This window comes from Malaclemys terrapin, chromosome 20 (assembly GCF_027887155.1).
Source record: "Malaclemys terrapin pileata isolate rMalTer1 chromosome 20, rMalTer1.hap1, whole genome shotgun sequence".
Classification (NCBI taxonomy): domain Eukaryota; kingdom Metazoa; phylum Chordata; order Testudines; family Emydidae; genus Malaclemys; species Malaclemys terrapin.
Window position 1 is genome coordinate 8879022 of NC_071524.1, and position 144179 is coordinate 9023200.

Here is a 144179-nt window from a genome sequence, read left to right on the forward strand (position 1 = left end):
TGATTTTTTTCTCAACTTGGGATCAAACAGAAAAATCAATCTCATGTTTCCCCTACAATAATCTTAGTGAAAAAATACGATCTTTCAATGCCATGCAAATAACTCCACTCCTCGTAAGGAGAATTACCCTGTGCCCTTTGGAGGATATTACTCCTCCTTTGCAGGCACCTATGTGACAAATGGGTGCAACCGACCCTTCCCGGCCTTAATAGGCCATCATTGGGTTTGTGGGACCAAAGATTATACTGCATTACCAGCTAACTGGTCAGGTATCTGTTATCCCGCCCGCCTCTTCCCACAATTCTTAGTGCTAGGGTCCTTCCCACGAGAATGCCTCCGTAATTTCAGGCAAAGAAGAAGGGACTTACCAGATGCCCAATGGTATGTAAATAACATAACCCCCTTGACCTGGGAAGAGGCCATTGGCAGTTCCCTTATCCCACTTGGGGGAGTAATACACCGTGCAAAAAGGCTCCTGAGGTTACAAGCAGTAGTTGAAATAATGGCAAATAAAACCGGAGAGAGTATAAAAACCCTAGCCAAAGAAACAGGGGCGATCCGACAGATGGCCCTCCAAAACCATCAGGCATTGGACATAGTGCTGGCGGCCAAAGGAGGGACCTGTGCTCTCATTGGAAAAGAATGTTGTGTGTTTATACCTGACGACACCAATGAAGTAATAGATCGCGCTAGTCACTTAGAACAAATTGCATATCTTCCCCATGAAGAGCCGAGTTCTTTATGGAAGTGGCTAAGTAACCTGTTCAATTTCTCTGGCATAGGAAACTGGTTGTTTCAGGAAGCCCTGACTATCCTGTTTGGAATCCTAATGATTTTTTGTATGTTTTCAGTTAATCTCCTGCTGTATCCAGAATTGTGTAAGGTATGCCACCCAGGTGACTGCCCCAAAACAGAGTGTAATATAATGATGTTAAATATCACTGATGAACAAAGAGATAAAGAACGGTTAATATGTGGAACCCAGTAATTATTGGTCTTTGCGTAAGCTTGACCAAAAGGAGGGATTGTGAAAGTGAAATGAATTATATTAAAGAAATAGAATGAAGTAAAGCATGCTGTATGTGCCTTTAAGTAGAAGTGAGAAATGTCACAATCCAGGTGCCAGGAAGGCAGACATTAAGGTAGAATAAGTGCTGTACTTAAGGGCGATTGGTGAAGCATTAGCCTTAGATCGATAAGAGTTAGTAGGGAAGCAGGATATGCATATTGTGCCTCAGGTATTTTTTACTATTTTACTCTCTTTGTCCCTTTGTTTAGTTCGTGCCCTTTTACCTGTATAAATAAGATTGTTTGGCTCTTGTATGGGGCTCACATTATCTGAATGTATTAGCAGAGCGCTGTGCTAATAAACAGAGTGGTCATGACAAAATTGTGAGTCCTGATTCTAACTTTGACAGGGGCTTGAAGTAGTGTGAGTAGTAGAGTCATACCCTTAGAACCCATAGCTGGCTGACGCAAATTAGAGCAGACCCATGGCTGCTCTAACCTGGCCTGCGCTTGGGAAGAGAATTAAGGAACTGTAACTGGCTCCCTGACAGTGCTGCAGTACTCAGTGAAACCTGGTTACAAGAGACTCTAGCCCTTAAACTTTAGAAACTTGGGTCCCAGAACAACTTCATGCAGCCAGCCTGTAAAGAATTTCATGCCAGATAGATTTTAACTTTCAGAGCACCTCATTTAATTTGTAAAAATCTGGGAAATTCCTACGCATAAAAAACTTCATTAAGATAGCTTGAATTTAGATTAAAACGTATTGCACTAAACCCAAACATATACATACATATACTTCTAAAGAAACAATTACATCTTAGAAAGCCTGGAAATGTACATTTAAAACACATAGTCCCATAACCATGGAATAAGTGAACTTTAATTATAGCACCCCCATGAATTTCCTGCTCTTCAGAGAGAGCTATAATAAATAACGTAGAAGGGACAAACAGAGAACAGAATCCCAGAAAACAAAAAAAGAAAAAACAAACAAAACTAAAAAACAACAAAACAACACAGTAGAGGAAAAGAAAAAAGAGGGAGACTTTGTTCATCCAGCGAAAGCAAATACTCCAGATTCTATCTAATTGGCATTTATTTGGCCTTGTTTAAAATTCAAACTTCAGGATATGTCAGACAGAACAGAAAAATGAGTCACAATTATTTTTGCTAGGGAGAAGGATTAAGATTGTTCAAGGTTCGTATTTGCTGTTGGGATTAACATCCCCCCCCCCCCCCACACACACACAAATAATAGTAGCTAAAAGTGCTTTAAATATTTAAAAGTTTAAGTTTCTGGTCAAATTTAAAAGCCAAAATCCTGACTCCAATTTGGATTCAGATCTGCAATTTTCTGGTGACGTGCTATAGAAAGATTTATATAAATAACTTTGATAGTCTCACTTACTGTATCACTTCCATGTCCAACAATCGAGGCATCTGGGGAAAGAATTACATTTAGTGCATTCTTATAAGTTTCCAGTGAAATGCCAGAGAACTTGTGTCAGTTCTCAAACAAGGAAGTATTCCAATTCTGGCTCCCAACACAATAGGACATAAAGTCACACTGGAGAGATCCAAAGCTCTGTCTTCACAAAGTCAGCATCACAGAGCAGAGCTGCTCATTAAAGTCCCCTCCAATGCCCTTGGATACAGTTATGGGACAGAATGAGCCACAGTTCTTTTCTAGCTCTCATTTTAAGACATCGTTGCATTCATGTAACATTTAAAAATCATCTCATTCTGTACTCTGTATTATAAAGCAGGTCTCGAAGGAACCACACATTTGCGTTTCCTGAGTTCTGAGCACTTAAATTCTCAGCTATAAAGATGCATTAATCTAGTGATATTGGATATGACTCTCTGTCACTTTCATGCTAAACTCCCTTAATCACTTAGTGAAATAACACCTGGGCTGCAATTTATCATGCTTATTTCATCCCTTATAGGGGAATGTTTCTGGAAAGCTTGAGAAAAATCTACTCAGCTATTTGTGAGGATCTGACATTATGAAGACAGAATTTTATAAACCAAATCTTAAAACTACATTTTCTCTTTTTTTAAAAAAGTGTCCTTCAAAAAACAACCTAAAGAAACAAAGTCAGAAATCTCCACATTTATTGATAGTGATTAAAGTAACATTTATATCATGATCTGGTTAGGGTGACCATATTTACCAAAGTTAAATCATGATACGGCGTGGGGCTGGCCTGAGCCTCCTGGCATGACTGTTCGCTTGAGACTCTCCCCCGCCCCCCATGGGGCTGTCCCAAGACACCTGGTGTTGCTGCTTGCCCAAGCCCCACACCACCCGGAACTGGGGCTGACCACTTGAGCCCCACACCACCCTGGGCTGACTGCACAAGCACCACCGCCCAGTGCCTTGTGTTGCCACTGGCCTCCCAAACATACCTCCGTGCTCCCCTCAGGGGACACAACCAACTTTTTTGGCAAAACTGGGTATATGTTCCAATTGCTCTTGCCAACTGATCAGAGCAACTTGCAACTGGCAAGAGCAAATGGGACAAGTGCCCATTTTTGCCAAAAAAGTCAGGACGTCCAGGATAGCGCTTAAAAAAGGGGGACTATCCTGGCCAAAACAGGATGTATGATCACCCTAGCTCTGGTCCATCAATGGCTATTAGCCAGGATGGTTAGGGATGCAACCCTATGCTCTGGGAGTCCCTCACCTCTGATTGCCAGAAGCTGGGACTAGACAACATGGGATGGATCACTTGATAATTGTCCTTTTCTGTTATGTCCCTCTGAAATACCTGGCATTGGCACTGTTGGAAGACAGGATACTGGGCTAGGTGGATCATTGGTCTGACCCAGTATGGCTGTTCTTATTTTTTTCATTTTCTTATGGAAAATAAGAGTTAAGGTCTCCCTAGCAGTTGAATGGGCTCTCTACCTTTAGCCCCCCTCTCCTCTGCACTGTACTCCTTTATTTCCCTCTCTCACAGTTCTATTCATGCCCTCATTTCTCAGCTCTGGCTTACTTATCACACCCACTTTCTTTGCTCCAGCCCCTTGAGCTCTTTTGTGGAATATCTGGGGGCCACATTTCCATCAGTTCTACCATCTTTTTGTGGTTTCTACCCCCTCCTTATGATTGAATTATGCACCTCTCTCATGTTCTGGTCAAAGTCCCACCAGTTTCTTTAAAGAAAATCTTTACACTCTGCAGTGGAAGCTTCCACAATGTCTGTCCCATCATTTGTACTCTATTCAGTATCCTTCCTTTCTTTACACCAGTCTCCAGCTGAGTTATTTCAGCCTGTAATTCATCTGACTGCCCATCAACACCATCCCTTCCTGACTGCTGGATTTTCTTGCTTTCAGTCATCCCTTTATCTCCCTTCTTCTCACTTTCTCCCTTCATTATAGCTTCTTTCCATTGACCTTTAAACATATTGTTCTATCTCTGATCCCCACACATAGGTTCCTTAACCCCATAAAACTGGTACAGTGTCTATTACTATGGCTCAGAGAAGCCATACTATCCCAGTGGATTCTCTCACTACACTCACTGTTACCCCAGTAAAGGAGAAGGTGGTACACATGATGAGAAAAGATTTAATGGGGAAGGAAAAGTGAGGAGAAAGAATGGGCGAAGCAGCAAGAGGCCAATGGTAAGTGGAGAAGAAAGAAGGAGGCAGAGGAAAGAAAACTGGAAGGATGGAGGATGGGCATAGCTCAGGAGTGCAAGGACCAAATAAAGAGAGAGCGAAAGGGAAGAAATGGGGGGGGGGGAACATGGGAAAGAAAACGGGGTGTGGAGGAGGGACAGAGAAATAAATAGAAGAAGAAAATCTTCAATGGGGACACAGGGAAATTGTAGGGTCACAAGAATTATACAGGGTTGGGTGGGCAGGGCCACAGGGCAGCATTGCTCCTTCTTATCTGGGGGTCTAGTTAACCTCTTCAGGAGATCTCCAGCTCTGGGTCTTCTACATACCTAGTTCCACTGATATCAGTCAGCTCTGTATTCTTGGGGAACCAGGGCACAGCATCCAGCCTGTCTGACTCATGAAGGACACTCCCTTCCCCCAGCCTCTGCTTGAACCAAAACCGATCAGAGAAAAGACTTGCAGAGAGCAGTGAAGGGCAGTGGGAGACAGACCTACACCACTCCTGACAAGGGTGATAGGATTAAGGCAACTCCCCATGCCTCATCTGCATCAAACATGGGACAGGGAGGCATCTCCATTAGCATACAGAAAGGAGAACAGAGATTGCAAGGCAAGAACCACACTGAACTCTGGGACCAGAAAAGTAGGGAAGCACTTCATCCTGGGGGATCTCTGCTCCAGATGTTAATGAACCTACGCCTGCACACACCCAGCTCAGCAGTTATCAGACCAATTCCAGTAATGAATCCTTGATATCCAAAATACTGAAGCAGCTTAATTGCATTGTGAGCTTCCTGAAAGAAACACCACCCATAGCCAAGAGTGATCAGCTCCTATTGTCTAGTCTAAAGAAAACCCTTGAGTCATCAGTTTACCCATAAACAAATCTAGTGTTCTCCCTTGAACCATTGTATTTTCCCCACAAAAACCCCTACCCCACACTCCAGTAAGTGTTCTGATGCATGGATCGAAACTCTGCATCAGTTCCACTGGGATTTCATCTTCTCCTGACTGATCGTGCTGGGGGCTCTGCCTGTCTCTAGCACTCAGGACCCTGAGCTACCACCATCACCTGGGAAACCCGACCAGTTCAAGTTTCATGGATTGGTGAGATCCCAGTTCTCTCTCTCTCTCTCTCTCTCTGTTTTCTTTTCTACCTCAGGCAGGTATAGTTTTCTATATCTGACTTTGTTAACCTTTAATAATGTAAATGTTATGTTTGTTTATGCTCTCCTTGTGTGGTTATCACTATTATTCAATAAATAACTTTTATGGTTAAGCTGGTTGTCTCTCTCTCTCTCTCTTTCTCTCTGAACTTTACTCTTTTGTGTTTTTAGCTTCCCCATTTACTCTGCAGCAACACTTCTTTTACCTAAGCTAAAGATTCCTGTAGCACCCAAAATACTGTGGGGTTTGCTCATCAAGTGGGTTACTACCAGAATAAGTGTGATGTGAAAGTGGGGATAGGGACGTGCTGAACCTGTGACATATGAGGGTGGCAGCTTGAAAGTGCTCCTTGACCCAGTCCACTGAGTACAGGGGCATATAAGGGTGGCAGCCTGGAAGCACTGTTCGACACAGCCTGCTCAGGCTTACTCTGTTCCGGTGCGGTACCTGTGGCATATAAGGATGGCAGCTTGAAAGTGCTGCTTGACCCAGACCACTGAGTCCAGGGACATATAAGGGGTCAGCTTGAAGGTGCTGATTGACCCGGTCCACTCAAACTTGCTGTGTGTGTGTGTGTGTGTGTGTGTGTGTGTGTGTGTGTGTGTTCCTCTGATTCTGGGGCTGGAGGAACCCAGCCCTGGGGAACCTAGGTCCTGCAGGATAGCTCCATTGGGAAGGGACGTGCAGAAAGGAGAAGTAGAGCTCCATATGAACACACAAGTGACACAAGCAGTACATTGATAGAATTACAGAACCCCTCCCCAGAAGAGTAACCCTAATAAATGAGCATACCGCAAAGTAACGGGCAAATCTGGTAACACCACCCCAGCATAACGTGCCCCCATAGACTGGTCAGACAAGTGCAGAGACCCTATACATGTAAAAAGAAGGCCAGTGCACCATATCCTCCTGAATAAGAGTGTTAAAACATGGCCATGGAAGAATAACATAATAGTGAACACTGACAGGCCTCTGGGTTGCAAAACTGTATTCCAGAAGATTTGGTTTGCATGGTAAAGAGGGAACATGAAAAGTCTATTTTAAATAGGAAATAAAATTAAAACATAATCTAAGAAAATCAGAATTAATCTAACAAAGTTACATTTGTTCATTTTAATAGTGATCTATGTAGTCTCAAATTGAGAGCACTGCAAATAAATTTTACAAAATACACAAAAAAATAATTAATTTGGTCTTTTATTTTGGGAATATGGGAATGAATGTATAACTGAAGAGTTATAATTTCTTTGTTTTGCTGTATCTATTATAGATTTCCTTTGGCAATTTCTAGCTTTCCTGTCACCTCATTCTCTTTCTTATTTGCGCTTGTGTAAATATAGAGAAAAATCTTAAAACTGGGGTGGGGAGAGTATATAGCAATTTCTTACAGTGAAGCTGATCCTCAGTGATTGTGGCATTGATGTATCTTGGACTTTGCTCCCTATAGAAAACAGAAATCTATTAAAATCGATGAGACCTGATGTTGCCCTCATTTGTGATTTCCATCCTGATGTCAGGGAGTGGTGCTACAGAGTAGCTGGTACAAAGGTTGAAGCTCCCTAGGACCTTTTGATGCAGGATGCTGTGAAGTACCTCCTGAGGGGTGGTAACTGCTCTCAATGGGCATTCAGGCCTGACCCTGTCCACAAGGCCTCAACCTGCAAACCCCTACTGCAAGTGAAATGCTAACATGATCTGTGACAGGGCATTCTCACCTTCAAGGCCTTCACCTCAGAACACTGTCTTGCTGTTATACATCACATGAGTCAGAAACTGTTCATGTTTAGAATAAGATACAGGACCTGTTCCGTTGTTTATGTTTTCAACTGAAAAAAAAAAAAAAGCTCTTGGACACTGAGGCCCCAGATATTTCTCTGCAGCTGAGGAGAACTCAGTGCAGCTGAGATGGAAGGGGTTGCAAAGATGGCTTTAAGCCAACTCTGTGATTCCCCTACCCAAATCTATGCTTGTCCAGTCTCTGGTGTAATTTAGAGCAACCCTGAAGGTGAAAGATTGCATACCTGACAACCCTGGTAACCAACCAAACAAAAAAAGGACATTCTATTTTACATGTATCTGTATAAATTTGCCTACGTAGGCATGGATTCACAGATACGTGGCCTCTTTGTCCTTCCCATGCCTACTACATGCATTTGTTCCCTACCTCTCAGCTAGCATTAATTCCACATCCACTTTCATTCCATTCCATTGCACCCACCTGCTTACTAGTTATTCACATATGGCCCAGACACAGTTTACATCACAACTTGCCCCGATTCAAACAAAACTGACCTGACCACTCAGTCTGCTCACATACACATTGAGTAATTATAAACACTTGTCTGCACACCTGACCCAACACTCCACACCCACCGATTTAACATGCATCCATGATTAGTCCATGCACACATTAATATTCCACCCATCCATTCAGTCCACACGCCAACCCCCAATACTTCACACTCACTCATTCCCTGCACATATCCCATCACCTATGGGTGCAGTTCACCAGTTGCCTACACCAAGCCAAACTACCCTCAGGTGGGAAAGCACAGCAAGGGTCCTTGCCTTTCTAATGATAACAATAGTACCTCGCTATTGTGGAGTGTTTTTAATCAGTAGAGCTCAAAGGGAGATACAGACAAAGCCCAGGAAAAGGATGGTGTTTCCATGTGTTCAGTGTAAATCCCATCCTTCCCAGGAAGCACCCCAACAGTGCCTTCTTGCTCCTATCTGGCTTCCCTTTATCTGGGCAAGAAACTCCAATAGACCCAGTCTGCATCCCACAGGCTCTCCCAATATCTGGTCTCTCAGTTCTAATGCCTGGGTCCTATTTCCCTGTCCAGAAAATCCCCCTTAAACTCCAACTCCCCACTTTACCCCCCAGCCATGGGGGTCAGCTTAGCCTGGGTCCCCAAATATCCTCAGCAGCCCCACCCCACTCCACCCAAACTCCTCACTCCTCCAGACACCTGCTGTCTGCTCCAACCTTACAGGAAGACCCTGGACTCTGTCAAAGAGGCACATATCAGGAGGTGAGGACCCCAGAGTCCTCAAACTCCCCCTGCCCCCTATAAGGTGACTGGTCCTGAGAAACCCCTAATACCCTCCACATGCCTCTGACCCCCATCAATGCCTGCATGTGCTTCTATCCTCTGAGACCCACCAGTGTACCTCTATTGCCCCTCATACTCCTCTCACCCTCAATCCCTGCTCTGAATCTCTGGTCCTGTCATGTTCAGCTGTGCCAGATATGGAGTGGTCACAGAGCTTGCTCATTATCCACACCAAGTTTCTTCATTATAAGATCCTTCAATGCTCTGGCTGGTATGTCTGAGGTTGCCTTAAATTAGGTATTTTACACGCAGTGCCACCTAGAGGCTGAATGATATTGTACAGTTTAGCATTCCATTATGTCTCCCCCTTTAAGTACTATTTACAGTATTTACAGTACCACTTTATCATTGAAGTTCAGCACAGGGCAGTCTGTTAAGTGTCTCTGAATCATATAGGTGTTCTAATTCCATGACCCACACACATAATAACTTGGCCATCTGGCTGTCCATTAGTTGCAATAGATGGCTGTGGTCAGTTTGGAATCCTTGAACCTTCTTCTTCTGCATCTGTCATCTGTACAATTTTGTCTGTTGATTGTTCTTTCTAAGGAACAAACTGTAGATGTTGATGGCTTCCGTTGAATTTTCCACTGTTGGTCTTGATCACATATGATCTGTGCTCTGAATTCTTTTTCTTTATGAGAACTGGAGTTATCCATCCTTTTATTCCCATCCATTTTTTCCCCATGGTCAGTAGGTTCTAGACCCGTCAGGTCTCTAACTGTAGGACATCTGTTGTAAAAGTGTTTGTAAGCTCTTTTGCCTTTTTATCTGAATTGGCTACTCTCTTCACGTTTGGCCACTTTGGAGATAGATTTTTTTTTACAAAGTTGGAACAGTAGTTCTGAGTTGTTTTGCCATCAGGAGTTGTGCTGTATTATGCCCAGTAGTTGCAAATAGTGTTGATCTGTGACTCAGAAGAACAAGGAATGGATCTTCCTGCCTTAGGATTTTCTGAACTGTCTGTACAGTTGTCTCTGCCTCTCTAGTCACTTGTGGGTAATGCAAGCTTCTATGAATATGACAAAAAACATACTCTTTTTGGAATGACTCAAATTATTTTGCAGTGAATTGTGGTCCATTCTCCATCACTAATTGCTCTGGAATACTGAAGTGAGCAAATGTGAACTTCAGTTTCTCAATTACACTGCAATATGTTATGTCTTTCAAGTACATTATTTATATCTACCTAGAAAAATAGTCCACGGTGACCATATCATGATGCCTGTTTAGGGTGATCGGACGTCCCAATAAAATTGGGACCGTCCTGATTTTTAGCTGTTTATCCCGCATCCCGATATTTTGCTCCACCAACAGCACTCAGCTTTTTTAGATAGATATTCAGACCTGCCTGTAAAGGCCTATGCTTTAAGAACGTTGGTGTATTTTTATCACTTATCTAGTTACAGGGGTATAAAAACAAAGAATCAAAATCACAGTCTGCCTGTGTATGGACTTTCTCTCACTAGGATAATCTGAGGCCTTGTTCTTAGGCTAAGGCCTTTGGCTAAGCAGCAGGGGCAGCCATAAACTGGGAAGCGTAAGGTCACATCCTCACATTCCAAACCAGTCACATTGAAATAAGGTTGTATTGGGCTGTTAGGAAGACCATCCTGTCCTGATAGTGCCCTTCATCACCAAATAAAGAAACAGATCTTAATATGGTTAAAGAAAACTTAGTTTGATAGCACTCTGTCTGGCAAGAAATCACTTATCAGTGGTTGTGGCTGTGAAACCCTAATTTCTGTATTGTTTTATCTTTATGGCCACAACTTTTCTATTATTAATCTGTCTGGTTCTCTAATTGTTTCTGCCTGCTGTATAATTAGCTTTGCTATCTGTAAGTTAATTTGGGTAGTGGGATATAATTGGTTATAGAATTATGTTACAATATGTTAGCATTGGTTAGTTAAATTTCAGTAAAATAATTGGTTAAGATATAGCTGAGAATATTACTATATAAACTGGGGTCAAACAGGAAGTGTGTGGGGGAATTGGAATCATGTTTGCTAAGGGCAGGAATGGGAACAGGGAACGGGGAACAGGGACACAGGCAAGGCTCTGCGGTGTCAAAGCTGGGAAGAGGGACACGGGGTAAATGCTCTGCAGCATCACAGCTGGGAAGGGAACACTGGGGAACAGACTCTGCTGCTGCCGGCATATAGAGGTAAGCCAGACTGGTGTGAAGGGCTTCGGAATATGCTTGCTTGGAACTAACCCCAATAACTATCACATTGCCTGCACTTCGGACTGCTGGTCTACTGCTTTTTGTCTATGTGACAAGAACCAGGGAACCTCTGAATTTGCATAAATGTGCAGATAGGCTCTTCCAAAGTCTCTCTGGCAGGGGTATTTGTACGCAGTATAGTTCAGGATTGTCTCTTAGGCTGATTTGTATTGCATCTCCTTTCATAAGTCCAATATCACTAAGTCCTCCATCAAGTTCTTCTACCTTTCTCATGAGGCCCATCCTGGCTGCCATGCTGCAGCTGAGAAGGTTGTTGATCTTTGATCCTTTGATCACATGCATTCTGAATGCAAAGTTTTGGCTTTGTAAGTTGTTTCTGTGGTGAACAGGCCCATGCAGTTCAGATACCTCCAGGGCTAGTCACATGTGTGTAAGTTGATTTCAGCTCTCAGGAGGAGTTGAAGGGGATTGTAAGTCCCTTCTGAGATGATGATGACTTCAGCTCCTGCATCAATTTTTAAAGTCAATAGTCTTGCCACGAACATTTCTTTATCCAGGTAGGTTCTGTGTCATCACAAGTGATAGATCCCAGAAACAATGGCTCTTGATCGTCTTTAATATCAGTCAACTCCCTGATTGCTTTGGTATGGCAAACAGCTGCAAAATGTCCATATTTCATGCACGTATTACATCGTGTTCCTGTGGCTTGACATGCATCATCTCTTGGGATATGTTTTTTTTCCACACCTTGTACATGTAGGCTGGAATTTGTCCCTCTTGGGCTTGGAATTCTCTCTTCTTGCCTCAGGGGTCTTATGGTAATGAATTGTGGCACTCATGCTGCATCTGTTAGCAGCTTCTATGACAGTTTCTTGTTTTTCAAGTTTGATAATTTGCTCTTCCTTTTGCTATCTCACCAGCTCAGACTGCTTTGCTTTCTGTATAGTTTTGGCTAGGGTTAAATCACTGTAGCTTCTGTGAAATAAGTTTATTTGTTAACCAAATAACCAGCCTGTCTCTGATATTTTCATGTTTTGCATTCCCAAAATCACAGTTTTCAGCCAATGTATGCAGAACTCTTATGAAGTATTCAGCTTTATCCTCTGGTGAAAACAAGCTCTTTCAAAAAAAAAAACAAATTTCTCTGAGGTATAAAGTATGTCTCAAACATAGTTAGAGCCCTTTCATAGTCATCTTTGTACCCATCATCAGCAATGTCAAAAGATTTAAAGATATGCTCTGCCTTCTTCCCCAAAGCATAGATTATGGAAGATAACTACATACCTTCCATTTCTTTGTGCAGCTTAGTAGCAATGTGAAATCTAGCAAAATATTGCTTCCAGTCTGTCCATTGTGAAGATTTGTCAAAGCTGAAGGTCTCTGGGGCATTGAAGAGTGGCATATTGATGAGATCCTGCAACCTTTGTTGCTTTGTTCCTTCTGTTTGCAACCTTTGTTGCTGTTTTCCTTCTAATTTTCTTCTTAGATTACTCTAGACACTATGTCATGTTTCTCTGTCTCAGATATGGACTGGTCACAGAAATTGCTTACACACCTTAGATGTGTTCATCATAAGATCCTTTAATGCTCTGCCAGGTATGGCTGAGGGTCATTTCAATAAGGTATTTTACATACAGAGCTACCTAGTGGCTGAACAGTAGCATTCCATGTACATCTCGTGCTTTTGCTGCCCCACATACCTCTGGTGTTTTGAACCCCATGTGCCTCTATTGCCCCATAATGCCCCTTTGTGCTTTTGACATCACCCTCATTCCCCATGTGCCCTATGACCCCCCCATGTGTATTTGGCCACTCCATCTCCACCACTGAGCCTCTAGGCTCCCCCTTCTACCTCAGAGTCTTCTGAGAGGGGCCCTGATAGCTTCCCCTCCTGTCTCTGGGAGTGTCCATCTGCCTCCCATCCATTGAATAAGAGACAGAACATGCCAGGATCTCCAGAGACAGGGACTCAGCCTCTGCTAACAAGAAGGACACAGCCCTGCTCACACACTAACCCATGCAAGCTTCAGTGCCACCAACCTGCTGGAATTCTCTGCATTCTCTTTCTCTCTGCCATCAGATTCCCAGGAGGGGGAGCCAGAGACATGGAGTGGAAACCATAGGGGCGAGAAGACACTGTGGGAGGACAGAGGTACATGGAACAGTGTGTGTGTTTGGGGGGGTGTCAGATGCTCATAGGGGCTCACCGACATGGAGAAATGTAGGGGGAAGTCAGAGGCTCATGGGGGCTGAGCCACATGAAAGGAACAGAGCTCAACCCTCCTTGATCATTTCAAGTGGCTGGGGATAGGGTGGTCTCTGGTCCTTACAAGGAAGGTGACTAGGGAGAGGTGTTCATCCTCTGAGAAGGGTGCATGGGATCTATGTCTGCTACTTCCTACCGTCACAGAATTGGTGAAGGTAGGAAGAATATCTGATTGCATGTGATGGGGGTGGGGATTAGGGGCAGGAGGCAGAGTTAAGTTTGGTGTATTCTGCACATCAACATAGTGTTAAATGAAGCTTTAGTAAGTGGAATAACATAAGGAATAATAATTTCCTACCTTATAGGTCTCTTTTTAGATTGAACTAAACAAAAACAAAAGGAAAAGTTATCAAAAAAACTCTTCACATCGTCATGAGAGTAAGAAAATGAACAGGCACACATTGCAATCATCTTTCTGTGTAGCACTTTGCTCCATGCTGCCTCTGCTCCCATTGAAACCAATGGCAAAGATCACATTAGTATTAATGGAAACAGGACAAGACTGTAATTTCAAACTTTAGCTTGGCTTTTCTTTATCTATATACTACACATTTTGATCCCTACCTGTTATCTGCATTAGTCTATAGGAGAGAGATTTTTCCAAAGCAGAAATGGGATTTTGGCTCCTAACTTCCCTTGACTTTCATGGGGTGCCTAACTTTCATTTGTGCCTTTGAAAAATCTCCCCTCTGGCATTCTTACATCCTAAGATATTGCCTGAAAAACAGTTTGTGTTATTAATTGTAGCACCAGTCTGGCAGAACAAAAACAATATATTAGAATAGTTGTGTTCTGCAGATTTCCCACTTTAGATACGTTATACATTCACTAGAATTCGTTAAGCAATGCTTAGTTACATATGTAGTCACTTTTTTCGTTACAAAATTGTTTGTGGACTGACCCTATTTCTCTGAATATTCTATTTGTAAGCATTCACCAAAGAGTTGGTTGCATAATTTTCAATCTATGTTTCTTTTAGCTAGTTGTTTGCAGTATGTGGTTGGTCCACTAAATCCTATACTATTGTATGTGCTCTCTGGTTAGTTGTGGGGAACAGTTAACTGAATGTTCAGGTAAATAGTAATTTGTGCTAAATCAAATAAAGCTTTCAGGATTTACAAACATTTTCAGGAATACCCAGATGTTTCCTGAATTTGCCCAAAATTTTTTAAGACCCATGAATCTAAGTGAACCAAACATGGCTCTCTTATTCATAAATCTGATTTGTCTACTATTCAGCCATACTGGAGTCCATATCACAAGGCCTTCACTTCTCATGTTATTCATGCTAGCTAAATTAAAGCTATCACAGGTATGCCTATCCAATTACACATTAATTTGCTGAATAGACATACCCTAAAGGGTTAGTACGTGGCAAGCTAGGGTTAAATATACTGCGCTCTAGCCTGCTGTGCACTCACTGGCCAAGTGGACCCATTAAATGTCATGCATTAAAAGTCCCCCAGTGCACTTTGATTTATTTCCATTTCGAAGTAGGACAGATCAGAGTGCACTCCAGAACTTTAGGTGGATGGAAGCAGGGTCCACAAGGACAGCAGGCTAGTGTGAGGTAGCCATCCCAGCTTGTCATGTACTAAGTGTTCATAAAGACAAGCCCTGAGAGATGCACTTACGTATAAAAGGCAAGATGTTCAACTGGGGTGAACTGGCATCGCTTCACTGACTTTAAAGGAGCTGTCTGATTTATCCGAGCTGGGGATCTGATCTAACTCCAATGGAGCAGGGCTGATACACACCTGCTGAGGATCTGGCCCATTGACTCCAATGGAGCGATATGAAATTACACCAGCTGGAGCTCTGTCCCATTAGGTATAAAACCTTCAAAGCCACATATGGCTTTTAGTGACTGTTTCTGAGTCTCTATCTGTGCAGTTGTGAGAACTGAAGAATGTTACTATTACCTTTTTTCACCATAAGAGAGCACGCCACAACTAGAACCAGGAGCAAAGGAACTGAGATTCCCAATATTGCTGGAAGGGACAATCCTAGAAAAGAAATTGTTCATAAATCAGACTCACAGTAGGCAACAGAAAGACAAATAAATATGGAAGAAGTAATTACAAAGGGCACTGATAGTGACCCCTATATTTAGCTTGCCTAGCACTTTCCAATGCAAAGGATTTGTGAGGCCTTTTCTTTGAGAGGCTCCCACAGCTCTGATATTTTCAATAGGGCCTTTGACATTTAACAAGGGTATTGGTGTCACTAGGCATAGCTACCAGGTAACTCGGGAGAGTGGAAGGCCAAAGAGCCAATGAAGCTCTTCTGCTCTGGGCCTACCTGAGCCACAAAACTCCATCTTGAGAACTCTCACCTACTTCTGTGCTAACTGCTGACATGCTGAAGCAGAAATGTAAGGGTCAGCTTTTCTAGCAGGCAGCTGATGTAAACAGGCCTTGCAAGACCCAAAGATAAGCAGACGAATGGGAACTTTTCTAATTGTAACTGCTAGAGAAGGGAGGGGTGGGAGGGGTAAGAGGAGTAACAGACAAAGGCTTACACAGAAACAGCTTGGAATAGAAAAGGGAAAATTTTATTTGTATGTGTTGCACTTGATTTGAGACATGCTGGTCTCCTAGTGCCATTTCAGAGCTCTGAAATAAACTTGGCTTGCTTTCTCCCCTCGGTGTCTTTATTGGTGCCAAGCACACTGGGCAACGAACCCCTGTTTGCCATCTCGGGGCCCAGTTCTGGGCAGGCAACAAGGGGAATCCCTTTAGGCTACAGAAGTGACTTTTCTTTGTCCCATGAAATTCCATTTTGATGTGACTGAGATATAAACTGTTAAAAATTGTCATTTCCCCTCTCTCCTTCCATTCTGAAGGTATCTGTTGTCAATGCCAAAATCACTGAGCACTCTGAGGCTGGCAGGGGCACAGGAAACCCCAGGGATACTGCTGGAGCAGTAGAGAGATCTGGCCAGGCCCAGCAACCCCTAGTGCAAATGCCTGAACCCAACACATGGCCCCAGTGGCCCACATTCCCCCCCCCCCCACACACACACACACTTCAGGAACACCATGTGGGAAAGGATCTCTGCCAGCTCCTGGGCATGGAGAGAGAAAGACAGACTAGGGTCCCCTAACTATCCCCTAGACCTACCACAGAGTGCAAGTGATCAATCCTCACCCTCTAAGGGCAACAAGGTGGTAAGACCTCCCCAAATTGCAAGGGTGAGAGAGAGAGAGAGAGAGAGAGAGAGAGAGAGAGATGGAATCATCTTCTCCCCAACCACTCCATGGAGTCAGTACCTGGACCCACAACCCATCCATCAGACCCTCTGGAAAAGCAGCTTTCTGTAGCTGCCACTAAAGTTCTTAACTTAGTCTCATAGCACAAGCAGTAGGATCTTATGCTGCGGTGCTGAAGTATCAATGCTCCAACCCTGCTATGATACATGGGGAGGGAGGGATTTACAGCTGAATAATAATCAAATTGGTTTTTTACTTTAAAAAGAAAAGGCCTTAGGAAATTACACACACGCAGACATGCACATGTGCGCAAATACACACACACACACACACACACACAAACTTCCCCCTTCCCATACACACACATAAACTCCCCTCTGCCCACACACATACACACACACACAAACTCCCCCCCCCACACACACACACTATGTAAAAAGAATTTAGGTTGTTATTTATGTTGTAAAGTCAAGCACTCAAAAGTTAGATCTAGTGGGCACCACAACATGATTGAATTTCATGTGTCTCCTTGTAGAAGTTGTTGCATACTCGAAGGGACCACACAGCCAAACACCTCACCTCCGAACATTCCTTCTATTGCTCTAGGAGCAGAGGACGTGAAGACTGTGAGCTTCACAGTTTTGGGGATGGGGGGACAAAGCACCAATTTTACTCCGTAACTGATATACTGAGGGGCCAAAAGGTGACGTTAAAATAGGCATCGGTCTAAGCAGCTCTAAATGCTGAAGGAGAATATAGATAGTAAAACTCATTACCTTTAGTGGGTTGCTGCTCTTTACAAGTACTGTGGCTGCAACCAGATGCTTTTGCTGTGGAAGAGATGGAAATTGTTGCAATAATCTGAAATCCTTACATAAATCTGCTTTATAGCAACAGTGCTTAAAAAGGAAATACTTCTGACCCACCTAATAATTGAAAATGTTCCAATAAATAGCATATGTTAGTGTCTCACCTGTCACATTCAGGTACTGGGGAGCACTTAGAAAAGAACGGTACTCCTGGTTATGGGTGTCCTTATGCTCATACAAACAGACAAATCTTCCTGAACTACTTGTGGATACTTTGTAGTGTAGGTCATATGCAAATTTATTCTCCTGCATTGGTAGGACTGCAAGATCTGTTATGTCTTCACAGAAAATAACACGGGTGAAATTAGAGAAAGCTGGTACTTTGCATTTAACCACAACTGTTTCCCCTTCATGGCTGGTTTTCTTATTCAGAAATATCTGAGGAGCAGAGAGAAAGCCTGAGGGAAGAAAATAAATAGAACAAACACATTAAACCAGTTGCATTTTTCATGTGGCTATTCACTTAACTGGAGTTCCTCAGATATGTATTTTGCCCAATATACCACTCTGAGCTCAGTGCAAATGGATGCAAATGTCAGTGGTTGAGCAGAAAAGGAGACTGAAATAACGGTGGGATAAACTGAAGGAAACCTTGAGGATTAAAGCTTCCAGTTAGAGCTGGCAGAACCAAAAAATAGGGAAAAAATGTTTCAGATTGACTCAAAACAAAGAAACTTCAACTTTTTATCAAACAGAAAAAATGTGTAAAAAAAAAAAATCTGGGTAACAGTAAATGTTTTGTTTCACCCCAAATATTTCACTTAGTTTTTAAGTTTTTTGAAACCCTTTTAATTATTTAAAATAAAACTAAAGTAAATTTCAAAATGAAGTCATTTCAGATCAAACTATTTTGTGTTCAAAATGTCAAAACAAAATGTCTTTATATAGTCAGCACGTTTTTTTTTTAATTGAAACAATTCCATGACTTTGACATAAATTCACAAAAAGTTTTGGTTCACCCAAATCTGCTTTTTATGGCATTAAAATATTATGTCTAAAAAATTTTACCCAGCTACACTTCTAATTTTCCATACAGGCAATTGGAGCAGACTTTGGCAAAAGTCGCCCATTCAACTGGTTGCCTCCCTTCTTTACACCTGCCTCATAATGTAATGGTTGAAGAGATGCCGATGGCAATACAAGCTGCTGAGTGAAGCACTGAAGTCCTTGCTTGCTCACCCCGGCCCTTCTCCACACAGCAGCCATGTGTTCTAGGAGCAGATTCCCCCACATCTGCAAGAAGAATAGATCTTCCCAGGGAGCACTGTGGGGAAGGCCCCATTGAGGGCAGAGTTGAGCAGTGGAGGGGGAATATTTAGCAGAAGTGGGGAATGGATCAAAGACTCCAGGACTCCAGCAATGAGATCTCCAGAAAATGAATGGGGAAAAGTGGGTTCAGCATGAAGCTGGGAAATTGGACTTCTCATAAGAGGAAGGATTCCAGCAATAGTAGGAATTCCAGCTCTGATACTGGGGAATGAGACTTCATCAATGTGCCAGAGAGGGGAAGAGAGATTCAAACAAAGGGGAGATAAGGAGTCATGAGTTCGGAAATGAGGAGGAGGAAGGAAAATATTGATTCCATCTACTAGGGGAGGAAGATTTCAAGTAATCAGGGTACTAAGGGATGGGGAGGTAGAGTAAAACCTAGGGAAGGCCCAGATGACAGGGAAAGGGAGGAAAGATTGGGGTGTGATCAAGTAATTGAGGCAGCAGTGAGGGCTGGATACTTAATGAAGTGGGATGGAAAGAGGTGTGGGAACAAAAGGAAAAGAGGTGGCAATCTCAGGGGAGAAAGAAATGATAGAGAGAGAGAAAGAGAGAGCAGAAGCATAAACAGATCTTAGGTGTTAAAAGCCCACTCCATTCATACAAATTTTTCCCCTTCCCTCTTATACCCTATCACACTGCTTTCTCTAGTTCATGGGGGAAAAAAATTAAAAAACCCAATAACAATAAAAATAACAATAACCAGACCAAAAAAACATGTTGTTAAGATGGAGCTGTGGCTGAGAATATAGTAACAAAAGAGTAAAATCTTTGTAGTTTGAGGTAGTGGTCAGGGGACAAAATACTGTGTTCTCAAAAGGAAATGGGTTTTCCCAACCGCCAATTAAAGATCTAGTCAGTTAGGTACAATCTCTTAACTCTACCCCACAATTCTTATTAAGAATGGCAAAGCTTTGGGGAGGGGAAAAAAGAAAAAAAAACACCTTAAAAGGTCATTCTGTGATGTTCAGAAAATACAGCTTCAGTAGAAGCCATAACCGTAATTTGGCTACATTGTATATATGTTAAGATGTAGAAATAAATATATACAAAGTCAAACTGAATATGGAGAATGAAATATGGTTGCTGTGGGGAAATATTTTGTTGTACTTAAAATGACAATTGCAATCTTTCTTTTTTATTGTTCTTGGCATCTAACTAGCAACATTTGCATTGTCTATGGTGTGTCTTTCTGATGCTGCAAACACTGCTGAACCCAGGGCTTATACACTTTTATTATTATTAATTATTATTAATAATGTATCACTGAGCCCAAGTAATGAGCCAGGACCCCACTGTGTTAAGTGCTATAACAGAACAAAAAGACTTGCCCCCAAACACTTATACTCTAAGTACGAGATAAGGCACCACAAACGGAGACAGCTCAGTGAGGAAGGACAAGTGAACAATGAGATAATATTGAACAGTATGAAGGGCAACTGTCTCAGGACACCAGCAGCCTGACTGTCACAGAGAGGGAGATTTCTGAGGAGGGATTTGAAGCAGGCAAAGCCAGCACTAGGCATAAGCCAAGTGCCCCGAGCAGCTCAAGGTGCCCCCATTTGGTTTTTATTATAATATCTTGCCTGTTTTAGTATGACACTCACTCACTCATGCCCGTCACCCCAATCGGATTATGGGCCACCAACCACAGATCTCCAGAGTCCTTTATCCTGGGCCATTTGCTCTAGCTGGTTCCAGGTATAGCCCATTTTTATGCTATCAGCCTGAAGGTCGCGTCGCCAGGTGTTTCTTGGACGGCCTCTTTTCCGCTTGCCTTGGGGGTTCCACCGCAAAGCCTGTCTAGTAATGTTAGTTGGCTGCTTGCGTAGTGTGTGTCCTATCCAGCCCCACCTTCTCCTTCTAATTTCTTCCTCTGCTGGAAGTTGACGGGTCCTCTCCAAGAGGTAGATGTTGCTGATGGTGTCTGGCCAGCGGATCTGAAGCATCGAGATCTACTTTCAGGGCCTCTGCTGGAATATCGTGAGGTCCAGCCGCCTTCCTATTCTTCATCATAGTGATGGCTTTTCTGATCTCATCTCTGGTTGGTCTGTCACAATTGATTGGAAGGTCTTCGTTGGCTGGGTCAATGTCTGGTGGATTTAGTGGTGCTGGTCTATTCAGGAGTTCCTCAAAGTGCTCTGCCCATCTATTCATCTGTTGTTCTATTTCTGTTATAGACTTTCCCTGCTTGTCTTTGACAGGACGCTCTGGCTTGCTGAACTTTCCAGACAGTCGCTTGGTAATGTCATACAGCTGTTTCATATTACCGTTGTATGCTGCCTGCTCTGCTTGTGCTGCCAGTCCATCCACATAATCTCACTTATCCTTCCTAATATTCCTCTTCACTATTCTATGGGCTTCAGCATACTCTTTTTTGCGCTTTAGCCTTTGCTGCTCTAGTCCTGCTGTTATTAACTACGGCCTTCTTCTTCTATCTTCTATCTTAGTCAAGGTCTCTGCTGTGATCCACTCTTTCTGCTGGTATTTCTTAATTCCAAGCACTTCCTGGCATGCTGACCTAAGTGTCTCTCTCACTTTCTGCCATCTGGTGGATACACTGTCTTCCTCTTCCTCAGACCGATCCTGTAGTACTGAAAACTTATTCTTCAGCGTCAGTCCAAAATCTTCCTTGATCTTGAATCCTTCAAAAGGCTGATGTTGTACTTCACTCTTCTATCTGACGCGTCTATCCAGTTCTTCTTCAGCTTCAGCTTCAATCTGGCCACCACTAAGTGATGGTTGGACACTACGTCTGCTCCTCTTCTAACTCTAACGTCCTGCAAAGATCTTCTGAACTTCTTGCTAATACAGACATGATCGATCTGATTTTTTATCGTGCCTGCTGGTGATACCCAGGTACTCTTGTGGATCCGCTTGTGAGGAAAGATGCTACCTCCTATGACCAAGTTGTTAAGTGCACACAGATCCACAAATCTCTCTCCATTCTCACTCATCTCTCCCAGAGTGTGGGTCCCTATGACTTGTTCATATCCTGTGTTGTCAGGTCCAATTTTGGCATTAAAGTCTCCCATAAGGATGGTGATGTCTTTGTCTGGGAAAATCTCTAATATTTTCTGAAGTCTGTTATAAAAATAGTCTTTGTTCCCCTCTTCACTGGCATTGGTTGGAGCGTAGCACTGTACAACATTCATCTTAATCCTCTTCATTTTAGTTCTGAAGGATGCTGTGATGATCCTGGAACTATGTGCCTCCCAACCAATCAGTGCTCTCTGTGCCTGCTTGGACAACATGAAGCCTACTCCCTGTGTGTGGGGTGCGTTGCTCTCTTCATGTCCGGAATACAGCAAGAGCTCTCCTGTCAACAGTCGTCTCTGTCCAGTTTGCGTCCATCTTGTCTTGCTAATGCCTAGTAGGGTCAGGTTGTTGCTCCTCATCTCTGCTGCGACTGTGCTGTCTTTCTTGACTCGTACATGGTCCTCACGTTCCATGTACCAATGGTAATCCTCCTGGTTGCAAGAAGGGTAATTGGCTTAGTGGCTTCCTCACGACTTTCACCACCCAGCGTCATGCATCTTCGAGTTGAAGACCCTTCTTTTTCCAAGCTAAAAGTCTCTGTTATCTCTATTGTTGGCGTTTCTGTAGCAGGTTGATTTTTTACAGGGTGGAGTTGCGAGCCCCATGCCCAACCCTCCTCCTTTATCCTAACTTGGGACAGGCAGATGGCCCCAAAGGACCTCTCTGGTGGAGTTGTTTTAGTATAAGGGGCAAAAATATTCCTGCTTAGGACCCCCAATGGGCTAACACCGGCTCTGGAAATAAGATAACAAGGTAGCTTTTGTGGCAGTGCTTAATTTGTGCCAGGGCTTGCCACGGCTGAGCCCCAGCACCTCTAGGTTTGGCAGTTCATAGCCCTGGCACCTCTGGGCTTGTCATCAGTTATGAAAGTAAAAAACAATTGCTTGAGCCCTGACACCTAATTTCTGGAGCCCTGGTACCTCTTTCATCACAAATCAATGGGTGTTTATGGGCAGGGGCGGCTCCAGGCACCAGCGCCCCAAGCGCTTGCCTGGGGCAGCAAGCTGTGGGGGGTGCCCTGCTGGTCGCTGTGAGGGCGGCAGTCAGGCTGCCTTCCGTGGCATGCCTGCGGGAGGTCCGTCAGTCCCACGGCTTTGGTGGCAATTTGACAGTGGGCACGCCGAAGCCGCAGGACTGGAGGACCTCCCGTTGGCAAGTCCCTGAAGGTAGCCTGCCTGCAGTGCTTGGGGTGGCGAAATACATAGAGCCACCCCTGTTTATGGGGAGCGCCTCCCAAGGCAAGGGCAACCCAGGAGAAAGCACAAACGTGCTTCTTTGAGAACCTAACAAGTGGGCAGTGAAGGTGGCATCATCGTCCAATTAGGGCCAGGAGACACACCTCAGTGCTGAATGAGAGGTGATGGAGGTGGGGATAGGCCTGGAAAGTGAAGACAAGCAGCTTATAGAGAAGGAGAAGCCTGCGGGAGGAGGCACAGAGAGGGGTGACAGGCTTGAAGTGACACTGATCAGTCCCATTGACTTCAATTAAAGTACAACTGGTTGTATGACCCACAGTAAACATTTGCAAGAACAGACTGTGGAGACTGCTGAGACGCAACTGATTTCTGGGTTCAAGCACCATAGCACGCCACAGTTTTACATCTCACACAGTCTTATTTAATGCCCTTGGGACAATTCCCTCACCCCAATATTCTCCTGACTCTCCAGGGAATGATACTGCCATGGGGAGGGCCAGATCCTCAGCTGGTGTAAATCAGAAGCAGCTCTATTGACTGGAAAGCTGCTATGGGTATTTACATCTGCTGCAGATCTGTCCTTTGACTCCAGTGAAGCAATGCTGACCTTCACCAACTGGAGATTTTGCCCATTGACCCCAGTGGAGTGGGGCTGCTTTACACCAGCTGGGGATCTGGCCCTGAAGGAGTCACTACCCAGCCTTAGTTCAGAGTGTCCATTCTTCACGTCACTCAGCACAGAGCCCTGGAGCAGGGTCCTCCCAGAGTGGGGTCCAGGGTGAGTGTTTTATTCTCCCATGGCTTAAACCCTTCCTCTTAAAGGCCGACTTCTTAATGAGACCAGATTTCAGCCCCTCCTCCCACAACTAATGGCTTATACAATATTGTCCTGTGTGTGTGTGGGGGGGGGGGTACTATTCTTCCCTTCAAAAGAAGCTGAGCACCTGCCTCCCTTTACTGTACACACACCCCATCACACAGGCTATCTCTTTGCAAGGTATCATCTACATTTTCATTGATACGTAATAGCCAGATTGAGCAAAGTCTTATTGCTTTAGTTTTGAATGAATGGGCCCAGAAAGTCAGAGATGTCAACATGACCCTGGCACTTCACAACAGTGAAACATGGTTCAGGGTTTGGAATACAGAGACCCCAGCCTGATTAGTCCCCTGGCAAACACACAATTAAACATCATTTTAATCTTTTATTAATTAAAGATATAGGAAGACAATAGATAAAGCATTTGAAATGTAAATTATTAAATAAGTTGTCCTTTTTTAAATTATCCCGCATTCCCTTTCCCTTTAGCTGGAGAGAGTTTTTAGAAGGAGGAAAAAACAACCATGTTTCACCATCCTATATGGTATTAAAGATGGTCAGAACTGTCCATTTTCAGGAAAGGAGAAAAAATTAGTTGATTTGGCCTGGAACTGTTGTTGTTAAAGCCAGACTTTCATTAAACAGACGGTAAAAAGAGAGTGATAGGAAGAGAAGAAATAAGGTGGGGAAGGAAAAGGACACACAAAGGAGTAGTTGACAGCAGATACCGAAATGTTACATCACAAGTGATGTTTGGAATTTAGCCAAAATAAGTAGAGGTGACATCATAAGCTCACTTACTGGCCTGGTCTGGTCAGGACATCTTTCAGGATCAGCACAGTGAGGGCCCAATAGTGTTGTGAGATAGTGTAGGGGGAGCTGCCATAATAGTGAAGCTCTCTTCCTCCAGTCCACCAGTCTCCCAGCCATTCATTTTTTTTTCACTCCAAACTCTCTTTTTAAGGTCCCCAAAAGGGAGATTTCCAGTCCCATATTCCTCTTGTTTACCTGACATGTTTTCTACACAGTCCTTGAACTATGTCAGTAGGCCTTTTTGTTTGGACTAATGGTGTTTTTCTGTCTCCCTTTTGTACATTTCTTCATCAACACTGGTTGTCATAGGTGATTGGACTTTTACCCACTTCCCCACAGTTGAGCTCACAGTTGGAGTAGGCCTGTCAGGCTCAATTATTACAACAGTCCTGGATATACCTCAACCCCATTAAAATCAATGGGAGATGAAGACAACCACATAACAAAGGTGTGATCCAACACCCACTGAGATCAGTGGTGAGACACTCATTGACCTCAGTAATCATTGGATCAGGCCCCAAATGAATTAATAATAAGAGTATGGTTCTACTTCCTTTTAAATCAGTGTCAAATGGTTATAAAACAGCCATCAACGAGTGTAGGCTTGAAATTAGGTGAAGGTTTCTAACCATCAGAGGAGTGAAGTTCTGGAACAGCCTTCAGGGGTAATGGGGGCAAAAAAATCTAACGGGTTTGAAGACTGAGCTTGATAAGTTTATGGAGGGGATGGTATGATGGGACTGCCTACAATGGCATGTAGCTCATCTGCAACTGCTAGCAGTAGATATCTCCAACAGTGAGTGACAGGACATTAGCTGGTGAGGGTTCTGAGTTACTACAGATAATTCTTTCCCAGGTGTCTGGCTGATGGATCTTTTTCACTTGCTCGGGGTACAATTGATCACCATATTTGGGATCAGGAAGTATTTTTTCTCCAGGTTAGATTGGCAGAGACCCTGAGGTTTTTTTTGCCTTCCTCTGCAGAATGGGTTATTTGTAAAGTAGTGTAAATGATGGATTCTCTGTAACTTAAAGTCTTTAAATCATGATTTGAGGACTTCAGTAACACAGCCAGAGGCTATGGGTCTATTACAGGAGTGGTTGGGTGAGGTTTGGTGGCCTGCAATGTGCAGGAGGTCAGACTAGATGATCATGATGGTCCCTTCTGGCCTTAAGTCTATGAGTCTATGAGATGGAACAAAATCAAGCCGGATTTTAATAGCCGATTTGTCTTAGAAATGTTACAAAGTGATAACACTCCACTTTAATCTGGCTCATTATTTAGTAAGACGATTTTCAAAACTGTCTTGTACTTGAGAAAGCTTCTCTCTCTTACTGACAGCAGTTGGTCCAATAAAAGATATTATCACACCCACCTTATCTCTTGAAGTTGAGAATGATTTAAGGAGTTAATTTTATATATATATATATACAATATATACAATTTGCATGCAAGCACATATCACAGTCTATCACTGTTTTGAAACCTTTGAGATCTAAAATGGTCCTCCATCTGAGTCTATCTATGTGCAGTTACCATTTCCCTACTGTACTGAAGCAAAGAATGCAGTTGGGAAAAATAGCCACCGCAGAAGTGTAACCACAGCAAAAGTTTCTGAGGTAAGTTGTTCATTTAAAGTTTAAATATTTCAGTCATTTAAAACTGTGAGCAATTTTCCTAAGTGAAAATTCATATATAATATCATTTTAAAAATCAGAGTTAATAAAAGCATGTTTGATTTCTGCTCTATACAAACCCTGAAAGGCTGCTAGTGAAAGCTTCTATGATGCAGAACTGGGATAGAGTCTGGTAATTAAATATTACTAAATAAAAACAATTAATTTCTCCAAAATCTATTAAGCTCTTTCAAATATTCTATGTAGCCTTAAATCCAAGGCAAGGATCATAGTTTTTCCTTTTAATTTTTAAAATTGACCCTTTTTTAGCTGTTTCAACTAAAAAACACTATCTGATTGTAATTTATATGTCACAAGTGCTGGGTGAATAACATTCAGTGATATGCTACTTTACAAATTTGACCACTTTTTCTCAAATGAATTATTCACCAGGTACATTTTTACATTATTCAACCAGTTCTACATCTGATCAAAAGCTCTTCGGCAATTATATTATTCAGTGAATATCAACAAATCAGTTGAATCCTTTCTTCTGCTGTTCAACTATTTCTGCGTAACTCCATGTTTCTTTTTCCTTTATATTTCCCAGAGCTAATTTCCAGTCTTTCAGAGAATCCAGAAAAGAGTCTCCTCTCACGTGGATTTTTCACTGGTGTATATCTGTTGACTTCAGTGTATTTACAGCACAGTAAACAAAAGCAGAACCTGTATGTATATTTTTCCTGCCTTGTTTGTACATTTCTTTTCTGTTTATGTTTAGCTAAACACCCACCTGGAGAGCTGCAGATTTCTTGGCATGTAAGATGAACACCTTTGAAAAAAACATACAATAAATACATTTTAGTACAAGGAAATGCAAAAGGCCAGATTCTGGTCTTGGTAACACCAGTGTAACACCCTCCAGGGACTTTGGAAACACCCTCTAGGGACTTTGATCAACTCTCTTTGGATTAACATAAGTGTAGATGAAAGCAGAATTTGGCACAGGTTGTACAGAAGTAATTTACTTAAAATAGTCAGGGCATTGTCAGAACAATAGCTAAATGCACACTTGAATTTACACTTTGTTAAGAAATATCAAACTGAAAATCATGAGAGTTCATTTGGTACATTAAAACTTTGGGCCCGAAGAATGTAATTGGATGATGTAGGCTGACACTTCTGCTCACATGGGTCCCACTGAAGTAAATGGACTGCTCAGGTGCAGAGGTTTGCCCACCTGGACAAGTTTGCAGAATCTTTGCTTGCAGTGCAACTGCATAGTAAATAAGATCAAGTAGCAATTTTTATTAGAGACTCTTTCTTAGTTGCTTGTAATTTCTCAAAAAAGTGGATCAGATCCCCAGGAGGTGTAAATCAGCATAGCTCCAATGACTTCAATGGAGTTACACCATTTTATATAAGCTGGTGATCTGGCCTTTCAAATTTAACATGTTTAGGGTTACCACCTGAAAAAGTAAACCAGGTCTAAATTGAAGGAGAAAGGCTTAGGAATTTAGAACTCTGAAGGTTCTATAATTATCTGTGAATATGTACAGTAGAATGAATTTTGTTCAGTATTAAATGATCCTGAAACCTGTTGGTATTTGTGAACATTGCAAATCCATGGCTTCTCATATCTGAATACATTACTTAAAATAACACTCCTAAGTACTATGACAGTTACAGACTCCAGATCTACTTGGATGGAGCCTATTTGTTGAGGAACTGCCTACAGAACTTTGTCCATAACGTCCCCACAGTTCTGGTATTTCCCCAACAACTCAACCTTTCATGCTCCATCATCACAAGGTTTTTAAACCTCCTGAACATGCCAGCACAAGAACAAATGGGTATAAACCTTAGAAGGTTTCTAACCATCAGAGGGGCGAGGTTCTGGAACAGTTTCCCAATACTGGTAGTGGGGGCAAACAAATGTAATTAGTTTTAAGAGAGAGGTGGACAAATTTATAAATCTGATTGTATGCTGGGCTTGCTTGTGATGGTGGGGGACAGGGCTCAGCAGCCCTGGAGCTCACCTCTTATTTACATTGTATGTTAAAAAAGCTCATGCTTCAGAGTTTCAGCTGGCCACCAGCAAGGGTCAGGAAGGGATTCACCCCCCCCCCCCAATATAATCTGGGCCGTTTTTTTAATCTCTTTCCTCTGAAGCATAAGGGATGGCCATGTCTCAAGATGAGACATTGGGAGGCTGGGCCAGTGGCACCAAGCTTTCTTTCCTTTAGTTGTTTGGATGTCTGGTTCTTGCTCAAATACTAGGGTTTAACTAGCAGCCATATGTAGGGTTGGGAAATAATTTTCCTCCAGTCATATTGGCAGGGATCTTGCGGGGCAGGGGAGGGGGGTAGCTTTGCCTTCCTATGTAACATGCGGATTTGGGTCACCTGCCAGGATTATCTGGGTATGTCTCACTTAAGATTTTCCCTGCCACTACGGGAGCCTTAGGCATTGGTGCACCTCGGCCTGTCCTATTCTCTGCCCCTGGCACCTAATAGTTTAATTTCCTGTGGGCAGTGATACTTTGGTCTAATATTCACTGTTGGGTTTAATGTGTGGGTGCTGGGTGGTGTTGGTGGGCCAAAGGACCGGATGATCTCGTTGTCCCTTCTGGCCTTAAATTTCATAGTTCTTGTGTTGCAATGTTTATTACTTTTCTTGGTCATGTGGGGACACTGTATTCAATGTGAGTGTTTCCAGTAACTTCAGAGAGTTTAGATGAGGACTGTAGAGAGGAGTGGACCGAGGGATAGGAGGGGATAGATTTGGGATAATTATTATTATTTTACCTTGGCAGTTAGAGTGTGTGTGTGTGTGAGACATACATTCACACAGAGAACGTAGGCTACAATGACAAGGGGACAAGCTCAGCATTGCATTTCCTCATTTTTAGGTGATTTTACTACCTAGTAGAATTCACAACCCCAAATTAAGCATCTAGGTTTCATATACACCACATAGGGGGAGAGACAGATTGTGAGACCTGCCCCAGAATACCCCTTATCCCATGGTTAGGGAACTCTCCTTGAAGGTGGGAGATCTGGGTTTAGGCTTCTGCTCTCCATTTGAGGTAGAGTGGGCATTTTAGTGTGTCTCCCACATCTTGGGTGAGTGCTCTGGCTACTGGGCATAGGAGCATTCCATCAGCACCATCTCCTCCAGCTGTGGTTTGTGCAGAGACTGAACCTGTAGGCATGCTCTTAGGGGGCCTCCGAGAACGCCTGTCAGATAAACTAAGCATTTCCCACCCTACAAATTGCACTGGGGCTTAAGCACCATCGCGACTTAGGAGGATTTGTCCATACACACTGCAGAAATGTAAGTACCTAGGGGACTTCACTGGAAGACATGTGGGTGCCTGGTGACTTTCAGCACCAGCAGGGTTAGGTGGCATCTAAGCAGCAGTTTTGTGAATGTCAGTGGCACCTAAATGTTGGACTTAAGCACCTAAAGGAGCAATTAGGCATCTAAGACTCCCTTGTGAATCTTACTTTATACAGGTTTCAGAGTAGCAGCCGTGTTAGTCTGTATCCGCAAAAAGAACAGAAGTACTTGTGGCACCTTAGAGACTAACAAGTTTGTTAGTCTCTAAGGTGCCACAAGTACTCCTGTTCTTTTTACTTTATACAGTTTGTCCACAAATTAATTTTGCAATCAATCCAAAAATGCTATTGGAGTAATGCAATAGTTTAATTGTGACATTTCAGTTACAAACTGTTAGAAAATTCAGATTTATTCTCCCCCGTTACACTCCTGGGTGAGCTTCTAAAAAGCACTTAAGTGATTTTGGAGTTCAAGTCCCATTGACTTTCACTGGGTGTTATGCTCCTAAATCACTTGGGGATTTTAAGAATCACACTCTCCTTCAGTAGAATAGACAGAATGCTGGGCAATCACATACTACTTGGTAAATAATGAAATGAAATATAATAGAAAGGAATAGCACTCCCTCACTTCCCATCTTTGACTCTATTTTTAATCATGAGATTAATTATTTAGGCTTCTGTTGAAGTCAGTAGGGCTCCGTGCAGGTGCGGTTATCCTCTCACGCACAGTGAATTGCAGGACTGAATTTAAATTAGGGCCCAGTCCTGCAATTGGCAGGTGCAGCAGTCCACCAGCACAGAACCAGTTGCAGGATACAATGTAAAGCCTCCCATACTGTTATTTTTTACAAGCTATGGTCCCAAACTTATAATGGGGCAGATGCATGGTTCCTACTGCATAGAGTTTACTGCAGGATTGGGGTAAACAATATGCTAAACTTACTCGTGTATGTCTACACACCCAAAAAATTGCAATTTCCAAACTTCCATTGCAGTTTAATTAATGATGTTCAAAATAAGCAGTTATATTTGTTGCATGGATAGAGGTTTATTTTCCACCATCAAATAAGTAAAGGGATCTTGCTAAAACTATCAAATAAAAGCTTTTCTTATAGCTTAAGCCCAAACATAGAACATGTCAGTTCAGAAGGAGTATTTTTGTAAGAAATGCTGTACCAAGCATGTAAAAAAAAGCAAGTATTTTGTTTTTTTACTGAATAATGAATATAATCTTAACTACTGTAAATTTTGCTAACATTAAAGTTCTTAGTCCTAGTCCAATGAAACTGAATGGCTAAACTCATAATGACTGATAGCTACATCACTAATTATCTAAAAGGAAAAGAACCATAGTCAGTAGGAAACTTTGTGTAGCTATTACAATTAGGGGAAAATAATTTAACTAATTAACTAGCATTTATTTCTCTTACCTGACAACCAGTCCTCATCTAGCTATTCATTGGAAATAATGTACCTGATAAATGTAGTCATTTTCTTCAAATCATTATACACATTTTTCCTCTTATTTTTGCAGCTTTCAGTCATGATCCCAGTAAATCTGACCCATCAGTTATCCAGATTTCATGTTCCATAATAATGTTGGATAATCAAGAGATCACTTCTGTATTACAAATGAAGTTATGCTATCAAATATTATGAAAATATTAAATGAACAGGGTTTTTTTTTAAAGTCAGGTTTTATAACTGCCAAAAATATGCTCCCAATCCATAAACACAATGGACTAACATAGTCAAATTGTATTTAATATTGGTCACATTGGTTTTATAAACAAAGGAAGGATCTGATTTACCACTCAGATTTATGGAAATAAGTGGAACTGCACCAGAATAAACCTGCTATAATGGAATGGAAGATCCAGTCCTAAATGTCTAAAGTAGAATTGTCATGAAAATGTTTCAGATTGAGTTAAGAAATATCTTCTAGGCTGTTTTGTCTCTTAAAACCAGACTATCCTTAAAATACTCACAGCAAAGCCAGAGTCCCAGTGACAGAATCATTAGAAGAATCCACGGTAACTGCTCAGTCTTGAAATTTTGCAGAGGCTTATGCTGCTGAGAGTGTAGACTAGAAAAGTCTGCACTAAACTCAATGGGCTTCATAGAACAGCAAACACGGCCACTCTGAACTGAGCTCCACGGTGCTCTTTGGGCTTGCGCTGAGGTTTTTGCTCCTCAGGAGTCAGACAGCAGTCAGGTTGGTGTCACTCTCCTGCAGCTTGTCCTCTTTTACTGTGGGACAGCTGCACTATGTCACTGCTCTTCCTACAACGTGTTTATTCCACTCTCTGTACCAAACCTCCACCAAAAAATTATGTTATAAATTAAATGCAAAGGCTATATAAAGAAGTAAACTTGATCTGTATCAAACAATTTTAATGAGTGATCTAATGATAGTTTAACATGCTGGATGGCCAAATAAATAGGAAAGGACGTATATCAGGAGATGAATATCTTTAATAGATGTTTTTCTTGGAGGATTTTGGAGATCTCTGCTTTGTCAGACTCCCAAGCATGTTCCAGTAATGTCTGTCTGTTGAGATTGGATTTGGCTCTTAGATAAGGTTGGACCTATTTTTCATCAATATTTTAATGAAAGCTGCTACGTTCTTTTGTGTGTATATAAAATGGGCCAGATCACAAGCTGCTGTAAATCAGCCTCAGTCCATTGAAGTCAACAGCCATAGGTTGATTTACACCAGATGGAATTTTGACCGATTTTATACAGTCTATAGCACTGAAAGCATGAAAAGACTATGGACTAGATTAACCACATTCAAAATGTGTGTCCAATGCAAGAAACTCAAGGATTTTAGGTCACAAACAAAGATTCTCTAAAATTGGGTTTTTATTCGATGAAAGAATCACATCACACAGTTGTTATATCAGGTGTCACCATGCAGAGACTGTGGGGAGAAGGTCCGTTCCTTCCAGGCTGGAGTTACCTTTGCCATCTCCCGGGCAGCTGTCATACATTCTACTTGGCATTCCCACACTCCTCGTGGTGGGTGTCATAGTCACAGACTGGGCAGAGCACTGCAGCTGTCTCAGACAAAGGCAAACCTTCGGCTAGAGACACTGCCATCACCAGGCTCTGAAATGCCTGAGTCTCTGCTGAGGGTAGGGAAAGATCCGGGCTCTAGGACCTAGAAAGTTGCCCTTCGGATCAGCAGCTCTTGTCCTTCCCCTCTCCTCAGGTATTTGTTTGCATACACAGAGAAGTAACTTAATTCCTTTTGGGGACTGACAAAACATGGGGCTTAACTGTGGTTTTATCACTGCCCATCCAGTGAACGTGTCCCCATTAACTCCCTCCTTCCACCCCCACTGATGGGCCGGTGGATCTGCACCTGGCAGCTTGCAACTTGACATGTAGGCAGTGGATGAGGGTGAATGGTTCAGCATGATGGTTATATGCCATCAGCAAACTGGCTGCAAGAAACCCTCTCTCCAGAGATTCAGTCACACAATTACTCAGTGAGGCTGGGCTGCAGCTGCCCTTTACAGGACTGCACTGCGACTCAGTGGGCGGTGTGGGTAATCTCAGGTAAAGTGACCCCACTGGTGACATATGAAACACCACTTTTCCCCACACCTTCCCAGGGCTTCTCGGAGGTGGTTCCCCCTTCTCCCCCATCCACACGGTGTGAATCTCTGCTGGGGCCTGGTCCCTATCCTCTGATCCCATTCCATCCCTATTAGGTTTTCTATCAAACCCAGGCTGACTATCCACATAAAGTTCTGCCTCTTTCCCAGCTATGGTTACAGCTCTAGGATTTTGCCTATTAACCATGATTTCAGATTGGGGTGGCTGAATTTATAGAACTGTTCTATAACCATTAAGTCATAGGCCTCATTGACAGTGGTACCTTCCACAGTTCCTCATTTTCAGACAAAACCCCTAATTTGGGTCGAAACTTCTGGTCATTAGAATATAGTACATTTACTAGTTGTGTTTTTGTCCGATCCTCAGGGTTTAACCTCCTTTCTCTGCATAGCTCACCCAGCCTATTTCTTGTCAGATGTTCATTTTCTTCTCTCTCTCTTTTTTCTGTCCCTTTCCTGAAAAGACAGTTGAGTCTTTTCTCTGTGCTTTTCCCTCCTAAGGTACTTGCTTTGACTGCTGTTGACACTTATGCCAGTTCACACTGTTACAAATCCCATATACATTGCCATCATATCCATCACAGTGCAGGGCATCTATATTTCCCGTCTGTGTTCCAGAAGGCCTCTCACTCTACGCCTCCAGCTCCCCAGGCATTGCCTCTCTTGAGTGGAGACATGTGTCTCTCTCCCTTCGGACTGCGGTATTTCCAGGCTGAACAGTTCCCTGACTGCACTGGGATATCCCCAGCAAAAGACAGAGATCACCCCCAACTCCAACAAGGGCTCTGGTTGGAGATTAGTCTTTCAAAACCCCATATAGGCATTGTTTCCTGTAGTCCCAAGTTCATCAAAGCTTTCATGCATCAAAGCTTCAGCTAAGAACCAGCACCCATGTCTTATGGGGACTCAGCTGGCCAAAGAGCTTCCAACCCTCCCCTAAGGATTGGCATCTGCCCATTTGCTGGATCAGAAAGAGGGCCCTGAGTCAGTTTAAACTCAGGCTATTTAACCAAACATCCTTTCTTTGTCTGTTAGCCCCTGGGGAATCCATTTTGAACCAGTATAGGCAAGCCTCTGTCCCGGTGATAGTGGCTCTCTGGAGATGTTACAACCAGAGTGAATTTGCCTAACAACCCCAGTGTTCTTAGTTCCTGAAGGGCTGCAGTCCCTGTCCTACATGGAATTACATATAATCCCCCAAAATACATAAACATTTGCATTCTTAATAACGTGAACTCCTAAAATACTTGAACTTAATTCAAAAAGGTTTGTCCAGGATATTATCATATCGGTCACTCAAAAATCTGGGGAAACTTCAGCATTGCTCCCATTGGAACAGTCTGAGCCCCTTCCAAGTTACATTGGAAACGGTTTGCAATTTTGTTGAGCTAAAAGAAAGGAAATAGTCGAGGGTTATGGGTTTGTCTTCATTTAAATGTCTGTAAAGTGCCAAGCACTTGTGTGGCTACTCTAAGTAGTAATTCAGGGCCAGATTGGGATAGTCTTACTCACAGTAAGTAGCACCTTACTCTGTGAGGAGTTCCATTGACTTCAGAGGGACTGCTTGTGATTCAAGGTACTACTGAATGTGAGGGTAATGCAGTCTGGCTTCAAGAAGCAGCATGCATACCCTGAAATTGAAAAAAGGTTCAGATTAACAGGGAACTGGATCTCATGTGCTCAGATCTTATTGCACTGGCATATGAATTTGCTGGTTTGCTGGAAATTGAAGTGAGATGAACAGTCTTATTGTAAAAAATACCATAGGACTTGCCGGAATTTGAACTTGCCTGGTGACTACAGTAGAACCTCAGAATTACGAACAACAAAGTTACGAACTGACTGGTCAACCACACACCTAATTTGGAACCAGAAGTACGCTATCAGGCAACAGCAAATATTAAAAAAAAAGAGAAGCAAATAGAGTACAGTACTAAACGTAAACTACTAAAAAAATATATAGAAAAGTTTTAACCAAAAAAAAAAAAAAATGGACAAGGTAAGGAAACTTTCTGGACTTGTTTCATTTAAATTAAGCTGCTTAAAAGCAGCATTTTTCTTCTGCATAGTAAAGTTTCAAAGCTGTATTAAGTCAATGCTCCATTATAAACTTTTGAAAGAACAACCATAACATTTCCAAGGTGTTCATAACTCTGAGCTTCTACTATATGTTTCAAACTCTTAAAACACTGGAAAATATGGTTTGAAATAAATAAATAGTACTAGAAAATAGCCACAGTATTCGTGAATATAGAGATAGAGCAAACGTGTTTGTGTCCAGCTTGATTAAAAGTTCTTGTATATGAAAAAGATTAATCAAAATCACTGGTTCAGAAATACTGGTGGGTTGAAAGTTTTGTTAGGAAACATTGGTTCTGATGTACATTCATGCCACTGGCACAAGGGGTGGTCAAGTGATTAAAGATAGGTAGGTGCCTAATGATGTAGATGGGCAGCTGATGGGATTTTCAAAATTGTTTGGTGCCTAAATTCCACTGAAGTCGGTAGGCATTATGCACCAAACCTGCCTAGGAACTTTTGAAAATCCCACTAGGTGCATATGTGCATCTTTAGGTGCCTAAAAACCTTTGAAAATCTGGCCCAAGATGCTTGAAGAATAAGATGCATATTGACAACTTGGTTTAATGCAAATATTTAAGCCTTGTAGACAATTTCTAGCTTTCAGCATCTGTTTTCTTTGCTATTGTGGATAAAGAGCCTACCTCTTCAGCTTGTAGCTTTGGTTCTAAGTTATGGTTTGATTCTCACAGGGGGTCACTTATTTACAATTATGATTTGTATTTTTAGGAGCTAGAGTCACTGGGGAAGGAGGATGCATCAGACAGAAGTCAACTCTAAGTGGGGGAAGCAGAAGACAGTTATAGTTGTGAAGTTTCTTCCTATATAGCCTCAATGCAGGTGGATTCCATCATCCCTAGAATCATAGAACATCAGGGTTGGAAGGAACCTCAGGCAGTCATCTAGTCCAACCCCCTGCTCAAAGCAGGGCCAATTCCCATGCAGATTTTTACCGCAGTTCCCTAAGTGGCCCCCTCAAGGATTGAACTCACAACCCTGGGTTTAGAGGGCCAATGCTCAAACCACTGAGCCATCCCTCTAGAGAATCCACTGTAAAATAAGAGTCTAAATGGAGACTGTGGAATGATTCTCTCAACTGGCACCAAGAACACAGTATGGACCACGATTGCTAGCACTTTAAAGATGCAGATGTTCAGCAATGATCCCTATTACATACATAAGTACACCAGATATTATCTCAAAGTGCACTTGACCGGATGGTGCAGAAAAGAGAATCTTTCACGTAAAACTGTTTAAGAAACTAAACTATCATCCAACAGGAGATTCTGATGTTTTGACGTGTTTTCTTCACAAAAAGGGATAAAAGTCAAAATACTGATAATTCTTGTGGAATGAAAGTTCTAAAAAGCTTTTATTTGGAAATACTGAAACAAAAATATTTAAACATTTTAGTTAAAATGTTTCATTTCAGAATGTTGGCACATTAGAAGCTTGATAAAAAAAAGTGGGTTTTTTTTAGAATTTTCCTGCTGAAATACTGGGAAACGTTGTCAAAAATCAACATTTTGTCATGAAAAAAATTAGATGTTGATGAAACCCCACACTTCATCAAGAATTTTTGTCACTCAAGAAATTTCAACAAGCTCTAGTTTTAGATTTATAAGACATAAGAAAGTATTTTGACCTTAACCTGAAGGAGATCAGCTCTATGGTAATCACATGGGAATAGTCAAAAACAACAAGGAGTCTGGTGGCACCTTAAAGACTAACAGATTTATTTGGGCATAAGCTTTCGTGAGTAAAAATCACGAAAGCTTATGCCCAAATAAATCTGTTAGTCTTTAAGGTGCCACCAGACTCCTTGTTGTTTTTGTAGATACAGACTAACACGGCTACCCCCTGATGGGAATAGTCAGTGGGTAGTAAAAATGTGTAGTTTTTGTGTTGAAAATCAAACTAGAACCTACCAAATAAAGTCATTTCTTCTTCTTGAATCCTTGGTTTTTTAGGTGTGAGACAAAGTGGGTGAGGTAATATCTTTTATTGAACCAACTTCTGTTGGTGAGAGAGACAAGCTTTTGAGCCCCACAGAGCTCTTTTTTCAGATGTCTTTAAGTGGGGACAGGTGGGACAAATATCTCAACCTAACAATTTGGGGAAAACTCTGTGGAATCTTGTATAGTGCATACTATCTATCTCATACTTTGTCACACACCCCGTCTCTCCTGCAGCAAGGAGTGACCAGTTCCAGTGTTTCAACCTGGATTTCAAATGTGATAATAAAGTTGCAATTCACAGGCATGTGAGAAAGAACCTGACATTTTTAGTCTTAACCCCAGTCCCCTGATGTGGGCCAGGGATACAAAGGTCACATGTTAAGCATCAATAGCCACTTACTTCAGGGGCTCCTATTACATCTTCCACCACCACACCAAATCATTTGCTGCCTTGGTGGCAGGGGCGGCTCTAGGCACCAGCTAAACAAGCTGGTGCCTAGGGCGGCAAAATGTATGGGGCGGCAAAATGCTGAGTTACCGGCTCCCGCCTGGGGGGGAAGTGGCCGCTGCCCACAGGAGAGCGGCGCAAACAAGCCGAGGAGCGGCCCGTCCTCTGAAGCCAGGGCAGGACCGTGCTACCGGTGCCTGCCTGCGGGGGTGGCCGCTTCCCACTGCCCACAGGAGAGCGGCGCAAACAAGCCGAGGAGCGGCCCGTCCTCTGAAGCCAGGGCAGGACCGTGCTACCGGTGCCTGCCTGCGGGGGTGGCCGCTTCCCACTGCCCGCGGGAGAGCGGCGTGAACAAGCCGAGGAGCGGCCCGTCCTCTGCAGCTGGGGCAGGGCCATGCTACCGGCGCCTGCCTGAGGGGTGGCTGCTTCCCGCTGCCTGCGGGAGAGCGGCGTGAACAAGCCAAGGAGCGGCCCATCCTCTGCAGCTGGGGCAGGGCCGCGCTACCGGCTCCACCTGGGGGGTGGGCGCTGACAGTGGGAGAGCAGCGGGAGCCAGTAGCACGGCCCTGCCCCAGCCTCCTCCTCCTCCTCCCTGCGCTGCCTCCTGCCAGGGGAGGGGAGAGGGGAGAGGAGCGGCAGCCTGGGCTGATCCCAGCTCGTGCCAGAGCCAAGGTGAAGCCCAAGGATGAACAGGGCTGGGATCCAGCAGCAGCCCCAACCCCTGGCCCTGGGAGCGGCGGTGACCAGAGATGACTCCACCTCAGGCCAGATCTGCAGCAAGGTAAGAGTCGAGCCAGGCAGGAGGGTCCCCAGGACCCCTGGGGAGCTTCTGCCTGCTGGAGCCCCAGAGGCTGCTGCCTCCCTCCCCAGCCCTTCACAGCACTCCAGTGCCTGGAGTCTCTTTTTGCCTCCCCTCCTGCAGGGGGCGAGCGACCTGGCAGAGAGGAGCAGCATCTGCCCAGCAAGCCCAGCACCTCTTCCTTGGTTCCTCCAGCCCCAGAGCCCTCTCCATTTCATGCTCCTCGGGCTCCCAGCAGGGTGGCCTCAGGGTGCCGGTGCCTGGAGTCTCCTTCTGTCTCCCCCCCTGCAGGGGGTGAGCAACCTGGCAGAGAGGGGCAGCATCTGTCCAGCAAGCCCAGCACCTCTTCCTTGGCTCCTCCAGCCACAGAGCTCTCTCCATTGCATGCCCCTCGGGCTCCCAGCTGGGCGGCCTCAGCACTGGGAAAACGCCAGCAGGGCTGGGTCCAGTGTGTATCCGAGCTCGTGGGGAGCTCTCTCGCCCCAATGACTAGCGCCTTATCTATGGCAAGTACAGTAGTGCAATAGGAGTGTGACGTGAAAAATATCATGTCATGTTGTGACACGGTCACTCAAATCACGATTATGTGTGTGTACTGTGCTGCCCTATTGACGCCATTCTCGCTAATTTCCGTTTCGCGTCGGTGCCAGTGGTTATAGGGCTAAAATGCCGGGACAAAAACGAAAACGACTTTCTGGTGCTGCTTACTGGCAACAAAGAGAGAAATGGCAAAAAGAATTAGAAAAACTATCTCCTACTTCAAAAAAGTATTTTAAAAAAGTCGACAATCAAGGAGAAAGCTCTAAGCAATGCACTGAAGGTGATTATTCATCAACTGATGAAGACCGATCCAACCAAAGATTACCTTTATCAACTGATAAAGATGAACAACAATCTGACCAAAGATTATCTTCACTAACTGATAAAGATGAACAATCACAATCCATCCAAAGATTTACTACTTCAGCTGAAGAGTCCAGAAATGAAGAACTGTTATCCAAATCTAAAACTGAAGAACAATTATTGGAAGGTGGAGAGACTGACATAGGATCGGATCCAAGTACATGGCTGACAATAATTACTGATACAATGCGAATTATTATTGTGAAAAAAGGTCCTTCAAAACTAGATCCTACATTTGAATATCCATTTAATGAGTCAAATCGTCGATTTATGCCATCCAGAATGAAGAAAAAAATGAGAAATGGGGAACAAATTAATAGATCGTGGTTAGTGTATTCACAGACCAAAGATGTAGTTTTTTGTTTTTGCTACAAACTGTTCTGTAACTCGGACATTTTTCTGGCAACTGCAGGTTTTAATGACTGGCGAAATTTGCATCAGCATTTGAAAGAACATGAAACATCAAAAAATCATTTACGCTCATTGACAAATTGGATTGAGCTGTCAAACAGATTACATACTGGTACAACAATCAATGTGGTACAGCAACGTCGACTAAATTCAGAAATTCTATGTTGGCAAGCAGTGTTGGAACATTTACTGGCAATCATTAATTTCCTAGCCGAACAGTGCCTCGCATTCCGTGGAGCCTCGGATATTTTATATGAGAATAGCAATGGAAATTTCTTAAAATTGGTTGAGTTATTGGCAAAATTTGATAATGTTATGGCTGAGCATGTATGAAGTGTGGAAGATGGAGAGATTCACACCCATTATTTGGGTAAAAATACACAAAATGAGATAATAGAATTAATTTCTAATGGAGTGTGTAATGAAATTTTATTGAATTTGAAACATGCCAAATATTACTCAATTATAGTTGATTGTACTCAAGATCTGAGCAAAACCGAGCAAATGTCAATAGTTTTACGATTTCTGAAAATTGATGAAAATGCAGAAGTGAAAATTTGTGAACACTTTCTAGAATTTATACCAGTGAATGAAACTACTGGGAAAGCCCTCACAGATGTCATTCTACAGAGATTGGAACACTATGGAATACCTTTAGAAAATATGCACGGCCAAGGGTACAATAACGGCTCAAACATGTGAGGACGACATGCAGGTGTACAGCAAAGAATATTGAATTTAAACAATCGAGCTTTTTTCATTCCTTGCCATGCGCATTCGCTCAATCTGGTTGTCAGTGATGCCACCAAATCATCTAAAGATGCCGTTTCATATTTTACCACAGTGCAAGCAATTTACAACTTTTTTAGTGCTTCCACACACCGTTGGGCAGTCTTGAAGAAGCATCTTGAACAAAAACTCACACTTAAACCTCTGAGTCAAACTAGATGGGAAAGCAGGATAGAAGCTATTAGACCATTCCGATATTCATCAGGAGAGATTTACGATGCACTATTCGAAATAAGCCAGGACTTGTCGTATGATCCTTCATTTCGACATGAAGCTGAAACATTGGCTCAGAAAATGATGCAGTTTCAATTTTCATGTTGCACGGTTATTTGGCACAATATTCTAAATCAAATTAATTTGACCAGCAAAGTTATGCAGAACATAACCATAGACATATCCGAGGCAAAGATGATTTTGAATAAAACGCTGGAATATTTAAAAAAAATACTGTTCAGATGAAGGATTTGAAGAAACTGTCAAAGAAGCAACAACAATAGCAGAGGATCTTGATTTTGAACAATGTTTGCACCTCAAAAATTCATTTGTCCTTTGAAAAAAACAAGACAGTTTTGTTACGAGGCTCATGATGATCCTATTCTCGATCCAAATGAAAGGTTTAAAGTTGAATGTTTCTATTGTATTTTGGATGTAGCTATAACTTCCATTGAAGAAAGATTTTGTCAGTTGCATGGTCATTGTGAAGCTTTAAAATTTTTATACGATATTGGAAATATTAAAAATCAGTTTTCCAAAGAAGACCTCATGAAGCAGTGCCAAGACCTACATTTAGCGCTCAGTACTGATAACGCTGCTCACATTGATGCAGTAGAATTGTATGATGAATTAATAGCTTTATCTGAGCTAATAAGTCCCAAAACTTCTCCTCTAAAAGTATTAGAATTTATAGCAAGAAATGATTTTTTTCACTCCAAACACTGCTATAGCATTACGCATTCTTTTAACATTACCAGTATCAGTGGATTCTGGTGAGTGCAGTTTCTCAAAACTAAAATTACTAAAAAATTATTTGAGGTCCACCATGTCTCAAAATTGTATGTCAGGACTGGCATTAATTTCAATTGAAAGTACTATTGCAAAAAAATTAGATTTCACTGACTTATTAAAAGACTACGCAAGTATAAAAACCAGAAAAATTCAGTTCATATAAATTCTTTTAATTTATGAGAAACTGGAAGACACTAAAGTTTTTCATTACAGTTGAACTCAAATTGTTTGTTGTTGTGTTTTTGTTAAAATTAAATGTTAAAATTACACTAGTAGGAAATTGTTTTATTTCACTAACTACAAATTCTCTGTTTTCATTTTTTTTAAATTTAAACAGTCAAAACAAAACTGCAAAGTGCAAACATGTGTAAAAGCCAAAAATTTTTTTGCTTGGGGCAGCAAAAAACCTAGAGCTGGCCCTGCTTGGTGGGGGCCTTCCACTAGTCCTCCTGTTTGGGCAGGTTGGGTCGTGATCTGTTCCAGAGGAGGGAACACTCAGATACTACCCAATCTGAGTGGCAGACTGTGTGTGTGGAGTCCAACACTACCCCAGTAGAACCATAGACATGTGGCTACAACAAGCCCCACCCCCTTGTGCTTATTTTTGGGTCACACTTTCAAGATATTTTTCCCTGACACATCAGGGCTAGAAACTTGTTTTTCTTAAAATGAATGATTGTTATTTTTATTTGTAGGAGCCCCAGTCATGGCCCAGGACTCCATTGTGCTTGTGACACTGTGGGGTTCAACCCAGACCAGTAAGGTCTGTCTCACTGCCTACCCTGTAACCCTGGATGCCTCTGTGCTGTCTAGCTTTGGTTCAGAGCCCTGGCACTAGCAGCCTGCTCAGAGCACAATAGTCTCACCTGGCTTCCACCAGCCTGGTTAGTCCTGGCAGGGTAATCCCAACAGCCCTTCTAGTCCCAAGTTCTCCCCCAAAACATCTTTCTCTGCAGTGCACAGCAGCTCTTACTATAGCACCCACAAAACACTTCCCAGGGTAAAAGACCTGGGGTTTTGGTGGTGGGCCTTCAGCTCATTGGATAGGGTGAGCATTCGTGGGCCGAGGTCCCCACCCTTCTGCACCCTCTGTCTCTCTCATGGGGTAGAGGGTGCTCAGACTCAGAACAAGCTAGTTTTGGAGGGGTAGACTGAGGAGAGCCTACGTTGAGTTACAGGTTATATAATAGGCAACAGAGAGTCCTGTGGCACCTTATAGACTAAAAGATGTATTGGAGCATAAGCTTTCCTGGGTGACTACCCACTTCGTCAGACGCATGTAATGGAAATTTCCAGAGGCAGGTATAAATATGCAGGTTATATAATAGGATGCCTGTAACCCCCACACTGGAACCAATTAAATGCCTGGTATAGGAGAATGTGGGTGATGGCCAGGTAGCATCCCTCCTCGTGTTAAAGGTGAATAAAAGTTGCAGCCAGTTGCTTAAAATCCACTCATGTGTATGACTTTATTTCACTGCTGTGTCTGCATCAATGTGTGTTTGGAGCTGCACTGGATGATTCCAGTTCAGAAAGTTTGTATTTGTTTATCTGATTTTTGTTAAGGCTTGTGCAGAATCCCTTCGGCTGTTCTTAGATGACAGTGAAAAAATATTTTTGTCCATTGTAAGGAAACATGTGTCCAGCCTTTTATGTTCTTCATGCACAAATCAAAATTGGCTGAACTCGCAAAACCAGGCATGTCCATAATCCTTATAGAGGAAAATGCCTATAAGTGAATTTGAAAAACACCCCCCAGCCTCCTTGCTGGCTAAATCACTGATTGAAATATCATTTGTGAGTATGACCAAGAGCCCCTGGTAACAGCTGAGCAGTCTGCTGAAGATTTACACTTATTAAGACATCACTACATATTCCCAATGCATATCCTGGAACAGGATGTGGAATTGGAGTTAGACAGGGAAAATTTCTGTAGCTGTTAGGACATTTTGCATGAAGGAGATTTGTGTCTCACTGAAGAACAACAGTACAGTCCCCACGCCCCTAACATGTCTTAATGTAAGGGACAGGAGAAAACTTAGAGTCTGATAAGACTTTATCTTCCCTATACCCGCTTCATAAATATCCCTTTATGCGCAACCCCCTGACTCTTCACCACATCTACATCTTTCTCCAAATTCTCCCACCTTCCCTCACTTTCTATCCAATATCCTCCGCTCCTTCATATCTCCCTGTTTTCCTCTACACCCTTGCTAATAGTTTTGGGGGTGATTCCCTCCAGGGATTAGGGTATTGTGTGAAGCCAGATTGTTCTCCTTCTAAGCCTATTGAAGCAGTAGGGGATTTTTTGTCTTTCCCAAATAACATAGACCTCGGGAGGAGGAAGGACGAGTATTAAAGGCCATTGGGTCTGGCTCTCAGCTTCTCATTTCTCCTTTGAGCCTGGGGAAACTGCATTGGCCAGGAAGGCAAAATTCACGTTTCATTATTATTTTATTTGATTGCATTATACATTTTTTTGCAAAGCAAACTGGTGTGATGTTGAACAACACTTGCCTGTCACAATCTGCAAATACTGCACAGAAATGTAATAACTAATATTAGCTATGAGTTGAGCAGTGGTTTTAAAATGACAAAATCCTGAATACTGCATGGACACCATTTGATTTCATAGTCATACACATTCAGAAACCACAGGATGTGGCTAGAGTAAAATAAAAGGTGTATGAGAACAATGAAGAAACATGTTTCTCCCACGTCCATGTCTCCACAGACCCTCATGCTCTCGTGCTAACAACAGAGAAGATTATTTGATGTGCTGTACTGTCTTTATTTATTTTCTGAGAAACATCTATTTTCTCGTGGTCACTTTTTGAAGTCACTTCCCAAAACACGTCTTGCCCTACATCTGTAAAACTGAATTCCAGTTCCGACACACAATGTAGTAACATAATTGTCAACAAGGAATAAATTTTAAAAAAAGTAAACATAAATTATGGAACAAGTAAAAAATACACTAAAGTTTACTGCTCTCATCACTCTGGCATTGTTGCACCCCATTTCCCATTCTTGTCTGTAAAAAGCTAAAGTAGCAGGTATTGGGTCCTGATTAAGGAAAGCACTTAAGCCCTTGCTTAACTTTAACCATGGGAGATGTCACCTTGAACTGCTTTGTTGAACTAGAACCTAGAGAAGGAGTGTTCGTACTATTTGTAAAGCTCTCAGGATAAATAGATTACACTGCTCTACAGCCAAAATGCTTCTGAAATAAATGTAGTCAAACTTTACTAATTCTGGGTCACTGAGAACAAAAATGATGCTTAAAATTGTTGATTGGCTCTAGTTTTCAAGATATGCTATTGGGTCAGTATATACGACCCTTGACTTGGGAATGGCGGAGGATAAGTGAGTTATAAAGGGAAGGGATCTCAATTTAAACCAGAAATGACTGAAATACATCTTTGACTGGATCTATGAATAAATCTATGACTGGGTTTGGACAGTACTTGCTTTTTAGGTAAAACAATGAATGATGCAATCCGAAGCTGGTATTGCATCATACATGATATGAATTGCATCATGTTATTCCTAGAAGTCATGGATGATGCAATCATAACGAAGCTTACATCACTCTGCTGAACAAATTGCCCTATATCAGCTCTAGAAATCATACAGTGTCGTGCTCTCTTATTTGTCAGTGTTTGATTTTGCAAAGGGACATATTTCTGTTTAGCCAAAGTGAGCAGAGATGCCTTGTACTTGTGTGAACAGTGCAGATAACTTCTGCTATGTTTGTGGTGAAGTGACTTTTGCATCACAAAAGCGCAGTATAACCACTATGGTTAAGAAAGCCTATCACCTTTATTTTGGCTGCAAAATTGGAGATGAGAACAAGAGGTGGGCCCCACACATATGCTGCAACACTTGTGCAACAAATCTTCGCCAGTGGTTGAACAGGAAAAGGAAATCTATGCCTTTTGCAGTGCCAATGATTTGGAGAGAGCCAACAGATCATACCAGCAATTGTTACTTCTGCATGGTGCCTCCAGTTGGGAAAGGTGTGTCAAAGAAGAAAAAGTGGACTGTGCATTACCCAAACATTCCATCAGCTATACGCCCAGTACCCCATGGAGAAGGGTAGTTCCAATGCCGGTTCCTGATGCACCAGAATCATTCTCACTTGAGTCAGACGAGGAAGAGGAAGAGGATGAAACTTCTGGTCCTGAACCATCAATGTCACAGGACCCACATTTTCTCCCATCCTCCTCCTCTGAACCACACTTCATAACACAAGGTGAACTAAATGACCTTGTCAGGGATTTGGAACTACCCAAGAGTAAGGCAGAGCTGTTGGGCTCCAGACTACAGCAGTGGAATCTCCTGGCAGGTGATGTTAGGGTTTCCATATTCCATGACCGTCAAAAGGATCTTGTCCCATTCTTCTTCATGGAAGGTGATCTTGTAGCCTGCAACAACATCGATGGTGTGATGGCAGCCCTCAACATCGTTCACGATCCAGATGAGTGGAGACTGTTCATTGATTCATCGAAGATGATTCTTAAAGCTGTTTTACTGCATAATGGCAATGTTTTGCCATCAATTCCAGTTGGTCATGCAGTCCATATGAAGGAAACCTATGACAACATGAAACAACTTTTGAGGTGCATAAACTATGACCAACATCAGTGGCAGCTTTGTGGCGATTTGAAGGTTGTTGCTCTCTTGCTTGGTCTGCAGACTGGATACACAAAGTACTGCTGTTTTCTCTGTGAATGGGATAGTCGTGCAAGAGATTCCCACTACATCAAGAAAGATTGGCCACTCCGACAGTCATTGCAGCCTGGGAGGAAAAGTGTTCAGCATCCACCATTTGTTGAATCAAGGAAGATTTTGTTACCACCCTTGCACATCAAGCTGGGTCTGATGAAGAACTTTGTCAAGGCCATTGACAAAACACAAGCAGCTTTCAAGTACCTCTGTGGAAAATTTCCAAGGTTAAGTGAAGCTAAGATAAAGGAAGGTGTCTTTGTTGGTCCTCAGATTCGTGAACTTCTTCGAGATGATGCATTTGACCATGCACTGTGTGGCAAGGAAAAGACAGCATGGAAAGCCTTCCAGTTAGTGGCAATAAATTTTCTCGGAAAGAACAAGGCAGACAACTACAGGTTGTTGGTGGAAAACCTTCTTAAGGCATACAAAAGCCTTGGTTGCAACATGTCACTAAAGATACATTTTTTGCACTCTCATCTAAATTTTTTCCCACCAAACTGCGGAGCAGTGAGCGACGAGCAGGGCGAGTGATTTCCCCAGGACATTGCAACAATGGAGAAACGCTATCAGGGCAAATGGAGCCCATCAATGCTTGCAGACTATTGCTGGACAGTGACAAGAGATGCTCCATTTAATGAATACAAGAGACAAGCCAAGAAGCGCCGAGTAGACACTGAATAGGACTAAACTATGTACATAATAGTTTTTTGCCTTTTGTTTCATAATAAATTGTATTTATATAACCCTTTTGCTGATTTTTAAAGTGTTACATAAACAGGACAGGTGAAATATTATCATGTAAAGCAACCATAAACACATGAAAAGACCTAGGTTTACAATTTATGATTAAAACTCTACTATCTACACAATATACATAGACATAAAATGTAAAAACTTAAATATCTTAGAAACAGTAGCCAATCAGTTGTTTTAATTGTCATATTTGAATTCAGCTCATCAAAATACATAATAAATAGCACATTTTATCTCTGAAGCAGACAACTTCTCAAAAATTGTAGACCAGTGTTATTAGAGTGAGATTTTCAAAGGGGCCTATGGGAGTTAGGTACCAGATCCCACTGACTTTCAATAGAATTTAGGTACCTAACTCATTAGAAAATCCCATCAATAGTATCTATTCTATGGTTTTCCTACACATACTTTTGCGAGACCTATGTGCTCTCACCCAGTATGTTTTTTTGTGTCTGTGCCTGAAATGTGGTTTGTTTATTTGTTTGTATCTCTAACTTGAATTGTAGAGTGGTTTGGAAAATGGAATTTTTGACATTGATTTTTGTCTCCAATTAGGATAAAAAGTTGAAAGATTAAAAAAATTCACAAAATGAAAAGTCACAAATTTTTTTGTTCAAATGACATTTTCAAATGAAGTGTTTTAGCATGTAAAACAAAAAAACACCATAAAAATGGTCATACTGGGTCAGACCAACAGTGGCCAATGTCAGGTGCTTCAGAGGGAATGAACAGAACAGGGCAATTATTGAGTGATCCATCCCGTCATTCACCCCCAGCTTATGGCAGTCAGAGGCTAGGGACACACAGAGCATGAGGTTGCATCCCTGACCATCTTGACTAATAGCCCTTGAGGGACCTATCCTCCATAAACTTATCCTATTCTTTTTTTTTTTTTTTTTGAACCCCTTATAATGTTGGCCTTCACAACATCCCCTGGCCTTCACAACAAGTTTCACAGGTTGACTGTGCACTGTATGAAGAAGTACTTTGTTTATTGTAAACTTGTTGCTTATTAATTACATTGGTTCTTGTGTTATTTGAATGTATAAATAATACTTATTTACTTTCTCAACACAGTTATAGGCCCCTATCTTATTCCCCCTTAGTCATCTCTTTTCCACACTGAAAAGTCATACCCTTAAGAATTTTTATTGCCCTGTACCTTTTCTAATTTTAATATATCTTTTTTGAGATGGGGCGACCAGAACTGCATGCATAATCACTTTAGTATCGTAGCACTGCAGAGGAAATTAGATCTGAATGGTAAGGTCCCAAGTGGACTTCATGGAGGTTTGTACTCACTTCCCTTCCTTGCCTAGAGGAAGCTATCCTGGGGTGAGGGAGAAGAAGCGAGAGGAGGGGGTCACACATACCTTTAAAACATTCTGATTATGGTGGGGAAACTTTATCTAAGAGTAAGAGACTTTTACAGTGTATCCTATATATGGTCAGATTCTGGATTAGCCTTATCGCTTCTGCGTTTGGGCCTGAGCTTTGTAAACTGCATTGTCCCAGAGGAGTGCAGCTGTCTTGTTGATGGACAGAGATGCAGTTTCTGGGTCTTGACTCACTGTTATTTTTAAAGATCAGGACCAAGGTCTTGAACTGCCTATGGAAGTGGTTCAGAATACAAGTTGAAAGTAAAAAAAAAAAAAAGGATGTTTTCCCTTGACAGTACCTGTTCATCTAGGCTTAGTGAAGATTGAGGTAAAATCCTAGGCTTTGAATTAGAAAGGTAGTGGTGCTCAGAACACTCATATGCACCCATACAACATATTGTATCCCACAATTCTCCAATAAAATTGATTTACAGAAGTTAGTAAAGGGTCATCACTGCCCTGCTCCATTTTCTTGTGTTTCCTGGCAGAGGAGCTCTGTAGCCAGAAATTCTTTCTGTGGTATTGATGGGCAGACAATTTCATTGTCTTTAATGGGCCTGCTACTTCCTCATAGTGTTTCCCCTTTATGATCAGCATTACTTTAGACTTGGTCTAGTTACATTTATACCCAAAAAAGCCATTATAATTTAGAAGTAAATCCACCAATGTATACTATAAAATGTGCTGTACTCTGTGTGTTCAGTTTTTAATTTGATGTTTTATGTATTTTGTAATAAGAAGGATCCAAATGCACACATTTGTAGACACCAATTACTTGGATTTCATGCAAACATTCATTGATGGAAGGAGTCATGATATGCAAAAATGCCCAGTCCACGTAGACCAAATTTATACATAATTTGTCATTTCTATAACTCTTTCCAAATTACAAGAAGAAACTTTTCTTTCAACATCCTCTACCACCTTATTTAATGATGTGTTGATATCATAGAAAACGTATCAACCTGTTAAATTTGGCTTCTCAAAGTGATGCCTTTATAGAATTTCCCAGGCAGTTTTAATAAGTCCTAAACAAAACACATTGGTCACTTTAAATTAAGGCTAATAAGTGAGGCAAGACTTGTGCAAACTGCATTCCAAAGACGATTACATTTGAATCTTGGGATTTATCATTTAAGAGTGTGAACAGAGATTCCTATTATACTGCAGCAGACACATTAAACAAAACAATGCATGTCTACCAATTTACAGAATCATTTTAGTTCAGAGCAGAAGAAGCATGTGAACAGGAGATGGAAAAGTGATTAGCAGCTTTAATGAGAAAATCTTTGGGGGCCCAAATGTGCGCTGACTTCCATAGAGTTGCGTTGAGTGTAAATCAACCAATGTTGGCCAGAAAGAACAATTCTACTCAGAAAAGTGACTAAGCAGATATAGTGCCTACTTATTCCACAGATCTTCTCTACTGTGTGTATCTCAGCCAGATTTACTGGTTTTGTGACAATAAGTTTTACTGTGTTTTGTGCCTATTAAAACGCTAGTGCCAAAGCAGCTTGGACAAAACACTGGAGTTCACTTGGCATCACACCTCAACAACAGAATGATAACAGAACGGCAGGGCCAAATTCTGTCCTTATTTTACACCTGTGCAAACCCACTGAACTCAAAGGAGTTGCATAGGTGTAACAGAGGACCTAATTTATCTTGCAGAATTTTAATGCTGGTGTGAATGAATGCTTGAGCTAGAGGGACCTTAGCTTGATTTTCAGATGCCAGCGTGAATTTTAAAGACTGGCAGTTAGGAATTTTTTTATTGTTTTTTAAACCTGTAAACTGTATGTCACAGTCCTAGCAGGGCCCACTTAGGCCTGGTCTACACTAGGCGTTTATGTCGAAGTTAGCGCCGTTACATCGAATTAACCCTGCACCCGTCCACACCGCAAAGGTATTTAGTTCGACATAGAGGTCTCTTTAATTCGACTTCTGTACTCCTCCCCGACGAGGGGAGTAGCGCTAAATTCGACATGGCCATGTCGAATTACGCTAGGTGTGGATGGAAATCGACGCTAATAGCTCCGGGAGCTATCCCACAGTGCACCACTCTGTTGACGCTCTGGACAGCAGTACGAGCTCGGATGCTCTGAACTGCCACACAGGAAAAGCCCCGGGAAAATTTGAATTTGAATTCCTTTTCCTGTCTGGCCAGTTTGAATCTCATTTCCTGTCTGGACATCGTGGCGAGCTCAGCAGCACTGGCAACGATGCAGAGCTCTCCAGCAGTGATGGCCGTGCAATCTCAGAATAGAAAGAGGGCCCCAGCATGGACTGATCGGGAAGTCTTGGATCTCATCGCTGTGTGGGGCGATGAGTCCGTGCTTTCCGAGCTGCGATCCAAAAGACGGAATGCAAAGATCTACGAGAAGATCTCTAAAGACATGGCAGAGAGAGGATACAGCCGGGATGTAACGCAGTGCCGCGTGAAAATCAAGGAGCTGAGACAAGGCTACCAGAAGACCAAAGAGGCAAACGGACGCTCCGGATCCCATCCCCAGACATCCCGTTTCTACGAGGCACTGCATTCCATCCTCGGTGCGGCCGCCACCACTACCCCACCAGTGACCGTGGACTCTGAGGATGGGATAGTGTCCACGGCTGGATCCTCGGACATGTTAGCGGACGGGGAAGATGAGGAAGGAGATGAGGAGGACGAGGCAGTCGACAGCGCTCACAACGCTGATTTCCCCGACAGCCAGGATCTCTTCATCACCCTTACAGAGATCCCCTACCAACCCTCCCCAGCCGTTACCCCGGACACAGAATCTGGGGAAGGATCAGCCAGTAAGTGTTGTAAAAATCTAAACATTTATTTGTAACAGAACAGGAATATTAACAATTTAAAAAATGGGTTTCTCATGATTAGTTTGATTAGCTTAACGGTTCAGTCATGGGCAGTGCAACTATTGAAAAAAAATCTAGCAATGTCCGGTTTTGCATGATTGTCCTGCCCAAGCCGCTCTACTGGTTAGTCACTGCTACAGCAGCTACAGTAAAATGCGGTCTATATGTCCGGGGATGGAGCAGAAATCCTCCTGTGACATCTCGAGGAAGCTCTCCTGGAGGTAATTGGAAATCCGCTGCATTAGGTTCTTGGGGAGAGCGGCCTTATTGGGTCCTCCGTAGTAGGACACGTTGCCACGCCACGAGACTATCAAGTACTCTGGAATCATTGCTCTGCACAGCATGGCGGCATACGGCCCTGGTCTTTGCAGGCTTTCCCGGAGCATTCTCTCTTTCTCGCTGTCAGAGATCCTCATGAGGGTGATGTCGCTCATGATGACCTGCTTTGAATGAGGTAGGGGAATGTTAGTGTTGGGACTGCTTTGCCGTTCCTTTACAGAACTGTAACCGCTGGTTTGCAGCCACGCGGTGGAGGCGGGAGAGGGGCAGCCGAAAGGGATCGTTCCCGGGGACAGCCGCGAGGGTGTGGGACAGGAGCAGACTTCCTGCTTGCCGAATTGCTGGCAGCAGGGACTGACATTGATTTCAATGTGAAATGAGGCCATTGCTAATATTAAAGTTTTAAGCTGCCACAAGTCTACGGCTTACCATGTCTGCCTGCAACAGAAATTCCGTTGTCCTGACACGGTTCTCAAATGTGCTGTGCAAGACCCCAGGCACTGAATGCGAAGGCCGAGAATTCGACCTTGTGCTGAGTGCGCATGTGAGAGGTGCTGTGCATGGTCTTGTTAACAGAGAAAGACTATGTTCTTTGTTCACAACTACATTTATCTTTCTGAGGAATTCACTCCCTTTTTCCCATTCCCACAGCCCCATCTGCGACTGTCTCACAACCTAGCCTGTCATCACACTCCCAGAGGCTAGCGCGGATTAGGCATAAGAAGAAGAGGACACGGGAGGACATGTTCTCGGAGCTTATAGCCTGCTCCAGAGCCCAGGCAGCACAGCAGACCCAGTGGCGGGAGAACTTGACCCGAATGCACCAAGCCAACATGGATCGGGAGGAGAGGTGGCGTCAGGAAGACCAGCAGGCGACTCAAACCCTGCTTGGACTAATGAGGGAGCAAACGGACATGCTCCGGCGCCTTGTGGATGTTCTGCAGGAACGGAGGCAGGAGGACAGAGCCCCGCTGCAGTCCATCTCTAACCGCCCTCCCCCGCCACCAAGTCCCATACTCCCCTCACCCAAAGTGCACAGAAGGAGAGGCGGCAGAGTCCCTGCTAACTCTCACTCCACCCCTGCAGAGAGCTCGAGCAGCAGAAGGCTCTCATTCCCCAAAATTTGACAAGTTCTTTCCTTCCCGCCTGACACAAGCCCCCGTCCAAGTTTCACTTTCCCAGTTCCATGTTTGGTTGATAATAAAAAATACGTTTCTGTTAACTACTGTTTCCATCATGTTCTTTTGCAGGAGGGGGGGATAGGGGGTTGGTAATTCGACAGGACAGTCACCTTTGGCAGGGTATATAGTCGGGGGCAGGCACAGCAGCAGGGCACATACATAGTGCAGTGATGCAGTGACTAGTTACCCTGAAGTCTGGGAGGTTGTTTTCATGTTATGTGGTGGGGGGTGGGTTGCTCTGTGACTTTGTGGCAGGGGAGGGCAGTTACAGATCTTAAGCGGCGGTCCTTAGGCAGGATCACAGAGCCACACAGCAGGGGATCTGTAACCGTCCTCCCCCTGCCACAAAGTCACATAGACCCCCCCATACACACAGTCCCTATCAGGAGGGGTGACAGGCTCCGTTGAAACAACCATCCCACCGCAGCGGAGCCTGTCAATCCTTGAGTTTAGAAGCTGCATTCGCGCCACTACAGTACACCCGCTCCGCACCACAGTCTGCGTCCCAGTTTTAAAAAATTCCCGCGAATACAGTATTAAAGAAAACGGTGTGCTTTAACAAAGTAGAACTATTTTTATTTTGAAATGTGTGTTGGAAGTGGGGTGAAGGGGGTATGTAACTGGATAGGATAGTCAACATTAACTGGGCAAAGAAATGGGGGCAGGTTTAGCTTCTCAATACACAAACTTTAAAGTCACAGGTTACCCTGCTCACTCAGGAACTTTGCTTTCAAAGCCTCCCGGATGCACAGCGCTTCCCGCTGGTCTCTTCTAATCGCCCGGCTGTCTGGCTGTGAGTAATCAGCAGCCAGGCTATTTTCCTCAACCTCCCACCCCGCCATAAAGGTCTCCCCCTTGCTCTCACAGAGATTGTGGAGCACACAGCAAGCTGCAATAACAATGGGGATATTGGTTTCGCTGAGATCACAGCGAGTCAGTAAGCTTCTCCATCTCCCCTTGAGACGGCCAAAAGCACACTCCACCACCATTCTGCACTTGCTCAGCCGGTAGTTGAAGAGTTCTTTTTCAGTGTCCAGGGCGCCAGTATAGGGCTTCATGAGCCAGGGCATTAGCGGGTAGGCTGGGTCCCCGAGGATGACTATAGGCATCTCCACATCCCCAAGAGTTATTTTGTGGTCCGGGAAGTAAATACCTTGCTGCAGCCGTCTAAACAGACCAGAGTTCCTGAAAACACGAGCGTCATGAACCTTGCCCGGCCATCCCACGTAGATGTTGGTAAAACGTCCCCTGTGGTCCACCAGTGCTTGCAGCACCATGGAAAAGTAGCCCTTTCTGTTAATGTACTGGCTGGCCTGGTGTTCCGGTGCCAGGATAGGGATGTGAGTTCCATCTATGGCCCCACCGCAGTTTGGGAATCCCATCGCTGCGAAGCCATCTATGATCGCCTCCACGTTTCCCAGGGTCACTACCTTTGGCAGCAGTACATCAACGATTGCCTTGGCTACTTGCATCACAACAACCCCCACGGTAGATTTGCCCACCCCAAACTGGTTCGCGACTGACCGGTAGCTGTCTGGCGTTGCAAGCTTCCACAGGGCTATGGCCACTCGCTTCTGGACAGTCAGGGCTGCTCGCATCCGGGTGTCATTGCGCTTCAGGGCAGGGGACAGCAACTCACAAAGTTCCAGGAAAGTTCCCTTCCGCATGCGAAAGTTTCGCAGCCACTGGGATTCATCCCAGACCTGCAGCACTATGCGGTCCCACCACTCAGTGCTTGTTTCCCGTGCCCAGAATCTCCTTTCCACGGCATCAACATGACCCATTGCCACCGTGATGTTCTCGGCGCTGGGTCCCCTGCTTTCTGAGAGGTCTGTGCTACTCTCAGACTTCAGGCCATCACCGCGTTGACGTAGCCTCCTCGCCTGACTTTTATGCATCTGCCTCAGGGAAAGGTGTATGATAAGTTGCGAGGCGTTGAGAGCGGCCACAACTGCAGTGATGGTTGCAGCAGGCTCCATGCTCGCAGTGCTGTGGCGTCCGCGCTGTCACTGACTAGAAAAGTGCGCGAACTGATTTCCCGCCGGCGCTTTCAGGGAGGGAGGGCGGGAGTGATGGACGGATGACGACAGTTACCCAAAAGCACCCTGGACACCTTTTTTTTACCCAGAAGGCATTTGCGGCTCCACCCAGAATTCCAATGGGCAGCGGGGACTCCGGGAACTGTGGGATAGCTGACCACAGTGCACCACTTCCAATGTCGACGCTTTCCCCGTTAGTGTGGACTCACAAAGTCGAATTACTGTCCTTAGTGTGGACACACACGTTCGACTTTGCAATATCGATTCCAAAAATTCGATTTAAGTAAAATCGAACTACTCTCGTAGTGTAGACAAGGCCTTAGATAACCCTGGCCAAGCTGCGATGCAGTTTCCTGGGATGGCAAGTGAACTGCGTCCTGGCTGACCTGAGTGTGGAGGACGGGCTGCAACTGGTGCCCTGAGCAGTCCACAAGGTTGCTTCTCAGAGCCCCACCCACACAGGAGAGCTGTGAATGGCCCACAGCACTGCCAGTCATCACAACTCTGTGTGGCAGGGGCTCCCCCTGCTGAGGGAGTGCTGACCCAGGTGAGTGAGGGCGATTAAAGAGGATGGGGTGTGGAATGGGAAACCATTCAGGGAATCCCTTTCGCAAGCCTTCCTACCTTCTCTCTGTAGGCAGAGGCCATGGAGCTGTGATTGAGGGGACAGGGAACTGTCGATTGTAGGTACAGCCAGGTGATTTAGCAGTAGTATAGTGTGTGTGGGGAGGTGGAGTGTTGCCAGATGGAGTTGTGGGAACTATGGGGGATGGGAGGCACGGCTGGGTCAGTGGCACCTCCAGGACCCCAAGAGGCCCCTAGACCCCTGCTGAAAATTGCTTCCTCATTGAAATCTGAAATGCCATCCCTGGGTCTTTGGTTAGGCTGCTCCTTCTTAGACTCTTTTCCAGACCCCGGAGTGTACCCTTTTCAAGTGGAAGGCCCATGTCTCCACTTCTCTTTGGGGTGGGACCCCACAGTTCAACCACTCTCCAACTGGGTCTCCGGGTCACCCCCCCTGTGGGGTTGCCAACCGTATGACATAGCAGGTCCAACTGGGCTCAGACCATGCCAGAACCCGCCTTCAGTAGCCTGCGGTCAGTAACACACTGATGCAGGAGCAGTTTCTCCAAAGCAACATGTGATTTATTTGCCCAAATGGGGCTCGGACTTGGAGAAGCACGTTCCAAAATAAACAAGAGACCCAGACACACATTGTCTCACCGGCACTTGGCATTCCCCTCCAGGCCCTAAGTAGGAATGACTTATTGGTGTCCCCTGATCTCTCAGGGCAGCTAGCTACAGCCTGCTTGCTGCAGATCCTGACTCAGGTGGCCTGTCTCTGTCTCACCCCCCTTGCATGCTGACTCTGGTTCTCTTTTTACATTTCCAGCTGAGATGACCGTTTCCCCCTCCTGTTCCATCTGGGGCACATTTTCCAGCCCTAGCCTTGGGAGAAGAAAAACACCTTAGTCTGGATGGTCCCAGCAGCTAGATAATTTCTTCTCCCAATTCCTGGCCCAGCCATTGTTGTCTTAACTCCTTTGAAGCAGGTATCTAAGAGGATGTCTTATCTGTGTTATTGTTTTTTCCCTTTCTAGGTTTCTTAACAATCCCCTTTACAGCCTCTGTTGATTTAACTACTTGCAATCAGACAGGTAACAACCCCAGACTGTGGAGGAAAACAGGGTCTTACACAATATTAATCAGCAAAAATACAGACATTTTATTGATTTGTCACACTAAGTACATTTGATTTGCAATTACTGAATAAACAGTCATGGGCTCACATGGCCTTTTTTAAGGGTAGTTTTCAGAACAGAACCATGTACTTTAAAGGTGACCAGCAAAGAGGGAACAAATGGCTTATGTTCTCTACTGTCTGATGGAAAAAGTGGCTTGAATTATTTTTCTTCAAGTTTCCACTTGTTTTTTACCTCTGAATTATCAGGACTATAAAGTCTGCTCTTCCCAAGTAAAAAGAACAGGAGTACTTGTGGCACCTGAGAGACTAACAAATTTATTTGATCATAAGCTTTCATGATGGCATATCATGTGCCAGCAATGCCCCTCTGCCATATACATTGGCCAAACCGGACAGTCTCTATGCAAAAGAATAAATGGACACAAATCCGACATCAGGAATCATAACATTCAAAAACCAGTGGGAGAACACTTCAACCTCTCTAACCACTCAGTGACAGACTTGAAGGTGGCAATTTTACAACCAAAAAACTTCAAAAACAGACTCCAAAGAGAGACTGCTGAACTTGAATGAATATGCAAATTCAATACAATTAACTTAGGTTTGAACAGAGACTGGGAATGGTTGGACCATTACACTAATTGAATCTATTTCCCCATGTTAAGTATCCTCACACCTTCTATGGGTCATCTCGATTACTACTTCAAAAGGTTTTTTTCTCCTGCTGATGATAGCTCATCTCAATTGATTGGCCTCTTACAGTTGGTATGGCTACTTCCACCTTTTTATGTTCTCTTTATGTATAAATATCTTCTTGCTATATGTTCCAGTCTATGCATCCCATGAAGTGGGCTGTAGCCCACAAAAGCTTATGCTCAAATAAATTTGTTAGTCTCTAAGGTGCCACAAGTACTCCTGTTCTTTTTGCGGATTCGGACTAACACGGCTGCTACTCTGAAATCTTCCCAAGTATTGCTGCATGACAACAGAAAGGTCTCAGGGGGTTGTTTAAGCTTTTAAAAACTCAGTTGAAGGGGTGAGGAGGTGGAAGGTTTAACAAAGGCTTTCTTTCTCAAAAGCATTAATTAGACATTGAAATTAAATGATTAAATGATTAAATAATTGATGATAATAATAATAACAAAATAAACAATCTGATTAAAATTCTTTCCTTCTTCCAATCATTCAACTTACATCCTATTGGTTATTGTGATGTCACTGTTTCACTGCTTCATCAGTCATCAGAGACTATGAGCCTAGACAGCACCTGAATTTCTAGTGCAAAAAAGAGCCACAACAAATATCTTTCAAAAACATAACATGCTTGTGACATTCTGTACCTTGGGGGAGCACCCTATAATCCCCATATTACTCATTTATATATAATTATGATCTTGCATATAAAGCAAGCCGTGTGAGGTATCAGGGGAAAGGTTATGATCTACTGAAAGTCATTTTTCTATCCATATATGTATACCATTAATGTGTATGAAGCTATGAGAAATGTGTTGTATGGCTGTCACTAAAACATGCTCTAAGTTGGGGAATCAGCCAGATTCTAGCTCCCTAGAGACAACAGCAAGGAAAGTAACCAATGCCTGGGTGGGGTGTCAAACAACCATCAACAACCATTGTCCAACAAGGGCACTACAATGCAATGACTCACCTGCATAAGGCCACACCAGGGGAATTGCTCAGCCTTGCCTAGGGACTTAGCAATGCCCACCAGATATGCCTGGACTTGTGTTCTCCAAGCAAATGGACTAAGGGTATATAATAGGACATAGGGGGGCCACGCTTCACCTTCCTCCTGCCCATACCTATGTTGCAAGCAACAAGGACAATGAGAAGACTTAAGACAGAGGAGATTGGCCCAGGTTTCAAGGGTGAAATCTGTGTGCTATGAACTGCAATATGCAGTGGGGTGAGAAAGCTGCTTAATCTAGATGTTGCTCAGTCTAAGAGGGTTGAGGGTTTAGACTGCATGATCATATTTTAGTAACTAACACTGACTTTTTGCCTACCACTTATAGTCACTTAAAAATCTTTTGTAGACAATACACTTCTTTAACTGTTTATCTTTACCAGTAAGTTTGTATGAAGGGTGTGGCAAAACTGTTCAGGTTGCAAAGGATGGTGTATATCCACTTTCCATTGCTGAAGTGGTGAATGAAATTAATAAATCTGCACTGCTCATCTTGAGCAGTGCAAGAGGGTATATTCCTGAGGTACAGTGCTAGGAGTTGGTGGAATTTGGCTGGTGCCTTTCTCTGTGTAATTCATGAGTGGCTCTGGGAGCTCATGCAATCTAGCTGGGTATGGGGCTCCACATGCAGTTGTGCTGAATGCTAACAACGCCTGGAGGGGTTTGCTGCTTGTCACTAGTAAAGCATTGTGAGAGAGAGCCCAGGCTGCACCCCAAGGGAATCCTGTCACAATGCTTCCTGGGCCTCTTTTCCATCATCAAGTTAAAAAGGGCATAAGCCAACCCCCTCCAACCCTGCTCCACACATGTGTGCACTTTTGTCGGTCATCTTTAAAGATGGCCAAGAAAAACTGTAAAGAGTGAGGCAAAGGTGGGGAAAGCCAAAGAAATACAGATAGGGATATTATGATGACATCAAATAATAGGATTAGTCTGATGATTCTTGTAAAAACAGGAAGTAACGTGCTAAACTGTGTTTCAGATAGAGCTGGTTGAAGTTTTTCAACTGAAAGATTCTCACTGAAAAGTAAAATTTCATCAAATCTGAACATTTAGTTTAGTTTTACATTCAAAACATTTTGCCAGGTGGATGAAGAGTGGGGGCAGAAAAAGCAGAATCTTTTATATGGAAAAAATAAAACTGTAAGGAAAAAAGATACATGTAACTTCCATACAAGGTTATTTTTTTAAACATAGAAATATCCATTGTTCAGAAATAAGTTTTGATCATTTATCTTCATTTACAGCCCTACTAAAATAAACACAGATAAGTTCATTCCATATGGTGTCCCACTGATGAGTGCAAATGAAAGCAATGCTTTCCCCACGGTGGTATCTTGTTTGAAGCCACAGGGTGTTTTCCCAGCTGAGAAATAGAGAGGCAGATCTGTTTAAAGAAAACTAGTTGCAATTAATGCCTGATATGCACAGTTGTGGGGAACGTAATTCATCTTCTCCCTAGGGAGGAAACAAACAGCTGAGTAGGATACAAAGTGATTGGTAAACTGCAGAATATAACATGATGCAGGGGTGAAATGCACAAGAGATTACTTTAGTGTTCTGAGGCTGCCCCCACCTCATTTACCTATGATGTATTAAATATGAATGACCCTCACCTGATCATACATCAAAGCTGGGAAATGGAAAATGAAAATCCCTCAGGTCTCAAGGCAGCAGAAGCCCTTGGACCACTTCTGATTTTCAGTGCCAGAAGATAGCCATAGAGTTTCATGTAGTTCACCAGTATTATATTCACCTATCAATATTTACCCAGTAGCTGACCACTGATAGCAAAAATATGTACTCAAATTTCAGAGGAGGGAGGGCTACATCAACTCCACAAACTGTTCTGGTCCCATAAGCAAAACACTAGGTTTTGCAATTTTGCTTTAGCTATTGATATTTTACGTTACATTTTTATGTGCATGTAACAGTGATGAGTCATGCAGCTTTAATAGTTACAGAGACAATTCTCCCTCTAACCCCATAAGAAGTTTAGCAGCAAGGCAATGTGTTTTACAAATAGCAAATATATCTTCCATGTACACTTATATGCTATACATACACTTCTGGATTTGAGAATGCAACAAATATATGCAGTCTCTCCACAGATGGGAGAAAAGTTTTGAGTGTAAGAATAGGCGTGGGAGTGAGAGAGCGAGCTATTTTTCTCTAATGTCATCCTCATTTCCATCCCCAAGCCAATTCAGGCAGACATCATGTCAGACTCCCACAAAAAGCAGTCTACTCAAGCTTTCTGCAGAGGAGGGGATTTCATCCCAATTCCTCTAGAGAGAAAGCTCTGCAATCAGTGTGCATATAAATGTAAAGGCATCAGTCAAGAGAGAAGAGGATCACTTAAAAGCTAATATCATTGGAAGGCAGGCTCACCTTCTCTTTTGTGTGGAGTGTTGAATAAGACTCACCCTCCTGTGTAGTGTCATTTAAATTTGCATAGATTGTACACACCATTTCTTTGCCTTCTTGTTCCTTTAATTAAAACATGTACATATTCACCATAAGCAAAGTGGCTATTTTCTTCCTCATAGACTCTTTTACAGCCAGGAATAAAGACAAGAAGCCCATTAGAGAATAAAACACAAAATAGCTGCAGTAAGTGATAACTGCGGTAAGCCCAGTAAAGCCACAGGGAGCCAGGATCCCCCCAGCTTTATAGCCCAGTAATGCCGCAGGGAGCCAGGATCCCCCCAGCTTTACAGCCCAGTAACACATGGGGAGCCAGGATCCCCCCAGCTTTATAGCCCAGTAACACGCAGGGAGCCTGGATCGCCCCCAGATTTATAGCCTAGTAATGCCGCGGGGAGCCAGGGTCCCCCCAACTTTACAGCCCAGTAACACACAGGGAGCCAGGATCCCCCCAGCTTTACAGCCCAGTAATGCCGCGGGGAGCCAGGATCCCCCCAGCTTTGCAGCCCAGTAACGCCGCGGGGAGCCAGGGTCCCCCCAACTTTACAGCCCAGTAACACGCAGGGAGCCAGGATCCCCCCAGCTTTATAGTCCAGTAACACGCAGGGAGCCAGGATCCCCCCAGCTTTACAGCCCAGTAACACGCGGGGAGCATGACTTTCTGAGGTCCCTTCCAACCCTGATATTCTATGACTTTAATCAGAAATCATAGCTAGTTAAGTATCACTGCACCTGTCATTGTTCTACACAATTTAAAGATAAGTAAACTGAGACAAAAAGGTTACTGGCATGTGAAAACATTAATGAGAACCAAAATAGCAGAACAATGGCAGGATGCTAGTAATACAATGTTATTTATAAGAAATTTCATCAGGGGAAAAACACTTCAGTAGGGAAATCATCATTGCAGTTTACAGTTATGATTTTAAAAAGCACTTACTGGGTTGTGGAAATATCCGACAGATGGGCCATCTGAAAAAAAATATTGCATTCAATGCTATTTCTATTAGGAATGGTGACGATCAGACCTTCATAGGCACTTTTCATAGGCTCGATCATTGTCAGGCAATGCAGAATGCAGAGCCAGAGTGTATCAGTCTATTTTGCTCTATTGAACCCAAGACAATTTCTATTTTTTCATCAATAAATGTGACTTTTTCCAGTTTTTGGAATTACAACCAATCATTAAGGGGCCTAATCCTGCAAAAACTACCAAGCATGGTAATTGTCAAAGGCACCAACCATGTAGTCACTGTGTGTCTACTGAGCTCTGCTACATCCCTCAAATAGTCATGGGACCCAATTCACCATTACCCTATACTTTTGTATGACTCATCTCTGCTATGGCTGCTTTATGCCAATTATGTTTATGTAAAAACAGGGCTGCAGGTCAGGCATCAATTCCACCACCTCCACCAGCCCAAAGAGACTGTTGGATGGAAGAAGCAAGATGGAGTGTCTTGTGGCTGGAGTTGGTGCCTGGAAGAAGCTCTACAATGAAGCCAAGAGGAAGGCAGGGGAACTTTGGGGAGAGTACTGTTCCCCTGAAACTGACAAAGTGCCTTGTTTAGCTTTAGAATCACAGAATAACTTTCTTCTTCTCCTCTCATTGCCATGTGGTAATGCACCCCTCCACAATGGAGCTAGCAATCCTCAGGACAGCCAGATTACCTGCATGAAGAACACTACATATTGATTTGTGTCTCATCTCTCATTTTTTAGGGAAGTTCTGGTAGGTTCTTAATTCTGAATTCCTTAAACTTCTTTGACCTCAGTCATTCTGGGTACAGGCCTGGGTATGGGGTAGAACCTGCACAGGTTGTATCTTCTCGATTATCTTCTAGCAATAGATGAGGGTAAAGGGCTGACTCGTTTGGATATAGCACCAGACTTTGATACCATTGACCAGGATATTTTGTTGCCTCTTTTGTGGATACTAGTTGGGTGGATGAAGCCACTCAAGAGCCTCCTCCTGTGCAAGAAGCAGCTGGAACTTATATTGCTCACCCTCACGGAGGGAGTGTGACTTCCAAAATGTACAACACAGATGTGTCACTTGGGGCGCTGTTTAATTCTGGGCTTCTCTGGGAAGCCCTTTTACTGGCTGAGGTCAAAAGTGCTTTCTTCTCTCTGAGCCTGACAAGAAGTAAATGACCTTGTCTCTCCAGTATAGACCTTGCCTCCATGTCTTTGTCACCTCAGGATTAGATTGCTGCAGCATGTTCAAGATGGAACCATGGGACCAGTCAGAAGCTGAAGCTAGTGCAGAACTAAGTGGAGTTTCATCTGGGAGCACATGATCCTGGTCTCCTGAAATCTGCGCTGGCTGCAGGGGCATTCCTCGGGAGAGTTAAAGGTGTTGGTGTTTAACTTATAAAGCCTGAAATGGTGTGGGACCCAGTTACATGAACAATGCCTTTCTCCCCTGCCCATACTGCCATGGCTGAGACCAGCAAATGGAGCATAGCTGGAGCCCCCCTCAATAGAAACAAGATGGATCTGCGGCCACGGAATTCTCTGGCGGGAATTTGTTCCCCTATTTTTCTGCTCGAGGCAGGATAACTTTCTGGTTATGCTACAAAGCTCTTTTCATGGCTATTGAGGAGGGGCAGCACTGAGGGTTGGGTGGGCATTTATGGGCAATCTTTTATATTATACTGCATTTTAATTTATGAGATAGGCATTCAGAGCAAAGGATGGTGGCATCTAGAAAGATTTTTATAAACCAAAGTGTGCGGGGAAGAATTACATTTGAGTGAGGTGTGGGGGCTAGAGACTAGAGGAGGATGGAATTGAGATGTTTACCTGTCATCAGTCTTATCCCATTACTTGAATAGCTTATTGCTTTCCTCCACCCATCATCTGTTTTTGTTTTTAAATTGTAAGTCTGCAGGGCAGGGATCATTTCTCCTTATGTAAAAAGCAACAGAGGGTCCTGTGGCACCTTTGAGACTAACCGAAGTATTGACTTGCATCTGAAGAAGTGAGGTTCTTACCCACAAAAGCTTATGCTCCCAATACTTCTGTTAGTCTCAAAGGTGCCACAGGACCCTCTGTTACTTTTTACAGATTCAGACTAACACGGCTACCCCTCTGATATTTCTCCTTATGTGTTTGCACAACACCTGCCATAAGAAGTCCCAAAGTCCTTCAGCGCTTCCACAACACAAGGAATAATAAGACCCTAATTCTGAGATCAAGTAGCACAGCTTTATGGCACACAGCTCTCCATCCTCCAAAGTCCATGTCCAAAGTCCGTGCACTTTGTTGTTCCCTACTGGTATCTGCCCCAGCCCCACCAGATTTCTGCCCTACCGCTCCCATCTCCTGCACCTATGCTCAGTATCGGATAAATTTCAGCACCACTCTAGCAAGGAAGCTGATTGGTTGAGATAGACCCTCTGATTTTCTCTATGCCCGCTATTAGTAACATAAGCATTTATTGTTAGGAATACTTGAAATTAATATTATACCTTGCTCTCTGTACATGTTAAAGCAATTCTGTGTGAGTCTGGTCCAGGATGTAGTGAGAGGTGACAGGAAATGCTCCATGCCTGCCGTCAGTAGCAAAATACATTTATATTTAGGAACATTAACAAAAATTATACCAGGCTCTGTATAAATATTAAAATATCTTTGTACTCGTTTAACCCAAACTTTAGCTAACAGAAAAAGACGGGTGGTTGTGGTGGTGAATTCTACCATCCCGACGTTTTTTCCTTTTTTCAGGATCCTATGGCATGGCTGAGTCAGGCCCCCTTCCTTGGCATTCAGATAGCCCCTTTTTATAACCCTGTTTTCATTAACGCTTGGTTAAACCCTTCCCTACCTACTTTAGCATGGGTGTCACAAATTTATTTTATGTTTATTACACATATTTGCAATTTCCCCACTCACCCACATAAAAAATCTAAAAACCCACTTTTCTTCAGCAAGGCCAACCAACCAAAACAATACTGGAGTTTCTAGGCTAAACCATTTTGGAGATGGGATGACTCAAAAATAAAAAGTTTTAGAAGGCTTTTCTAGTTACCTTCAGGAAAAATGTTCAGAACCCCGTCACTGTAAAGCATCTGTCCTGCTTTTTAACCAAACCATCCCAAACCACTTTATTATGCTTTGAGAAGTGGCATAGAAAATGTCATGAGGGCCATTTTTATTTGAAGGTGGGGGACTGAAAAAAATTTAGCAGGCTTATAATGGGAAACTAGCTTCAAACTTAGATATGGACTCACTACTGACCCTCCATAATGGTAACACAAACCAGGAGTGACTGGGGCCTTACTGTGTCCATTTTTGGGCCCCAATCTTCAAGAAGGATGTGGAAAAATTGGAAAGAGTCCAGCGGAGGGCAACAAAAATTATTAGGGGGCTGGAGCACGAGTTATGAGGAGAGGCTGAGGGAACTGGGATTGTTTAGTCTGCAGAAGAGAAGAATGAGGGGGAATTTGATAGTTACTTTCAACTACCTGAAAGGGGGTTCCAAAGAGGATGGATCTAGACTGTTCTCAGTCGTATCAGATGACAGAACAAGGAGTAATGGTCTCAAGTTGCAGTGGGGGAGGTTTAGGTTGGATATTAGGAAAAACTTTTTCACTAGGAGGGTGGTGAAGCACTGGAATGGGTTACCTCGGGAGGTGGTGGAATCTCCTTCCTTAGAGGTTTTTAAGGTCAGGCTTGACAAAGCCCTGGCTGGGATGATTTAGTTGGGATTAGGTCCTGCTTTGACCTCAGGAGGTCATGGACTAGATGACCTCCTGAGGTCCCTTCCAATGCTGATATTCTATGATTCTATGTGGAACTCAGTAAATGTGGGTTCAGCTACCTGATCTGCCACAGATGTCCTGTGTGAACTTGGGCCAGCTTATTAAAGGCATTTAGGGACATAAAGATGGAGATAGGCACCTAATGGGATTTTAAAAAGCACTTGAATAGATTAGGTACCTAATTCCAATTGATTTCAATGGGAGTTTGGTACCTCTAGGTGCTTTTGAAAATTCCTTTAAAAATACCTTGCACCATGAAAAATGGCACCTAACAGGAGAGTTTAAAATGAAGTTGTGGCGGAGTCCATGCTTGGAGATAGCAGGACTTGGTAAGCAGGGCATTTGTTTAGTCTGTTGTCTGATTGTTTGTTCTCTGAGTAAGGGATGGGCCATAGGCAGCTTGTATTCTCTGCTCAGCCCCACTGTTTGAAGTCTCTGAGTGGTTCATTGCTTCCTGATGGTGAGGTGGTAAAGCTAAAGAAGGAGACCTGGTATAAAAAGTCAGTTGCTTAGAAAACTTGAGAGCCTAAAATAGAGGCATCTAACAGGAGAGTTTCAGAGGGAGTTTGGAGAGGGAGTGTGAGAACCTTTCCTTCCAGGGCCAGCTCTGTGCTCAATACTGTGATGAAATAGTGGCTGTGACCTGCAATAGATGTTACATGTTTTCTTTCCTACCTGAAGTTGGAAGGGACATCTTGTGTACGAAGTATAAATTGGTGCTGGAAGAAAAGATTCTGTATTGGAAGGGAAAGTACAGATGCTATGGAGAATCCGTGAAGCTGAGGATTTCTGGATAACCAAATTCAGGAAGTGTCACTACTCCAGATTCAGGGAAGAAAGGAGCTGGCCACCAAGGAGTTGGAGAGGAAGCATGGCAATTCGGAACCCACAGAGGCCAGAGGTTCTGCATGGCTGGAACTAGACAAGGACGGGCAGGCATTGTCCACTAGAGAGAAGAGGACCAGGAGGAATTCCACGTGGCTAGGGGCTCCTAATCAATACCAGGTCATCAGAATGGAAACTGGAAGTTATGAGTGAAGATCCAGCTGGTTGAAATGTATGGGACAGATATTTGGATGGCAGGTTGACCCAATCCATAAAAAAATTAAGCTTTTCCACACAGAGATCTCCAGCCAGCCAAGGAAGACAGACAATCCTTGCTGGGGATTCTATACTAAGAAGAACGGAAAGAACATTTTGCAAGGGACATGTGGACAACGGGATAGTGTTCTGTCTCCCTGGAGCCAAGACATGAGACATACTTCTATGGCTGGATAGCCTTCTGAAGTCAATGTGCAAGTGTCCACTCATGATGGTTCATATCAGTACCAGTAACACTGCATCAAGGGATATCTGTCCAATTATAAGGGTGCTAAAAGAGAAGAATGTCCAAATGGTCTTCTCAGATATTCTGGACCATTAATGTTGATTTTCAATTACTCTTGGAACACTGTGGAAGTCGCAGAGAACTGGAAAAAAGCTAGTGTTGTAGCACTATATTACAAAGGTAAATGGGATGACCCAGATAATTATAGGCCTGTCAGTCAATCCTGGGCAAGATAATAGAGCAATTGATATGGGACTTGATTACTGAAAAATGAAAGAATGAAAGGTGGGTAATATAATTAATGCCAATCAACATAAGTTTGATGTATACATATTTTATTATATTGCATGTTTGGTTGATAAAGGTAATAGTGTTGATGTAATATATGTAGATTTCTGTACGGGATAGGACTTAGTACTGCACAACATTTTGATTAAAAAATTGTAACAACACAAAATTAACATGGCACACATTAAATGGATTAAAAACTGGATAACTGATAGGTCTCAAAAATAGTTGTAATCAGGGAATCATCATTAAGCAGATGTATTTTATAGTGGGGTCCCAAAGGGATCAGTTATTGGCCCTACACTAACACTATTTAACATTTTTATTAATGGTCTGGAAGAAAACACAAAAAAATCATAGATAAAGTTTGCAGATGACACAAAGGTTGGGGGAGTGGTAAATAGTGAAGAGGACAGGTCATGGATGATCTGGAACACTTGGTAAGCTAGGTACAAGCAAACAATACACATTTTAATATGGGCAAATGTAAATGTATATATCTAGCAACAAAGAATCTAGGCCATACCTACAAGATGGGGGAATCTATTTGGTGAAGCAGTGATGTCAAGATAGACCTGGGGGTCATGGTGGATAATCAGCTGAACATGAGCACTCAGTGTGAGACTGTGGCTAAAAGGGCTAATGTGATTTTAGTAGGGGGATCTTGAGTAGGAGTAGAGTGGTTATTTTACCTCTGTATTTGGCACAGGTGCAACCACAGACGGAATACTGTTGCTCACAATAGAAGAAGGATGTTGATAAATTGGAAAGGGTTCAGAGAAGAGCCACAAGAATGATTAAGGGATTGAAGCATATGCCGGATAGGGATAGACTCAAGGATCTCAATATGTTTAATTTAACAATGGGAAGCTTAAGGGGTGACTTGATCCCCGTTTATAAGTAGCTACATGGAGAACATCTATTTGACCATCTATTCTTCAACATGTGTTCTTCAATCTAGCACACAAAGCTCTAACAAAATCCATTGGCTGGATGTTGAAGCTAGACAAATGCAGCCTGGATATAAAGCATAATAGGAGTAATTAACTACTGGAGCAATTTACCAATTGATTCTCCATCACTGGATGTTTTTTCTAGGCAAGACTCATCTTACGCTGGGGTTACGTTCTGCTGTCAGCACGTAAAGCGAAAATCGCGTATAGTCAAAATTACATTGAGTGTAATGGTGGGCGGAATCACCCACACTACAAGTACAGTATTTACATTGTTATTTTTCTCTTTTTTTTTGCTGACGCGCAAAGCTGAATTTGCGCATGCTAAATGCGCGTAAGATGAGACTCGAATATTTGTTCTAGTTCAAACAAGAATTATTTTGGGGAAGTTCCCTGGCCACTGTTATAGAGGAAGGCAGACTAGATGATCACAGTTGTCATTTTGGCCTTAGAATCAATGACTCTTTAGATGCCTAAATACCTTTAATAACCTGTCCCTCTGTAAGATGGAGATAATACTACTTCCTTGCCTCACAGGGGTGTTAGGAAGATGAATATATTAAATATTGTGAGGTGCTCAGATACTATGATAATGTGGACCAGATAGATACCTAAGGTATCTAGAAAAACAACAAGGAATCCGGTGGCACCTTAAAGACTAACAGATTTATTTGGGCATAAGCTTTCGTGGGAAGAAAACCTCACTTCTTCATCTGACTCCTTAAGGTATCTAGATGTCTTTTTTACTGCTTTAGATTAATAATGAAAAAAGAATTTGTTTCTTGTCATTGGAAAACTGTATTTAAGTGTTGGAATACCTGATACCACCTGGCTTACTGAATATCAAAATCTGGACAAACTTGTTCTTTAACTTTTTTCTAGGTTTTTTATTATTATTATTATTTATATGTCCAGAATTTCTGAATTATATTTTATTTATATAGTAGCCTAAAAGCTTGATCTCAATTTTTGCAAAGCTCAATCAGAACATTTTAAAAGATTTATTTACATTTTATTATATTTATTCATGAGGTATCTTATTAAAATAAGTATGTATATTACTTTTTGGCTGTTGTAGCCTCTTTTCCATTTACCTACTATTATGAATAAATATGGGAGAAGTGACAATAAATTTCTTCTTACAGTTAGGCTGATATTCAGCGCCCCAGTATATGTCCTCTGGATCTTGTTCCCTGTAAAGAATGAGAGCACATGAGCAATGCAGTCTGGTAACTGCCCAATTTTTTTATTTCCAACAAGATATTAATGACTGGCACAGAAATTTAGGACCAGTGATTGCCATAGCTGGAGCATCTGGAAGACAGCATATGCTCTATTTTATAAAAGTTAAAGCAGTGTACTCCCACAGTACCTTTGAGACACTATCCAATAAACAGATACAATCTCTCTAAAGATTCCTTCTCCTCACATTCCAATTACTCTGTGTTATTCCTTGGCACCAAGCTTTTGATATGTTTATTTAATACATGGGTAGAAAAATACATGTTAGAAAACAAAGAAATTCCTACAGAAAGAATATTAGCAATACCCACTTAAGTTTACAGATGTATTCCTCACACCCTAGACTTCATTGACAAATGTTAAAGTTCAGAATGTCTACATGAGCATATTAGTTATCTCTGATTTCAAGTGCAGTTCTGTATTCTTAAAAGTGACTCAAACCGCATTGTGCAGTTTAATGATTCTCTCAAAGCTTTCACATTGAATTGACTTGATTCATGAGAATAGATCCCCCTCACAAGTGTTAGCTCTGCAAACTCACCATGAAATCAAAGTCAAGCTCATGCACAATCTTCACGAACCCTGACACAAACAATACATTTTATAGATGTGGTTAAAGTACACACCTCTACACCCATGATTGTGCAATTAGAACTGAGTTAACAGTTCTGTTGATGATACCCAAGAATGCAATCTTGATGTCTTCTTAAAAAAAAAAAATACTGAAAAACTGCATTAGCTATGCAGGGGTAGAAGGAATGGAAAACATGAACACATTGATGGAACTGAACTGCTAAATAAGGCATTGAAGATGTCACAGTCTCTTTTCTGAACATTTTAAGGTTTCATTTAAAAATGTGTGGACAATTTTCAAAAGCATCTAATTTATATGAACTTAAGTTGCATTGACTTTCAATAGGACTTAGGAACCTAAAGCTACTTATGGCCTTTTGCAAACTTTACCCTTAACTACCCTCACTCCCATTCTCCCTATAGGAGCCAGTGAAACACATATCTATCTCCTAAATCAGGGGTGGGCAAACTGTTTGGCCTGAGGGCCACATCTGGGTATGGAAATTGTATGATGGGCCATGAATGCTCACAGAATTGGGTGTTGGGGTGTGGGGGTGTGGGCTCCAGCAGAGGGTGCAGGATCTTGGGTGGGGCTGGGGATGAGGGGTTGGGGGTGCAGGATGGTGCTCCGGGCTAGGACTGCCGGGTTCAGAGGGCGAGAGGGGGATCAAGGCTTGGGCAGGGGGTTGGGGCATGGGAGGGGGTCAGGGGTGCAGGCTCTGGGGGGTGCTTACCTCAAGCAGTTCCCAGAAGCAGTGGCATGTCCCCACTCTGGACACTCTGGCTGTCCTACATGGAGGTGCAGCCAGGCGGCTCTGCGCACTGCCCCGTCTGCAGGCACCACTCCTGCAGCTCCCTTTGGCCATGGTTCCCAGACAATGGGAGCTGTGGGGGCGGCGCTTGAATCGAGGGCAGCATGTGGAAGCCCTTGGCTACCCCTATATGTAGGAGCCAGAGGAGGGACATGCCGCTGCTTCCGGGAGCCGCACAAAGCAGGGCAAGACCCGGACCCCACTCCCCGGCAGGAGGTTGAGGGACGGATTAAAACGTCTGGAGGGCTGGATGCGGCCCCAGGGCCATAGTTTGCCCACCCCTGTCCTAAATGCATCATTCTTCACTCTGCCACTTTACACAGGTCTATATAGAATACCTGATATATGACAATTTATGCTAAAGATTCTCTCCTCTTACCTTGCTTCTCTGCATTTAATTATACCTGAAAAGAGAAATAATATTACTGAAAATCCTGCAGAGGAAGGGGAAACCCCCCCACACAATCACATATGGTGTTTCTTCCTTTTGGCCTGTTTCTGCTCACACTAACCCAAAGCTCCCATTGACTACAGTGGGGATTATTTTAGCCTATTTCCCCTATTAGCTAGTCAATGTACTTGATAGAGCAGGTGAAATCACTCATTATCAATAACAATTATTATGGACTAGATTCACAAAGGAACTTAGGTACCTAATTGCCACGTTAGGTGCCCAAATCTCAGAAACCACTGGGATTCACAAAGTCCCTGTTCAGCTACCACGGAACCTTGTATGTGCCATAAACTCACTAGATGCCCAAGTTTTTTAAGTAAAAATTCCCTAGAGGCCCATGTTTCTGCCTCTGGGCACATGCACTGCTTATTCACTCTAGGTATCCGGGTAGCGAATTACTGGAGTGATACAAAAATGGAGGGAAGACAGGAATTCCTCTGCCTGACTTGCCTGTAGGGTCCAAGCCAGTAAGTGTGCTCAGTGCTCACCTACTGCATCAGACACCTTTAGGCAAGCTGAAGCAAAACAGACAGACAAGGCCTTCCTTCATAATGTTTAGTCCAGTGGTTAAGGTACTCATCTGGGATGATGGAGAATGCTGGCTCAAGACCTCACTTTGTCTAAGGGAGAAGACAGATTTCAACTGGGCTCTGCCTTTTCTCAGGTGAGGGTGCTAACTAACCACTGAGCTGCGGGATATTCTGATATGGACCTTTCTCAGTCTCTCCTATTGAAACTGTTCCAGTGTGTCTAACTAATGAAAGAATGACAGGATCAGTTGGACTGGATCCTGGGGCTCCCGCAGCCTGAGGGAGTGCTCTAACCAACAGGGTACAAAGGCATTTCCAGGTTTATTTACTCTCTCCCTCTCCCCCAGTTACTCTTTATTTATCCACAGTGGAACAGCTTAAACAGGAGAGATTGTGAGACCTCAACAGCAGAATACCCTATAGCCCAGTGGTTAGGACACTCACCTCACAGGTGACAGATCTCTGTGCCTTTCCCTTCTGCCTACGATGCAGAGTAGAGATTGAACAAAGGGTTTCCCAGATCCCTGATGAGCACCCTAAGCACTGGGCTAATGGCTACAAGGGAGGTCCCCTTGGCTTCTTGTAAAAATGGCATAGGTGCCAAACACCAAAAGCGGATTTGCAGCTAAGAATCCCAAGCAGAGAGGGATGCTTACCACACACTCCTCAGTTTCATATCTCTCATTGGCTAGCTTAGGTAGGGAGCTGCTGAGCATGCTGGCTTTCATGGAGCTCATTCCTATGCACCTCTCACCCACCCCGATTCATTGCATGGGGAGCCTGGGTCCCACACTCAGATTTAGTTAATCTAAAAGTTAGGTGCTCTGACAACATCACCACACCTCCATTTTTTTGTGAATCTAGCCTTCTGAGTTTTGCCTCTTTTTTGACCAATGACTAGTTTGTGGTCTGATTCCAATTTCTTATATTTTTGAAACAGTATTTACCAAATAATCTGGATGAGTAATTTTCAGCGTATTAGCTATTTGTTAATTGTTTACTTTAACTATTCACTATTTGTTTTGTGATGCAAGCTAGAGGACAGGACGCAGATCCACAAAAGGACTTGGAAGCCTATATGCCACTTTTGGTGAGTAAGTCCAACTTTTTGGTGCCACTGGGACTGTCAAATTCTTTTTTCAGCTTCTGCCTAACCCTGCAGGCACCTAAAAAACCTGAGTGTCTGAGTTTCCATCATGAAAGCTCACCAGACCTTGACTTCCATGAAACTACTCTTGGGCTTAAAGTTAATCACATGCATGAGTGTTTTACTGGTTTGGAACCTTTGCCACCATTGTGCAATCACTACCTGGTAGGGTTGGTATCTGAAGTCATTATTTGCCTACATGTGTATTGCTACATTTGTGAGATGTCCATCACTATGCCATACTTTTATTTGTACACATTGTAAATCACTCTCTCTGTCCCCATATGCAGTGAGCTGAAAATACCAATCAATTTCTATTATTCCAAGAGACGCTCTTCAGTTTGCAAGATTTAAAGCATTTAAAGATTTCAAAACACATGCAATTTTAATGAAGGTTTTTGAACATCTGCCTGTACAGATACAAACACTGATCAGTATTACTGTCACCTATTGTTACCTGTTTTTTCCAAAATGTAACCGACCAAAAGTAGGACCAGGGCAGAAAGAATTGTAATTCCAAATACTAATATAAGCACAAACCCTAAAAAAGAAATTGTACATGTATCAGCTCCCAAAAAGCAACAGAATGACAAAGAGTAAATCAGGAAAGAGAAAAATGGGGAAAGGATACTATTAATAGTGGGTAAAATTTCAATAGTGCCTAATTGACTTGGGAGCATAAGTCAATGGGAAATATAGTTCCTAAGTCACATAAGATGCTTTTGAAAATGTTACCCAATGTTATCATTACTAGCTTGAATCTTGTGGAAGTAGTGAATATTTGGGACAAGTATGAATGCACAGTGGGTGGAAAATTGGCAAGGAAGTTAACTTTAGTAGCCACATTTTGGGCAGGATGGATGAAAGAAATATGGAAAACTAGGAGGACAGAGAAGAGGAAGTTTCTCTACCTATTTAGCTGTTTGCAAACATGTCTGCTATGGACAATTGGCTTAACAGTTCTTCTGTTAAAGTCATGGTTGATCCAGTGCACAATTAGACTGAGCAGGGATTGGGTTGTGTTACTGAGTCCATATAACAGCAGTGAAGGACATAATACAGTTTATAATTATTAATATTTGATGGGGTATGTCAGGATTTAATGTTTACATGACACACTTTCCTGGTGGGATTGTCTATCACCTTTAGCTTCAACACAATAAGGACCTTTTTGAAGCAGCTCAGACATTTCAGTTCAATGACATTATCTGGATTTCTGAGGCATTCTTTCAATCAGAACCCAGTGTTTGGGGTCGTGGACACCAGAACATGCTTGATGTGTACATTTCTCATTTGTCTCATGACAAAAGTTATATGGCCCAAGGGCCCAGAGGTGTTAAACATTCTGCCATGCCTCCTACCCCAGGCCTCACCACTGAATGTCTCTGCCATGTCTTAACCGCATAGGACTGGTGGACTGTGTTTCTCCCCTCCTGCTCCCATTATTCTCATGCAAGGATACTTTGAAAATGCAGCCAGAGTTTGGACCTGTGTTTTTCAACTTGTGTACTCGGGCTTTGTGCATTTTAAGGAGGAGACTTCTATATGTTCGGGGCTAGGGGGAAGGGATTTGTCTGTACATTTTAGAGACGGGATTTGTATGCTCTGAGGGCCACATTTGGAGACAATGGGTGAAGTGTTGTATGTGAGCCTAACAAAGTCTTACTGGCCCAGATGTAAGCCAGCAGAAGTACTCTAGATTTATAGAGGTTATGAGTGAGAAGAAAACATGGCTCATAATTTGCTATAAAGGAAATGTGCCAACAACATTTAATAATCTACGCCCCCTTCCCTTTGGACTAAGTTACAGGACAAAATTCAGCATTCTGACCATGGCTAGCCAGGCCCTTGTCACTGTCTACTTTCTTACTAATAAAAATTGCTTTTAGGACCAGGGACAGAGGGGAGGCAGCTCATATGTCCATTATTCAGGGGCTTCAAGGCCTGGTCCAGCTCCTGGTGCAGGTTAGAGAACCTCAAGCTGTGCCCCTAATATAAAGGCCGCTGTGGGACTTTGCAGGAACAGAGAATGGCTGGGGTACAGATCCACCCATACCATACCCCTTCACATCTTTAATCTTCCTCTTCTGGCCTATGCCCTACCCACACTGAGGCACCAAGCTATTTTAATTCCTCTTTACTTGAATAAACATCCCCAAATGTTGTAAAAATCCTAGAAGAAGAACTATAATCACTTACCGTAGGAAGCAGAAAAGCCTTTGAAATCTGTGGAGAGGATGCAAAACATCTTTGAAAAATTACTATCATAATCTGAAATCCTTACAGAAACAGGATTTGAACCCACCATGTCATGTGAGTAAACATGTGCCTGAGTCCTTTGTGCTTGAGGCAGATCATACAGTAGGAGCACATTTAGGCTATCTACATTACACACAATGCCTGGGTCTGTGGGACCCAGGCTTGTGGACTCATTATTTCCAAATTCTGTGCTTTAGCATCCACACTGCATTGTAAACCAGGATTTACAATTGCTGGACCCGAGTCTCACAGCTGTGCTAACATGTCCATCTTGCTTTATGCAGACCTTCTGACTCAAGCTGTGAGCTGCGTCCACACTGCAAAATAACAAGACTTGGACCTGAGTCACTGTGGCACTTGGGCTCTAACCTGCAACTGTAGCAGGGTCCTAGGACCCAGGTCCTGAATGCTTGATGTCCCAAGTCAGCCTGATTTGTGTCTGGACAGGATAAAGGCTTGAGCTCAAACCTGAGTCAGAGCCTGGGCTTAGTGTGCAGTGTAGACACACCCTTATGGCAATTTTACTTTGAGGAATGAGGAGAGGCACAGAAAATTGTCTTGTGAGGAGAATTTCAAAGGCACAAAGGGGAGTTAGGTATCCAACTTCAGTTAAAAGTCCCATGTTTCCCTATTTACTTTCAGTAAGTTGCTTTTATGATCATGCCTCAGAACTAATGTGTGTGAGCTATGGTCATAAACTGTGCTTATCATATTAAGATCATATAGGCCACTTATTGAAAATAAATAAACCTTCACAATTCCCCCAAAGGCTGAGGCTGCTTTTGCTATTGTCACTCAGCCCAATCAGAACCTGAGTTCTGTTGGACCTCACTCCTTAGGGAGCCCACGGAAACTTTCCACTTCAGTCTACAGCTCAAATCCCTTTATAATCCTGCTTCCTTCCTTGTAGTTGGCAATAGCCCACTTGTGCCTTCCCCAATTACTCCCAGCTGGGTCTGCCTCTCCCCAAGGACAGTAATTCTCAGGAAGTGGCTGTTTGAACTCACACTGGAATTTAAATAAATAAATAAATAAATAAATAAAGGATATGGGTGCCGATATCCCACTGAAAGTCAAATGGATTTGGGAGACCAACTCCTTTAGGCTCCTTTGAGAATCCCAGCCGCATGTTTGTGTAGTGTCTAGCATAGTGGGTTCACAATACAAAGTTCACAATATAAATAATAAATCAACCCCCTGCCCCCAAATTGTTTCCAAAAATGTAAATGGATCCACCAAAAGGAAAATGGAGTAAGTGGAAAACAAAAATCCAAATGGAAAGAACTGCTCTCCTTTCTACTCTGGGGCAGAAAATAGAACATGGATCCCTGCAGCAATCTGGAAAGAACCCGTATAACATTCACACCAGCAAGGTTCACAAAACCCTCCCGGCAGCATCACCCAGTGAAATCCTTGCTGATCTTAAACGCAAAAAAGAAGCTTACAAGAAGTTGAAGATTGGACAAATGACTAGGGAGGAATATAAAAATATTGCTCAGGCATGCAAGAGTGAAATCAGGAAGGCCAAATAACACTTGGAGTTGCAGCTAGCAAGAGATGCTAAGAGTAACAAGAAGGGTTTCTTCAGGTATGTCAGCAACAAGAAGAAAGTAAAGGAAAGTGTGGGCCCCGTACTGAATGAGGGAGGCAACCTAGTGACCGGGGATGTGGAAAAAGCTAATGTACTCAATGCTTTTTTTGCCTCTGTCTTCACGAACAAGGTCAGCTCCCAGACTGCTGCATGGGCAGCACAATATGGGGAGAAAGTGACCAGCCCTCTGTGGAGAAAGAAGTGGTTCGGGATTATTTAGAAAAACTGGACATGCACAAGTCCATGGGGCCGGATGCGCTGCATCCGAGGGTGCTAAAGGAGTTGGTGGATGAGATTGCAGAGCCATTAGCCATTATTTTTGAAAACTCGTGGCGATCGGGGGAGGTCCCAGATGACTGGAAAAAGGCTAATGTAGTGCCCATCTTTAAAAAAGGGAAGAAGGAGGATCCGGGGAACTACAGGCCAGTCAGCCTCACCTCAGTCCCTGGAAAAATCATGAAGCAGGTCCTCAAGGAATTAATTATGAAACACTTAGAGGAGAGGAAAGTGATCAGGAACAGTCAGCATGGATTCACCAAGGGGAAGTCATGCCTGACTAACCTAATTGCCTTCTATGATGAGATAACTGGCTCTGTGGATGAGGGGAAAGCAGTGGATGTGTTATTCCTTGACTTTAGCAAAGCTTTTGATACAGTCTCCCACAGTATTCTTGCCACCAAGTTAAAGAAGTATGGGCTGCATGAATGGACTGTAAGGTGGATAGAAAGCTGGCTAGATCATCGGGCTCAACAGGTAGTGATCGATGGCTCCATGTCTAGTTGGCAGCCGGTTTCAAGCGGAGTGCCCCAAAGGTCAGTCCTGGGGCTGGTTTTGTTTAATATCTTTATTAATGATCTGGAGGATGGTGTGGACTGCACTCTCAGCAAGTTTGCAGATGACACTAAACTAGGAGGCATGGTAGATACTCTAGAGGGTAGGGATCGGATACAGAGGGACCTAGACAAATTAGAGGATTGGGCCAAAAAAAACCGGTGAGGTTCAACAAGGACAAGTGCAGAGTCCTGCACTTAGGACGGAAGAATCCCATGCACTGCTACAGACTAGGGACCGAATGGCTAGGTAGCAATTCTGCAGAAAAGGACCTAGGGGTCACAGTGGATGAGAAGCTGGATATGAGTCAACAGTGTGCCCTTGTTGCCAAGAAGGCTAACGGCATTTTGGGCTGTATAAGTAGGGGCATTGCCAGCAGATCGAGGAACGTGATCATTCCCCTTTATTCGACATTGGTGAGGCCTCATCTGGAATACTGTGTCCAGTTTTGGTCCCCACACTACAAGAAGGATGTGGAAAAATTGGAAAGAGTCCAATGGAGGGCAACAAAAATGATTAGGGGTCTGGAGCACATGACTTATGAGGAGAGGCTGAGGGAACTGGGATTGTTTAGTCTGCAGAAGAGAAGAATATGGGGGGATTTGATAGCAGCCTTCAACTACCTGAAGGGGGGTTCCAAAGAGGATGGAGCTTGGCTGTTCTCCGTGGTGGCAGATGACAGAACAAGGAGCAATGGTCTCAAGTTGCAGTGGGGTAGGTCCAGGTTGGATATTAGGAAACACTATTTCACTAGGAGGTTGGTGAAGCACTGGAATGCGTTACCTAGGGAGGTGGTGGAGTCTCCTTCCTTGGAGGTTTTTAAGGCCCGGCTTAACAAAGCCCTGGCTGGGATGATTTAGTTGGGAATTGGTCCTGCTTTGAGCAGGGGGTTGGACTAGATGACCTCTTGAGGTCCCTTCCAACCCTGATATTCTATGATTCTATGATTCTAGTGAAAAAGTTTTTCCTAATATCCAATCTAAACCTCCCCCACTGCAACTTGAGACCATTGCTCCTTGTTCTGTTATCTGCCACCACTGAGAACAGCTGAGCTCCATCCTCTATGGAACCCCTCTTCAGGTAGTTGAAGGCTGCTATCAAATCCCCCCTCACTCTTCTCTTCTGCAGACTAAATAAGCCCAGTTCCCTCAGCCTCTCCTCGTAAGTCATGTGCCCCATCCTCCTAATCATTTTTGTTGCCCTCCGCTGGACTCTCTCCAATTTGTCTACATCCTTTCTGTAGTGGGGGCCCAAAACTAGACACAATACTACACATGTGGCCTCATCAGTGCCAAGTAGAGGGGAATAATCACTTCCCTCAATGTGCTGGCAATACTCCTACTAATGCAGCCCAATATGCCGTTAGCCTTCTTGGCAACAAGGGTCCACTGTTGACTCATATCCAGCTTCTCATCCACTTTATTCCCCAGGTACTTTTCTGCAGAACTGCTGCTTAGCCAGTCAGTCCCCAGCCTGTAGCAGTGCATGAGATTCTTCTGTCCTAAGTACAGGAATTCCCAGCATAAAAACAGTACATATGAAAATATAACAGTTCCACAAGAGCTTGTATACAAATGTGATATTTCTTAAATTAATATTTCTAAATAATGTTAACATGAAGAAAACAGAAATGTACTCATTTGGATTATATGAAATCATTAATAACTTTTTCTATAAATATTGTGATTTTAGTGTCTTACCTGTTAAGTACTGAGGGGCACTTAGACGTGAGTTATTCACTTGGTTATTTTCATTCTTGTACTGATACATACAGGACAATTCTTCTGAGCTGTCTGTGGATGCTTTATGATTAAAGTCATATGCATATTGCTTTTCCTTCATTGGTAGGACTGCAATTTCTACCCCATCTTTACAAAAAATAACACGGGTGAAATGAAACAATGAAGGTATGTTACATTTAATGACAACTGTGTCCCCTTCCTGACTGGACATCTTGCGCAGAAATATCTCAGGAGCAGGGAGATCTCCTAAGAGGAAAGTTACATTACATTATATTAGAAACACTTCTGGTCAAATTCTTTCCTGGCAGATGATTGGCTCACTATATCTCCATGAGCAGAACATCTGAAGATTTAAATACATTCCAAATGCAAATGGACAGCTATTTCTATTGACTGATGTTGTTTTAGTGGCTGAGTAGGAAAAGACGATAATGGGATAATAATGGTGGAATAAAGTCAGGGAAAAGGATTGAATCTTCTAATTTTCCATAGAGACAACTGGAACCATACAACACCTGGCTGTTTGGTGACCCAGGATGCCCTCCAAAATGGAGAAGAAATATGGAAAGTTTTAAAATAAAAAGTGGAAAAAAACCACCCTGTAATTTCCACCAAAAGTAAAACCTAGATCAGAAACAAATATAAAGCATTCATTGCAGATACAGCTTCTGGAAGCATAAGCCTGCAACAATGTTTTTTTTAGATCCATAGTCCCTCAGAATTTCCATTTCTCACAATTTTATCACAACTCTTAGTATTTGCTGTTTTTTACTGACCATCATGATCCCTCAGTTATCTAGCAAGTTTCTTGCCATTTCTTCCCTATCCAAAATGTCTTCCCATCCCCACTACTTCTGATAGGACTGAAACCACAGGATACCCTCAGGGAAGATGACCGTGTCTATGTTCTATTGTTAGCAAACTGGACAAGGAACTTATGTGGTGGGAAAACAGGGAGGATGAGGGAGTGGAGGGAAATGAGGGAGCAGGATGTGGACTGATGGGAAGCTGGGGAAATTAGGGTACAGAGGAGTGACCAGATGGGATGGAGAGGAGTGGAGGTGTAGGAGGGGGCCTGATGAGCAGAGAGAGAGACTTCAGAGAGAAAAGAGGGCAACATGTAGCGGCAGAAGATTCAACAAGTGTGAGGGAAAAATATAAGCTTGGCAGCAAATTCTCTGAAATGAAGAGGGAGATCTCATATTTGTTGTACCCAACTGTTGTGTCTCATCCTATATTTGTGGTACTTTGTGGTACCCCATTCAGTGTCTTTGGGGACCATTACATTCAATTTATGAATGGTTTGTGTGTGATTATGTTCTACACTATGAGGACGAGTTACAACAGCTCCTACAGGATCTAAAAGAACTGTGAAGGCGAGGAGGACAAGGGATGATTAAGGCAACTTGCTGAAGCTGTAAGCACCTCCAGAGAGGTAATGTTCCCTGGGGTGGTTTTCATACACTAGCACAAACTGGGTTTTCCAGAAAGGGCTTTGGGTATAAAAAGGCTGACTTTTAAACTGACACGGGATCTTCATTTTGATCCAGCAAACGGACATGAACTTTTTTTCCAAGGAGAGGAGGGGGGTAATCCCATGAAGGGTTGGAAGGACTTTGGCCTACTAGGGCCTCATAGGACTGATGGGTGACTCCTGGTATGTTCAGTGTGTGTTTAAATAGGTTTATTGTTTTTGTTGTTTTTTCTGCAATGCTTTCATGTTAAGAATACATGTGCTTGCTTAGAATGAGCTGTGTGGCACCTTGTAACTGCAGGCAAGACACTTGACATAGGCCTTGGAGAGAAAGAAAAACATATGGACTGGCCAGTAGGCAGACTGGCTTACTGGGGATATAAAGCAGGGAGCTTTGCAGCCTTAAAGCCCCCTGGTCAGAATGCAGTGGGACAAGGGTCCTTGCCCAGAGAGAGGTGATGGCAGGGGAGCTGAGACCTGACTGGGCACTCCTGGAGTGGGCCAGGGAGGGGGTGGTCCAGGTGCCGTTTGTACTGAAATTGAGATAGAGACGTCTACGCTTCAGGCTCTGATGAAGCTAGTGCTCTAAAATGAAAGTGTCACTGGAGTGGCATGAGGGGCTAGCTGCCTGAGTACGTGGCTAGTGTCTTGGATAAATACTCGAGGAAGTTCATCCCTTTTGCTGCTCACACCATCACAACTACACTTCTATTTTTAGCATGCTACATTGATGAGAGCTAGCCTGGGCATGTGTCCTTGAGCTGGGATTTACACCTCCAGCTCCATTGTGGACGTACTCTTAGATTGCAAACTCTCTGAGACTGTCTTTTCATTATGTGAGTGTCTGTGCTTAGGACAATGGGACCTTGATATCTGATTGGGGCCTTCAAGTGGTAAGGCACTATCAGTCTTAAAGAGGAAGAAGGTGAGAAGAGATGATGTGGCAAAAAGAAATTGATGTTTGTTTGTGATGGCTTGCATAACTCACTAATATCATCACCACATCTCAAGCTCATCCCATTAAAACCTTTGTACCATAGCATCATGCATTCTCTCTCTGGGATAAGAAAAGAGAGAGAAACAGAATTTGCTGACTTAACTGTGTTTACAATAACATTTACAATTTTGCTCCTTCCCCTCTCCTTGCCAATCTATCTATACAATACCTGAACTGGCTTTCCCTCCCTACCCCATTTAAAGGTCTAATCCTGTAAACATTTACTAACAAGTTCAATGGAAGCACTCATGGTAGTTATGGTAGATGTTTCCAGGACGGGGCCTGTGTTTGTAAAATGTCATGTATATTTGCTTTACATAGAGCCAGATTTTTCAAACATGCTCAGGCCTGGTTGTCAAGTTCTTACCAACCACAGCTGGGGCCAGATTTTCACAAGAGCTCAGCTGCCAACATACACTCAATGTGCAGAGCACATTTGTAAATGAGGAATGGATCCTCCAAGGTGCTGAACTCAATCTACTCCCCTTGAAATTGAGATGATTTTTATGTTGCTTAGCAACTTACACTGTCTGGCCATAGAATCATAGAATCATAGAATATCACGGTGGGAGGGGACCTCAGGAGGTCATCTAGTCCAAGCCCCTGCTCAAAGCAGGACCAATCCCCAACTAAATCATCCCAGCCAGGGCTTTGTCAAGCCTGACCTTAAAAATCTCTAAGGAAGACGATTCCACCACCTTCCTAGGTAAGCCATTCCAGTGCTTCACCATCCTCCTAGTGAAAAAGTTTTTCCTAATCTCCAACCTAGACCTCCCCCACTGCAACGTGAGACCATTGCTCCTTGTTCATCATCTGCCACCATTGAGAACAGCCTAGCCCCATCCTCTTTGGAAGCCACCTTCAGGTAATTGAAGGCTGCTATCAAATTCCACTCCCTCTTCTCTTCTGCAGACTAAATAATCCCAATTCCCTCAGCCTCTCCTCGTAAACCATGTGTCCCAGCCCCCTAATATTTAACCAGCTTAAAGCGACACTCATGTCTGACACTGTGCTAAGGGCCCCAGACTTTGACAAACCATTCCTAGTAACCACAGATGCGTCCGAGCGGAGTATGGGAGCAGTTTTAATGCAGGAAGGACTGGATCAAGAATCCATCCTGTCGTGTTTCTCAGCAAGAAACTGTCTGAGAGGGAAAGCAACTGGTCAATCAGTGAAAAAGAATGCTACACCATTGTGTATGCGCTAGAAAAGCTACGCCCATACATTTGGGGACAGCATTTCCAACTGCAAACCGACCATGCTGCGCTAATGTGGCTTCATACCGCCAAGGGGAATAACAAAAAACTTCTTCGGTGGAGTTTAGCTCTCCAAGATTTTGATTTTGAAATACAACACATTTCAGGAGCTTCTAACAAAGTGGCTGATGCACTCTCCCGGGAAAATTTCCCAGAATCAACTGGTTAAAAATTGTTCTTGGAATGTGGGACATATTGTTAGTTTTTATATAATCAGTAGTATGTCTAAAGGTGCATGTGTCTTATTAACACTGTTTTCTCCTAGAGCTCCAGGAAGAAATCACAGCCAGTGTGGAACCGGCTGTCCAACACTATCTGTGATTTGGGGGGCGTGTCATAACTATAAAGGGAAGGGTAACAGCCCTCCTGTGTACAATACTATAAAATCCCTCCTGGTCAGAGACTCCAAAATCCTTTTACCTGTAAAGGGTTAAGAAGCTCAGGTAACCTGGCTGACACCTGACCCAAAGGACCAATAAGGGGACAAGATACTTTCAAATCTTGGTGGGGGGAAGGATTTTGTTTGTGCTCTTTGTTTTGGGGAGAGTTCGCTCTTGGGACTAAGAGGGACCAGACATCAATCCATGCTCTCCAAATCTTTCTGAACAAGTCTCTCATATTCAAACTTGTAAGTACAGCCAGGCAAGGTGTGTTAGTTTTATCTTTGTTTTCTCAACTTGTAAATGTACCTTTTGCTAGGGTGTTTACCTCTGTTTGCTGTAACTTTGAACCTAAGTCTAGAGGAGTTGCTCTGGGCTCTTTAAGTTTGATTACCTTGTAAAGTTATTTTCCATCCTGATTTTACAGAGATGATTTTTACCTTTTTCTTTAATTAAAAGCCTTCTTTTTAAGAACCGGATTGATTTTCCTTGTTTTTAGATCCAAGAGGGTTGGATCTTGATCCACCAGGAGTTGGTGGGAGAGAGGAGGGGGGATGGTTAATGTCTCCTTGTTTTAAGATCCAAGGGGTTTGGATCTGTATTCACCAGGGAATTGGTGAAGAGTCTCTCAAGGCTACCCAGGGAAGGGAATTAGCACATTGGGAGTGGTGGCAGCGGACCAGATCTAAGCTGGTAGTTAAGCTTAGAAGTTTTCATGAAGGCCCCCACATCTGTACCCTAACGTTCAGAGTGGGGAAGGAGCCTTGACAGACACACTCTGATGAAATTTGTCCATATTATCCTTGCTCTGTGATTTCACACTCACTTGAACTGGCAATGTCCCATGCCATTCATTTCAGTGACATTTTGTTAGGTGATATTTAAGCCCCAGCCTGCATATTGTTCTGCACACCTGGACCTTTGTGCCCTCAGAGCTCCTGTGAAGTCAGGTCCACTTGTGTGACACAAATTGCAGAATCAGGGACTTCTTTGGCAAAAAGATGTTACAACCTGTTTAACAAAGTTCATATATTAACAAGATTTCCAGGCCTATTTGTTGAGAACTCCAGCATCATTTAATGAGTTAAGATATATCTTAAAGTGTGAGTGAGCACATGTCCCATGTATTGTTTCTGAGACTAAGATCATTTGAAATTGTAGAGATCTAAAACAGTTTCCCCCATCCTGAAGTGAGCTGCATATTGTAGTTAGTGTTCTCATACTGCATTGATGCACAGAAAGCAGCTGGGGAAAGTACCAGAGTGTGTCATAGCTAATGTTAAAACGTAAATAGTTGAGCCATTTTTAACAATACAGAGAACTTGCCTGAGCCAAAACCAAAATCATGTATCAAAGGGGTAGCCATGTTAGTCTGGATCTGTAAAAGCAGCAAAGAATCCCGTGGCACCTTATAGACTAACAGACGTTTTGGAGCATGAGCTTTCGTGGGTATTCACCCATGAAAGCTCATGCTCCAATATGTCTGTTAGTCTATAAGGTGCCACAGGACTCTTTGCAACCAAAATCATGTAAAATGTCATTAAAAGTCAGAGCCAGAAACAATAAAAGCCTGTTGAAAGGCTGCTGTTTCAGGCCAAGTAGAAGCTTCTATGGTGCAGAATTGGGATAGATTAAAGAGTAACCATGTTTGGTTTGCATTTTCTCCAAAATCTGTGAAACTCTTCAAATGTTTTATAAAGCACCCCAAAATAGTGCTAACTGCACCAATAGCCCATGGGCCAAATCCTGACTTAGCTACCCAGGCAAAATGCTTACTGGAACAAATTCTGAAGGTTTATCCTAGTACACACATGACCTATTTTGGATACTTTGTTTAGAGCTAAATGCAGCAAACATTTCAACTGTTAAAACAATTAGTTAGCTAGAGGAATCTTTAAATTAAATAAAACAAAACAACCCTGTTAAGTATTAATTTTAATCTCATTTTTAATTCCTAACTAGTACACAGAATTACATGTAACTTCCCAGAAAATTCAGACTGTCCCTTAAGCATTTGTCTACAACATAAAATATTGTTCCTGTTTTTAAGCAGTGATGCAGGGCTTGCAACATTTTATGTGCCTTTGTAGATGGGGCTTAACCAGGTGAATCATTTTTTAGTGCAGATGAATGTTTGCTGAAGATACATCTTTCTCCTTATACATACAAGAGGCATTAAGCACTAACAACATCTCCATAGTAGATTGATATGCCCAGCCTTAGAAGGTGCCATGTACTCTCAATTCCCTGCAGCCTGCAGGATTGAATCCTAAAAATGTGTATTCTGAGTCTCCCACAAAGGGGCCTAAACCCACAGAGACCTTGCTCCTTGAACTCAGACAAGAGTCCCATTGAAACCAAGGGTCAGGTCCAGGGCTTTTCCTTGTATTTAACTGTTTAATGGTGTTTTCCTAAGTGGGATAATTTAACTTTTTACACTGAGCTACTCTCCCTCCTTAATAAAATGCTTTATGTAGCACTGTGGTCTTCCTATTCCATTCTATCCCTGAACCAGACTTTGCATGTTTTCTTTGCTGTATTGTTACATATCTGCTCTGGTTATACAGTGCAAACACTCACCTGGAAAGTTGCACATTTCTTGGCTTGTTGTAAGATGAATACCTTTAAAATGAATAAAGTAGTTCTTAGTAGAAAAAAATGCAGTCAAATTCTGATTTCCATTATATGGATTTAAATCAAAGTTACAGGTACTTAGTAGTAACTTGATAGGTAATGCTGTATGTTTAAAGGCCTCTCTTTCCTCATAAAAACAGGAATTGCTGATTGACTCAGACTCAAGGTTCATTTAGCTCAGTATCCTGTCTCTAACACTGGCCAGAGCCAGACACTTCAGAGGAAGGTGTTTGATATTTTTAAATCAGGAGATCCAGATAAATTGCATCCAAGAGTTTTAAAAGGGTCATCAGAGGAGCTCACTGGACCATTTAAGTTGATTTTCAATTAGTCTTCGTGCACCAGGAATGTTCCAGAAGACTGGAAAAAAGCTAATATTTTAAAAAGTGCTAATGGGATGACCTGGGTAATTATAGGTCTGCCAGTCTGACATTGATCCCGGGCAAGATAATGGAGAGGCTGATACGGGATTCAGTTAATAAAGATTAAAAGGAAGGTAAGATAATTAGTGCCAATAAACATGATCTTATGGAAAATGGATTCTGTCAAACTAATTTGATATCTTTTTATGGTGAGATTATAAATTTGAATGATAAAGGTAATAGTGTTGATGGAAAATATTTAGACTTCTGTAAAGCATATGACTTGGACATGCCATTTTGATTACAAAACTATAAAACTATAAAAATAACATGGCACACATAAAATGAATTAAAATCCAGCTAACTGATAGGTCTCAAAATTTAACTACACAGGGAATCATCATTGAATGGGTGTGTTTCTAGTGGGGTCCCTCAGGGATCAGCTCCTGGCCACTTAACATTGTTATCAATGACCAGGAAAAAAACATAAAATCATCAAAGTTTTCAGATGACACAAAAATTGGGAGAGTGGCAAATAATGAAGAGGACAGATTGCTGATACAGAGCAATCTGGATTGCTTGGTAAGATGGATACAAGCATTTTAATATGGTTAAATGTAAATGTATACATCTAGGAACAACGAATGTAGGCCATAATTATGGGGTGGTGAAGCCCAGTACTGGGAAGCAGCAACTCTGAAAAAGATTTGGGGATTGTGGTGGATAATAAGCTGAACATGAACTCCCCATGGGAGACTCTGGCCAAAAGGGCTGATGCAATGCTGGGATGCATAAACTTGAGTACAGTGGAGAGGTTATTTTACTTCTGTATTTGGAGTGGTGTGACCACTGCTGGAATGCTGTATCCAGTTCTAGTGTCCACAATTGAGGAAGGATGTAGATAAATTGGAGAGGGTTCAGAGAAGAGCCACTACAATGATTAAAGGAGTAAAAACCCTGCTTTATAGTGAGAGAATCAAGGAGCTCCATCTATTTAGTTTAACAAAGAGGAGGTTAAGGGGGGACAATCAAAGTCTACAAGAACATACAGGGGGACCAAATATTTAGTAATGGGCTCTTCAATCCAGCAGCAAAGGGTCTAACACAGTCCAATGGCTGATAGTTGAAGCTAGACAAATTCAAACTGGAAATTAGGTGTTAATTTTTGACAGTTAGGGTAATTAACAATTGGAACAATTTACCAAGAGTTGTGAGGGATTCGTCACTGACAATTTTAAAATCAAGATTGGATGTTTTTCTAAAAGATCTGCTCTAGGATTTATTTTGGGGAACTTCTATGCCCTGTGCTCTGCAAGAGGTCAGATGAGATGATCACAATGAATCTATTAACCTCTAGCATATGTGGGATAACCTGACCTCCCACCCCGCCCTTATAAAGGCCCTATCCTGTTTAGAGATTGGTTTAAGACCTGTAGGATGAGATTTAATATCCTCTCCAAAATATTTGCTAGTGTTAATTATGGTAACTCTCGATAGTCTTATTATCCATATAAATGTCCAATCCTTTTTGAATCTAGACAAGTTTTTGGCCTTGATGATTTCCTATGGCAATGAGTTCCACAGTCTAACAATGTGTTGTGTGAATAATTAGGTCTCTCTGAAGTTACTCACAAATAACTTTGTGTCATCTGCAAATTTTGTTACCTCACTACTCATAGGCCATTCCAGATCATAAATAAATCTATTAAAAAACATGAGACCCAGTTCGGAACTTTGAAGTAACCTTTGCTGTGTTAGCCACTGTTAATCTTTTGCCATGATGAAAATTGACCATTTAATTCTACTTTTTGCTTTCTTTCGGTCAGTTTTTGATATATGGCTATGCTTTGCTCTCACTTTATGACCTTCTATAGTGGCCTCCTGTGAGGGACTTTGTCAGAAGCCTGTTAAAAGTCTAAATAATTTATGCCAACTGGCTCGCCTTTATCCATTAAATTATCGACACATTCAAGGAATTCAAAGAGACTGGTGAATCACAATTTTCCTTTGCAGAAACCATAATAGTTAAGTATTTCTTCTAAGTCTAAAATCTTCTAAGTATTTTAGTAGTCTGTTTTTAATTATCCTTTCAACCAAATAGCTAGGTGATGTAAATATATGCAACATCTCATTCAAAACAGTGTTCCAGAGGATGGGAAGGTAGTAAATGTTTAACAAAAGGCTTTAGTGATGAATTGGGGAGTTACATCTAATTGGTCTGTAACTCCCCAATTCATCACTAAAGCCTTTTGTTAAACATTTACTACCTTCCCATCCTCTGGAACACTGTTTTGAATGAGATGTTGCATATATTTGTTCACAGTGCAGACACTTCATATCTAAGAAAAAAGAAGAACAGGAGTACTTGTGGCACCTTAGAGACTAACAAATTTATTAGAGCATAGCTTTTGTGGACTACAGCCCACTTCTTCGGATGCATCCAAAGAAGTGGGCTGTAGTCCACGAAAGCTTATGCTCTAATAAATTTGTTAGTCTCTAAGGTGCCACAAGTACTCCTGTTCTTCTTTTTGCGGATACAGACTAACACGGCTGCTACTCTGAAACCTGTTCATATCTAAGCTACTTCTGAGCTCTTGGAAATAAAAATAGATCAAATTATCCTTAAAATACTCACAGCAAAGCCAGAGACCCAGCAATGGAATCATTGGAAGAATCAGAGATAAATTCACAGTCTTGAAATTATGCAGATGTTTCTGCTGCTCAGGATGTAGGCTAGAGAAGTCCAGCTTCTCTTTGCTCTGAGCCTCCTTCAGTGGGATGGATTTCAGAGAACGGCAGTAGAAGTAAGTCTAAATTGAGTGGCCATATGCTCTTTAGTCTGTGGGTATAGTAGTTGCTGACAGTCTGCTCTGAGTTTCCTTTTGCTCCTTAGGGGTCAGTCAGACAGGTTGGTGTTGCTCTGTCCTGCTGTTTGTCCTCTTCTGCTACAGCTCCCTGCTCTGTGCCACTGCTGTATGTATAATATGCTTATTCTACTCTCTGTGCCAAACCAGAGCTAAAGCATCCTAATTTACTCTGCAAAACAAAACTATTTTACTGAAGTATTGAAGTTGAAAACGAGTTTTTGCCTTTATAGGCAATAGGTTTCTATGATGAATGGAGAGCTGGTGAAATTGTGACATCATAAGAGAGAAAAAAATTTTAATTGAGCTAATAAGGGGAAAGGTTTATAGTCAAACTGTTTAAAATATTGTTTGTGGCACGCCCATTTGATTTCAAGGACTAAATAAAGAAGAGGGTACAATTTTCAAAAGCATCTAAGTGATTTAGAAATTTTCCCATTTTTGGGAGTGACTTAGCCACTTAGTTCTTGCTAGCGGTTTTGGGTGTCTCATTTTTTGGAGGTCCAACATGAGACACCTTCAAGGAAACTGATGTTCAGAAAATGCTGATCACTCACCCCAGATGTTGAAATACTCCATCACGAATTATTTCCTCTGGTGAGAAACACCCTGCAATGCCTTGTAAATTGGGTTTATTATTATTAAAATTAGTAGAGGGATGAAATTTGGCTTTTAAATGGAAAATTGGCTCCAAATTCCTGTATGTAGAGATGATTCTTCTTTCCATAATAATAAGAAAACTTAAGGAGTGGAATGATTTGTGCTTTTGTGCAAGAGGTTGTGATAATTGGTCCACCATTAGTGTAACATGATGAATAACCCAATATATAGGGAAACAGGCATTATGGTAAATTTAAGACTCAGTCCAGCGCCCAATAAAGTCACTTGAAAGACTTCCATTAACTTCGATGAGCATTGGATCAGAGCTAGCTGTTGGATAGTTTGGCCCTATTTTAAAATACTTTAATGGCTATATGAGATTTTCTGTTTTTCAAAATATATTGCTCTGTCAGATAAGGCTATTGACTTGAAAAGCATGACTAAAATTTCTTTGAATTTAGTTTCTTAATTTTGTAAACTAAATGTGTGTATTAGCATCTTATCCATGAAGAAGGCATTCATTTATTGGATTATGAGCCAAAAAAGAGGGTTTAGAATCTGACAAAGAGCCCATTCCTGTTCTCAGTGAAGTCAAAGGAAGTTTTGCCATTGACTTCAGAGGGTACAGGATTGGGCCTTGATTCCGGAAGCCAGCAGCTGCCATTCTCATGGGTCAGGAAGATCATGTTTACAGGCGTAATACATGGTGAAATGTATTGCATTATAAGTGATAATTGTATGTAGCCAGTGTGTGAAGCTCAAGTTTCTCAGTGTAAAATAAATAGAATTGATTTAATAGACAAAAGCTAAAATATTTTGATTCCAAATAGCGCCATGATGTCTCATGTAGGTTACCCTCCAGATACATTATACTCCCATTGTCCTCTATGGGCTGGACTCTCTGTCCACATTACATCTCTAATGAGGCACCAGGTACTCTTATGGTCTAACCCCTTCCCTCACCGAGAACGGAGACCATGGTGCATCTCAGGTTTAATCTCAAAAGAAGTCTGGTCTGTGGAGGATAAAGGATGGGGGAGGCACACAGGCTATAATTCCCATGAGGCACCACAGCACCATTTGGAATAAAAATATTTCAATTTTCTGTATTTTGACAAAACATCAACATTTTCCAGAGAAAGCAGATACTCTTTGCAGAAGAAAAAGAAACAGTTTTTTTGAAAACACAATTTTCTATCATAAACCATTTTGATTGAGAATTTTCCATCAGCCCTCGTCCCTTCTCAATGTACAAGGAGTTAGAGTCAATGATTCCTTCAGGATAGTCTGAAAAGTGAGAGGAAAATGCCAAACAAAATATTTTAGCCAGGGCAACAAAAAATCTTCACTTACAAATCTCCTGTAAGCAGCGAACTCGTTTTGTATGAGGAAGATAGTCAAAATCCCAGTTATTCTGTGCATGTGCTTGGAGGCATGAGTGGAAGGGCACGGGGCAAAGTGCCCTCTGTATTATAAGGCTGCTAGCATGGTCTGAAGCATCGTCATGGCTACCAAGTCCAGGGAGGCTCCCTACACAGGGGGGCATTCTTAGCCACTTTAAGGTCCTTTACGTAGCCAGAAAGGCCTAATGGAAACCAGTTTCCATGTGGCCATCCCACCAAGACCTCAACCTCTCTCCTCACCCCATCTTCATCCCTCTGACAACAAAACTGCCAATCCCTTGACCCTGGCCCTGATTTTCAGTCACACTCAGGCCTGTCAAGCCAGCAGTGCACTTAACCTGTTTAGCAGCCATTTGCTCTGTTGACACAGGGTAATTGATGAAAGAATTCCTCCCTGCCTCACTCAAAGTCCCAGATTGGGCCTCTAAGGAGGTGCAAGTGTCAACACCTTCCACACCCATCCACACTATTCTGTGTGGGCTACAGCCTTCTAAAAATACTCATCCTCCTTCCATCAGGATTCCCTCAACCAGCCTCATACCAAGGCATAAGGCCTCAGCTGTCTCTCAGCTCCCCAGCTCTCTCTGAGCAAGGGAACTCAGCCGTGCCATTCCAGACCCCGGGGAATCTCCAGAGAGACCTTCCCCAGGACTTTCTTAGCCCAGCATCTCCTGCAGCTTCAGCCTCAGTCTTTATGTGAGAAGGTTGTCTCTTGTAGAAACCCATCCCTATGATACCTGACATGGAAAAAAACCCTCTCACTTCCCCACAGCCTGGCAAAGCTCTCCCTCCTGCAGAAGCTAGAGGACTTTTTGAGTAGGGGATGGTGGAGATGGTGCATTCAACACTGTTCCCACAGGAGGGATGGGGGGAGGAAGGAGCAGAAGATGCCCAGAAGCTCAGGGCAGCTCTGCTCCCTTCGCACTCTTCCCCCTCACTCTTCCAGAACAGTAGGCCTGGGAGGAAGTGCAGAGATCCTGGAGTTGTCCCTCCCTCAAGTTTGGAAAGGGAGCTGTAGAGACCTCTCAGGTGCATCAGGAGCAGAGGTGTGTCTGGGAGGCAAGGAGCATGCGTGGATGCAGAACTGATGTGAGTCTGAGGCAGATGTGGAAGCAGGGGAAGAAAATTAATTTATGTGGCTGGGGGGAACAGAATTAATTAATTGATATTTGGGGAGGGGGAGGGTTGGGGAGAAGCAGAAAGCTGTGCACCAGCAGTCAATACTGTGTGCATTTTATCTGAGTTGGGTCCTTTACTGAGTGCTCCTGTACAACGGGCAAAATTGGTCTTACTCTATAAATTTGTGAAAGTTGGCAACATTGCACTAGTCACACAAGCATTGGGGGTGAGAAGAAGGAATGAAAAAAAATCTGAAGACACCCTCCAACTCACAATTTAATCTCTTTAAAAATATCTCCTGATTTTTGGATGACTTTCATAAACTCTTTGGGATCTGACACTTGATCTTTCTGGGGTGTCCATATTGACTTCCACATTATGAGACACTGAACATTCTCTTTGCTGGCCTGACCACAAAGACAAGAACTGTTGCTGTTGAGATAATTTGCTTGAGGGAGATTTTTGTCTCGTTGCAAAGCACACAACACAACACAACTGTAAATAGGTATGAACTGAGCCTAAGCTGATGTAATGCTGTAATTATTATGACTATCTATGGACACAATTTATTTCAAAATAATCTACATTCAGCGAGGTGGTCACAAAAACCACAGGATGTGGTTAGAGTAAAATAAAAAGTGCATGAGAACCAGTGAAGAAACCTGTTTCCTGCCTGTCCATAATAGCCTCAGATCCTCCCCTCAACACACTCACATTCAGGTTTCTGTGCTAGCAGCAGAGAAGATAATTTGATGGACTGTCCTGTCTTTATTTATTTTCTGATTCACATCTGCTTGCTCATAGTCAATGTTTGAGAAGGAACCAACTTTTCTTCCTTGAAGTCCATTTCTAAAACTCATCTTCCTGGAAGCCTGTGACACTTACTCTTACCACAGATATAGTTACACAACAGTCAGAGAACAGATTTTTAAAAATCTAATCAAAGGTCATGGAAAAAAATATAAAAAAATACTGCTAAACTTCACTGTTTTAGCACTTTGATATTATTCTGTCCTATCCAAAACCCTGAGCTGTAGCTTGTCTAATTAGATAGTAAGCTCTTAGCAGCAGGAACTATGACTTCACACTCATAGATTTGCAGATATTCAGGTAAGAAGGGACCATTAGATCATCTAGATCGAGATCTTGTATATCACAGGCCACAGATTTTCACACACTTACCCCTGTACTCAGCCACATAACTTATGTTTGACAAAAACATCTTCCAGAAAGGCAGCCTGGATGTCTGGATCTGAAGACATGAAGAGATGGAGACTCCACCACTTCCCCGTGCAGTTTGTTCCAGTGGTAAATCAGCCTCACCATTAAATATCTGTGCCTTTGCATTTGTCTGGTTTAACTTCCAACCACTGGTTCTTGTTTTGCCTTTCTCCACTAATTTAAAGAGTCCCTTTCTACCCAGTATTTTCTCCCCATAAAAATACTTCTACACTGCAATTAAGTTACCTCTTGATCTGCTTTTTGATACACATTTTTTTTTTGCCCTCAAATAATTTTTTGGCTCTTTTCTGTACCCTCTCCAATTTTTCAACAGCCTTTTAAAAATATATACCCTAGAACTGTATGCAATGTTCTGGTATCAATCTCACCAATGCTGTATACAGAGTTAAAATTACCTCCCTAGCCCGATTCACTACTCCCTTGATTATGCATCAAGGATTGTATTAGCCCTTTTTGCCACAGCATCACAGGAGCTCAGGTTGAGTTGGTTTTTTTTTTCCACTATGACTCCTGCACACATTTCTGATCCCCTGCTTCCAGGATATAGTCCCCCATTCTGTAGCTATGGCTTGCATTCCTCGTTCGTAGATGTAGGACCTTGTATTTGGCCATATTAGAAAGCATTTTGTTTGAATGGGCCCAGCTTACTAAGTGATCAAGATCACTCTGAATGATTGCACTGTCCTCATCATTATTTAACACTACACCAATTTTTGTGTTATTCACAACTTTTACTTTATACTATCTTTAAATACCATAGCACAATCATGGTTCTAAATAAATAAATGTTTTATTTCCCTTATTATCTTTATAAAAATTCCTGGACTTTTTTTTTTTTTTTTTTTTACTTTATCCTTTTTTTTATATTTAGTTTTTTGTTTTCTCTCCCCCACTGGAAAGGTAGTGAGGGAAAATTAATTGTTTTGTGTTTAAATGTCCTGTGTAAAATTGAAATTCTTCTTGGAGTTCTTGTCTCTATATGTCATCTACTTTAGATTGCACATGTGTGCCAGGTTCCTGAGACCACAGATTTTTGCCACCAGTACCCCTTTGGTCTGCACATGCATCTTAGCTTTCCTTGTGCATCATTCCAAAGGTATGAAGTGCAGTGTGAGACTAACCACCAGGCCAGTTCTTCTCACCACCCTTTGTTTGAGATGGGTTGCTAGTGGTGGATTCTCTGTAGCTTGAAGTCTTTAAATCATGATTTGAGCATTTCAGTAACTCAGCCAGAGGTAAAAAGTCTACTACAGGAGTGGGTGGGTGAGGTTCTGTGGCCTGTAATGTGCAGGAGGTCAGACTAAATGATCATGATGACCCTTCTGGCCTTAAACTCTAGGAGTCTATACATCCTCAGCTTAGCATGGAAAGCTTAGTTTATTCTTGATAGCATCCCTAGGTTAATATTAAGAGTTTTAGCTTTTGTATAAATGTATAATTAGTACAGAGTCAGCTTTGTATTGTTAGCAAAGGATTTCAGTAGGATACAGCCAGGGTAAAAGGAAAGAAGGAAAGGAAAGAATAAACACAATCACTAAGAGAAGGAGGACAAATGTCCTCCCAAGTCCTTGTCATAGAAGAGGTGAAGATTTCCTTCACAATCCATGCATAGTGAGACTCCATGTGCTGGTATAGGTACAGCTGGAGTCCCTGAGAAGCACAGTAATGGCACTTCAGCAAGTAAGAATAAGGGCCATTTGGTGCTCCCTACTACTGAGTCTAGCAGTACAGGGCCATTTGTGGTACCTACACATCTGGAACCAAGTGATTGGATGCTGACGGTTAGCACTCACATGACACTGTGTGTTAGGTAATCGTTGGTACCGGCCACTCCTACAGCACACAGTCAGTACTGAGTAAGGAATGGGCTACCGTTACCCCTCCATCTGTGATGCCAATCTGATATACATTGCTGGCTGACTTGACAGTCTATATTGAGCCTTAATCCCTGCTGCGAATTCTCCATTGATGCTGAAGTGTGAAAAGGTACATTCTTCAGTACGTTATTCTTCTCTGGTACCCTCCACAAGTCAAGGTAGATTCCAATTCACGCCGGTACCAATGGTTCAGTGGTCTCATACTTCTGCTCTGAAGTTCCGGCTAGTGGGATACAGTCCTTGATTATCTTTCAGGGCCCAGTCACATGAAATTAGTCCAGAGAATTCATCTATGACCACTAGACCATCTCATTATTTTCATTTTAGGGGCCACCAGCCCCACGTGCTCTGATATCTTTCTTCTTGGCGTCTGCCTCCTTTCTCCTATGATAACCCTGTGAGAACTAGATCAGGTGCCTTTCCTACCCACCTGCCACTGCCTCTCTCACAGAACCTCATCTGGGGTGATAACCCCACACCAGTCCTCTCCCTTTTTATCCTCCTGCTATCAAGTATCTCCATCTCTGCCTGCTTATTCTTGATGTCTCTCCCTCCTCACTCAACCATGTCTGCTTCCATCTCTCCAACCTCACCTGTTGCTACACACACATAGTGAGAGTTCCAAACTAATAACCTCAGCCACCAAATAAACGTAGCATCGCCTTCCTTCCCATCTGTCAATGGTTCCTTGTGCTATGTCTGTGGGGTGAGCACCCTTCCCTCTCTCCACTTGCCCTTACTTCTCTCCCCAGCTTCTTCTCCCTGCCCCACCAGTATTACCCCTTGGAAGTAGGGAAGGGGGAAGCTCCCTGGAAATGGGGGGCAGAGAGATAGGAGGAAGAGTTCGGAGAGGTACTGAGACTCATACCAGGCGGGAGGGGAGCTGGCTGCACACTGTGAAGGATGCTGCCAGGGGTTTCTACCTGTTCCCATGCCCATTCCAGCACTTCTGGGGCCTGCTCTCACCTCTGCCATCCCCTTGCCCCCTAGGTGTGCACAAGTTTATGCAGGGGCAGAGCCCCCAGAATATTTTCATTGTGGGGTCACTAGCCTCCCTGCCCCTCTCCCTGGCTAGTTCTAGGGCCCCTGTCCTGAAGAGAATGAACAACATTCCCTCCCATAGCTCCACCTGTGCTTCTCTGCCACAAGGGAGGGATGTGAAGACCCCACTCCTCCACTGTCCGTCTGTCCTGCTGCTCCCCCATGCTACTGCTACTAGGATACATGAGTGCATGTTCCCTAGCTCCCCACTCTCTGCTTCTCCTTTAAATGGTCAATTTGTCTGAGTAAGGACTGCTGCATATCTCCACTGCGGGAGGCTACAGCAGAATTGGGCTGAATCAGCCAATCATCTGGGTGCTTTGCCCTAGCTGTGTCCCCTTTGCAGCCAGTATTTACTACTTTCGCACAGGCTCATAAGAGATGACATCAGATCTCTAGTACAGAGCTTCTCAAACTATGGGACACCTTTCCATGAGCAGGCTCCAGGGAAGGCTCCAGTTGTGTGGTTTTTGTTTTGTTTTGTCTTTTGTTGCTCGTGCAGAGAATGGTGGCAAAATAGAAATTATTTTGCTGACAATCCCCATGGCAGGTGGAAGCCTTTGCCTGGCTCGTGAAACAGCCTGCACAACACAGTTCTGAAATGAAGCACGCTGGGTCTCTCAAGGTAACGATATACCTCTTTCCTTTGATCACACACACAGGAGACTGGGAAAGATGCATGGCTCCCTGTGCGCTCATATCTCCTTCACAGCTCTTCAAAGCTACTCTAACTAATCCCTCTACTATTCAATATGGCTACACCTAAGACAGCAAATGCAGATGGAGAGCAAGCAGCTAATTCTCAGTGGCTATTGCCAGCTTCAGGAGGCCATAGTTAAAGTTGTGAGCATGTGTACCTGCACTCTGTATTTCTTGGGTTTCAGAAGTCTGAGTTTGAAATATCTTAGCTCCTCATTTCCTGGTTTTCATTTTCTTGGTTTTCAGATGTTTGCATTTTGCTGAACTTGACATTCTCATCAGGCACAAGGTACCCCCAGGCAACCCTGAACTCTGTGTTAACAACGTTTTTATTTTATTTTTTTTGGCAGGGAATAAATCTGTCACAGTGTCTAACAATCCTCAGCTATCTCTGAAACCTGTCAGCTAACACTTGCCTCCTGCTTTCTGGACATTTGTGGCTTCTTAATTCAGGGATGTTCCTGATTAGCACAGCACTTTGATGGGTAGTAGACACCTGTCACACCTCTACAAAGCCAAGCTTCTCCTACTACATTTACTCTTAACACTTGTAGGGTTACCATATGTCTGGATTTTCCCGGACATGTCCGGCTTTTTGGGCCTCAAATCCCCGTCCGGGGGGAAATCCCAAAAAGCCAGACATGTCCGGGAAAATAGGGAGGGAGGGAGGAAGAGACTGGCGGTACTTGGCTGGGGGCTGGAGCCGCTGGGGCCAGCGGTGCTTGGCCGGGGCCGGCGGTGCGGAGCCGGGGGCCGGGGCCGGGGCCGGGGCCGGCGGTGCGGAGCTGGGGGCCGGGGCACGGTGGTGCTCGGCCGGGAGCCAGCGGTGCTGGGCCGGGGGGTGCTGGGCCAGGGGCCGGCAGTGAGGAGCCGGGGGCCGGGGCCGGGCGGTGCTGGGCCGGGGGCCAGGCGGTGTGGAACCGGGGGCCGGGGCCGGGCGGTGCTCGGCTGTGGGCCAGCGGTGCCGGGCCGGGCGGTGGTCAGCCTGGGGCTGGAGCCAGCAGTGTGGTGCCGGGGTCTGGGGCCGGTGGTGCTTGGCCGGGGGTCGGGCCAGGGGCCGGCCGTGCAGGGCCGGCGGTGCTTGGCCGGGGGCCGGCGCCCCAGGGCCCGAGCCAAGCAGGCGGGAGATGCCGGGGCCAGAGCCTCTTGACCTAGGCCGGCCGGCAGCCAAAGGGAGCTGCTGCTTCAGGCTTCCCGCGAATCAAATGTTCGCGGGAAGCAGGGGAGGGGCCGGGAAGGGGCGGGGAAGGGGCAGAGTTGGGGCAGGGCCAGGGCCCGTGGAGTGTCCTCTTTTTGGACACTTAAAATATGGTAACCCTAAACACTTGCCTCTTCACAAACCCATTCCAACACAACCGCCCATCTCCCTACAGCTTCTGTTAGGTTCCCTCACTTCCATGCTCAACTTCCCCATCCCATCTCAACTACTGATCTTTTACACAGATTGTCCCCATTTCTCCTGTTGTCATTCTGTCATTGGAATTTTATATAACTGTATATATGGTATCTGTAAACTAAAGAGCAGGTAACATTTTTCAGCCACAATTTTTACCCAAGGAAATATGGGGTTTCATCTATAGCAGTACTTTTCCTACAAAAACATCAATTTCAATAAACTTTTCCAATTTTTGAAGAAAAAATTCAAAGTGAAATATTTAGTTCTAAATTGGCATTTTGGAACTCAAACATTTAATTTCTAACTGACATTTTGAAATGTCAGTATGTTGATATTTAAAAGTGCCAAAAAACGTTCACATTTTCAAATGAAGTAATAGAATCATAGAATATCAGGGCTGGAAGGAACCTCAGGAGGTCATCTCGTCCAACTCCCTGCTCAAAGCAGGACCGATCCCCAACTAAATCATCCCAGCCAGGGCTTTGTCAAGCCTGACCTTAAAAACCTCTAAGGAAGGAGATCCCACCATCTCCCTAGGTAACCCACTCCAGTGCTTCACCACCCTCCTAGTGAAAAAGTTTTTCTAATATCCAATTTAATCCTCCCCCACTGCAACTTGAGACCATTACTCCTTGTTCGGTCATCTGGTACCACTGAGAACAGTCTAGATCCATCCTCTTTGGAACCCCCTTTCAGGTAGTTGAAAGCAGCTATCAGATCCCCGCTCATTCTTCTCTTCTGCAAACCAAATAATCCCAGTTCCCTCAGCCTCTCCTCGTAAGTCATGTGCTCCAGCCCCCTAATCATTTTTGTTGCCCTCTGCTGGACTCTTTCCAATTTTTCCACATCCTTCTTGTAGTGTGGGGCCCAAACCTGGACACAGTACTCCAGATAAGGCCTCACCGATGCCGAATAGAAGGGAATGATCACGTCCCTCGATCTGCTGGCAATGCTCCTACTTATACATCCCAAAATGCCATCAGCCTTCTTGGCAAACAAGGAGGACCAGATGTCCTGTTTTATAATGACTGTCCTGATATTTTGGGCTTTTTTTAATATGGGCTTCTATTACCCCTCCACCCCATCCCGATTTTTCACATTTGCTGTCTGATCACATTAAAGGGCACACTGTTGACTTATATCCAGCTTCTCGTCCACTGTAACCCCTAAGTCCTTTCCTGCAGAACTGCTGCTCAGCCACTCAGCCCCTAGTCTGCCGCAGTGCATGGGATTCTTCCATCCTAAGTGCAGAACTCTGCACTTGTCCTTGTTGAACCTCATCAGATTTCTTTTGGCCTAATCCTCTAATTTGTCTAGGTTCCTCTGTATCCTATCCCTACCCTCTAGCATATCTACCACTCCTCCCAGTTTAGTGTCATCTAGAAACTTACCGAGGGTGCAATGCATGCCATCTTCCAAATCATTAATGAAGATATTGAACCAAACCAGACCCAGGACCAACCCTTGGGGCACTCCGCTTGATACCGGCTGCCAACTAGACATGGAGCCATTGATCTCTACCCGTTGAGCCCGACGATCTATCCAGCTTTCTATCCACCATATAGTCCATTCATCCGGCCCATACTTCTTTAACTTGCTGGCAAGAATACTGTTAGAGATCATAGCAAAAGCTTTGCTAAAGTCAAGGAATAACACATCATCCACAGAGCCAGTTATCTCATTATAGAAGGCAATTAGGTTATTCAGGCATGACTTACCCTTGGTGAATCCATGTTGACTGTTCCTGATCATTTTCCTCTCCTCTACGTGCTTCAAAATTGATTCCTTGAGGATCTGCTCCATGATTTATTTGATTTTAATTTGACACTTTGAAGCTAAATGTTTACTTTCAATCAAAAATTCCAAAATTTCAATATTCGTGAATCAATTTTTTCAAAACTTTTTGTTCCAAAAAAATTGTAGCTATTTTTGCTTTTCATCCAATTTTGGAATGAAAGCAAATGTCAAAATATAAGATTTTCCCATTGGATAAAAATATGTTTTCTGAACAACTATTATATATGCACATATGTAAATAGCTAATGTAAAGAGAGCCTTCTCTTTATATTTAAGAATATTGTGTTGCCTTTTGTTGAGTGGAAAACTGAAATTCAGGGCCTTGTGGGTTGATTCCATTTGGATGAGAAATCGATGTCACAGGGTCAGTTTCTTGTAATTATTTATTTGCAAAGATATTTCCCCCCTGAACAGCAGTTGGGACATACAGCACACAGCTTTTTGCAGAAATCCCAAGCCTAGCCGTTTCCATATGGTCCTCTGTCTCTGCTTTCTTACCAAGGTCAGACACAATTGCTTCTGCTGGTTTGCTCACTCCAGCTACTTGATATCATTTGCAACTTGGGAAACTCTGTTAGCTTCAGCTGCAGAGCCTGCCAGATAACTTGGTAAAAGGTGGAACAAAGGGGCCCCACTGTATGCAGAACAGGAAGTAGTTTGTTATTCCTGTGCTTTATAAAAATAGCAGTAACCAGAAGTGTATTGCCAGGAGTGTTTCATTATTTTATTGGATAACCTTTACACTAGATAAGCTGAAAAGCTGTATGGGGCCTTACCCCTCGTCCTGCAGTAAATGCATTGATACATTTGGGCACCCATTTATCCCTGGGGAATAAATGTCTTCTGCAAAGTTTTGCTGTTACCTTGTCTATGGTGTCAGCACTGTTCCATCATAATAGTCAAGCACTAACTGATGGGGGTTAAGAAGCAGCTAATAAATTGCCAGAGACAGGATATTGGACTAAATGAACAACTTGTCTCATCTGGGATGTAAACTCCTTTTCTTATGTAATTGTCTAATCATAATCCTACTAAGCTTTTTGGTCTTAGTGACGTCACGTATTGGTGAATGCAACAGGAAATTATTGCCTCTTCTTCAGCCACTATTAAATGCTAAACTCGGGCTATTTTCCAACTGCTTTTATTGTTAAAAATATATTATGATGGAACAGTGTTGACACCATAGGTAAGTGTACTGAGTAGGTGTGGCCTCCCTCTGAGATTGACAGTGAGGGACCACAACCCACCCCCTGATGGGCAGAGCCAGGAAGGCGATGTCTGGCCCACCAGAATCAGAGGGGTGGGACAGGAACGGGAAGTATAAAAGACAGGTCCTTCAACTCAATTGGGCTGGATCTGCTGAGGGAGACAGATGCATCTTACATGCTGCTGTAACCTGAGGAGGATCCTGACCATACTGAGGACTTGCCAGAGACACTGGCCAATCAAGACGTCGAGGAGCTTCTGGGGCCACTGCTGTCTACCTGCCCCCAGGAGACAGAGGACACCCACTAAACAAAGGTATCACACAAAGGGGACACAGGTAGTAGACCAGGATAGCTAGCCTACAGTCTGGTTGAGTCTTGGCCTGATTCTAGGTCAGTGTGTTGTGGACAGTTCAAGGCCGACCCAGTGGCGGAACATTACCTATCCCCAGCCACCCCACCCCTGGTGTGGCAGCCTCCCCATCTTTAGGCCAAGAGGCCTGAATTTGTCCATTACAAGAAGGATGCATGAGTGTTTGGTGTCACACCTTGCCTGAGGGAATGGGCTCATAGACTGCCCTGATTGCAGACCAGAGCCCTAGACTTTCTGGTGCCCTGCCCTGCCCGAAGGCCTTGGCTCCTAGACTCTTTGTTGCTCTGCTCAGACTGAGTGCTGTTCGGCCTAGCTTAGAGGGTCGTAATACCACAAATGGCTAATTTCCCCGTTTGATAGAGTGCCACTCTAAGTGTATGACAGGGAGGAGGCGTGGCTTCCCTCTGAGACTGACAGGGAGGGACAGCTATGCACACCTACAGTAAAGTTGCAGCAAAGTTTTGCAGAACAAGGCATTTCTTCTGCAGGGATTAATGGGTGCAAAAATGTATCTTGCATTTACTACAGGGTATGCGGTAAGGCCACATACAGCTTTTCAGCTCAGCTGAGTTAAAGGTATTCCAATAAAATAATAAAACATGCCTGGCAATAAACGTATGGTTGACTAGTACTGACGAAGCATAGGGCTGACGAGATCAGCTGATACTCATTAGCTCTTGTAGGTGGATTATGGCTGTTAGACTTTTGAACCTTCCCTCTATCTATTATGGTTGATAAATCTGTACTAATAATTTACAGACGAGAAACTATTTTCTCAGTGACGACAGGCACAGAAAAGACAAAAAACGTGAGTCTGAACTGTAGTACTTTTAAAATAATGCTGTTTTCTGCGGTACTTCCTATATGCTGTTGTTTAAGTTCTTGTGTTATCTGTTCCTGTCCTGATACTTGAGAATCAACAACATTCCTTTTAGTCGGAGGGTCTCCTTCTCACACTCTATTGAATTCACTGGATTCTGGAGCTTCTGTTAGTAATTCTTGGAGCATTCCCGTCTATTTCTGAATCTTAGTTTAAAACTTCTGGAGATAATTCTGTGGAACCCTCCACAACTGCCAAATCTAGTTGAGCCAGGAAAAAGCCCAAAGATTTTGGTAGTGTCCTTGATTTATTTTTTAGTTTATTCCCCAATTATATAGGAATAGGAGTTTCCAGGCCAGATCAGACTAGGTGTTCATCTATTCTAGTATCCTGTCTCTGACAGTGGATTAGCTTAACCCCCATCAGTTAGTGCTTGACTTGTGAATTTATTCATTTTTATTCTATCTAATGTAACCAGATGATCTCATTATCCATATGTGTCTAATCATAATCCTACTAAGCATTTGCCCTTAGTGACATCATGTGTTGGTGAATGCAACAGGCAATGATTTCCTCTTCTTCAGCCACTATTAAACGTTTAACTCAGGCTATTTTCCAACCATTTTTGTTGTTAAAGCTGCATTATGATGGAACAGTGCTGACACCATAAGTAAGGTTGCAGTAGAGCTTTGCAGAATAAGTCATTTCTTCCACAAGGAGAAATAGGTGCACAAATGTACATGTGCATTTACTGCAGGATAGGGGGTAAGGCTCCATGCAACTTTTCAGCTTAGTTGACGTAAAGGTCATCCAATAAAATAATGAAACATTCCTGGCAATAAACTTCCAGCTTACTGGAACTGTTATAAAGCACATGGCTAACAAAATAAGTGGTTAATCACCAAAATGGTGTAATGGCCATGTAGGAGCAAAAATTACTTCCTGTTCTGCATCCAATGGGTCCCCTTTGTTCCACCTTTTACCAATACTTAACTCTCTTTTTCTTTGCCTGATCATTAACTTTGAGATGTGTCTCCCTTAACATCTTGACCCTATGACAATATAATTACTAGTCTCGCTTAAGAACACTAGAGCTGCCATACTGGATCAGACCATGGTCCATCTTACCTAGTATCCTGTCTCCAACAGTGGCCTGAACCAAAGCTTCAGAGGAAGTGTACATAATATGGTTGTTTTGTAGTGATCCACCTGTCTTTTCTTGGCAAAGAGTCAGAGGTTTAGGGTTGTCCCATGCATGGGGTTGGATTCATGACCATCTTGGCTAATAGCCATTCATGGACCTATCTTCCATTAACTTATTTGAACCCAGTTAAAATTTTGGCCATCACAGCATCCTCTTGCAATGAGTTCCACAAGTTAGTTGTACATTGTGTGAAAAAGTACTTTCTCTTGTTCGTATTAATCCTGGCTGCCTATTAATCAGAGGACCTCCTTTTAATTTATTATTATGTGAAAAGGTAAGCAACGATTCTCTGTTCACTTGTTCCACACTATTGATAATTTTATAGATCTCTATCACATCCTCCTTTAGTCATCTCTTTTCTAAGATGAACAAAGCAAAAAGTCTTTTTAGTCTCTCCTTGTATGGAAGTGTCATAACTATAAAGGGAAGGGTAATAGCTGTCCTGTGTACAGTACTATAAAACCCCTCCTGGCCAGAGACTCCAAAATCCTTTTCCCTGTAAAGGGTTAAGAAGCTCAGGTAACCTGGCTGGCATCTGACCTAAAGGACCAATAAGGGGACAAGATACTTTCAAATCTTGGGGGGGGAAGGCTGTAGTTAAGCTTAGAGGTTTTCATGCAGGCTCCTACATTTGTACCCTAAAGTTCAAAGTGGGGATCCAGCCTTGACAGGAAGCCATTCCAAACCCTTAAAAATCTTTGTTGCCTTTCTCTAAATATTTGCCAATTCCACTATATACTGTTTGAGATGAAGCAACCAGAACTGGACACAGTATTCATGGTATGGGCACACCATGGATTTATATAGTGGCACTGTGATATTGTGTACATTATTTACTGTCCCTTTCCTAATACTTTCTAACATAGTTAGCCTTTTTGACCACTGCCATGCATTGAATGCAATTTTTCAGATAACTATCCCCAGTGACTTTTAGACCTTTCTAGGCTGGTAACAGCTAATTTAGAATCTAGCATTATATATATATTTTTTCCAATTTGAATTACTTTGAACTTATCAACAATGTGTTTCATCTGCCATTTTGTTACCCAGTCACTAGTTTTGTGAGATCCCTTTGTAACTCCTTGCAGTCTGCTTTGGACTTAACTATCCTGAATAATTTTGTATCATATGCAAACTTTGCCACTTCGCTGTTCACCACCTTTTCCAGATCATTAATGAATATGTTGACCAGCACAGGTCCCAGTGCAAATCGTTCGGTTATCCCATAATTTACCTCTCTCCATTGTGAAAACTGACCATTTAGTACAACCCTTTGTTTCCTATCTTTTACCAGTTATTGATCCATGAGATCCATGTTTCCTTCTCATCCCATCACTACTTAATTTCTGTAAAAGCCTTTGGAGAGGGACCTTTTCAAAAGCTTTTTGAAAATCCAAGTGCAGTCCATCTTCCACATATTCAGTCTAGTTGTCCTCTGTTTCCTTGTGGTCTCCTCTGTCCTCAAAAACTTTCAATCCTAACTGCTTTTCCAGCAACTAACCCATCACTCTCCACCATTTCCTGTCCATTTTTGGTTCATCTTGCCTGTTTCCACTGCCTCAAGTTTCTCTCTTCCATTGCTCTCTCCTCAATCCCTGTTCCACCAAAATTGCTCTTAACAACGTCACTTATGACCTCTTTCTAGCCAAGTCTAAATGACTTTTTCTTATTTTGCTAATAGGTATTACATTATCTTCAGCAATTTAAAGTCATGTGCGTATGGGGACATCCACTAAACTTGGTTCAAATTAACTAAAGGTGTGAATTTGAAGTTGATTAGCTAAACCTTGTTAAATCCCTGTGTGGACTCCCTCATTCAGAATTAAAGTGACCTTAAAATGTTAAAATAATTAATTAATGTGACCAACAGAAGCTGATGATATTGAACATATTCATTGGTTTAATTCATATCTTAAGCTATGAAATTTAACTAACTAACCAACTAACTAACTAAATGGTGGCAATTCATTGCTGACATGAATGTTGTACTTCCTTGGAGTTGTACTTCTTCTGCTTTTCTGTTGTTATATTTCACAATAATTGTTACACTCCTCAAATGATATTCTTTTTTGCCCAATTTAGAATAAAAATAATTTTGCAGACATCATCCAGGAGGAAAATGGTAAGTTTGGTTTTTTTGTAACATACACATACCAAGGCATCAATTCAGCAAACCATCCCTAATTGGCAAAGCACTTAAGCACATGCTTAACATTAAGTATGTGCTTAAATTCTTAGTTCCTTTGGGCCCCAAAAAAGGACTATTCTATGACATAATTTATTATCTCACTGCCCGTCGCTGCAAAAATGAAGACTCGGGTCTTTCACATGAGTTTATAGCATTATAACTGATCCCACAGTTTAAAAAAAAAAAAAAAAAAAAAAAGGGTGTTTCCTTAATTTTTTTCCATTTTCAAATTTTTTTGAAAAAAATAAATATTTCATTGAAAACAATATTTTCCAGATGAGAATTTCATTATCAATGAAATATTTTCTGATCAAAGAAGTGTTCTACAAGCTCTAAAGATGAGCTTGTGCCTATAGCTAAATTGGTTTCTAACTATTTCTGGGAGACTGCTGGGCCTTTTCATCAATCTATTTTACAGTTTTCTACACTGTGGTATCTGAATACCTTCCATGTAAAATCCATAGCAATAGCAAAATCCCTAGTAGATAGCATTGAATTTCTGATACTTCTCCCTTTTGGGGGTAAAAAAGCTGTTCGATGTAGTGTGTATGTGTGTGTGTGTGTGTGTATATATATATATACACATTTATATAATTTTGTTAATATATATATATATATATAATTTTGTTATTAAATTTTATTCAGGAGATTTTGAGGTTTATTTGTTTCAGATTTTTTGTTCGTGTTTGCTTTTGTTAGTTTCTTTGTCTTGTTTTTGCTTGGTTTTTTTTACTTGATTTTTGGGGGGGGTAAAAGGTGGTGTTAGTACTGGGAATGGCATTCTTGTTGTGGAAAGGCCTTTGATCCATTAACTGATCTGAAAATTAAGGACTGAGGTCTTAAACTGGCATTGGCATCAGCATCAGAAGCTGCCTGGGATCCAGTGGAAAGACAGGCCTGAAGTGCCATGGGGAAGACTGGCAGCTGTATGTTGTGCCAGTTGGAGCCTGTCCATCACTTTCACATTCTGCTTCATATATGGGGATTTAAAGCAATCCAGCCTGACGGTAACAGATGCACAAATCACTATGGGTAGGGCCTCATCTGAGAGGAAAGAAGAACATTTCCTAGCAAGATGGAGGTGAAAGAAGGCATTTTTATATTCCAGCTTAGCAAGGAGTCAAACAGAGGAGAAAGCATTTCCTCTTTCTGACCAGGGTCACTTTGGTCTTGCCTGGAGTCAGCTGCTTCTCATCCAAGGGCTGATTTTCTGGAGGCAGTCTGACATGTTAGGAATGATTGTGGTGGCATCAGATGAGAATGATCTATATAGCTGAATGTCATCAGCATACTGCTAGCAGCTAAGCAGTCTCTCAATATCTTTCCCAATGCTTTCACATAGATATTGGATATGGGGTGTAGATTCATGCAGGACCACACAGGCTTTTGGAGAGGAAAAGCAGTTGCCCATCACCACTGTGAGTTCTGCTGGAGAGGAATGCCTGGAGCCGCTGTAGTATTGGGCCATCCTCTCCTGTGGTGTCATGCAGGCCAACTAGTAGTACTGGGAGGTCCTCCATGTTGCAAGCTGCAGAGATGTATGAGCATGGAGCTCTTACCTGGCACCTTTCTTGACACAGGAAGGAAATTATTTGACAACTCCTTAACTGTATAATTCCCATATTTTATGGCATTATGTTGTTTTGTTTTGTTTTAATTTATTAGAACAACCTTAACTGAACAAAAATGTTGGTTTTTTGCCTATGAAGTATGGTATATGGATTGTATTTTTCAAGACCACCTAACAGATTTAGACACAGATTTAGACAAGTTCCATTGAAAATCAATGGAACTTGTGGTCCCAAGTCACTTAGGAACTTCTGAAAATTTTTCCAATAGTGTTTAATTATATGATCACATATAACATGCACATTCATTATGGCATTTCCTGACTTGAATGTTGGACAGTACATCTGTAATGTTCTGACAACACAGACCTGTGTATGTGCAAAAAAAAGATGAATCCCACTCTTCAAAACTTTGAATTCTCCATCACTGGCAACTTTCAAATTATACCAGTTGTTTTCTTTAAAAGACCAGCTCTAGTTCAAACAGGAATTGTGTGGGGGAAGTTCTCTGCCCAGTGTTACACAGGAGGTCAGACTAAATGACCACAGTGGTCCCTTCTAGCGTATGAATCTATGACTCTATTGATTTTCAAATTAAATTCAGCAATAAAAATATCACATTTTGCATTCACATACAGGTTGCTGATAAAGAATTGTCAGTGTGAACAGAAAGTTATATGGTCATGCTGCAAATTTCAAACTGGTTGGTTAGATCCAGATTATCACAGTACCTGCATTATTAATCAGTGAAACAAAGGAAGGGAAAACAATCAGATAAAGTGTATTTTTTATTAAATAAAAAATGAATATGGAGTTGTTTTAACCTCTCGCTTGCATTTACTTTGTAATGGAATGTCATGGGCTTTTTAACTTGTTTTTCTTTCTCTCTCTATTAATATAAAGGACCGGATTTTGTCACTTTTCTCGTTCTGTCCATGTAGCCCATGTAAGAAAGAAAATCAACAAGCAGATTGTTCAGGTAAGGGAGACTACATGATGCATGATTCTGAATGTGGGTAAATTACTAGAATGTAAATGATGCTGAAAACAGCTGTTTGCTGATGCTCCATATTCGCACTAGTGCAGAACGTCCTGCTGAACTTGTATTCAAAAGCTGGTTTATTTGCTTTCTCCATTACCTGTTCATTGCCAATTTTCTCCAATCAGATGGAGGACCAAACTGTGATGTAATCACTCCAGGTCTCCCAAGTGAAAAGTGCACTTGGGTGTGACTATTTGTGGCCATTTAATCATACTGTTTCTTATGAACGTCCCACTGTAGATTGGACTTTAACAAGTCCAGTCAAGACATCAAACTGCATCCCATAAACGACATCACTGGTGTCTGATTTGTAGTGTCATGGGCTGCACTCCTATAGGCCAATAATATTTTTGCAGTTTTGCGCTAGAAGCTGTCTTTATCCAGGATCACTTGCTTGAATGTCTGAATTAATCTTTCTACTAAACCATTATGGCAGGATGGAAAGGAGCTGATGGCGTAGCTGGTGGCATATTTGATACTATGTTTTTGACAAATAGTTGGAATGCTTTGGATGTGAATTGAGTCTAATTGTCATTTATGATGTGTTCAGGAACTTCTGACCTTGAGAACGAGTCTTAAAGCTCTCACCCTCTGGGCTGAACTAGTTGAATTCACACAGAATAAATCAGGCCATTTAAAATTGCTCCTTCTACTGTCAAAAAAATGCTTCATAAATGGTCCCGTGTTGTCTATATGGATTTTCTGCTGGCAGGGTAGTTGGTCACTCCCAAGGATATTATGGAGCATGTTTAGGCCTGAATTTCATTTGATGACAATCTTGACATTGTTTTGCTATTTCCTCTATTTGTGCAACAATCTTTGACGACCACACACAGCTCCTGTCAAGGTATTTAATTTTTGCAATATCCAAATGGCCTTTGTGTAATTCTTTTAGTATGTGTGACTCACTGCAATAGCATACATTTTAGCGCCTACTGGATCATTTTTAGTTTTATGTTGTACCATAGGATTTGTCATTGGGAAGGGTTCAGTTTGCACCATATAGAACATATTGACTGTCTCTGATTCCACATCAGAATTCATACCTACCTCTTCCAATGTCCAGGGTGAAAAGTGAGCTGTATTTGCATGTTGGTTGTTAACCTTGAACTGAGTACCAAGAGTATCACCCATGTTTGTAACCAAGCCTCAGTCATTGCCAGGATTCCTTTCTTTGGATTAATAATTGAAATTAGCTCTTGGCACTCTATAACCAGTCAATCATTTCCAATACAGACATTGGGGAAACTGTCCAACTACCCAGACTAAACTCAGAACGTAGTTCCGTTCTGCGGCAGTGAGAGATCTAGAAGCAAAGACAGTCAGTCTTTGAGTACAATCTTTCCTCACTGCTCCCATTGCATAACTTTGCAGGTAAAGATGTTCTGTAGTGAGTAAGGAACATTTTAGAGGATATGAGCTTCTTGGCCTCAGTAATAGGCTTGATGCAGTGTGTGGACCAACAACATTTCTGTCCGTTGTGTCACAGCTCATTTAGGAGCTATAACACTGTTTCTGTATTAGGCAAGAATCTGTGGTAATAGCTGATCAGCCCCAGAAAATGGTGTCATTGTGATACATTTTGTGTTTGGGGCACCTTAAAGACAGCTTCAGCTTTATCTCGCAATTTATGCAAACCACCTTTATGGATGGTATGGCCACAATATATAATTGAGTCAGTGTGTGTGTCAGTGGGGGGAGGGGGATCACATACATTTTCCGGAGTTTGCTCTGAGAACTATACTCAGACAGTGCCTTTAGGAGGTTTCCAAGGTGCTTTTTGCCATTAGTGCCAATGACCAGTATATTATCTAAGTAACACTGACTGGCAGGAATGCCATGTAACACCTGGTCTATGGCTCACTGCCAAACAGCAGGTGTGGACATTAATCTAAACACCAACCTTTTATATTGGAATAAGCTCCTGTCTGTGTATTTCTTGTCACTGCCTTCAATCTTCAATAGGTTTGGGCTTGGTCAGGCTTGGAGAAATGCCTCCTACCAGCTAATGAAGCAAGTATATCTCTAGTCTAGGTAAAATATACTGATCCTCAGTCAATACTGAGTTAATGGAAACCTTGAATTCACCACAGATATGGACATGCAAATAGGTCTTTATTACATCACATACATTTCTCTATATCTGTGCATTGTTTGGGGAAATAGATGATACTTTGCATTGGAAAAGCTGCTTCAGCATCACTGCAAAGGTATATTGACCACAAGCTCCCGTAGGAGATGTCTGGTAGGATCTAGGCCCAGTTGGGTTCTAAGGAACACGTTTGTCAATGTGGGGATTGTGGTGGTGATCTAGAGACCCAATTGGAGAGTGGTTGGGTTGCAGAATCCCATCTCCGAGCAAACTGGAGGCATGGGGTATACCAATTTATGTCTTCTTTCTGCCTTTATTCCCTTCACTCTTGCTTAAAAAGAAAAAATAGAATTACAGGAAAGTAGTTTTTCCTTTGGAACCATTGCAGGTTTGCTCTGTGTTCACACCAGTGCTGTTTTAAACTGTTTCAGTTGCAATTCTCTCTGGTTACCTGTCATACAGTTCCCAAAACACCCTCAACCAGCAATGGATTCTGAGAGATTATAAAAGGGCCTGGAAAAGGAGCTTAAGAAGGTACAGCCTGCCTTGGGACCATGACACATACTAATGGATCCTGATGTTGGCTCAGGAACTTTATTTGTCAGCATATTAAAAAAATGTGCATCCCCTATGCTGAAATATTTTTTTTTTTGTCCTTTTTCAGTACCATTGACGGTGAGTAATGGTAAGTTTATCCATTGCTGGAATTTACATCCAGAGCTCCAGTGTAGACATAACCTCTGAGTGTAAATAGTCTCTTCAGAAGATTTGTATGCTCTGCACATTAGCACTTTCATCCCACCTTTGGCTACGAGTATTGAGTCACAAGAGGAATTCTTTCAGTAGTGTGAATGCTGCAGGCAATTATGAGGCAGTTCAGAACCCCAAAAATATACTCATAATCCATGAAGACATGAAGTATCTGGAGATCGTCTGAGCTGAAGAGGTGAACAGGGTCAGCAATGCAGATTACATATTGTTGAGAGAGATAGGCAGTAGGGTTTTAGGAGATAAGTTAGAAATTTTGGCCTAAGGTGCTAAATAAATGACTTCCTCTCACCTGCCCAGCACCACCCTGTGAGACACCAAGCCCTTGGTTATTCCCCTGGAGAAGTGCGGTTCTCTACCCCCAGTTCATGTATGCTCCATGCTAAAAGCACAAATCTAAGCCTCCATTCATAATTACTTTGAAAAAGTGCATATATTGAAATGGTCTTTGATTTTGTTTTGTTTTGTTTTTAAGAGGAACTCCAGAGGAGAAATGGTGAGTTTTCACATATTTATTATTTTAGTTGTATTATTTTTAATTATTAGGGAAGCACTTCTCATGGTTCCATAGCAAGGACTGAGTTGAGTTTTGCACCTAAAGCAGGGATTCAGGCACTTTGTTACTGATCAGTTTGATTTAATCTACAAACACTACTGTGAACTGCAGAAATTATGGATATTCCATAAAAACATCAGTACAGGTTGGATTTAAGGTTTTTGGTTGTCTTAACTCTACATTTTCATCCTTTGGCATGTTTGGATTTCTCTTAAATTAAACCTAAACTCTTTATTTATTAGGTTTGCAATGATTGTTTGGGGATTATGGCATTCCTGTAATGTATTAAACTACAGATATAGCTACTTTTCTTCTTTACTCCAGTTCAGCAGTGGTTTTTTTGGGGGGGGGAGCTCTGTTTTGGCCATGTTGAGTTTAAACTGACATCTGGACATACAAAATGAAAAATCAGAGAGGTACTGAACTCTGGGGTACAGATGTGGGGACCCCCTAAGATTATTTTTACCAGCTTAGGTTAAAAACTTTCCCAAGGTGCAAATTCCACCTTGTCCTTGAACAGTATGCTGCCACCACCAAGTGATTTAGACAAAGAATCAGGGCAAGGACCACTTGGAGTCCTATTCCCCCAAGACCTACACCCCCTTTCCTGGGGAAGGCTTGAGACTAATATCCTCAACAATTGGTACAGGTGAACACAGACCCAGACCCTTGGATCTTAAGAACAATGAAAAATCAATCAGGTTCTTAAAAGGAGAATTTTAATTAAAGAAAAGGTAAAAGAATCACCTCTGTAAAATCAGGATGGTAAATACTTTACAGGATAACAAAAGATTCAAAAACACAGATGCTTTCCCCTCTAGGCAAAACTTTAAAGTTACAAAAAGAGGGATAAACCTTCCTCCTAGCACAGGGAAAATTCACAAGCTACAACAAAAGATAATCTAACACATTTCTTTGTTATTACTTACTATTTCTGCAATATTAGATGCTTAGTTCAGATATGGTTTAGGGAGATGTATTTTCCCTGCCCTGGTTCCTTGCTGTCTCCGAGAGAACAAAGGAACACAAAAAACCCCTTCCCCACATATTTGAAAGTATCTTCTCCCCTTATTGGTCCTTTTGGCCAACCAGGTTATCTGAGCTTCTTAACCCTTTACAGGTAAGGATGGATTTTATTCTACCTGTAGCTGTATGTTTATGACAGGTACTATTTCAATTTTGACAGGAGACAGTTCTGGAGTAGAGAGGTAGGTCTGTTGAGTTATCAGCATAAGGGTAATAGTACAATTTGGTTTTGTGGATTAGATAACTCAGAAACTAAGAGCAGAGAAAGAAGAGAAGTGGACCAAGAAGAGCACTCATAGACCCCCCTCCCAAAAGTTGGAGGTGGGATAGTTCCAGAGAAGGAGCCCTTAGAGACAGAAGAGGAAAACTAGAAAAGGATGGAGTCAAAAAAACAAGAAAGGGCAAGTTTTTGAGAAGAGCATGGTTGACTGTGTTGAAGGAGGCTGACACATCAAGGAGGATGAGGCTGGAGTACTAGTTCTGATCTTTCTCCGGGAGGAAGTCATTAAGGACTTTAGTGAGAAACATTTCAATGCAGGAGGTGGAAATCAGATAGAAGACATCTGAGGATGGAACTGGAGAGGAACTTTAGACATACACTGTAAACAACATGTTCAATGACCTTAGCGATGAAAGGGAGAAGAAACATGGGGCCAGAAGTTGGAGAGGCAAGTGGGGATAAAGGTGTTTCTTTGTTTTGTTTTTTTAAGATGGAAGAAATTAAAACATGTTCATATTCTGGGAAGCCAGAGAAGAATTGGTTAAAGAGAAGAGTAACTGTGAGATGAACATGGGCACAATGAATATCTGGAAATGGGATGGGCTGGGCTCACTGGGACAAGTGGAGGGGTTAGAGGAGGAGACCAGATGAGAAACTTCTGCATTTGTGCCAGGGAGAAGGAAGAGAGGAAGGGAATGGGAAGGTTTGGTCAGCATAGGGGAGGGGAAAGGGAAGGAGAACAGAGTGGAGGAGAAGGGTAGTCAGGTAGAGGGAAAGGGAGAGTCACATTGTATTTTGTCAGTTTTCTTTTTTAAAGACATCAACAAATTCCTGTGCAGAGAGAACTGTAGGCAGCGTGGGGCAGAAAATGTGAGGAGATGGTTAAAGGTCAGTTGGTATTATGGGTGTTGGCAGGGCCAATCAGAGGGGGGTGTATGGCAGGAGGGCCATTTAGCCTGGGCCTCAAGTTCAAAGGGGCCTCAAATTTAGACACTTGTTAATTTTTCGGCATTTGATAAGTTTCGCAATTTGTTTTTATGTGCATCCCTATCAGACCAAAATGTGACACACTCTCTCAGCTTAGAGCTGCAAATTTAAGCAAATAAGAGATGTGATTTGGTAAAAGATATAATTTTTTTTGTTAACTGATATAGATTGTCATATTAAAGAATTAAAAATGTTCATAAATATTAATAAAAATATATCGGTTCTGATGGCACAAGATTAGACCATGATGAATGTGTCCTCTCAGATCAGCTGATTATATAAACAAACCACTACCAGAGGCTGGTGCTGGATCAAGTGCATGTTGAAAGGTAGAGAATTGTTACATTTTAGTGTCTTTATAGTTTTATGGCTAGTTGACTAAGGAATTATTTATGTGTGAGAATTCCTCATTATTATCTCCATATGGTAGTTAAAAGTGGTGACTGGTTGGTTGGTTGAACCCTAGCTTGCTAGCTTGGCTATCATCATAGGTTTTCATAGTCTATAGGCCCAGATTCAAGGTGCAAGTTTGTGAGGACAATCTTGTACAGTGAGTTTCGTGAGGACACATGTTTGAAATTTTTGGACATTATCCCTCTGTCTGTATCCGTCTCTGTGTTTACTATATATATGTCATCCCTTTGTCTTCAGATCAGTCTGTTATATTATACCTTGCGTGCTTGAGTTTTGACTCAGTGATAAGGATAATAACCTGTCTGACTGTTTCATTTTGTGTTCTTAATTAGTATTCCTTCATTTTACATCTTTTCAGCATTTGTGTACCATTCAGCATTTGTGTACATGTTTACAGTAGAAGATTTCAAGTGTAGATTAGCTACTTATTTACAGCAGAATATTTCAAATGTGGATAGGCTACATATTGACCAGATAGATCACTATGAACAGGAGATTTGAAAGTGGTGCAAGCAAGAGACGGCAAAAACAACTGAGTGAAGCAGCAGCTAAGAGCTCAAAGTCAATCACTTCATTTCTCAAACCACTGTAAAACACACCTTACCCAACAAACAATGCTACAGATGAAAACTCTGCAACTGCAAGAGATGATATTTCAATGTCAATACCTGAACATGAGGACAGTAATCAAGAAAGAGATGTGCCAACAGTAACAGATGCAGCAGAAGATCCTGTGTATGATCAAGAAACTCAACAGCAACAGGAAGTTGTAGATCTTACGCAGCAAGAGCAATTCATGACTACTACAGGTTTTACTGTGACTGACATTGGAATTATTGACAAGAGCAATGCTGCCCAAATACAATCTTGTCTTCAAATTAGTTGTTTTGAAATTCCAAGTAACAGTCCATGAGATGCTGATAATCATGCTTTCCCTACTCGTCTGCTGACAAAAACCCTTCCAAATGATGAGATCTGCACAAGAGACTGGTTATGCTGGAATATGGAAAAACAATCTCTGTACTGTGAACCCTGCTTCATTTTGAACAAAAGTGCTGCAAATGCATCAGTTCTCTCTGATCAATCAGGATGGAATGTCAACAGAGGTTGGAGGAAATTGAAAGACCAAATACCATCACATGAGAGTTCAACATCACACAAAGAAAACTGTTGCATGGAAATCAGCCAGTAGGGCAGCATCAGCTGAAAGTTCAGTTGAGAATTTACTCTTGACTGAAATCTCTACAGAAACTAATCACTGGGAAAAAAAACTTCCTGAGTGCATCCTGAATGTCATCGTTTTTCTTTCTGAGTGGGGATTGGCTTTCTTTGGTTCCAGTCAACGTATTGGTGATCGTGCAAATAGAAACTTTCTAGGCATAGTTGAGCTCCTCAGCAAATATGACCCACTTTTATCAGAGCATGTTAAACGTGTTTGAGAATCACAAGAGAGTCAAAAACACATGCAAGTCCATTATCTCCCCACATTCATACATAACAAGTTTATTGAGCTATGTGGGTCGTTCGTACAAACAACAATTTTTGATGAGATTCAAAATGCCAAGTATTTTTCAATCATTGTTGATGCCACTCCAGATTGTCCACAAGGAACAGACTACTATGGTTATTCAATATGTTAAGATTGTAGACAGCTCAAAATTTTCAGTTGAAGAAAGTTTTATTTTGTTTGATAATTTCATGAGAAAAACTGAAAAAGGAATTGCTGCTCAAGTACTAGCAATTCTAGAAGGTTTTAAGTTAGATTTTCAAGTCTGCATTGGTCAAGCCCATGAAAATGGATCTAATGTGGCTGGGAAGTACAAAGATGTCCAAGCAGCTCTGCTTGAACATAATTCAAACTGTATTTTCTCCAGCTGTGGAAACTATACACTAAACCTTTTAGGCGTTGACTGTGCTGAATCATGCAAGGAGGCAATTATTTTCTTTGGAACTGTTCAGCAAATGTACAATATCTTCAGTAGCAGTCCACAAAGGTGGGAAATTCTGAAGCAATATCTTCCTCTTTCACTGCATGGGATGTCCAAAACTAGATGGTCTGCACTGATTGATGGTGTTCAACCAGTTGCGTGGCATTTGAATTCAGTGAGAAAGGCTTTAAATGAGCTTCAATCTCTCAATCTCACGTCACAGGCTTAAACTGAATTTCAGTCTAATCAGAAGCACATGTCCAAATTTGAATGCATTCTGATGTCATCTTTGTGAATGAAGCTACTTACAATGATCCACCAAACTAATCTGGTAATTGAAGCACGCAATGCTACACTTGAGGTTGAAAGGGATAGCACTGAAATTCTTATCAATGACATTCAACAGATTCATGAACAAAGGGATGCGATCCTGACTGAGTCCAAATTACCCTGTTTCCCCGAAAATAAGACAGTGTCTTATATTAATTTTTGCTCCCAAAGATGCGCTAGGTCTTATTTTCAGGGGATGTCTTATTTTTCAGAAATGAAAAATGCCTTATTATCGGTGGATGCCTTATTATCGGGGAGGTCTTATTATCGGGGGGATGCCTTATATTACAACGAGAGGCAAAACTGTAAGTAGGCCTTATTTGCGGAGGATGTCTTATTTTCGGGGAAACAGGGTAGTAGCACAGAATATTGGCATTTCATCTGAGTTCTACATCAGTCACAACTTACCTACTGAATCCCATGCCGAGCAGCATTATAGGGTCAATGTCTTCCTTGTCATCATTGACTCTGTTCAATCAGGTCTTACATATCAATTTGTGTCACTGCTACTAATCTGTACCCTTTTGGGGTTTCTTTGGTAGTTCAACAGACTGAGTAATGAAGATCTACTTTCTTCAGCTGAACAATTTCAGCCACAGTACAACAAATAAATCTCAAAAGAGCTCAGCGACGAGGTCATCTTCCTCAAATGAATATACTCCAAAAACTTTAAATTGGATTGCAAATGCCAAGCAAAAGGAATTGCTTCAAGAATTACTCAAACTTGGACTCTCTGGGGTGTTTCCTAATATCACAATTACATTGCGTATTTTTGTCAGTTTGTCTGCATCAGTGGCTTCAGGTGAATGCACCTTCAATGTATTGAAGCAGGTAAAGAACAATCACTGTTCATCTATGAGACAAGAGTATTTGAATAGGCTCACCATGCTTAATATCAACTGTGACCATCGCACGAAAGCTAGATTTTCCCTCAATAATTAGTGTATTTGCACAGAAAAAGGCTAAAAAAGTATTTGTTAAATAAAAAAAATCAAATTATGTCTCACTCTATTTTGGTCCCTTATTTTGTTTTCATGTGTCACCATTTTTTATCTTTATTATGGCTAGGGGACTCAAAAGCTGGAAGTGGCCCGGGCCTCTCTGGACCTCTGAAAGGTCCTGGGTGTGGGAGTCAATCAAGGTAGAGAAGTAAAGTTGTTGGCTAGGAAGATGTCAGAACTAAAGAAAGAGAAAACAAGTTTGTAGTGGAGGTAGCTGGTCTTGTCACAGGATTCCCACCAGAAGCTCCATGGCAGGAGTGGAGGAAACAGATGTTGGGGTGATCCTGGGTACGAGGTTTGCAGGGGGGCTTTGTGATGGGAGAAGGGAGCAAAAGAGTCAAGGGTGGAGGAGTGAAGCATGGAGAGAATCAACACCATATTGATGGAAGAAAGGTCAGGGAGGAGATGGCTGAGAGCAGAACAGAAGTCACCAGCACGGAATCACTGGAAACCAAATAAGAGTCAGATGACAGAGTGAGAGGGAGAGGACAGAGGTCAGAGAAAGAGAACTCAGCAACACAAAGATTAGGAGATAAGTGCTTAGTGACAGCCTGGCCAATGAATGACCTTTTGCTGATTGCGTGGATTGACTCAGAGATGTAGGTCAAAGGAGGAGGTGAGTGTGAGCAAACATCTGGCTTAGATTTCAAATGGACATCAACATGGAAACTGAAGTCACCAAAAATATTGTGAAGAGAGGAAGAACAAGAACAGGGAGTCAAAAGCTTAAAGGAAGGCTGGTGGGGAGGACCTGAGTGAACAGTAAATGACAGAAACATGGAGGGGGAGAGGAGAGAAGCATCAGACGCAGTGCTGCTCAAAGTGTGTCAGAGCAGGCGGAAGGGTTTGTAAGTGGCAGGAATGAGAGAGGAGAAGCCCAAGACCCTGCCATCCAGGATGAGGAGTATGACAAAAGGAGAGGCCTCCATGAGACAGGGCAGCTGCAAGGGTAGTGCCAAATGAAGGGGTCCAAATCTCTGTGAGAGCCAGGAGGTGGAGGGAGCAAGATATGGAGAGGTCGTAGCTGGCTGGGCTCTTTTTAGAGATGGAATGGGCATTCCAGAATGAGCAAGAGAAGGGAAGGGAGAAGGGTGAGGAAGATGGGTAAAGTACCTGAGGTTAGAAGTGGTGTGGTGAGACGGGCAGAGTGGTTGGTGAGAAGGGTATAGGAAATGGAGGGAGAGCCAGAGCTGGGGCAGACGGCACCAGAGGGGAAGAGAAGAATACAGATGTGGGACATAGATTTCTGCTGGTGGGAAGAGAAGGGTGAAGAAGGGGAGAGGACTAGGTAGAGTTACTGGCAACTGTAGAGCGGTGAAAGTAACAAAGAAGAAGAAATGGAGATAGTGGTAGGAAAGGGAAAAGAGGAGAATGGAGGAAAGAGGAGGAGGGTGAATGCTATTAGGGAAGGATGTAATGAGCAACATGAGTGAGTGGCAGATGGCGAGGATTACAAACAAATTCAGCAATGGATAATTAATGGGAACCAATAAGATCAATGGCAATGAGTCTGTTCCATTTTGAATTACACAAAATACCATCTACACCCTGCAATGTTGAGATCCAGAACACCTGCAATCAGTTACAGATTCTGTAGGTCAGTGATCTCTAGTGGTTGTAGTGTGAGAACATAAACACAAAGAGCCATGCTTTAAGCAGTAACTAGAGAAGTCCCCTTCTTTATTAGGATCCCCCTGGAATATACCCTGGTCCTCTCTGGTTATTATGGAGGACCAGGAAATCTAGAATTACTCCACATCTCCCTTTCTCTATAAGAAAATATTAAAACTTAGCTTATAAACCATTGTGTATAAATGCAACAATTCAAAATAAACTTCAAGTTCCTTAAAACTATTTACTTTAATATGTCCCCTTATCAGTTGTTTATAAGTAGTCCTGAGCAATGTTTCAAAGATAAAAATTTTTAGGGGATCTGATGAATCTTTCAGACTGTGTTCTTACTTCTGTTGAGTTTGTGCATGGAGTTCCCTATGAAGAGTGATCACTTCCTGAAAGAGTACATGTAGGTCACAGATTCCCTTTTTGTTGTGTAGGGAAAATAATGAAAATGAACCCTATTCCTCCAGTGAAGTCCTTCTGGAGCCTCCACTAGGTAGGATCTGGGAGTTTCTGCTGAGTTATGAATAGTTCCAAATGTCTCAGAGGTTTTGAGCTAAATTTTATTCCTGGTCTCAGTTGAAGTAGTGCTTTAGTTCTGTGCCAAATATTGAAGTTTTATTGCTGATGAACTTTTATTTCAGCATCCCCATTTTAGAAAGTGCTTCACATAGGTCACTTAGGTTTAAGTTGTATTAGTGCAACAGGTATGAGCATCTTTAGTCATATTCCCATCAGAAGTTCTGCTGGAGAAAGCCCAGGTGCGAGCAATGTTGACGGATATGTTAATAGTGCCTTATTTTTGCAGAAGTCTTTTAAAAGTCTGCACTACTCTCTTCACTCTTGTTGCTGTCAAGGCTGGATCCCCACTTTGAACTTTAGGGTACAAATGTAGGGGCCTGCATGAAAACTTCTAAGCTTAACTACCAGCTTAGCTCTGGTTCAGCTGCCACCATTTCAATGGGTTCCATTCCTGGGAAACCTTGAAAAACCTTCACCAAATCCCTGGTGAATACAAATCCAAACCCCTTGGATCTTAAAACAAGGAGAAATTAACCATTCCCCTCCTTCCTCCCACCATCTCCTGGTGAATCAAGATCCAAACCCCTTGGATCTTGAACAAGGAAAAATCATTCAGGTTCTTAAAAAGAAGGTTTTTAATTAAAGAAAAAGGTAAAAATCATCTCTGTAAAATCAGTATGGAAATTAACCTTACAGGGTAATCAGACTTAAAGAGCTCAGAGAACTGCCCTCTAGTCTCAGGTTCAAAGTACAGCAAACAAAGATAAACACTCTAGTAAAAGGTACATTTACAAGTTGAGAAAACAAAGGAAAACTAACACGCCTTGCCTGGCTATTTACTTACAAGTTTGAAATAGGAGAGACTTGTTTAGAAAGATGTGGAGAACCTGGATTGATGTCTGGTCCCTCTCAGTCCCGAGAACGAACACACTCCCCAACAAAGAACACAAACAAAAGCCTTCCCCCCCAAGATTTGAAAGTATCTTGTCCCCTTATTGGTCCTTTAGGTCAGATGCCAGCCAGGTTACCTGAGCTTCTTAACCCTTTACAGGGAAAAGGATTTTGGAGTCTCTGGCCAGGAGGGGTTTTATAGTACTGTACACAGGACAGCTGTTACCCTTCCCTTTATAGTTATGACAGTTGCTCTGGGGGCAATATGGAGAACTAGTATGGTGTTCAAAATTGATGTCTCATGCAAATGTTAGAAGTGTTTCAGAGGTTAATAGAGGCCCATTAACCAACGTGAGGACTTCAGGAACTCCATGTCTAGCAAATATTTAATTTCTGGATGACCTGTGCCTGCAAAGTCTGTGTAAGTATAGCCAAGTCAATGTACCTGGAGAAGTAATCAACAACAATAATGTTTGTATATCCTTTCAGTAAAAACAAATCTGTTGCCAAGGTTTGTCAGGTAGCTTTGTAGAGACTAATGGCCTTCCATTTATAATTACTTTTTAAAAGTGCATATTATTGAAATGATCTTTCTTTTTGTTTTTAAGAGGAACTCCAGAGGAGAAGCGGTGAGTTTGCATTAATTATTGACCCTTATTTTATTCAGCTTTCTGGATAAGCCCATGTAAGTAAATCTGGTATATGAGCTGCCTGTAATTATAGCATTGGAATTTTGGAAGCAGCATCTGAAATGGTTCATCCCAGGAGCAATTCATCAGAGACGAGTCAAGAAGCATGGAGGGAGGAATGGAGTAGGCAGATCCATGGCTCCATAGTCCTACAACTGGTCATCTGAACCTTTTAAAGGGCTGATGTAAATCAGTGGTTCTCTACCTTTCCAGACTACTGTACCCCTTTCAGGAGTCTGATTTGTCTTATGTACCCCAAGTTTCACCTACTTGCCACAAAATTAGACATAAAAATACAAAAGTGTCACAGCCCGCTATTACTGAAAAATTGCTGACTTTCTCATCTTGTCTATATGAAATTTTAGTTTGTACTGACTTCACTAGTGCTTTTCATGTATGCTATTGCAAAACTAGGCAAATATCTAGATGAGTTAATGTTAGGGTGACCAGATGTCCCGACTTTATAGGGACAGTCCTGATTTTTGGGTCTTTTTCTTATATAGGCTCCTATTACTCCCAGCCCCCTGTCCCGATTTTTCACACTTGCTGTCTGGTCGCCCTAGTTGATGTACCCCCTGGAAGACCTCTGTGTACCCTCGGGAACATGCATACCCTGGTGAGAACCACTGATGTAAATTACTCCCTCCACTCTCCTGCCCAGCACAGTCCTGGGAGACACTGTGCCCTTTGGTTCTTCTGGAGAGGTGTGGTTCTCCACCCCACCTGCATATATTCTCCATGCTAAAAGCACAATCTAGACCTCCAGTTATAATTAGTTTGAAAAAGTGCATATATTGAAATGTTCTTTGCTCATTGAGTTTTGTTGTTTGTTTGTTTTTGTTTTTAAAGAGGAACTCCAGAGGATAGTTGGTGAGTTTGCACTGATTTCTGATCTTACTGTATTCAGATTTGCAGGGTAAGTAAATCTGGTATATGAGCTGCCTGTAATTACAGCATTGGAATTTTGGAAGCAGCATCTGAAATGGTTCATCCCAGGAGCAATTCAGCAGAGATGAGTCAAGAAGAATCATAGAATCATAGAATATCAGAGTTGGAAGGGACCTCAAGAGGTCATCTAGTCCAACCCCCTGCTCAAAGCAGGACCAATTCCCAGCTAAATCATCCCAGCCAGGGCTTTGTCAAGCCGGGCCTTAAAAACCTCCAAGGAAGGAGATTCCACCACCTCCCCAGGTAACGCATTCCAGAAGCATGGAGGGAGGAATGGAGTAGGCAGATCCATGGCTCCATAGCCCTATAACTGGTCATCTGAAACTTTTAAAGGGTGATATAAATTACTCCTTCCCCTCTCTTGCCCGGCACACCCTTGGGAGACACTGTGTCCCTTGGTTCTTCCCCTGGAGAGGTGTGGCTCTCCACCCCCACTCCATGTACGCTCCATGCTAAAAGCACAATCTAGCCCTCCATTTATAATTATTTTGAAAAAGTTCAGATATTGAAATGTTCTCTGTGTTGTTGTTTTTTAAAGAGGAACTTCAGAGGAGAAATGGTGAGTTTGCATTGATTTCTGAATATTTATAATTCTATTATATAATTTTTGTTGTTATGGAAGCACTTCTCATGGTTTCATAGAAAAGAGTGAGTTGACTTTCGCAGCTGAGGCAAGGATTCAGTCACTTGCATACTGATTTGTTTGGTTTAAACTGGGACTGCAAACACTACTGTGAACTATTCAGAAATGTGTGGTTATTTCACAGTAATATATAATTGAGGCTAAGGTTGTCTGGGTGTCTTAATTGCGTATTTTCATCCTTTAAAGTCTTTGCATGGTTCTTAAATTAAATCTTAATTCTGAATGTCTTGGATTTGCAATATCTGTTTTGGAGATTAAAACATTTCTGTAACATATTTGAGCCTCAAACTACCGATATCTACTTTCATTCTTAACTTCAAGTTGAAATAATGTCATGGCCGGGTCATGGGCAGTCAGACCTAGTGATCAGAGCAAGAATGCATGGTCAAAAAGACAGGAGTTTAGGCACGGCCGGATTAACTTTTTTTGGGCCCGGCGCCAAATGTATTTATGGGCCCCCATTAGGGAAATGGGGCATGTGATGGGGGGCGGTCCGCAGAGCAAGGGGCCGGTTGGGGACAATGAGACACAGCACAGCAGGAGTGGCCTCACTCAGCCCAGCACAAGGGCACTGTTTACAAACCCCAAACTGCTAGACACACATTGGCCCGCCCAACCCTGCGCTGCCAGTGTGCCCCTTCCACACTGCCCCCCTGCCCAGTGCCTTGCCCTTATGCCAGCGCCCCCTCACCCAGAGAGTTCCCCCGCAGATCCCTATGCCCAGCACCCCCTGTCTAGGGACCCCTCCCGCTGACATTCCACCACAACTACACAGCACCCTGCACACCATACCCCCTGCCCAGCTCCCACACCCACAGATCCCCTACTATCCAGCACCCCCTTCACAGTCCCACCATCACAGCTGTGCAGCGCCCCATATTCCTGAGGGAATTCTGCATCAAATTCTGGGCATAATATTTTAAAATTCAGATTTTTTTTATAATAAATAAATGTGGAAGCTCCACCATGGCAGTGGGGAGCACAGGCCACTGGCTGCATGGAGATGGGAGATAACCCTGAAGCCTCCCCTGCCCCCCTGGGACAGGGACTTGGCAGTGAGACTGAACCTGACCCTGACACAGCACAAGGGCCAGGCCTGCCACAGAAACACCCTGGGGCCCTGCCCCTTTTGTGCCAGGCACACCAGATGTGGGCACGGAGGCTCAGCCCAGCAGCAGGATCCAAGTGCTGAGGGACTTAGTGTGGGGGTATCCAGATGGGGTAAGAGGGTTCTGTGTGGGGGTAAGAGGGTTCTGTGGGGGGCAGTCTGGGGGCAGGCAGCTCAGTGGGGGATCTGGATGCACAGGGAGGTGCCAGGTGCAGGGGCAATGGGAGTCTGCAGGGGGGACCAAGTGAAAGTGGTTGGAGCTCAGCGGGGAGGGGGAGTCTGGGTCCAGGGGAGGTGGGGTTGTTGTACTTAAAGTACTGCACAGGATCTTTTCAGGGGGAATAAGGCAAACGCCACATTCATTGGTAATACATGCATCAATCAACACTGTATCATATGTATATGATCTATATTACACTCATGCACTCACCCACACAAACATACTCCGTCTTGTTGTTGTTACCAACTAGTTGCTCCCCTTAACTTCACTGGCCAGGTGAGTTAGATTGGGAGGGGTGGAGCCGGGCTTCTGCCGATCTGGATCAATGCTCCGATGTTGACAAGACCCAGGGTCCTCTGCAAGACACCTCACATTTATAGCAGCTTCCCTCTCATGCAAATCTATACCAGATTCAAAATCTGTGTCCATTAGTCCTTTGTGCTGCTTCCTTCTGGGTGTTGTACCACTGCTGTTCAAAGAGGTTGTTTCCAAAAGAAGAAGCTTGAGTCTAAACCCCAGCCCTCCCCCAGGCCATCAATATGTCTGCTCTTCTTTAGTGAGCCCACTTGACAAGTTTGATTGTCCTTGGGTCTGGATTCCATCCCCTCTCCAACTAGCTGTCCGGAGGTGCTTGCCTTCCACACCTTACTCTTTTACACTTCATTCATTCAACATGCCAATTGATTAAGGGAGTGTGGGCAGGGGGAATCTTATTCTACTCCTAGCAAAAAGACAATTTTCTTCTACTTTAACTATCCTTAGGGGCTCTAACATTATACCCAGGGCCGGCTCCAGGCACCAGCCTAGCAAGCAGGTGCTTGGGGCGGCCAATGAAGAGGGGGTAATTGTGTCCGGCCCTTTGGTGGTAATTTGGTGGGGCCGTCACTCCCTCTGGGAGCGAAGCACCTGCCGTCGAATTGCTGCTGTAAAATGAAGCGGCGGTAGAGCTGCCGCCGATTGCAATCGCGGCTTTTTTTTTTTTTTCTTGCTGCTTGGGGCGGCAAAAATGCTAGAGCCATCCCTGATTATACCAAGGCTTAACACAAAGTTTTCTGTAAGTTTTTCCACATAGGGATCTGATACAAAGTTCCTATATCAAATGACTTGATACAAAATTGTATGAAAATAGCTTAATACAGGGTTATATGAAGAGGCATAATACAAAGTCATATGACAGTTATGTGAAGATGCTTAATACAGAGATTTATCTACAGGGTTCATTTGGGTGGGGGTCTAGGTGTAGGTGGTTGTGGCTCAGTGGGGAGGGTGTCTGGGGGGGCTCATCTGGGTGGTACAGATGCAGGGGAGGTGGGACTTGTCAGGGTGAGGGTTTGATGGGCCTGCTTAACAGGGGAGCCACAGCTGCTGCCAAGGGGATCCGCATGCAGGGACCCAGTTTCCCCTATCCCAGGGATCGGTAACCTTCGGCACATGGCCCACCAGGGTAAGCCCGGCCGGGCTGGTTTGTTTACTTGCCGCGTCCACAGGTTTGGCCGATTGCAGCTCCCACTGGCCGTGGTTTGCCGCTCCAGGCCAATGGGGGCTGCAAGAAGCCGCGGCCAGCACATCCCTCGTCCTGCAGCCCCCCATTTGCCTGGAGCCGCAATCGGCCGAACCTGCGGATGCGGCAAGTAAACAAACTGGCCCGGCCCACCAGGGGGCTTACCCTGGTGGTCCGCGTGCCGAAGGTTGCCGATCCCTGCCCTATCCCCTTCTCTTCCCCATCCCATGCTCCTTCCTTCCCTACTGCCTCTGTCCCCCTGCCCTGCCTGCCCCACCATGGGCACTCACTACTGTACAAGATGAAGGATGGGGAAGGCTCACAGCACACAGAAGGGAGCTCAACCAGCACTAGGACCCAGAAGGTGGTGTCCAGCTGCAAAGTCCCGGGAGCTGAGCAGCACCTTCTTTTTTCAGCCTGGCTGTGCAGCTCTGCAGTCAGAGTAAATATGCTCGTTCCACCCCCCCTCTCCAAGGACCCACCCCCACCTCTTCTCTGCCTCCTCTCCCCAGGTGAGCATGCTGCGGCTGTGCTCATCCCCCACCCTCCTGCTGGCAAACAGTTGATCAGCAAACAGCTGATCGGCGGCAGGGAGGGGGAGGGCGAGAAGGTAGCAAGCTGTGAGAAGAGGCAGGGGAGGGGGAGCTTGGCTGCCCTACTGCAGCAGGAGCCTTGGTGCCAGGAGCACCAAGCTTCTGCCCCCCGCAGGAGAGAGCGGGGGCACAGAGAAGAGTGGGCCTGGTTGGGGGCCCCCTGGAGTGTGGGCCCGGCTCCATGGTAAATCCGCTACTGAGTTTAGGAGTCAGGCCAGGTCAGGATACCAGAGTCAAATCAGATGCCAGGAGTCATGCCAGGTCCGGATGCCAGGAAATGGGGTAGGGGCAAGAAGCAGAAGTCATGCAGGCCAGAAGGGAGTGGAGCCCAGTTGTTCAGAAAGTTTCCTGTTCCTGCCATTGGCTTAAGTAGGGCCAGCCAGCCAATCAGCTGCATTGTGACTCTGCCAATACAACTTCAAGAGCAGAGACTCAAACTGAGGTTGTACTTCCTGGCTCCCAGATACACAAGCCCCCACAGATAGGCAGATGAAAAGCTGGAGTCTGGCTTAACCTCGAAATCCTGCAGACCCACATTTGAAACCCCCAGGGAAAAAGCACTTGCACTCAAGCATAATAATATTCTTGAGGGATATTTTACTTGATTGCCCTGAAATGGGAATGTGGGAATTTTTCTGTAATATTTTTTATTAACTGTATGTGTGACTCAGGGTACCTTCCTATTCTTTCTTGCTGTGATGTGTGGGGAAAAGAGTTATTCTCTTCCCTGGTGCAAGGGAGACAAGAGCTGGGGGGCAGGGAGGGACTGAATCACATCAAGCTGCTTGGCTTGAGACCAGGCATTGTAACACTGAAAAAGATTTGGTGGTAGTGGTGGATAATCAGCTGAACATGAGCTCCCAGTGTGATGCTGTGGCCAAAAGAGCTAATATGAACCTTGGATGCATAAACAGGGGAATCAGAGTAGGAATTTTTACTTTTGTACTTGGCACTGGTGTAACAGCTGCTGGAATACTGTGTCCAGTTCTGGCACCCACCGTTCAAGAAGGATGTTGATAAATTAGAGACGGTTGTACTCCGGGCGCCTAAACCCTCCTGCTGCTCATATAGTTGTGACTACACTATTTTTAGTGTCATAACTCGACCAGGGCTAGCCCCCAAGTACATCTACCCAAGCAGGAAATTTCACCATTAACTTCATTGTAGACATACCCATTGAGTGAATATTGTCTGCAGGAGATTTGGGTGGTCCTCATTTTCATCCCACGTTTGGCTGGGTTTATCGGGCCACAAGAGGAAAATTTTAGTAGCATGAGTGGTGGATGCATTTTTGAGGAAGTTCAGCACCCCCAAAATATACTCATAATCCATTCACCATTGCACACTTCCCAATTTTAGGGTATGAAAGTACTGGAGGGCATCTCAGTTGGGAAGATGAGCAGGTTCACCAGTGGAGATTGCATATGGTTGAGAGAGACTGACACTGGGGTTTGAGCAGATGAGAGTTAGAAATTTTGGCCTAAACTGCTAAATATTAAATTGTCTCCAACCATTGCTGTACAGACCCAGATAAGCAAATCTGGTGTTTGAGCTGCCTATAATCACAACATTAGAATTATAGGATCACGAGAGCAGCATCTGAGATGATTCCTCCCAGGAGCAATTCAGTGGAGATGGGTAAAGATGAGTGGGAATATGCACAGAATAGGCAGACCTGTGGCACCACATCCCTACCACTTGATGTAAATTGCTCCCTTTTGTCTTCTGACCAGCACAACCCTGGAAGATACTGTGCCCCTTTGTTCTTCCCTGGAGAGATATGGTTCTTCACCACCACTTCATGTATTACCTTTTTAAAAGTGCATGTGATTGAAATGGTTTTGTTTTTCTTTTGTTTTTAAGAGGGACTCATGATGGCAAATGGTGAGTTTGCATTGATTTCTGAATATTTATTACTTTATCTGTATTATTTTTATTATTATGGAAACACTTCTCATGCAAATCACTTGTCACTTCTATAGCAAAGGGTGAAGTGAATTTGGCACTTAAAACTGGGATTCAACCAATTTGTTACTGGATTGCTCTATGTCCCCCATAATATGTTTATTGCCCATTGAATTGTAGGCAAAATTTGAAGTGAAATGCCTGATACCTAAATTATTTCACAGGAAATGGATGAATTATCAGGGAATATTTCTGCTAAACTTTGAGTAAAATGCAGGACATTAGTTCTAGTAGCATAGCTGGGACTGGGGGTTAGGAGGAGAACTGTGAAAAACATTCACAGTGAACATATTCATTGATTTTACCCCTTCATTTATTTCACAAATTGTCTATGAACATCTCCAATCATTTCTTTGCTTTTCAAAATTGTTCGATGAATGTTTTATATGAGCATATAGGCACAGAAATGAACTTAATTCATTGTAAATTGGGATGGTAGAATCAGACATAATGTTTAACGGGAAACATAATAATGCTCAGGCATTAGTGTGATATTTTTATCTATTGATGTTACCTCCTTCATCCACTCAAAAAAAACAAACAAACAAACAAACAAAAAAAAAGCCCTGATCCTGTTGCCATTGGAAGAGGAGTGCTTCCTACCCTCATCCCTTGCTTTATAAAAGTGCCATTATAATTCCTAACATCTATGAGCCCAATTCTGCCACACTCACTCACACTCACCTTATGCTGGGTAGATTCTGATACCCTTATTCAAACCGAGTAGTGCTTGGAAGCAGTCTTTCCTGAATCCCCACTTCTGGCCTTCACACACATCCCCAACCTCTCCAAGCTCATCATCAGAAACTAGCTCCCCAAAGACCAGGAGACACCAACTCAAAGCAGAACCAGACCTGGCCAGAACAACAGATACAAAAGTTGCAGACTTATCGCCACTTCTACAATGATCAATACCCCCCACAACACACTTTTCAAGATCCATGAGTCCTACGCATGCCAATCACAACATGTGGTGTACCTCATCCAGCGCACTAAATGCCCCACTAACACATATGTGGGAGAAAAAAGACAATCACTACATTCTTGAATGAATTAGCACAAGAAAATGATAAAAGACACCATGTCACCTGTGGGCAAACACTTTTCACAAAGTGATGGCTCTGTATCTGACCTATTAGTCCTTATCCTCTAAGTAAACCTGCACAACACTTCAAAAGATGAGTTTGAGAGCCTAAATGCATAACTTTGCTAGACATTAAAAATCATGGCCTGAAGAGAGACACTGTATACATGGCTTATTACAGCAGTTAAGTCCAAAGCAGATTGTAAAGAGTTATACAAAAATCTCACAAAACGGAGTGACTGGGTAATCAAATGGCAGATGAAATGCGATATTGATAAATGCAAAGTAATGCATATTGGAAAACATAATTCCAACTATACATACAAAATGATGGGGTCTAAATTGGATATTACCACTCAAGAAAGATTTTGGAGTCATTGTGGATATTTCTTTGAAAACAACTGCTTAATGTGCAGTGGCAGTCAAAAAAGCTAATAGAACGTTAAGAATCATTAGGAAAGGGATAGATACTAAGATAGAAAATATCATAATGCCACTATAGAAATCCATGATATGCCCACATCTTGAATACCGCATGCAGTTCTGGTTTCCCCATATCAAAACAGATATATTAGAATTGGAAAAGTTACAGAGAAGGGCAACAAAAAAATGATTAGGGATGTAGAACAGCTTCTGTATGAGGAGAAATTTAAAAAAACCTGGAAATAAGATGATGAAGGGGTGATATGATAGAGGACTATAACATTTTGAATGGTTGGATAAAGTGAATAAGGAAGTGTTATTTACTCCCTCACATAACACAAGAACAAGGGAGCACCCCATGAAATTAATAGGCAGCAGGTTTAAAACAAACAAAAGGAAATACTTCTTCACACAATGCACGTCAGCCTGTAGAACTCGTTGCCAAGGGATGTTGTGAAGTCCAAAACAATAATGTGGTTTGTTAGAGGACTTTCCCTTCACCCTCCCACTTCCCTGGTTCTTGCCACGTAGACAGAAATCAGAAGACCAGAAGTCAGAAGCACAGACAATGCGATGTTTACTGGGGTTAGTTTTCAAGCAAGCATATTCCGAAGCCCTTCTCACCAGTCGGGCTTATCTCTATACGCCGATAGAGTCTGTTCCCCAGTGTTCCACTCCCAGTTCTGATGCCGCAGAGCATTTACCCCACGTCCTCCTTCCCAGCGCTGACACCTCAGAGTGTTTACCTCGTGTCCCCCTTCTCAGCTCTGACGCTGAAGAGCATTTACCCCGTGTCCCCCTTCCCAGCGTTGACACCACAGAGTGTTACCTCATGTCCCCCTTCCCAGCTCTGATGCTGCAGAGTCTTGCCTCTGTCCCAATTCCCCATTCCCTATTCCCTGTTCCCTTCCCCCCCTTAGCAAATATGATTCCAATCCCCCCACACTTCCTGTTTGACCCCAGTTTATATAGTAATATTCTCAGCTATACCTTATCCATTTTACTGAAATTTAACTAACCAATCCTAACGTATTGTAACATAATTCTCTAATCAATTATATCCCACTACCCTAATTAACTTACACCTAGCAAAATGAATTATACATCAGACAGAAACAATTAGAGAATCAGACAGATTAACAATAGAAAAGTGAGGGCCATAAAGATAAAACAATACAGAAATGAGGGTTTCACAACCATAACAATTGACAAGTGATTTTTTGCCAGACAGGATGCTATCAGACTAAGTTTCCTTTAACCATCTTAAGATCTGTTTCTTTATCTGGTGGTGATGGGCACTATCAGGACAGGATCATCTTCCTAACAGCCCAATACCACCTTATTTCAGTGTGACTTGTTTGGAATGTGAGGGTGTGACCGTATGCTTCCCAGTTTATGGCTGCCTCGGCTGCTTAGCCAAAAGCCTTAGCCTAAGAACAAGGCCTCAGACTATCCTAGTGAGAGGTGGCCCATACAAAGGCGGACTGTGATTTTGACTCTTTGTTTTCATACCCCTGTAACTAGCTAAGTGATGAAAATACATTTATGTTCTTAAAGTATAGGCCTTTACAGGCAGGCCGGAATATCTATATTTTAACATGGTTCAAAAAAGAACTAGATAAGTTAATGGAGGATAGTCCATCAATGGTGTGTTGCTTAGGTTGGTAGATATTGAATGGTATCTGGCTACTTCCTAGCAGGTAACTGGGTGAAGTTAGGGTGCCTAGGATTCATGTGTGTTTCTGGGGTTGGCATGCTGGATGCTGTTGGGTTTGGGTGGGTGCTGGATGTCTGGGAGTGCTAGGATTGGTAAGTGTGTGTTATCTGGGAGAGGCGCAGAGGTCTGAGGGCTATCTGCTAAGGAACTGGTGGTTGGAGTCTTGCAGGAGGACAGGGGGCTGAGGGTTGGCTATGGGGTAGGAGGCTGACTAGGGTCTCTCCAGGCATCTGGCTTATGGAGCAGAATGTTCCTAGAGGTCTGAGGACTCTTTGAAGGACAGAGCCTCTAGGATTTCTCTCTGGGTCTGGAGTCTGACTGGAAGGCATGGAGACTTGCTGGAGTCTGGCGGGGGCAGCCTGGAGATAGTACTGAGCTCACTATCACATGACATTCTGGACACATAGGGCATATTTACACTGCAGTGAAACATCCACAGCTGGCCTGTGCCCACTAACTTGGACTAAGGGGCTTTTTAAATATGGTGTAAACATTCAGGCTCAGGCTGGAGCCTGGGCTCTAAGGTCCTGTGAGGTGAGAGAGTCCCAGAGCTCGGGCTGCAGCCTAAGCCTTAATGTCAACACCACAATTAAACAGCCCCTTAACCCAAGCCTGAGTCAGAGAGCACAGGCCAGCTGTGGGTGTCTAATCGCAATGTAGACATAACCCTTGGGTCCCAGGAGTTAGGCAGCTAAATGTGAATCACCTGCTTGGAAGCTTTGCCTGAGCATAACAAAGGTTCTGCCTCTCTTACAGGCATGCGGAATCCAAAATGAAACATTTCATGCTATAGCATGTTCAATAATGTTTCCTTTGTGCTTTTATTTACAGAATTATTGAAGGACTATTTCCACAAAGGTGAGAATAAAAAAGGAAAAACATATTGAAAATAAATAGCTGGGAAAACTCTAGCTCCCAAGCAAATGCTAATTAGAAAGCAGTAACAGGGAGCTAACTCTTAATCATTGTTGTTTAGGGCAGGGTTCTTACTCATCAAATTATCTTACTCTTGAAATATTGGTGGTAACTGTAAGAACTGAGAAGTAACTCCAAACTTCGACCAAGCTTTCAAAAATTAGGATAAAAATGTTAATTGTTGTGTTTACCTCAATGGAACAGAATTAATCAGCCAAATTCAGCCCTTATATAAAATGGGGAGCTAGTGAAACAGATACTGTAGATGGCTGAATATTGAAATGCACAAGAGGTTGAAATAAACAGGGGTATCTGTAAAATAACAAGATTCTCAACATGCATTAATCATGGCAGAGAGCTTCTTTAAACCCAAAAATTGCATCTATGCAAGCTAAACCGATGTAATCTAGGTTTAAACTAATGAAGAAGTATCAACATACAGAGTTGCACTCATTTAATTAAATTGTTTTAACATTACATCAATAGTTACATCACATTTCATAGCATGTTCGACCCTGGGATCAACTTAGATTTCCTGTCTCTTGTGAATAAAAACTGGTGATTGTTTTTATTTAAATCAGATTTTTTTTTATTTAAATTGGATTTTTTAATTTAAATTCAATTTTTGTCTTTTTTTAAAATGTCTATTTGAAATTAAATTTGAAATTATGCCAACCTATATGAAGGCCTAAATTAAAATAATTTAAATTCAATAAAAACTTATGAAGCAGTATATGTTTCTGGCTGAAGTTTTAAAGACAGTCAAACCACCAAACTGGTGAAAGTCACTGGCTAAGCACCATGATTCATAGTTTGCCTAAGTGCTAAACCAGCTTTTGATAGCAGTGACCTTTTCTGCAGACACAGAGAACATTCTCTGCATTTCAGTTTATACAACTAGTTCAGTTCAGCTCATTCAAAGTGAAGAAGCCAATTGGGAGTTGAAAAAGCAGGAAAGCTTGTTTTTCTCTTCCAATCTATGAATACAAACTTGTGCTAGAAGATGAGATTCACTGATTCTAACATCTCAAAGAACATGGGCCCAGATTTTTAAAGGTATTTAGGTATTGCTGTGCTCAGAATGCAATGTCTAACTGATTCAGGAGCTTAAATCTGATTTTCAGAAGGGATTTAGGAATTTAGGAGCCAATATCCCATTGACAGTCGTATCACTTCTGAAAATGAGATTTCGGTTCCTAAATCAATTTGGTATTGCTGAGCACAGGATTACCTAAATACCTTTAAAAATTTGGGCCATGAAGACCGAAACCAATCAGTTCAATTCACTAACTAATTGTTCTTATTAATTATTAGTGTTATTTATATTATCATTGCATGCAGGATCCCTAGTCATAACCAGGATATAATACTTTCTTTTTTTAATACTCAGTTTTAAAAACAAAATATGTTTTGATAAACATTTTTTCTTATGCATCCGGGGCTTAAAGTACTTTATATTTAACTAATCAAAAAGCATTTTTACAGTGCTATTTTTGTGCATTTTTAATTGAATTCTAATTTCCATCCGAACAGAGGTCGTTACAAATCCTGAGTAATAATATAATAATCTAGTAAATAAGAAATGCTTCATTCATTATTTCCAAACATTGAGAAAAAATTGAAGTATCTGAAAAAAATGTTTGTTAAGCTATGTAATTGCTCAAATAAAAATATATAGACATAGTGTTCATCCTCTTGGTTAGCAAAAAGAAATACCAAATTTTGTGTATAGGCTATAGTTAGAGTGAAATCAAGATGTTTTAATGGTTACTAAGAAAAGAGAATCAATCTTTCTTTAGGAAAAGAAAAAGTTCAAATGCAAAACAAGATTAAAAGCAAAAATTTAAATAAAGGTTACCTGCTTGCTGGTTTAAATCATGATTAAAATCAGTGTTTTAAATTGCTTTGATTTGAATCGTGTCATCTTAAAGCAGGTGCAACTCCACTTTAGAAAAAACACAAAGCCTTTCACACCCAATGTATATATCATGAAAAAGAATGGGGGAAATGCAAAGTCCAAAAATGTGTGGTTAAAAAAAATAAATCCTTTGCAAGCCATTTTAAAATGAATGGAAGAAAATAACCCACAAATGGCAAAATTAGTTCAGAAATGAGAAAAGGGTGTTTTAGTATTTATAATTGAAAAAAAAACCTACATCGTATACTTTAGATTTAAAGGTCTTTTATGTTATGTTTGTCTTCTTTTTCTTCAAAAGAAAATCAGTGTCTGTAATCCTTAATAACCAGAAGTAGCTCATCTAAGAGTTTGTAGATGCAGAGTAAATATTGCATGTTCACATTTCTTCTTTTAAATAAAAAGGATCCCTCCCGCTTACTAGACAGTGCACAGACAGAATCATATTCTGTTTTGGAGGCTTCAAGAGTTTGGAGGCTTGTGCAGTGAAGACTTTTCCCTTTTTTTCCAGAAGCTGATGTCACTCTGGACCTTGACACAGCTCATCCTAGGCTTGAAGTTTCTGAAGGAGGGAAGTGTGTGAGGGACACGGGAGCTGTTAGAAATGTGCCAAACAATGAGAAGAGATTTGACTCCCAGATGTTTGTGCTGGCATCTGAAGGTTTTGAATCTGGAAAACATTACTGGGAAGTGGACATTGGGAAGAAAAGTAACTGGGAATTGGGGGTGGCCCGTGAAGATGTGTCTAGAAAAGGGAAGATCACTCTGTCCCCAAAGAATGGCTACTGGGTCATAGGGTTAACAGATGGGAAAGATTATTGGGCTCGCACAGATCCCTGGACCCGTTTAACAGTGAGTGGAAAACCAAGTAAGATTGGGATGTTCCTGGACATGTCAGCAGGAAAGTTGTCATTTTACAATGTTGACAGCAAATTTGTTTTTTACACTTTTACTGATAACTTTGAAGAGAAACTTTATCCCTTCTTCTCTACAGGCTCTGCTGTTACAAGAGACACTGAGCCACTGAAAATCTCCTCTGGTTTTGAAAAACAGTAGATTCTCTAAGACAGGTCGAGTGAAATCTAAACCCAGCAATCAAACAGTAACATTTGGGGGCTGACTACTCTTCACTTACCTGTTTGCTCTACCTTGACACCTTCTGTATTCTCTCAGATGGTGCCAACTGCTCTTGGGGAATTCTCTCTAGGCTAGGTCCCAGTTTTATCCTAACTGGTCTCCCTCTATTCATCTCCAGGGCCGGCTCCAGGCACCAGTGGAGGAAGCACATGCCTGGGGTGGCTCATACTAAGGGGCGGCATTCTGTCCATGCTAAGGGACGGCACATTCCGTCCATTCTTGGGTTGGCACAGTCCGGGCGCTGCTTTTTTTTTTTTTTTTGCTTGGGGCGGCAAAAATGGTAGAGCCAGCCCTGTTCATCTCAAATTATCCCAGTCCAACAAGTTAATATAAAATAAGTCAAGCAGCCCTTAAGCTCCAGTCTTCCTTTGTCTCCCTGTCAGTTTCTTAGAGGCAGCCTGGCACAGGTTCTGGTGCCTTTCCACTATCCCAGGCTGTTCAGCCTTCTCATCTCTCTCTGTTCTCCTTCCTTTATCGCTGGACTTGTTTTCCTGATTGGTCCCAACTGTGGGTGCAGGCCTCCATGATTGCCTATTCTGGCAGCTGTGCTGGGGTGTGGTCAGCTTGATTGGTCAAGCTGTTTCTCCTCTCCCGTCCACTTATGCTCAGTCTGTGAAAGATGATGCTGACTTTTCACTCCCGTTGCCTGTTTCTTTCTTTTTTTTCTGTTTGTCTCACCTATTGAAAATGGTTCAGGCTCCCTCATCCTTGCTCCCCAAACAAATATTTTGATATAAAAATCTTTAACGTGACAGAACAGTCTAAGTCTGATTCTAATCACAGTGGGACCTAAACTTACTCCCTGGCCCAATACCTAAACAATAACTAAAAATGGAACCCCTCCCTCTCCATTGAATGTTTTTAATACCACAGTAGAGAAAACCAGGGGTATATTCATGCTACTGCACTCACCATAATGAACCATGTAGCCTTTTTGTCCCTACCCCTTTACCATTATTAGCTTCTCTGAATCTAAATACTATTATTAAGGCTATCATTTGGTCATGGAGATCGTGGAAGTCATGGAATCCATGACTTCCACAGGCCTCCATGACTTCAGGCCACAGCAGCTTGGAGCTGTAGGGTACCCCCCCACCCATGGTGTCTGGGAGCTGTTGGGTACCCCTGACACCAGGAGTATCAGGGGGCCCACAGTTTCCCAGCTGCTGTGGGCAGCAGGGGATCTCCGATAGCTCCTCAGCCACCGCTGCCGGCAGGGGAATCCCCTGGAGCTCCTCACTACCAGCAGGTGGTGGGGGGATCCCCCGCAGGTCCCCAGCTGCTGCAGATGAGGGGAATCCCCCAGAGTGCCCCAGTGTTGTGGGTGGGGGAAATTCCCCGGAGCTCCCCACTCCCTGCAAGCAGCAGGGGGTCTCCAGCAGCTCTTCAGCTGCCGCTGCCAGCGGGGGAATCCCCCAGAGCTCCCCAGTCCCCAGGCGGTGGGGGATCCCCCACAGCTCCCCAGCCACTATGGGCAGGGGACCCTCCCAGCTCTCAGCTCCCAGCCACGGGGCAGGGGCAAGGGCTGCAGCTCCCAGCCACAGTAGGTCAGGGTGCTCTCCATGTTGTTATGGATATTTATAATAAAAGTCAGGGACAGGTCATGGCTTCCCTGAATATTTATTTATTGCCCATGACATATCCATGACTTTTACTAAAAATGTCCATGACAAAATCGTAGCCTTAACTATTATTACAGAATATCACCCAAAGAACTACATGTGTAAATTCATGTATGATCCAATTTTCAACAGAAACACTAAAATATTATACAGCAGATGAGCTAGCAGTCTATGGTCATGTACACAGCTGGCTGAATTGTTGTTATTGTGTTATTAATATTTATTATAGTGGACCTCCAGGTCTGCTTTAGCTAAGTTTAAAACCTGCTTCCTATTTAAAAATTGACTATTGTAAGTGCTTTAAAATCCACAGTTACTCAGGTTGCCTTCAAATTTGATTTGTCTGATGGGGATATGAGGGAGAGTTAGTGAGCCAAATTTAGTGTCCTTTAACTTAGGGATTCCTAAGATACAGTCCCCTGGAAAAAAACAAGCTTTCTAATGGTGTGCACTCCCTGAACTCTGTATTTCCTGGTTTTCAGAGGTTTCAGTTTCAGGGATTTGACTGTGTGATGCCAAAGCAATCTTCACTCCACCCTCATTGAATGATGGTCCATAGCATACATACATGCTCTTCCTTTGCAGACAGTGCACATCACTCAGGGAAATGGGCACATGACAAAGTTAAGCTATGCTTAAGTGCAGGGCCGGCTCTGGCTTTTTTGCCTGGCAGCCAGAGCCCTGGGAGGAGGGCGGTGAGCCCCGGCGGGGGCTACGCTCTCCCCCCGGTGGCCAGAGCGCCGGGGGCAGGGCGGCAGCCGGAGGGAGGGTGCCGGGGGGGAGGGCGGCCAGAGTGCCGGGGGGAGGGCGGCAAGCCCGGCCGTGGTCCCGCTCTCCCCGGGGGCCGGAGCGCCGTGCCGCCCCCCTCCAGGTGCCGCCCGAAGCACAAGCTTGGTGGGCTGGTGCCTGGAGCCGGCCCTGCTTAAGTGGTCTGCTTGATTGGGACCCATGTGACTTGCCTCAGGAATCTGATGGAGCTGAGACCTGAACAAGGTTTGAACTTTGCAGAGCTTGACTTTCTGGAAGGACACAAGATACATCCACCTTAATTCTGTGTTAATGAAGTGCTTTTGTTAGTGTATTTATAGTTCTGTAGTGCCTAGAAACCTTAAGAAGAATTAAAGCTCTGTCATGCTGTGTGCTGTAAATACACATAGTAAGAGAAAGCCCCTGCCCAAACAAGAGATTGCAATCTAACTAGACAAGACAGGAAATGGGTGGAAGGACATATACCTTTTTACCATTTTACAATAGAGGAACTAAGGTCCAAAGACCTTTAAGCCCTGATCTAACAAAGCTCTCAGGCATATGCTTAAATAGACAAGTGACCTCAGTGGCACTATTCACAAACTGAAAGTTAACCATGTGCTTACCTGCTCTGATTGATTGGGAACTAAGTAAGTTGCCTAAGGAGACTGGGATGGAGCTGAGAACTGAACTCACATCTCTTTAGACCAATTTCAGTGCCTTGACCCAAAACTAACCTTCTTCTGTTTGTTTGAACAAGATTATCTGACAAATGTTTTCATTTTTCTTTTAATAAAATGTTTCTAAAAATGTGAGAGGTTGTTTTTTTACTATTTGAGCAGTTGTCAAGTGAATAGCTTGCTTATTTTTCCATTAATTATCAAATGCATTAGTTATGATTTTTTGTTCATTATTCACCCAGGCATAATCATATATGTAATGGCCCAGGACAATCTCTCTTATGCACGGCCAGAATGGGAGCTATACCCCCTATAGGACAGATGCAAGAGAAAGAGAAACAGGAAAGGAACAAAAGTGCATTGAGGGGGTGAAGGTGATGGTGTAAGGAAGCCCCTGGGGCAGACTGGTGGAATATGTGGAAGGGGCTGTGACTGGTACAGTGTTTCAATACCTGACCTATAGTCATACTGATCTAACACGTGCACTCGCTCTCTTGCTCAGTTACATCCTATGACAAAGAAAAATACAATCTGAACGGAAAGGCAGTTGGGGGAAAGGAACCTCTAGCTACAGACAACCAATTCCCCACAAACACTGTTCTCCTTCATACTTCTGTCATTAGTTACATACAGGACAGCAAAGCACCCCCTGGTGATAGGGATGGGTGGAGATAAATGTGGATATATAAGTGTAATGCTTTATGGGATCATTTAAGATGTTGGGCACTAAGAAATTTTATCCTTAAAATTATTAATCTTGGCAGTGAAGAGAAAGAAGAAAGGGTGGGACAAATCTTACTAATAATCTCTGTTAATGCCTATTCAGGGATGTGACCCCCATTGTTTTAGTCACAGGTGGTTTTTAGCATCCTTTGTGACACAATCATTAGAGATGAGCAAAATATTCAGTTATTCATTATGAACATTTTATTGATATAAAAAGGAAAAAAAAGCAAGCACAACACAATGGTTATTTCTGTTGCAATTTCTGCTGTACGTCTCCCTTGTTTAGAGCTTTGGTACAGAGATTACACAATAAGCGGTCCCTGTTTCTATGTAAGTTAAGAACAAAGAATATCATTATCTCAATCAGTAGTGCATCCTGACTTAATATATCATCTTGTATCATATAATATATCATAGATAACTAAAACAATGTAACAGATGGGCAAAGGGATGTTGTTTAATGCTCCTGTTAAGTTTAGCATGGAAAACAGCAAAGAATTTCTAAATAAGCAGAGGCAAGTGATCTTAACTAAGGTTATGTCTACACTGCAGAGTTTTGTCACCAAACGTTATGCCACTTTAATTAAAGCATTTTAATTAAACCATAATTGCATGCCCACACTATGCTCCTTGTGTTGGCAGAGCTCATCCACACTAGCAGCTCTTGCACCAACATAGAGAGCAGAACACTCTGGTAGCTATCCCCCCGTGCAGCTGACCACAGTGTGCTTTGGGAAGAGTTTGCAATGCCTCATGGGGCAGGTACAGTGTCACATGATGCAGGTTTCTAAATTGCATTGTTCCAAAAAATCTGGTGTTTAACAAAAGAAATGTTTAGTACCTTATTGACAATAGCATTTAACTTTCTAATTAAAATCTTTACAAGACTAAACTATCCCTTCAGTCTTGCATCTGAAGAAGTGAGGTTCTTACCCACGAAAGCTTATGCTCCCAATACTTCTGTTAGTCTCAAAGGTGCCACAGGACCCTCTGTTGCTTTTTACAGATTCAGACTAACACAGCTACCCCTCTGATACTATCCCTTGACAATGTTTTTACAAACATCATCTCACTAATACTTTTGAAACCTGGGTGAAATGATCATATGGCAAAAGTACAGGGCTGGAAAATTGCTTCCTCTTAATCCTGTGTTGTAGTTTCTATGCTTTTGCCATTTCAGGCCTGCTCTACAAAGTGACGTCAACACAAGCGACCTTGTATCAACCTAGTTGTGTATGTAAACATTTAAAATTTGCCTGATACTGATATAAGTACCCCATTATGCCAACATAGTAACACCAGCACCCCAAGCATTGCTGAGCTATGGTCAATATACTGAGATTGACGCAGAACGAGTGAAGACGCTGCATTACCTGTGTCTAGGGTCACCAGACAGCAAGTGTGAAAAATCGGGACGGGGGTGAAGGGTAATAGGTGCCTATGTAAGAAAAAGCTCCAAAAATCGGGACTGTCCCTATAAAATCGGGACATCTGGTCACCCTACCTGTGTCACTCCTAACAGTCCTCCAGCAGATGTCTCACAGTGCCTGACACTGTACACTCTGGTCACAATTGTTAACTCCACTGCACAGGGGTCACTCAGACTGAAGGACCCACTTCCCTTAAAGCCCTGCAAATGTTTGAACTGTCTTTTCCTGATTGCCCAGTTTGGTGAGCACACCTAGTAGTTCTCCATTGTTGGGTACATCTGCCCAACTGACCATGTCAGCTACAAGCTCCAGAGGTGCTCTGCCTTGGAATAGATATTGGATCTCCTGAGTCTGTGGGGAGAAGAGGCTGTGTAAGCACAGCTACAGGCCAGCCGTAGAAATGTCAACATCTATGAGCAGATTGCACAGGGGATGGAGAAGAAGGGCTACAACAGGGATTAACAGCAGTACCATGTGAAAGCAAAGGAACTGTAACAGGCATAGCAGAAGGCCAGGAAGGCCAACAGTCAATCCGGTGCTGAGCAGAAAACCTGCCACTTTTACTAGCTGCATGCCATACTTGGGAGAGAACCCATCCACCCATCACTGTGTATACCTCCAAAGAACCCAAGCTACAGACCCCTGGTGTAACCAGTGAGGATGAGGATGAGGATGGGTTATATGCAACTGGGGGGGGGGGGCAGCTATGCCAGGAGCCAGGACCTGTTTGAGATGGGACACTAGATGGGACACTAGATGGGGAGGGCTCTGAGTTACTACAGAGAACTTTTTCTCAGGTATCTGGTTAGGGGTGGCATAGCCAGGGTTGCTGCCGAGGAGGAGCGGCTGAGAAAAAGGTGCATGTCCTTCGACGGCATTTCATTTATAAATAAGAATAATTTCGGCGGCCCTGCGCATGTGCCGCTCCGTCCTTCGGCGGCATTTTGGCGGCCCTGCGCATGCGCCGAAATGCCACCAAAGGACGGAGTGGCACATGCGCAAGGCCACTGAAAGACAGAGCGGCACTCTGCCAAAATCTCGGACCCATGGAAAAGGTGCCACTTGGGGAATTCTGGGCTCGGGGGAGCAGGCGCTCCCCCTGATCCCCCCCAGCTACACTACTGGGTCTCACCCACATGCTCAGGATGTAACTGATCACCATATTTGGGTCCGGGAAGGAAATTTCCCTCCTGGTCAGACTGGCAGAGACCCTGCAGCATGGGACATGGGTCACTTTCAGGTTTACACTACTGTAAATGGTGGATTGTCTGTAACTTGAAATCTTTAAAAGATTATTTGAGGACTTCAGTAACACAGCCAGAAGTTAGGAGTCTTTTATAGGAATAGGCAGATGAGGTTCTGTGGCCTGCAGTGTCCAGGAGGTCAGAGTAGATGATCATGATGGTCCCTTCTAGCCTATGATTCTATGAGGAGGACATGTTCAATTAAATCCTGCAAGCCAGTGCTCCATCAGACTGTGAACATAGGGCCTGGACAGTAAACACGTCTGACAGTCTGGAGAAGGAAAGAGTGGTGAGAAGACAGATCCAGGTATCCCAGCAGGAAAGGGAGAGGGAGATGCACCAGGACATGATGGGTAGCAAAACACTGATGCTGCAGACTCTTGTGGAGCTACAGATTCATTGATCCTGGGCTTGCCTCCCTTTGCAGTCCATGGAGAACTCCACTGCAGCACCTCCCTGCACCCCCCTCATCATTCCATGTGGTATCAGGGGCCACAGAGCTGCCTCTCCTACTCCACCCCACGAGACTTTAGGGACAACTGCAGCTTCACATACACTGACCTGTGAAAGCCACAGTTATTGTATGTGTAGGTAAAATGGAAATGAATGTTCTTTCCCATTGATAGGTTCCATTTTATTAATTTATTAAGTTTTTAATGTACTTGCTTTTAAATTGCATTTTTTTTCTTTTCACCTATTTTGTTACTGAATAAAATGCTATTATTTGGAACATCATTTATCTTAATTGGTTCACAACTTAGGCTACAGCTTGCCAGGCTGTTCTGAAAGTACTCACTTACTTGTTACCATACAATGTGACACAATTCATAGGATCAGTGACACAGTGTAATAATCATAAAAGTACAGCAAGCACCGCAAAAACAATAGGCGCAGTGACAGTGTTATATTCATACATGTACACCAAGAACCACACAATTCCTAACAGCAGCGCCAGGTAGAGCACAGTACAACACAATGCATCACTGTGGCTCACTATTAAAGTAATTCTTCAAAGCTGCTCCGAGCCGTATTGCTCCACACTGAGCTGTTCTAATAGACCTTGTGTCTGGCTGTTCAAACTCAGTAGACAGCCTCCGTTCTCCACCCTGATAGCAACTTTCCCCCCTTTGGTTCACAACTTTTATGCAGAACAGAGCAGGCAGCTATAATCACTAGGATATTTCCCTTATTGAGATCCAATCTTGTGAGTAAACCACGGCAGCATCTCTGCATGTGATATTCAACATGTGGGTGTACCATGGAGTCAGATTTTGGCATTATGATATGTCCTGTCTTATTATCTATCCCTTCCCTGGAGGTTCCTAATATTCTATTAACTTTTTTGGCTGCTGCTGCATATTGCGCAGATAATGTAAGAGAACTGTCTATGTTGGGTATTTCAATGTAGGTACAAACATTACTGCAAATTGAAATTTTGTCATGGAAATTTTTGATTTTGTGGAAATCCCATTTGTTATGAATTCTTACCGTTTTATTTGATTTAGATCAAATGTACCTTCACACTTAAAGAGCGAGGTCACATAATACCCATACTGTTTAGGTGGTATGTTATTAAAATTACAAATTGTCACTTCAAATTCTATAGGTTTTTCTGGTCCCTCTTGCAACAAGGGGCTCTGAGTGGAAGTGTGCAATCTGGGTCCTCAGCAATCAGTCTGTGAGGACAGTCTGGATCAAGATGGATTGAGTTGTGTCACTCTGCCTTCAGTAGCAGTCTGCTTGGTCTATTTCTGTGTTTGGTTGTTGAGTGTTAAATTTCTGGATTCAAAGAAATAAAGTAGTCTTATGTTGCAATTGTCTAGCAAGA